Here is a 142,271-nt window from a genome sequence, read left to right on the forward strand (position 1 = left end):
CAGAGGGAGCTGGATCAGCCCATGGTTTGTGTTCCAAAGAGCAGCCAGTGAGGGTGCAGACACAGCAGTGGAGGTGCAGAAATGCTGGGGGGAGAGCAGGTGGGGAAGCGAGATGGGTGTCTGCAGCCTGCAGGGAAAGAGGGGCAGGGGTAGCACCGTGTAGAACAGCCTGTGGTGGAGATGGCAAAGGGCGCTGTAAGGCTGGAAGGGACCCACAGAACCCAGGTCTGTGTCCCCTTGGCCAGGGCAGTTGTCTCTGCCACTGAGGCCCAGGAGAAGACATGTTGTCCTCATGGCACTGGGGCCTCGGTGCCTCCTTGCAGCCCCATGGGGAAGCTGGAAGCTGTTGTCCCCGTGTTGTCCTTCCCTGGGCCTTGCACACCCACATCCCACGGTCCCAGGAAGAGCCCTGAGCCGTGTGTGAGGGACAGGATCCCCCTTCCCATTGCCTGGAGGTCATGGCTCCTCCTTTCTGCTTCAGAAAGCAAACCAAGGGGTTTCTGAGCATCAGAGCTGAAGAAAAGACTCAAAGGAGACCTCATGGTGGCTACAGCTTCCTCACAAGGGGAGAAGGAGGGGAAGGCACTGATCTCTTCTCTGTGGTGACCAATGACAGAACCCAAGGGAATGGAAGAAAAATATGTCAATGGAGGTTTAGGTTGGATATTAGGAACACGTTCTTCCCCCAGAGGTGCTGGACACTGAACAGGCTCCCCAGGGAGGTGTCACAGCCACAACCTGACAGTGTTCAAGAAGAGACTGGACAACGTCCTCAGACACACGGGGTGACCTGTGGGGTGTCCTGTGCAGGGACAGCAGTTGGACTCCATGATCCTTGTGGGTCCTTCCAACTCCGGACATTCCATGATTCTATGAAACACTAGGTCAAAAGTCCATGTTTTCCTTGTACAGATGAGTTGTAAACACACACATCATGTGCACGTCCACTGTGTGCGTGTGGTGAGATGAACCCAAGGGAGCACAAACGCTATCAGCTATTCCTTGGGGTGCCATAAAGGTCAGTGGGACAGAGATGGTGTTCAGGGGACTCTTCCAACCTGTGTTATTGTAGGATTCCATGAATCTTTTCCTTGGAGAGCTCTTTCACGTCAGAATAGACAGAGGAAGGGGAAAAAAACAGAGGCAGAAGCAGAGAGATAAAATGTCCCAGAGTAAATACAGCAGCTCCTCTGAGGAACGTTTCTCCACTCAAACCCTTGATAGGAAATCTATCAGATACATTTGATGAAAGCAGCTCAGTTTGATCTGCTCACACACTGGACCACAAGGAGGGTGATGGTGGGCACGATGTCGTGTGGTCACTTGTGTCTCAGGAACTCATAGTCCAGTAGGAACCAATGGCTGTGGAGGGCACTGTGAGGTCACTTCTGCCTCTGCAGGGGATTGGCCAACAGCAGGAACATGGCTGGGAAAGGACTGTGAGGTCACACACACCAGACGAGCAATCGGGCCCAATCAGCATGGCTGGATGAAAGGCAGGTCCTGCTTGAGCAGCCTGATCTCCTTCTGTGACAAGGTGACCGGCTGAGCAGATGAGGGAAAGTCTGTCGTGGGGAGTGAATCCGCCACACAGGCTGTGGGTGTTGTGTCCTTAGACTGCAGTAAAGCCTGTGACACCGTGTGCCACAGCATCTCCTGGAGAAGCTGCAGCTCGTGGCCTGGATGGGTGTATGTGCGATGGAGGGCTGGACCAAAAGAATTGTGGTGAACAGAGCCAAATCCAGTTGGCATCTGGTCGCAAGTGGTGTCCCCAGGGCTCAGTATTTGACTCAGTTCTATTTAAGCTTTATCAATTATGTGGATGAGGGGATCAAGTGCACCCTCATTAAGTTTTCAGATGACACCAAGTTGGGTGGGAGTGTTGATCTGCTGGAGGGTGGGAAGGCCATGCAGAGGGATCTGGACCCGCTGGATCATTGGGCTGAGGCCATTTGTATGAGGTTTGACTGGACCAAGTGCTGGGTCCTGCACTTGGGTCACAACAACCCCAGGCTCAGGGAAGAGTGGGTGGAAAATTGCCTGGTGGAAAGCGACCAGGGGGTGTTGATCGACAGCAGCTGAACATGAGCCTGTGTGTGCCCAGATGGCCAAAAGGGCCACCAGCATCCTGGCTTGTATCAGGAATGGTGTGGCCAGCAGGAGTAGTGTGATTGTTCCACTGTTCTCAGTGCTGATGAGGTCGCATCTTGAATCCTGTGTTCAGTTTTGGGCCCTTCATCATAAGAAGGACATTGAGGCACCAGAGAGAGTGCAGAGGAGGCGACGAAGCTGCTCAGTGTCTGGAGCACAAGTGTGATGAGGAGCGGCTGAGGGAACTGGTGGGTTCAGCCTGGAGAAGAGGAGGCTGAGGGGAGACCTTCTCGCTGTCCACAACTGCCTAAAGGAGGTTGAACATGGAGGGGGTTGGTCTCTTCTCCCAAGTAGCAAGTGATAGGATGAGAGGAAATGGCCCCAAGTTGTGCCAGGGGAGGTTTAGATTGAATATTAGGAAAAAATTATTCCTGGAAAGGGCTGTCAGGCATTGGAACAGGCTGCCCATGGCAGTGGTGGAGTCACCATTCCTGCAGGGTTATATAAGATGTTTAGATGAGGTTCTTAGGGACACGGTTTAGTGCTAGATTTAGGTTGTGGTTGGACTCAATGTTCCTGAGGGTCTCTTCCAACTGAAATAATTCTATGATTCTCTATTATCAACTGGAATATTCTTCTATCACATTTTCTAAGTGCTCTTCACATATCTGCCTCTTCACCTACAGTCCTCAAACTTATCTAATTAGATGCACAAGTGTTGAATACTAATTGTAAATGATGAAAGAACCATGGCTCTATCAGTCTGGTCTGATACCTGCCAGTCCCAGGCAAACACCTCAGGTACACGGGGGCCTCTCGAGGTTTGGACCATGGAGCTTAGCCCAAAAAACTGAGAATTCCCCTCAAAGCTTAAAAACCAAACCAACAACAACAACAAAAATAACAAAAAGCCCCCCACTCTTTTTTTCATCAGATGAAATTATTCAAAATTTCCAGTAAAATGTCTGTGGAATTTCTATCCTGCTCTAATATGAATTTTCAGAATGTGTATGGACTGTGGGAGATGAAACGTTGGCCTTTCCCTGTGCTTGCAGTGCCAGAACTCTGTCTGTCACTACGTGTATTTAATCCCCTGGACATCCAGGAGTTTCCGCCTGTCCTTGCCCAGCTCACCGTGTCTGAACTCATCTCTTCAGAAGCCTGGCTGGACATTTGCACTTTCCATCGCTCCCCAGAGGTTCTTCACCTCTCACTCTTGGCTCATTCAGAGCCTCTCAGCTCTCACTCTGCTTTGAGCTTCAGGCAGGGAAAGTCTTTCAGCAGTTGCTCTCGTACTCCCTACAGGCAACTCTTGAGTTATGGCAATGGACCTCGCTGGAAACTACTTAATTTAACCATAGAACTGAGAAACATCATTAAGTTGTATTGTGGGTTTTTTTTTTTCTCCTTTTTTGTTTCCTCTAATTAAAAATTCCCCAGTGCCTGTTTACATCCAGTTCTCTAAGGAAACATGAAGCAATTCCTGCAAAGAAGCTGTAACAATCAGTGCAAACTTCAGTGCAGAATCTGATGTAAAGAAATGTGCTGGAAATCCCAGGGGCCAATGAGCAGAACAGGGAGTTTGGGGAGCTGGTTATAGATTTCCTGCTAACAGTCTGAGCAGAGAAACATTCTTCACAGAACTGCTCTGTTTATTTGACACCTTTTAGGTCTCCTCCTCTGCCTGTATTTTTATTTTCTTGTTCCTCCACCTCTTCCTTCTTCTAAAACGTTTCCAAGGGAAAGATTCCTGGAATCACAGAGCAACTCAGGTTTGAACATCATCTTGTCTCACTGTCCTGCTCAGGGCAGGGTGACCCAGGGGAGGTTGTCCAAGGCCTCTGCCCAGCTTTGCACCATCCACTAAGGAGCTGAAGGTTCACTGTGTCACATCATACAGGGGGAGAATAGAGACGTTCAGCAGTGTTGGCCCAAGTGCTGGTCCCTGAGGGATCCCACTGGTAACTGGCTCTGTGGGCACTTTTACCACTGGTGACATTTGGGCTTCATCATCCAGCCAACTTCCCATCCAGCATCCACTTCTTCAGCCCAGAGGGCACCAATCGCATTATAAGGACACCAAGGGAAACCATGTCTGACACCTTGTGAAATTTCATGTGCGCAACGTGCCCTTCTTTCCCTGCCCATTTGGGTTCAGCAATCTCTTCCTTGTTTTCCAAGTGTCTGGACATGGCTGCAGGAGGACTTGTCCCATTCCTTTCCCAGGCATGGAGCTGGGCTGAGTAGCCTGTAATTCTGACAATTCTCATTCCTGCCCTTCTTGAAGACAGGTTTGACAACTGCCTTTTCCAAGGACCTCAGAACCTCTCTGATTGCTCTGGCATGTTTGAGACCACAATCCAGAGTCATGGGTAAGGATGATGGAGCAAACAGGAGCAGGTGAGATTGATCTGCCTGGGCCAGTGGGGTTTGTTCCTGGAGTCACACACGGAAACGTCTGTGATATCAACTGCATAATTCTTCTATTACTTCTTCTCAGTGCTCTTCACGTACCTGCCTCTTTACCTACAGTCCGGAAAGTTTTCTAATTAAGCGCACAAGTCATGAATACCAGATGTAAATGGTGGAAGCGACATGGCTCTGTCAGTCTGGTCTGATACCTGCCAGTCCTAGGCAAACACCTCAGGTACATGGGGCCTCTCGAGGTTTGCACTGGGTGCTTATAGTGAGACCATGGAGCTCAGCCCGAAAACCTGAGAACTCCCCTCAAAACTTGAAAACCAACCCAACCCAACAACAACTACAAAAAGAACAAAAATGTCTGTCAGGCATCCATGTCTGAGCTGGCCTCATGGACTCCTTATGCACCCAGGGATGTTCAGAGACAGAGTCTGCTCCTTTTACACACAGAGGCAGGAGTCACCGTGTCCCTCTGGCCTCCTGAGGGAGGCACCTCAGCCCCGTGGTGTGTCACCCTGCTCTGCACTCATCTGAGATGTCCCACGTTATGGGGAATGGACACGGGGACATTGGTTAAAGGAAGCACAACCCAGTGCTGCATTGAGTTTCCATGTGATGTTCCTCCCAATGTAAAATGACCTCGGGACGCTGTCTGTCCCACAGGCCTTCATAGAATCATACAATGTTCTGAGCTGGAAGGGACCCACACGGATCATGGAGTCCAACTGCTGTCCTTACACAGGACACCCCACAGTTCACCCCATGTGTCTGAGGACGTTGTCCAGTCTCTTCTTTAACACTGTCAGGTTGGGGCCGTGACACCTCCCTGGGGAGCCTGTTCAGTGTCCAGCACCTCTGGGGAAGAACCTTTTCCTCATGTCTGACCCCTGGCACATCTTCATGCCGTTCCCTTGGGTTCTGTCATTGGTCACCAGAGACAAGAGCTCAGCCCTGCTCCCTTCTGAGGAACCTGCAGCCCCATGAGCTCTGCCCTCAGTCACATCTTCTCCAGGCTGAACAAACCCAGGGACTTCAGCTGCTCCTAATACGGCTTTTCCTCCAAACCCTTCACCAACTTCATAGCCTCTTCTGGGCACTCTCCAGTAGCTTTATCTCCTTTTCTCCTGTGTCCCCAGCCCTGCACACAGTGAATGCTGCAGGTGAGGCCGCCCCAGCGCAGAGCAGAGCGGGACAATCCCCTCCCTGCCCAGCTGGCCGTGCTGTGCTGGCTGCACACAGGACATGGTCCCTCTTGGCTCCAGGGACACTGGTGGCTCATGTTCAACTTGCTGTTGACCAGACCCTCAGATCCCTCTCTGCAGAGCTGCTCTTCAGCACCTCATCTCCCAGTCTGTATGTACAGACAGGGCTGACGTGTCCCAGGTGCAAAATGGCACCCCAGAATATCTGACAGCATTGGTGCTCACTTCGGTTCATCTCACCTCACATACATGATGTTCACGCTCACATCTCATCTGTACAATGCACACATGGACATCTGTCCTACTCATTCAGTGTCTTTTCAGGTAAGGACAAAGAACCTCTCTGAACTGGGGAGAGAGGTCTGGGCTAAAATGAAGGCTGTGAGGGATTAGTCCATGATGATTGCGGCAGATTTGATGGGGTGTCCAGTGCACATGGGCACAGCCCAGCCCCTGCTCTGCTGGTCCTGCAGGTCTCTGGCAGGAGCCTGGCTGTGAGAGGACACTGCTGTGTGCCAGCCCTGCACACACACACTGTTCACCTGTACAATGGTGTTTCATATATAGGTCACTTTCTTGGGCATGTTCTTGGGAGAATCTTTGTAAGAAGAACTAAACCTTCAGGTCCTGCCCTGAGGAGATCACCTTTCTCTGTGGAAAGGCTGTTCTGGGGCCAGCTCTGTCACAGCAGTGCCCATTGCCTGTCCCTGCCTGCGCCCACAGCACTGACACACAGCAGGACGGTGACCAAGCTGCCAGAGCACTCAGTCCTTGCACCAACACCAGGGATGAGAAGGAGAGTGTGGGAGTGGAACCAGAACAGCTCTGGAAGAACAAGCGCTGCTGCTCCCTGGCAGGGCTGACATCATGGACTCTTTTCCCTCCTCCCATGAACAAAAGAACCGTCCCTGCAGCTCCAAACAGGCCTTGGTGAAAGGATATAGTGAAAAACAAGTCACTAAGGAGCCCTTTATTTTGTTTAGAGACAAGGAGAGCACGGCTTCTCATTTACACAGCCAGTGGTTATAAAAGAAAAGCAGACAGTGAATTAAGAAATGGGATGACAACATTATCACAATAAAAAAACTACCAACAACAACAGAAAATCCAGAAGACAGGCTAGGCCTGTAATTAGTTACTCTAAAACTCCTATGTAGAAGCAGATGGGCAGTTTAATGCTTCAGGAAATTGTAAGATATGAGTTTCCACAGAGCATCCTTGAGCTCCTGGTTCCTCATGCTGTAGATGAGGGGGTTCACTGCTGGAGGCACCACCGAGTACAGAACAGACACCACCAGGTCCAGCCATGGGGAGCTTCAGGTGGGCAAACAGGGCAGTGCTGACAAACAAGGAGACCACGGCCAGGTGAGGGAGGCAGGTGGAAAAGGCTTTGTGCCGTCCCTGCTCAGAGGGGATCCTCAGCACGGCCCTCAAGATCTGCACATAGGACACCACAATGAACACAAAACACATAAAAGCAAAAGAGGCACTGACCACCATAAGCCCAAGTTCCCTGAGGTAGGAGTGTGAGCAGGAGAGCTTGAGGATCTGTGGGATTTCACAGAAGAACTGGCCCAGGGCATTGCCCTTGCACAGGGGCAGTGAAAATGTATTGGCCGTGTGCAGCAGAGCATTGAGAAACCCAGTGGCCCAGGCAGCTGCTGCCATGTGGACACAAGCTCTGCTGCCCAGGAGGGTCCCGTAGTGCAGGGGTTTGCAGATGGCAACGTAGCGGTCGTACGACATGACTGTGAGGAGACACAACTCTGTTGTGATCAAGAAGAGAAACAAAAAGACCTGTGTCATACATCCCAAGTATGAGATGGCCCTGGAATCCCAGAGGGAATTGGCCATGGACTTGGGCAGAATGGTGGAGATTGTGCCCATGTCAAGGAGGGCGAGGTTGAGCAGGAAGAAGTACATGGGCATGTGGAGGTGCTGGTCCCAGGCTATGGTGGTGATGATGAGGCCGTTGCCCAGGAGGGCAGCCAGGGAGATGCCCAGGAAGAGCCAGAAGTGCAAGAGCTGCAGCTCCTGTGTGTCTGTGAACGGCAGGAGGAGGAACTGGGTGATGGAGCTGCTGTTGGGCATTTGCTGCCTGTGGGCGTGAGGACCTGTGCAAGGAGGAAAAGGCAGTGATAAGTTAGAGGAGACTTCTCTGGGAGAAACCAAAGCCATTTCCAACAGACCTTCCAACCCCGTCACACAGGAGACACAAAGAGACACCGCTCCTGGTGCAGAAGGGACTGTCAGCATCGGTACCCCCAGGCCTGAGAAACCGAGTTTGAGAGGTTTGGGGTTTCTACAGCTACTTCTCCCCTCTCACCCTGGGGAGTGTTCTTGGGTGTCAGAAACCCTCAGCATTTCTGCTGCACTCAGGGAGAACAGAGCGAGTCCTGCGAGACCAGAGGGTGCCTGTGGGTCAGTGCAGAGTGAGGGCAGCTGCTCTGTCCCTCTGTCCTGCTCCAGCTGCCCTGGGCTGGCACCTTTCTGAGATGGAGGCTGATCACACTCCCATGTTACCCTGAAAAGACACCAGGCAATGGTGAGAGCAGAGGGATCCAAGTCTGGCCATGACAAGTCTCACCCTTTCCTAAAGTCTCAGCACGCAACGTTTAGCCCAGGACACACTCAGCTCATTCCCCAGCCCCACAGACTGCATTGCCCACAGCCCACAGGTCAGAGCAAAGCTGGGACACGTGTGCCCATGGACACACCTGCAGGAAAGGACCCACAAGATCAGGCTGTGACTCTGCAGCTGAAACTGCCATCCCCAGAGAGCCTGACAGCAAGAACAAGATCCCAACAGCAGGGACCCAGAGCAGGGGAGCAAGAAGGACAATGCGGTGAGGGTGGGTGTGAGAGAGGCCAGGGCAGAGGCAGCCAGGCACTCAGACAGCGTCACCCTTCCCCAGCTGTGCAGCCACCTCCCAGACACCAACACTGCCGGGCAGCTGCTCTCAGCCCCTGTGCTCTGCAGAGGAACTGGAGCTCTGGCTGCACAGGAGCTGCTTCATGCCTTGGAGCCCCCGGCCCTGAGGGCAGAGGCTTTGCTGGGTGGGACAGGAGGCCAGGGGGCTGCTCACAGGAGGGATCTGACCTGCAGGGGGTCACAGGGACTTTTCTCTCTTCTCCCTCCCATAACAATTCTGGGTTTGGTTTCCTCTCATTTCTGATCATTTCCCTGCTGCCTGGAGATTCTCCCCTGGGAGGTGTTTCCCTGTCCATGTCTGTTCCCTGTCAGTGCTCACAGACCATCCCACCCTCTGTGCCCTCCCCTGGCCCTACAGATCCTGCCTGTTCACAGGGCACTGCCTGGGGGCATCTTCCTGTCTGCAGGCTGGAAAACAGGACAGGTCAGACTAAGGCTGACGGGTCCAGCCAAGGTGATGCAGGTGCTGTGCACAGGCAGAGGGGTGGGGAAGGGATGTCATGAGCCTTCTGGCAGACGTACTGATCACTCACAGTGGCAGTTCAGGAGTCTCAGTGACTTGTTTAAGCATGAGAGCTCATTTTCATTTTATCCTTTCCTGCACCCCCCAGCCCTTGGGAGAGGAAACTGAAAAGACAGGCTCAGGAAAGCTCCTTATCTGTCTGGTAATCCTTGCATTGATCTTGTCTTTGGGGCATCCCCTTAGAAAAATCCTGGGGGTGATCTGGAGCTGTGAGCAGCCCTGACCCACACAGCACCCTCTCCACTGCAGAAGCACCTTTCCTGCCCTTATCGAGGATGCTCCTTCCCCCCACAGCTTGTCCCCACAGCACCGTGGGGATCTCCCCCAGACAGGGACCCTGCTCTGCAGGACAGCCCAGGGCACCCCTGGGTGCTCCCCCTGCAGTCACCCTCAGCAGAAGTTGTCGTCATTCCCTGTCCCTCTGACAGTGCAGCAGGGAAGCCCTGCTCTGGAGTGTGTTCTTCTTCTCTACAACAGAGATACTGTGACAGAGACCTGACAGATCCTGTAAATCATGGAATGTATCAGCTTAGGGTCTCCCTCCAGGAAATGCAGCTGCATTGTCCTACAGCCAGAGACTTACCGTGTTAGAACTGTGAAGATTTTTCTCATGGAATCCTCAGCAACCAACCCCCTCCATTGCCTTTCCCCTCTCTGTGCCTGTCTCCCGTGCCCTTGGTGCTGCAGGCAGAGCCCTCAGCCCTGCTGCGTGTGCAGAGGAGCTGCTCCTGGCAGAGCTGTCTCTCTGCAGCGCTGCCGCTGCCATGAGCTCCCTGTGTCCCAGGAGCCCAGCCCAGCTCAGCAACAAAGGAGCATTTCTTTCCAGAATTGTATTTTTCATTTTAAAAAATGAATCGGTATGAGAATCATATTTTCTTGTCCCATCATTAGACAGGACACCAGGAATATTACAGCAAAGTATCTAATTTCTCCAAGCTAGGGGAGGAATATCTTCAGTTGAATGACATTAGGCATTTCATTCTGGTTTTACACTCCTAGGTCTAGAGAGACATTCATCAGTCTTTGGCCATGTCATGTCTGTGCTCTGATTCAAAGCCTTTGCACACATGGGCTCTTGGACACTTGGTACCAGGTTTCTTGTGGCAGGTCAGAGCTGGGCTGGTGCCACAGCTGGGGTGGCTCAGAAATGTAGGGAACAATGTATTGTCAGTGCACTCCACATAAAGATTCTGGCTTTCTTTGTGCCTTTTCACTAACATGGGATCTGTTCCTTGGCTTTCATTGGCTAAAAAGGAAACAACTTTTCTATGCCACCTGCCCCTCACTCCAGAAAAAGAAATGAGAAAATGGATGGAAAAGGGGTGATTTGGGAGCAATTCTGACCAACAGGTGTATTCTTTCAATAGTAAAAAGGTGGAAGTGGGAGAAAGCACTGTTGCAAGGACTTCATACAAGAGGCCAACTACTGAGATGCAATATGCATTTTGAGAAGTGAGAATGACTGCTGGGAGGGAAATTAAAGAGCTTTAGTTTATCAACATAACCAAGAATATGGAGTTTTCTGTTGCTGTTATTAGTGATAGTGCCACTGTTCAAAAACATCCTTGAAAAAATCACTGTCATCCCTTGGCTTCAAAACTCAGCCCGCTCTGTATTTGACAGGACTGCTTCAAACATCTGTGACCCAAGTCTTTTACCCAAGGAAGGGAAAAACTTCCAGTGCAGGCACCAACCCAATACCCAACTTGCCTGGAGAGCCAGGACAGTTGTGCCACACAAGAGCCACCCTGGACAGAAGCTACGGTTAGTGAGAATTGAAATTATTTAAACTCCAATAATAGAATCACAGCATTATGGAATCATTTAGTTTGGAAAAGACACATAAGAACATGGAACTCAAACATAAGAACTCCACATAAGAACTCCAACAATAAATCATATCCCTAAGTGCCACATCTCCACATCATTTAAACACCTTCCGCAATGGAAGCTCCAATCCTGAGCTGGCAGGACACCACTGGCTGCAGTTGGACATAAGATACTGGTCATGGCTGTGAGTTCAGCCCTCGCTGCAGAATGTCTCACACCCTCACTGAGGAGGGCAGGGGGCTGGGAGATGGGAGCACGTTTCAGTTTCCAGATCCCAGCACAGAGCCCAAACCATCCTGCCCTTGGACTCTGGATCCCATTTCCTGAGATACAAAGCTGGTGGGCTTCTCTGGATAATCATGTTAAAAGGCATCAATAATCCTTCAAATGTTTGTGTAATTTGTCTAGGAATGACAGTTTTTAAAGAAAAATAATGTTTAACATGCTTATATTTACATATCTATAAAATAGTGCTCTGCATCTGTGGTAGCCCCTCTGGCAATGACAATTAAATAGGCATTTGCACTATAAGGCTCCATACCCCATCCACAAGCACACATCTAAGTGGTTCAGATGACGGGTGGTCTGGCAAACGTCACCCTTTGTGTCCCCAGGTGATGGACACTGCTCATGTGCCTCTGCAGAGAGTGGCAGGAGCTGGATCCCCTTCTCGGGACAGACTCCTTCCAGGAGAGACACAGACACAGGGGAACTCATCAGGGCTTTACGGCATTTCACTGGCATCAGTTTTGACATATTGGGTGCTGTCCTGTGACTGTCCTTTCTGCACAAATGATCATAAAAACACAACCATTTAATGAGACATGGCCATAAAGGGCTGTTATGGACAAGAAAGCTCACCATGAACTCTGGAGAGAGCGAGGGAGTTTATAATAAGCACCAGGAAGAACCAAGAAGCTCGAGGCCTCTTCTGAAGAGCGGGAGGCCTGAGCAGCCGTGATTGGCCATTGTAGGTGTGGGAGAGGGTCAGGGCATGTCAGGGAGAAGCAATGAGATGGTGATGGCTTCAGTGAACCCTTCCAGCCATGTCTGAGCCCAGAAATGGAAAGCAGTTGATGTCTGCAGGTGGAGGAGGAACAGGAGGAAGATTTTCCAGGGAATACGGAAGGAAGAAAGGCCTCTCTGGGCTAATCATGTATGGCAGTGCCATTTGCATGCTGTGGGCATGGCTGTGCCTGGGAGATGGGGAACGGCTGCTGCTGGGGTGGCTGTGCTCAGTCATGGCCCATGAGCTGACCCTGCTCTGCTCCTCTCTTACACTGCCCACACTTGGATGGTCCTCAGGAATCATCCATGAGCCTGGTGGATCCATGAACCTCCTGCAGTGATGGGTATGGATCCAAATAGGGGATTCAAGCAAGAGTGTGACTGGGACATTGAGGTGACTGGTGACCATTGCCAGGTGTATGAAAGAAGCTGGATGAGTTGTGAGGAGCTCACAGGCATTTCCAACTCCATAGAGACGACAGCCTTGCATTTAAAGCAACAGCACTTGACATAAAACCCACAACCAAAACACAAAACACTCACACTGACCACAGGAAAAGCCTTGAAAAATATTGGAGAAAAATCTACCAGGTCCCAGAGATCTGGGCTCAGCCATTCTGGTGATGAACAAGCATCAAGGGCTCACATGGCAGAAACTTGGGGTTTGCTTCTGCCTTTCACTTCATTAGAGGTTTGTTCATCCTTTCAGCAGCTGCAGTTCAGGATCATGGCAGCAGAGGGCTCATTGACATCGAAAATGCTCTTACAAGCCAAGGTCTGTGCATCATTTTCCTAAAGGCTTCAAGTCTGGTGTGGATGATTAGGGAGATTTCAGGAACATCCAAACAGAGAGCATTTCCATAATAAATAGCAATAAAGCCAAATTTCTTCTATTTCCTTCCCTGCTCGCCCTTCCCTCCCTTTCCAGAACAGGTGGCATCAGCAGCCTCCAGTTCATACTGATGTGTTGCGTCTCCTGATAAAGACTGAATATGTCAGAAAAGTGGGTGCCTGAATCACCATGTGAGTGAGGAGACAGGCCAGGACACCTCAAGAGGAGTCACACTCCTCTGGACCAAGAGGTGGATGTTCCTGGCAATCTCAGGTGCCACAGCACAGCGATACTTGTGTTCAGGAGCTGGTCAAGTGACCCATCTCCTGTTCTGTAACGGTGTCTGAGTTTGCTCAGGTCACCCCTGACTTGAGCCCCATCCACTGCTGGGTGTTCTCCAGACTCCTGCCTTCAGGAACAAAGTCCCAGGAGACCTTGCTGGTGAAGATGGAGGCAAAGAAGCCATGAAGAACCTCAGTCCTGTCTGATTCTACTCTTACGAAGTTCAGCAGCAGGCCCACGTTCACCCTGTCTATTCTCTTACTGCAAGGTAAGCTCTGTCAGCTGATCTTGCTGCCCTTCCCGTGCAGGTATCAAGTCCAGGGCACCTTTGGCGTCATCCCCACATCCATGGCCAAGGTTTCTAAATTCCTCCTTTGCAGCTTCTTCTGCTCCCACCTCCTGTGTGCTGCCTTTGTGCCCTGCAGTTCCATCAGTTCGGAGGAGCAGCCTCACAAGATAAATGCTTCTTCTCATGGGTATTTGGAGACACCATTCTTGTGCTTGGAGCAGGCTGTCCTGTAAGACCGATCAGATTTCCTGAGCTCCTTCACTTTTCAGGCCTACTTCCATGTCACTACCTCGCCCGCCATCCCCAAGTATGTCCAAGTCTTCTCCTCTGGAGCCCACCAGCCTGTGCTCTGCTGCTGGCCTTCCTCCCTCCCCTCTGGTGCCTGGGACCCCACTGTGTCCTGGTCACAACAGCCAAGGTGGACACTGATGTTCACATCCCTCACCAGCTCTTCCTTGTTTCCCAGTTCCAGATCCAGGTGAGCATCACCCTTGTTGGCCCATCAGGCAGCCATGTTAAGCAGTTGCCCCAAGATCCATTGGACTGTTGGCACCTGCAGCTTTGCCTGGCAATTTCAAGGCAATTACAGTTCCCCATAGGAACCTGCTCATTGACGGGAGACTTCCTTGAGTTGCCGACAGAAGACCTTTTCTGCTTCTTCTCCATGATCAAGTAGATTGTAACACCCAAAACATTGTTACCCTATGTTGTGTTTACATGGCAAAGTCTTGGAACTGGTCGTGAGTGTGGGTGTGTTACAGTTGTTGCCACTCTGAGAAGACAACAGGAGTTCAATCTACGTCAGACAGAGCAGATTTCAGCTGCTCCAAGATGGACCCACTCCTTGCCAAACCTGAGCCACTCAGCGATGCTGGCAGCACCTCTGGGATATTGTATTTGAGAAAAGGTAAAAAACGCTGCACAACAGCAGGTGGGAGAGGGGAGGGAGGAGATGGGAGAGAAAAGCTCTGCAGACACCAAGGTCATATCCCATAGGACCCAAGCAGGTCCCTCAGCAGCCAAATCCTGCTCTCCTGAAATCCTGCTCTTGGCCTTGTTCTCATCTCCCAGGAGCCTCAGCTCCACTTTCCCATCCCTGACTGTTCCATCCTGACCAACTCTTTCTGGTTTGTAAGTGTGAAGTCCCACAGGCACCTCACCCCACTGACTCCTCAGTCACCCGTGTCAGGAAGATGTTGTCAATGGGCTCCAAACCCTCCTGGATGGCCGGTTCCTTGCAGATATTGGGATATCTCAGGTCTGCCATGAGGACACGGCCCTGGAAACATGAGGCTTCTTTCATTTGTCTGGAGGAGGCCTCATCTCATTCCAATTCCTCATCAGTGAGTCAGTAGCTGATGTGCAGTCACCACAACACTGCCCATGTTGTTCTGCCCTCTCATGCTGACTCCTCAACCTTCAGCTGACATTGTCTGTCCCCAGGCAGAGCTCCACACATTCCTGCTGCTCTACCACATGAAGGGAAACATCAGAAACTCCACACCTCTGGCATTATGAGTATCAGACACCCAAGACCCCACTTTTTACACAGGAGTTGATAGTTACATTTTCCTGTAATGCGTCATGATGTTATGTTGGGAGAGACACCCTCATGAGGATAAACCATCTGTGTGCAAACATTAACAGCTGAGCAAATGGAGCTTCAGTCAAGGGGGAGTCCAGACCTTGTGAATATCTGGTGTTCGTCCATCAGAAATGTCTGAGTTTTGACAAGATGAAATGACGAGTTCTCAGTGGCCCTGAGGAGAAGGGCCTGGGCACTCCAAGGTCCCCACACCAGCCCGTGGTGCACGCTCACCATGAACAAGGCAGCTGCACACGGGGCTGCATGAGGAGGAGCGTGGGGACCCAGACACCTGCAGTTCTCATCCCATTCGGTTCAGCACTGGTGTGACCCACACACACGGGTGTGTGCCAGTGTGCGGCTTCCCAGTCTGGAGCAGCAGGGAGGAACTGGAGAGTGCAGGGCTGTGCCAAGGCAGGTTCAGCACCTTGTGCACATGGTGTGGGGTGCTGAGGGACCTGGGCTGCTTTGGCCCAGCAGCGCTGGGGAGGCTGCAGCAGTGCAGGAGTAGCCTGAGAGTGCTTGAAGGGCGGTTTCAGAGGTGGTGGAGGTTTCTGCACAGTGGGAAAGAGCATGAGAAAGAAAGAATGGCCCAAAGTGCAGCTGGGGAGGTCCAGGCTGGACATGAGCAGAAAGGAATGTGATGGAAGGGCAGTGCTGTGGTGGAGCAGGTCAGCAGAGGGAGTCTGCATCAGCCCAAGGCTTTGTGCTTCAAGGACCAGCTGGGGAGGATGGAGAGAGCTCAGCAAAGGAAGGAAGATGCTCAGACAGGAGCAAGGTGGGTCAGCAGGGGGGATGTCTCCAGCCTGCAGGGACAGAGGTGCAGGGGATGCCACAGCACAGGACAGGCTGTCGTGGAGATGATCACGGGATGGAAAGAGGCTGAAAGCCCCACCAGACATGAGCTCCTTCTCCCCTTGGCCGTGGCTGTTGTCTGCACCTCTGATGCCTGTGAGGAGACACCTTGTCCTTGCAGCACAGGGGCCTCATGGCTCCTTGTCCCCAGCCAGGAACCTGGGAGGTGTGGGACCATAGTCCTGCCCTTGGCCTTGCACAGCCCCACATCACACTGTCCCAGGAAGGGCCCTGGGCAACGTGGGAGGGACAGGATCTGACTTCTCAGGGCTGGGGGTCAGGCCTTGTCCCTTTGATTAATGAAACACATCCAGGTTTATTCAGCATCAGAGAGACCTTTACTTTGCTTTTCCTGACCTGTCATCTCTACCTCCAGTTTTCTTCTCTGACCAGACCCCTGGGATGGTTTCTCAGTTGTTTCCCTCAGTGGGACCCATTAACCTTACAAGAAACTTTGGAGTTCGAATCTAACTTTGACTTCTTGAGAGGTTTCATCACCTTCCTCCAGGGTCTGAGGTTCATGGACTCAGCACCAAACCCACCAGAGGGGTCATTAAAGCGCCTTGTGCTGCTCCTGTGCTGCTGAGCTGGGCTGGGCTCCTGGGACACAGGGAGCTCATGGCAGCGGCAGCGCTGCAGAGAGACAGCTCTGCCCAGGAGCAGCTCCTCTGCACACGCAGCAGGGCTGAGGGCTCTGCCTGCAGCACCGAGGGCACAGGAGCCAGGCAGAGAGAGATTAAAGGTGGTCAGGACTGGGAGGATGCTGAGAGCTCACTGGGGGAGAAACCTTTGCAGCCCTTCCATGGTAAGTCTCTGGTGCAGGGCAGTGCAGCTGTAGCTCCTGGAGGCATCTCCTGAAACTGGCACAGGCACAGCTGGTGGGATCTGTAAGGACGGGGCTCTTGTCAGGCCATGTTGAACACTGTGAAGCCGGGTGAGCACCCAGGGGTGCCCAGGGCTGTCCTGCAGAGCAGGGTCCCTGCACCCCAGGGCTGTGCCGGGCAGGGACTCTGCCGCCTGCCAGGGTCAGCGCTCAGCCTGCCCGGGAGATCCCATGGCAGCAGCTGTGGGGGGAAGGAGCGACCCCCGGCAGGGCAGGCAGGGAGCTTGTGGGGTTGAAGGGGCTGTGTGGGTCAGAGCTGCTCAGAGCTCCAGACCACCCCAGAGACATGGCAGAGGGTCCTTCTGAACAAGGACATCAACACAGGAACAGCTGCAAGGGAAGGAGTCTGTGCTTTCAGTTTTCCACTCTTGCTCGTCTGGGTGTGCAGTGGGAGATGGGGATTTATTTCTCTCTTTGGAGAAGACACTGAGACCCCAGTTCTCATTAGGACGTGTCTGAGCTGCTCCTGAGCCCCTGCACACACAGAGCTGCCCCTGGGCAGTGCCAGGAGGTGTGAGCAGGACAGAGCTGAGCACACAGCGGGTGGGACGGGGTCTGTGACACTGACAGGGAGCAGACCAGGGAGAGAGACACAGCTGCAGGCAGCACAGACATGGGCAGGGAGAAGGAGCTCCTACCAGATATGCCAGGGACGGGATTTCCCAGTGCAACCCCTGGTCTCCTCTCCTCCCCAGCAGACCCTCTGCCCCAAAGCCATGGGGTCCAGGTCACGAGTCTCCACCTCAGCAGCTGGACCTCCAGGTGAAGGGTTCCTGCAACGGGGTACACAAACAAGGTGCTAAAAGTACTTGCTCTCCAGTGTCATTATGTGAGTGTCAGCAGCACAGCCGGGTCAGGAGAAGGTTCCACAGCATGCCCGTCTGCCTTTCTGTCCTTGTTGTATTTTCTGGTAGCACTGCAGTGTCCTTCCCTGTTTCTCCACCTGTCCCTGGTGCTCTTGCTCTCTGGGGCTGGGGTGGGAGTGTGGGTCAGTTTTTGTTCTGACACCAACACAGGGGTCTTGACCCAGAGGTGTGTTCATAGAAATTGGCTGTCGAAGCTACATTTTAAATTGTGATGAACTGTTATTCACACTTAGTAGAAAGAGAGAATGAGCTGAAACATCCCTCCATTAGGGAGGAGGTTTTCCATGTGAAACAGCCTGTTTATTTTCCCCAGAGAAGTCACCCCTAATATGTAACTGTCTTTTCTCCTTACACAGGTCCTCATGCCCACAGGCAGCCAATGTCCAACAGCAGCTCCGTCACCCAGTTCCTCCTCCTGCCGTTCACAGACACACGGGACCTGCAGCTCTTGCACTTCTGGCTCTTCCTGGGCATCTACCTGGCTGCCCTCCTGGGCAACGGCCTCATCATCACCACCATAGCCTGGGACCAGCACCTGCACACCCCCATGTACTTCTTCCTGCTCAACCTCGCCCTCCTCGACATGGGCTCCATCTCCACCACTGTCCCCAAATCCATGGCCAATTCCCTCTGGGACACCAGGGCCATTTCATACTCAGGATGTGCTGCACAGCTCTTTTTTTTCTTTTTCTTTGCTACAGCAGAGTATTGTCTCCTCACCGTCATGTCGTACGACCGCTACGTTGCCATCTGCAAACCCCTGCACTACGGGACCCTCCTGGGCAGCAGAGCTTGTGTCCACATGGCAGCAGCTGCCTGGGCCACTGGGTTTCTCAATGCTCTGCTGCACACGGCCAATACATTTTCACTGCCCCTGTGCAAGGGCAATGCCCTGGGCCAGTTCTTCTGTGAAATCCCCCAGATCCTCAAGCTCTCCTGCTCACACTCCTACCTCAGGGAAATTTGGCTTATGGTGGTCAGTGCCTCTTTAGCTTTTATGTGTTTTGTGTTCATCGTGGTGTCCTATGTGCAGATCTTCAGGGCCGTGCTGAGGATCCCCTCTGAGCAGGGACGGCACAAAGCCTTTTCCACCTGCCTCCCTCACCTGGCCGTGGTCTCTCTGTTTGTCAGCACTGCCATGTTTGCCCACCTGAAGCCCCCCTCCATCTCCTCCCCATTCCTGGACCTGGTGGTGTCTGTTCTGTACTCAGTGATGCCTCCAGCATTGAACCCCCTCATCTACAGCATGAGGAACCAGGAGCTCAAGGATGCCTTGAAGCAACTAATGGCTGGATTCTTTACAAAGGCATTAAACTTCCCATATTCTGTATATCACTCATGACATGACTCACTAAAGGTCCAACCTGTCTTTTTGTATTTTGTATTTTTGGATGATTGGAGTTGGGGGATGGCTTGTTTGGTTTTGCTTTTTTAACTATAATAATATTGCACACAAATAAATGTTACTGTTCATCCTGCTTTTAATTCTCTGTCCACCTTTATAGATCCAGTCAAAGACCTTGTAAATGAGAAGTCGTGCTCCCTGTGTATTTAAAGAAAATAAATGACCCTGCAGTGAATTGTTTGTCTGAGATCCTTCCTCTGCAACCTTTGTGAAGCTCAGCACAAGGTGTCTGTGTGCGAAGATGGAGGAAACAGTCCCAGCAGAGCAGCTCTGCCAGGCAGCACCAGCCTTGTTCTGCCCAGAGTCCTTCTCTTTCCACTCCCACACTCTCCTTCTCAGCCCTTGTGTTGCTGCAAGGCCTGAGCGCTCCCAAGGCTTGGTCGCCGTCCTGCTGTGTGTCAGTCCTGTGACCAGGACAGGCGGTGGGCACTGCTGTGACAGAGCTGGCCTCACAACAGCATCTCCATCAGCAAGGGCATCTCCTTAGCACAGTGCCTGAAGGGTTAGGTCTTCTTCCAAAGTTCTTTGAAGAACATTCCTTAGTAACAGACTCTCAAGAGGCTCGTTGCTTTGCTTGTTTCTCTGTGGGCTCAGTGTGAGGAGATCATGGTCCCAGTGTGGCTTTCGAGGGACTTCAGGCTGGTTGCTCAGGTGTTGCTTGTTGGTGGCCAGCACCCACGCACAAGGTGAATAAGGCAGGGTCCCTCTGAGCAGCCTCCATGGCCACCCAAGAGCTTGTGTGGGACGTGGTCAGTGGCAGTGACCACCACCAGCTGGGGCTGCCTCCCAGCCTGACCAGTATGGCCCCGCAGAGTCACCACAGCCCACTTGATCTACAGAGCAAAACCCCCAGCTCGGGGCTGTGGGCAGCGTGGGGACAGGGTGCAGGAATGGCAGCCAGGCCAGCGCAGGTGTGCTCTCCTTGGGCAAAGGCTCTGTGGGGAGACGGGACATCCCAGGAGAAGAGCAGGGCACTGTTTGTGTGCAGACATGGAAAGAGTTACCCTTTGCCTGTGGGTGACAACTTGGGTCAGGCTGCCCTGTCCCTGGATAGCCTGAGCGTAGCAGACAGATAGACACTGTCACTGAGCCCCATTTCCTCCATTTCATTCTACAGGGCCAGCCCAGATGGAGCTTCTCTGCTGGGGTGGGCTGGAAAGTGCCCCAGAGAGGGAAACACCAGTGCAAACTGAAGTGTGCAAGTGTGCAGGGTGGGGGCACCAAGCTGGGAGGAAGGGCTGACACACCAGCTGTGCTGGCATCCAGTGAGACCTGGACAGGTTGGAGGACTGAACAGAGGAGAACCTGAGGAAGTTCAACAAGGGATAGTGCAGGGTCCTTCACCTGGGGAGGAATAACCCCAGGCACCAGTACAGGTTAGGGGCAGACGATTTAGATGAGGGGATTGAGACCATCATCAGCAAATTTGCTGATGACACCAAGTTGGGAGGGAGTGTCGACCTGCAGGAAGGCAGGAGGGCTCTGCAGAGGGATCTGGATAGACTGGAAAAATGGGCTGATTCCAATGGCATGAAGTTCAATAAGGCCAAGTGCCGGGTGCTGCACTTTGGTCACAACAACCCCCTGCAGCGCTACAGACTGGGTGCAGAGTGCCTGGAGAGCAGTCAGGCAGAAAGGGACCTGGGGGACTAATGGACAGGAAGCTCAACATGAGCCATCAGTGTGCCCAGGTGGCCAAGAAGGCCAATGGTATCCTGTCCTGTATCAAAAATAGCGTGGTCAGCAGGACAAGGGCAGTGATCCTTCCCCTGTGCTCTGCATTGGGGAGGCCACACCTGGAGTGTTGTGTTCAGTTCTGGGCCCCTCAGTTCAGGAAAGAGATTGAAGTGCTGGAGCGGGTCCAGAGAAGAGCAACAAGACTGGGGAAGGGACTGGAACACAAGCCCTATGGGGAGAGGCTGAGGGAGCTGGGCTTGTTTAGTCTGGAGAAGAGGAGGCTTAGAGGTGACCTCAGCACTCTCTAGAACTACCTGAAGGGCAGTTCTAGCCAGGTGGGGATTGGGCTCTTCTCCCAGGCAGTCAGCAATAGGACAAGGAAGCATGGGCTTAAACTCTGCCAGGGGAAATTTAGGCTGGATATTAGAGAGAAATTCTTTACAGAGAGAGTGGTCAGGCATTGGAATGGCTGCCCAGGGAGGTGCTGGACTCGCCGTCCCTGGAGGTGTTTAAACTCAGATTGGACATGGCACTTAGTGCCATGATCTAATAAATGGACTAGAGTTGGACTAAGAGTAGGACTCGATAATATCTGAGGTCTTTTCCAACCCAGTCCATTCTGTGATTCAGGAAAGAAATTACTGGAGAAAGTGCAGCGGCGGGCTACAAAGATGCTGAGGGGTCTGGAGCATCTTTCTGATGAGGAGAGCCTGAGAGAGGGGGTTTGTTCAGCTGGAGAAGTTGAGAGGGGATCTTATCAATGTTTTTAAATATCTCAAGGGTGGGTGTCAAGAGGATGGACCAGACTCCTTTCAGTGGTGCCCAATGATAGGATGAGGGGCAACGGGCACAGGCTGAAGAACAGGAGGTTGCATCTGTATATGAGCATAAACTTCCTTACTTGGAGGGTGACAGAGCCCTGAAACAGGCTGCCCAGAGCAGGTGTGGAGTCTCCTTCTCTGGAGACATTCAAACCCACCTGGACATGATCCTGTGCGACCTGCTCTGGGTGAACCTGCTTTAGCAGGTGGGTTGGACTGGATGATCTCCAGAGGTCTCTTCAACCCAAACCAGCCTGTGATTCTGTGGGGCACACAGCAGTGGTCTCGCATGGCCAGGCCTGCTGGGAGAGACATGAGAGACCAGGAGAGCAGGGTCTGGCCTGTGCCCATGTTCCTGGACACGCTGTGGCAGCTGTCCCAAGGCATTCGTCACAGATCAGCCCATTGCAACCACCATTTTGATTCCTGTCCTCTCACCACACCTGAGAGAGGCTGTTTGTCCCTCCGTGGAAGGACTCTGAATGACTAGTCAGAAGCCTGAGTGTGCACAGAGGGCAGATGGGAGCATGCACACAGTGTTTGTGGGGGGAAATGAGCCCAGTTGAGCACAAATGCCTCAGCTATCGCTGTGGAGGACATGGAGGCCTGTGGGACGGGTCAAGGTCACTTCATGTTGAGAGTAACTTCCCCAAGAAACCCCCTGAATGCAGCACTGGGATGTGCTTCCTTGAACCGAGGTCAGTGTGACCTCCCTGGAGACCTGATCAGCTCCAGCACCCAGACCCAGCTGCTGCCCGGCTTTGGGAATGATGACGGCACCATCTCTGCTTGCAGCACTGTCACTACTATTTCCTGCAGCTCTTGCCTGTACTGAGTGCTGAGGTGTTGTGTTGTTGGTTTCTTTGTTTTCTGGTGGCCACATCCTGCAACCAGGGTTGTCCCTAAGCCACCCGCTTCATTCTGCAAGAGTCACAGGCTGGACAGTCTGTCTCCAGAAGGCAGCTGCACCTTGGCTATGGGGATTTCTATCCCCTACAGTCATCGCTTCATCCTTGCCACTGATATAGTTTTCTGTTTGTATTATACAGCCATTTGTCCCCTTCCTGTTCACATGGGCATCCCATGAATGCATCACTGCTCTCTACCCCAGTGTAGACGGGCACAATGCCTTCTCCTCCTGGACCTGTCACCTCACCAGTGCCACTGGTTTCTACAGCAGCCTCATCCTGGACTGTGGGATGCCCAGAACAGCCCTCCCAAGACAGTTTGACAAAGCCTTTTTTCTACACCTTCCCCACATCCCTGCTCAATCCCCTCATGTACAGCTCAAGGACCAGAAAGGTTGGGTACAAGTGGGACATTGAGAAAAATGGTCAGGAAAGCTTTGAGGTGCACAGAGAGCCCATCAACATGTTGGCAAACTGCTCTCTCTGAACAAGCCCAGAAGACCAGCACAGCATTTGCTGTGTCCCAGAAACTCGCCTGGAGGGTTGGGATATGGAGAAAAGGTTTGGTCTGGGAAGGGACAGACAGGGGCTGGTGGAACTGGCTGGTGTGACCGTGAGACGTCTCTCCAACCCCTCAGAAAAGTCCTGGCTCTCAGGGAGGCTGCATGGTCCTCTGAGAAAGAAAATAGCAAAAATGACTTATCATGGAATCATAGAATAATTGTGATTGGAAGAAACCCTTAGGATCATTGAGTCCAACCATAACCTAAATCTGGCACTAAACCATGTCCCTAAGAGCCCCATCTATCTGTGTTTTAAACACCTTCAGTGATGGTGACTCCACAACCTCACTGGGCAGTCTGCTCCATTGCTTCAAAACCCTTTCCCTGAAGAATTTTTTCCTCATATCCATCTAAACCTCCCCGTGTGCAACTTGAGGCCATTTCCTCTTGTCCTATCACTTGCTACTTGGGAGAAGAGACCAACACCCTCCATGATAAAACCTCCTTTCAGGCAGCTGTAGAGAGTAATAAGGTCTCTCCTCAGCCTCCTGTTCTCAAGGCTGAACAGCCCCAGCTCCCTCAACCGCTCCTCGTCAGACTGGTGCTCCAGACCCTTCACCAGCCTTGTCACCCTCCTCTGAACTCTCTCCAGCACCTCAATGTCTTCCTTGCCATGAGGGGCCTAAAACTGCCCCCAGGATTCAAGGTGCAGCCTCACCAGTGCCCAGTACCAAGGGATGATCACTTCTCTAGTCCTGCTAAAGCTCTGATTGAATCAAGGCTTGAACACCTTGGTGTGACCCGGTTGGTGACAGGCTGGACTGCAGACTCCTGAGGGCCCTTCAACCTCAGTTCTCTCATGATCCCATTGTGATGTTGGGCTCTGTTTCAGACTGGAGCAGAGCAGGCGATGATGGGGCAGGATCCACCTGTGCTGTAGGTGACCATCTAAACCAACATCTCAGCCCGTGAACCAGCCAACACCTCATTGTGACTCGCTCTGGGCAACGTGTCAGGAGTCCAGGGCAGGGAAGGTTCAGAGGGCATGGGGCGCTGTGCAAGACACAACATGATCTTGGCTTCATGCCTGCAGGCCCAGCAGATGTCAGGTGATGTCAATGAAAGTTAAAATAAGAAGAACTGAATACAAAGATCCAAAGCAAAGGAAGGTGTCAACTTCCTTCCTTCCTTCCTTCCTTCCTTCCTTCCTTCCTTCCTTCCTTCCTTCCTTCCTTCCTTCCTTCCTTCCTTCCTTCCTTCCTTCCTTCCTTCCTTCCTTCCTTCCTTCCTTCCTCCCTTCCTTTCTTCCTCCCTTCCTCCCTTCCTTTCTTCCTTCCTTTCTTGTATGTATTTATGTATTTATCTATTTATGTATGTATTTATGTAATTATATAAGTAGTTATGCTTTTATGTATTTATGTATTTATTTACTTAATTACTTATTTACATACCTATTTACTTATTTATTTACTGTTTTATTTATTTACTGTTTTACTTATTTACTTATTTACTTATTACTTACTTATTTACTTATTTACTCATTTACGTATTTACTCATTTACGTATTTACTTATTCATTTACGTATTTATTTATTTATTCATTCATTCATTTATTTCCTTACTTACTTACTTAATTACTTATTTATTTATTTTTTTATTTATTTAAAAGTCTTTGTTAGGCATGGATTTAGGACACAAATGTCTTCAGCTCCAGGGACACAAACACCTGGTGCCAGTGTAGATGCCCCGGGAACCCCTGCCCAGGCTCCACCTGCACTGCAAGGTGCTCTGGTCTCCCCAGGTCCTGTGTGATAGATGCCAATCCCAGGCCAGCACCTCAGCTACACTGGGCCCTAAAATGGCACTGGATGTTTATGGTGAGACAGCTGATGACTGATGTTTGTCTGGAAAGGCGCACTTTTTTGTTGTTGTTTTGTTTGTGGGTTTTTTTGTTGCTGTTGTTGTTATTGTTGCTGTTTTGTTTTTGGTTTTGGTTGTTATTGTTTAGTTGGTTTGGTTTTTTTTTTTGCTTTGTTTTTTGGGGTTTTTTGTTTCTTTTGTTTGGTTTGTTTGTTTGTTTGATTGGAGATTTTTGTTTAGTTTTTTTTTTAACATATTAAAATTTAAAAGAAAAAAGCCAAAAAGTGAATTATGGGGAAGTGTACAAAGGATAGGAGAAGAAATATTGGTCTTCCCTTGTACTTCTATTACAAACACTCTATGATTTCATCTCCCTCGTCATTCAGGAGTTCCCACCTCTCCTGATTAAATGTCCCTGTCCAAGGACAACTTTCCAGCACTGTCTGGACGTTTGTCCTTCCCAGTGCTCTCAGGTTTCTCCTCCACTTGCTCTTTGGTCATTCAGTTCCTCTCAACTGTCTGGTTTCTGCTTTGAGCTTCAGGGAGTTACAAACTTGCCCCATTCTTCAGAGCTCTAATTAACATGGCAGTCAACACGTTCATTGTGTTTATTTCTATCCTCTCCTGTCTCTCTGTCTAAACCAGTTCTTGTGTGGGTGTCCCTTGTGGATGCTGGACCTCATCAGATCCACTTACACACACAGCTGAGGAAAGTGTTTTGCTGTTTATTGAACTGTGCAGTGTTTGCACAGGAGAGCAGGTGGAGCTGGTGCACAGGAGCTGCAGCATCTCCTGCAGAGCTCATGGAGAAGTCTGATGTAGGAAAAGTGATGCCATCTCTGGTGGCCAATGAGGGAACCGGCAGACTGGGGGTGGGGGTGAGGAGCCAGGTTGTCCATACAGTGTCCAGCCTCAAGGGACTGTTCTCCTGCCTGTCCAGATGTCTCCAGGAGACCCTCGGGATCAATGTCCAGTGTAGAATGCTGCTGTCACTTCTTCTATGCAATGAAAAATGACAGAAAACACCCTGGAAAGAGAAAACCCTCCTTTATGAAATCTTCTTTGAAACCTTCATCACTAAGTGTCCCATTGAAACCTCTCCAGTTAGTTCTACAAGTCTTGAAGATGTAAAGGAAATTACAGAAAGAAACAACGCTCGTTAGGGCTTTCTGTGTTTTAATGAGCCCCGTGGTGTATTTGGTGCTGAGTCCATGAACCTCAGATACCAAGCACAGACTGAAGAATCTGCTCAAGAAGTCCAAGTCAGAAGCAAACTCCAAAGTACATTGAAGCATTAATGGGCCCCACTGAGGGCTGTTCCTGACAAAGCCTCCCCAGGGACTCGTTAGAGCAGATAATTGGAGGCAGCGATTGCATCAGGCAAAGGCAAAGTGCAGCAGCTCTGATGCTGAGAAAGCCCTTGGTTTGTCTGATGAAGGACAATGGCCAAGCCTTGAGCCCCTGCCCCTGGGAAGGGAGATCCTGTCCCTCACGTGTGGCTCAGGGCTCTTCCTGGGGCTGTGGGGAGTGCGATGCCCAGTGCAGGACAATGGTGTCATACCTCCTTTTCTCCATGGGGGGCTGCAAGGAGGCAAAGAAGCCCCATGGCCATGACGACTATGTCTTTTCTTAGGCCTCGTTGGCAGAAGCATCAGCCATAGCCAATGGGACAAAGACCTTCGCTCTTTCAGGGACATTCAGCCTCACCCTTGGCCATCTCCACTACAGTCCATCCTGCACTGTCCCAGGCCTGTGGCTGTTTCCCCACAGGCTGCAGACACCCCATGCGCTTCCCCACCTTGTTCTCAGCCCAGTGTGTCCCCACCTGTGCTGCTGTCTCTCCATCCTCACCAGCTGTTCCTGGAAACACAAAGTCATGGCTGATCCAGGGTCTGTGCTGTGCACAGCACTGTGCTCAGAAGGACATTTCTCTATCCTGAGCTCCACTCTGGGCCTCCAGAGCTGCAGTTTCTGATGGTTTTTCTTTCTCATGTTGTTTCCCGCTACAAAAAAAAAAAAAAAAAAAAAATAAGTGCCATCATCTTGGAAAGTGATTTTCAAGAGTTCTTGAGCCACTACTATCCTTCCCTGTCAATTTTCTACCCCAGCCAGCAACTAATACCACAATAGCTGCTCACGTAGTCCCTCAACCTATTAAGTGCGATATGGAAGATAACCGAAGGGAAGGGAGAAACCTGTGGTTTCAGAAACAGCACTTTAATAAGACAATAAAATAGTATAATATATTACTAATACTATGTACATGATTAAATGAAATGAAATTTTAAAATTAAAATGAAATATAAGAAATGAAAATAAATTAAATTTAGAAAATACACTCGGTACAATCCCTCATGTAACTCCAGTCCTGGAGAAAGGAGCAACTTTGTCGCAAACAACCAATCCCAGCAAGACAGAGCAAAAAGGCCAAAGGGCCAACTGCAAAATGGCAGAACAGCAAAAAACTCACAGTATCACAGTATGTTTGGGATTGGAAGGGACCTGGAAAGCTCATCCAGTGCAATCCCCCCATGGAGCAGGAACACCCAGCTGAGGTTACACAGGAAGGTGTCCAGGTGGGTTGGAATGTCTGCAGAGAAGGAGACTCCACAACCCCCTGGGCAGCCTGGGCCAGGCTCTGCCACCCTCACTGAGAAGAAGTTTCTTCTCAAATTTAAGTGGAACCTCTTGTGTTCCAGCTTGATCCCATTGCCCCTTGTCCTATCATTGTTTGCCACCCAGAAGAGCCTGGCTCCATCCTCGTGGCACTCACCCTTTAGATATTTATAAACATTAATAAGGTCACCCCTCAGGCTCCTCTTCTCCAAACTAAAGAGCCCCAGCTCCCTCAGCCTTTCTTCATAAGGGAGATGCTCCACTTCCTTAATCATCTTTGTTGCCCTACACTGGACCCTCTCCAGCAGTTCCCTGTCCTGCTGGAACTGAGGGGCCCAGAACTGGACACAATATTCCAGATGTGACACACTATTGCAGATGTGGTCTCACCAGGGTGGAGTAGAGGGGAAGGAGGACCTCTCTCGATCTACTAACCACCCCCCTTGTAATACATCCCAGGATGCCATTGGCCTTCCTGGCCACAAGGGCACAGTGCTGGCTCATGGTCACCCTGCTGTCCCCAGGACCCCCAGGTCCCTTTCCCCTACACTGCTCTCTAATATGTAATCTCCCAACCTATACTGGAACCTGGGGTTGTTCCTGCCCAGATGCAGGACTCTACACTTGCCCTTGTTAAATTTCATTAGGTTATTCCCTGCCCAGCTCTCCAGCCTGTCCAGGTCCCGCTGGATGGCAGCACAGCCCTCCGGCGTGTCAGCCACTCCTCCCAGCTTGGTGTCATCAGCAAACTTGCTGATAGTACACTCAATTCCCTCGTCTAAATCGTTAATGAATATATTGAATAATATTGGCCCCAGCACTGACCCCTGGGGCACTCCACTAGATACTGGCCTCCAACTAGACTCCGCACCATTGACTACCACTCTCTGGCTTCTCTCCCTAAGCCAGTTTGCAACCCCCCTCACTACTCTATTGTCTAGAACTCACCTCCTCAACTGAGCTGTGAGGATGCTGTGGGAGACTGTGTCAAAGGCTTTACTGAAGTCAAGGTAGACCACATCCACCGCTCTGCCATCATCCATCCACCTTGTTACATTCTCATAAAAGGCTATGAGGTTGGTCAAGCATGACCTACCCTTGGTAAAGCCATGCTGACTGCCCCTAATAACCCTCTCATCCTTGATATGCCTTGAGATGGCACCAAGGACAAGCTGTTCCATTACTTTCCCAGGGACAGAGGTGAGGCTGACCGGTCTATAATTACCCGGGTCCTCCTTCTTGCCCTTTTTGAAGACTGCAGTGACATTTGCTTTCCTCCAATCCTCGGACACCTCTCCCGTTTCCCAAGACTTGGCAAAGATGATGGAGAGCGGTCCAGCAATGACTTCAGCCAGCTCCCTCAGCACCCGCGGATGCATCCCATCTGGACCCATGGATTTATGAATGTCCAGACTATTTAATTGCTCCCTAACCCCGTCCTCATCAACTAAAGCAAACTCCTCCATTGACCTGGCTTCATCCAGGGTCTCAGGGGTACGGGGCTCCCCAGGACAGCCTCCGGCAGAGCAGACAGAGACAAAGAAGGCATTCAGTAATTCTGCCTTCTCTGTATCTTCTGCCACCAGGGCACGCACCCCATTCATCAGTGGGCCTACATTGCCTCTGGTATTAGTTTTATCTGCTATGTATTTGAAAAAGTTCTTTTTGCTGTCCTTGACCCCTCTCGCCAGCTGTAATTCTAAGGAGGCCTTGGCTATCCTAGCTGCCTTCCTACATCCTCTAACAGCAGCCTTATATTCCTCCCAAGTGGCCAGCCCCTGCCTCCATGACCTGTAAACTCTCCTCTTCTGTTGAGCATACCCAACAGATCCCTATTCAACCACGCAGGCCTCCTGGCTCCCTTCCTTGACTTCCTACGTGTGGGGATGCTCTGATGCTGAGCGTGGAAGAAGCAATCTCTGAATGCCACCCAGCTATCTTGGGCCCCTTTTCCTTCAAGCAGTCTTGCCCATGGGATTTCCCCCAGCAATTGCTTGAAAAGGCCAAAGTTAGCCCTTCTAAAGTCCAGGGTTGCAATTCTACTTGCTATTCTGTTCCTGCCACACGAGATGCTGAACTCCACCATCTCGTGGTCACTGCAACCCAGGCAGCCCTCAACCTTTACTGCTTCGACCAGACCCTCCTTGTTAGTGAGGATGAGATCCAGCAGTGCACCTCTCCTGGTCGGCTCCTCCACCATCTGCATGAGGAAGTTCTCATCAATGCACTGGAGGAACCTCCTGGACTGTGGCTGGCTGGCTGAATGGTCCTTCCAGCAAACATCAGGGAAGTTAAAATCACCCACAACAACCAGGGCCTGTGACTGTGAGGCCACTCTCAGCTGCCCATAGAAGGCCTCATCAACTTCCTCAGCCTGATCTGGTGGCCTGTAACAGACACTCACAACAGTGTCACCCCTGCCAGCCTGCCCCTTGATCCTGACCCATACACTCTCAACTCGCTCGTCATCCGCTCCTGGGCAGAATTTAGTGCATTGTAGCTGCTCTCTCACATAGAGAGCAACTCCACCACCACGCCTGGCCGGTCTGTCTTTCCTGAAAAGGGCATAACCATCCATGACCACATTCCAGACATGTGAACTGTCCCACCATGTTTCTGTAATTGCCACTAGATCCCAACCTTCTGATCGAACACAGGATTCTAACTCCTCCTGCTTATTCCCCATGCTGCGTGCATTGGTGTGCAGGCATTTCAGGGAGCAAGCAGAGCACGCCGATTTCTCCCTAGGGGTACAGGAGGCCACTGGTCCTCACTGGTTCTAGAATGCTGCCCCACTGGGACAAGCCCAGCTTCAACCCCATCCCCCTTCGAGCCTAGTTTAAAGCTCTCCAAATGAGCCCAGCTAATTCCTGTCACAGAGTCACAGACTCACATTTACATTCACAGAGTCACAGAGTCAGAGTCACAGTCACAGAGTCACAGTCATAGAGTCTCAGTCACAGAGTCACACAGTTACAGAATCACAGACTCAATGTGTCACAGAGTCACAGGGTGACAATGTCTCAGAGTCTCAGTTTCACAGTCACAGGGTCACAGTGTCACAGAGTCACATTAACAGTCAGAGTCAAATTAACAGTCAGAGTCACATTAACAGTCAGAGTCACAGAGTCAGAGTCACAGAGTCACAGTCATAGAGTCTCAGTCATAGTTACATAGTCACAGAGACACAACAGTCACAGAGTCACAGTCACAGACTCACAAAGACACACAGAGTCACAGTCATTGTGTCACAGAGTCACAGAGTCATAGAGGCACAGTGTCACAGTCAAAGAGTCACAGTCACAGTGTCAAAAAGTCACAGAGTCATAGAGGCACAGTGTCACAGTGTCACAGAGTCAGTGACAGAGTCATAGTCCCAGTGTCATACTGTCACAGAGTCACAGAGTCACAGAGTCACAATGTCACAGACTCACAGGGTAACTGTGTCACAGAGTCTCAGGGTGACAGTCAGAGTCTCAGTCACAGTCACAGCGTCAGAAAGTCACAGAGTCACAGAATCAGAGTCACAGAGTCACAATATCACAGTCACAGAGTCACAGTGTCACAGTGTCAGAGTCACAGTGTCAGAGTCACAGAGTCACAGAGTCACAGTCACAGAGTCACAGAGCCACAGAGTCACAGTGTCACAGAGTCACAGGGTCACAGTGTCACAGAGTCTTAGTGTCACAGTCAAAGAGTCTCAGTCACAGTGAGAGTGTCACAAAGTCACAGAGCAACAGACTCAGAGTCACAGAGTCACAGTATCACAGTCACAGAGTCACAGGGTCACAGAGTCACAGAGTCACATTAACAGTCACAGAGTCACAGTCTCAGACTCACAAAGACAGAGTCACATTCACTGTGTCACAGTGTCGTAGAGTCATAGAGACACAGTGTCGCAGTAAAAGAGTCATAGACACAGTGTCAGAGTGTCAGTCTCACGGTGTCACAGAGTCATAGTGTCAGAGTCACAGAGTCAGAGTCATGGTCACAGTCACAGAGCCACAGAGTCACAGTGTCACAGAGTCACAGAATCAGAGTCACAGAGTCACAGTATCACAGAGTAACAGTCACAGACTCACAAAGACACAGTCACAGATTCACAAAGTGTCAGTCACTGAGCCACAGAGTCAGAGTAACATACTCAGAGTCACAGTGCCACAGTTTCACGGTGTCACAGGCTCACAGTGTCAGAGTCAGAGTCACAGAGCCACAGAGCCACAGAGTCACAGTCACAAAGACGCAGAGTCATAGAGTCACAGTCTCTGTGTCACAGTCTCACAGAGACATAGAGACGCAGTGTCAAAGTCACATTAACAGTGTCACAAAGCCATAGACTCACAGAATCAGAGTCACAGAGTCGCTGATTCACAGAGTCAGAGTCTGTCCTGGTTTTGTTAAAAACAAGTTTCTCTTTTAGTGAATTTGCCTGTCAGCTAAAGCTTCATATTAACTGCATTTTCCTGGAGAACCAGACACATGTTTTGGTAAACCTAGCAATGGAATGCAAACTTATTGATAAGCATGGATGGACATCTCACGAGAGGGGCGACGAGAAACAAGTGACTAAGAAACTGACCAACTGTGTATAACATTCCATTCACGTGAATACTTCATATAAAAGTGGGAGATCACCAGGATCTCGTCCCTTTTGCCTTTGCTTTTTCCCTTCTGCTTATGGCTGACATTAGGAGAGGACCTTGCTAGTCGTCCCTGCGAACTGAGGCCAGTGACAGACTGAATCCAGCTCCGCTTGGTTGCAGAGTCTAATCCAGGACTTTGGTGGCCAGCTCTGCAGTTGCTGAGACTTTCAAGATTGGTTTTGTATATTTTGTATTATTTTCTCTATTCTTATTAGTAGCATTAGTAAAACATTGTTAATTTTTCCAACTCTCTTCTCTCTGTCCTTCTTTCCCTCCGATCGCCTGTCCTTAGTGGGAAAAGGGGAGAGGGAAGGGCACAAGGGGGAAGTGGGTGGGGGAGAGGAGGTTAACAATACATCTCCCAGGGTTTTATTGTCACCCCGCAATCTTAACCCTCGACACAACTAAAGCACAACCAACCTACAGCCTGAGGGGGATCCAGCCAAACTGCCGGCTTGCGGCAGCACCAGCCCAGGGCTTCCTGCAACCAATGCCGGGACACCCCGAGGACAGAGATTTCCTGCAGCTTTCTTTGTCCCGAGGTGGAGCAGGAACAGATGAGCACAGGGGGAAAACTGCCTTTTTTTTTTTTTTATTGGCTTTATTGATTTCTGAAAACAATCCAAGGCCGAGCAGAGGCTGGCAGCACCACGTCCTCAGGGCAGGTGAATGCCGCGGTCACCGTCCATGCACCCATCCCTGGCGTGGCACCCTCAGACGCTCCCTCTGGACGCTGCGCAGGCTCAGGACCAGCCGCATGTCCAGGCACCCACGTGGCGCTGGAGCCGGGCTCTACTCCTCGTGCTGTCCCGCGGTGCAGCTGCAGCGGAAAGCCCTGCGCAGAGCCCGCAGCGCCCTCCTGAACCGGGAAGGCCGTCGCCGCAGAGCTGGGCCCTGCGCTGGGCAGGCCATGTCTGCGCTGGTCTCTCCTCCGTACTCTCCAGACATTGGAGAAACCGTGTTTACTTCTTCATCCTTTGCAGCTGGGACGAGAGGGGCTGTGCTGGCCTGTCCCTCATCCTCTCCTGCCAAATGAGCCTCAGTGGCTTCAAGTCCTGCAGGTGCTGGTGCTGCCATTGGAACATCCGTGCATTGGGCCAGGTCCTGCTGTTCCACCAGTTGCTGGCCAGGTCCCTGGATCTCAGCCTCAGCCCTGCGCATGGCCTCGCTGACGATGTACTCCACAATGTCTGCCAGAGCCACATCGTCCTCTGTGGGGCTGTGCTGGGCAGGGGCCGGGCGCTCTGCCTCTGCTGCCGCCTCCATGTCTGTGCAGCTGGTCAAGCCAGACCCCTCCTGGGGACCTGCAGGGGCATCCTGGAGGTGCTCCTGGACCGAGGGGTTGATCCAGATGCTGTGGATGGTGTCTCGGCCTTGGCACCCCTCTCTGCTGTTCTCATCTTGCAAGTCCATGCGCTGGGCCAGGTCCTGCTGTTCCTCCGGTTCCTGGCCAGCTCCCAGGATCTCAGCCACAGCCCTGCGCACGGCCTCACTGATGATGCGCTGGGCTGTGTCCCACAGAGCCACGTCATCGGCTCTGGGGCTCTGTGGGGCAGGTGCCAGGCACTCTGCCTCTGCTCCTGCCTCGGTGTTGGTGCTGCGAGGCCAGCCAGACCCCTCCTGGGGACCTTCACGGTGGTCCTGGAAGCAACCCTGGACCGAGGGGGTGACCCAGCTGCTCTGGATGCTGTGCTGGCCCAGGCTGTGGCTGATCTGCGGGCAGGAGGAGGAGCAGGACACATGGGATGGAGGCGGCAGTCCCGGCACCGCAGCAGCTGCTTGCGGCCCCGTCCAACCACCGGCCTTTCCCTCCTGCCCTGTCCCGTCCCTCCCCTGTGGCCCATGGAGCAAGGGGGGCAGCCCGAAGGGCTGGGAGTGGGCGTTCGCCTCCTTATCAGTTGGCATCTTGGGTCTCCTCTATCAAAGTGCTGCAATGGGCACCCAGGGGAGATGCTGCCTCCTGAGAAGCTGCTGCCTCCTGAGAAGCTGCTGCCTCCTGAGAAGCTGCTCTCCTGGGAGTGAGCACCCCAGGGCTCTCGCTCCTTAAATACCCCCACGGTCAGGGCGAGGACCCCCGTGTCACAACGGCCTCTGGTTATGACGACCCCATGTCACAACGGCCTCTGGTTATGACGAGGCGCCCACATCACAGAGCCCAGGCGGTCGCCATAGAGACACCCACCTGCGGGCCCGGCTGGGACTGGCTGTGCGCGGCGTGGGGCAGCCCCTGCTTGAAGGAGGAGGGAGCAGAGAATGGCAAGGGAAGCTGTCCCCAGCACACAGGACCCCGTCCCCCAGAGCTTTGCTCAGAGACGCTGCTGCCACTCCGCTACACCTGCGAGAATCCGCATTCAGAGCTTGTTGGCAGGACAAACCAAGGGCCACTCTACAGCCTCACCACACTGATTCTTTGTTTTCAACATGATCATCATGAGTTTTCTTAAGTAGGTATGAGCCTCCTTTGAAGAAAAAGGCTGAAGCCACATTCACAAAACCACACAGTCCGTTTTCAGCAATAGAATCTACCGTTTTCCCCTTTTGTGACAACCAGGGTTCTCTCAAGGTGTGCTTTTACAGTACTTGTGAGCTGTTCAATGACTCGCTAAAGGAGGTGGCCTCATCCAACTCCCAGTTTTAGCCTGCCAGCTCTCCAATGCATTGCCTCTGCCACCTTCCTTCTACCGGGCCCAAAGTGCATTCTACTGCCTGGTTAGGGAGATGCACGTGCCACCGGTCCCAAAGCATCACTCTGGGGACTCATCATAGATGGCCATTACCTCTCAGCTGCTGCACCAGCCAAACCTTTCTGGAACAGCAAACTCTCAGAATCTGCTCCAGGTCTGTAAGAGTCGGTCCAAAACCAGTATCTGCCTGAACATCGCCATCAAGAACAGACTGACAGTGACTTAGAGAGAGGCCTGAGGAGAAGCATTGTGTTGCACAGGTGTCTCCAACCTGGAAGGCTACTGCTAACAAAGGCTGCTGTGTGGAGTTTGCCTGCTGCTTCAGCCAAGCTAGCCCCCACCTCCTAAAAGGGATTGTTATACGGGTCTCTCTGACCCAGGGACAATCACTGCCGTCCAGAAGATGGATTCTTACCTGCAGCCTCAGTCACACCTTGTCCCCCACCTGCTCCCTTGAACAAAGGGCAACAAAAAAGAGCATGCCCAGAAGCTCGCCAAGGGTCCTGAGGTCACCCAATGGACCAGAGAGATACCCCTGAATGCTGGCCACGCAGGCGCAGACAAGCGCTGGCAAGAGAGGCGAAGACTTTTCGAGCCTGCGCAGTTAAGCCCGGATTGAGAAACAAAGGTGGAGATTGGCCTGAAACAATGGGAGGGGGGGGGGGTGCAGAAGTATAAAGATGGTTCCTGACTGGACGTCATGGAGATCTCCCCACCAGAGAATCCCAAACCACCATGGAGGACCAGCAGGACTCCACGGGACTGGACCCCAGAGGGCCGCCTTTGGAACTCATCTGCTGGTAAACCAGTCCTCATTCCCATCTTTTCCTTCTTCTTTCCCTGTTTCTTTTTCCTTTCCCTTTTTCTTACTCTCTCGCTATCGCGTGCCGCTTTACGGGCAAAATAATAAAGTAACACCGTTTGATTGCATTCTGAGCCCTTGGGGTTTCAGATGCCTTAATTTTGTGCTTCGAGAAGAACGTAAATGAACCATCACGAGTCCATCACTGAGTGGACCCTAACAAGGTCCTTGCAAGCTCTCAGTCTCCTTTTGCTGGACAATAGTGAGGTGGGTTGCAAACTGGCTTAAGGAGAGAAGCCAGAGAGTGGTAGTCAATGGTGCGGAGTCTAGTTGGACGCCAGTATCTAGTGCAGTGCCTCAGGGGTCAGTACTGGGGCCAATATTATTCAATATATTCATTAACAATTTAGACGAGGGAATTGAGTGTACTGTCAGCAAGTTTGCTGATGACACTAAGCTGAGAGGAGTGGCTGACACGCCAGAAGGCTGTGCTGCCATCCAGAGAGCTGGACAGGCTGGAGAGTTGGGTGGGGAATAACCTGATGAAATTTAACAAGTGTAGAGTCCTGCATCTGGGCAGGAACAACCCCAGGTTCCAGTATAGGTTGGGAAATTACATATTAGAGAGCAGCGTAGGGGAAAGGGACCTGGGGGTCCTGGTGGACAACAGGATGACCATGAGCCAGCACTGGGCCCTTGTGGCCAGGAAGCCAATGGGACCTGGGGTATATTAGAAGGGGGGTGGTTAGTAGATCGAGAGAGGTTCTCCTTCCGCTCTACTCCGCCCGGGTGAGGCCACATCTGGAATATTGTGTCCAGTTCTGGGTCCCTCAGTTCCAGAAGGACAGGGAACTGCTGGAGAAGGTTCAGCGTAGGGCAACAAAGATGATTAAGGGAGTGGAGCACCTCCCTTATGAAGAAAGGCTGAGGGAGCTGTGTCTCTTTAGTTTGGAGAAGAGGAGACTGAGGGGTGACCTTAGTGATGCTTATAAATATATAAAGGGTGAGTGCCACGAGGATGGAGCCAGGCTCTTCTCGATGGCAAACAATGATAAGACAAGGAGTAATGGGATCAACCTGGAACACAAGAGGTTCCACTAAAATTTGAGAAAAAACTTCTCAGTGAGGGTGGCAGAGCACTGGAACAGGCTGCCGAGGGAGGTTGTGGAGTCTCCTTCTCTGGAGACATTCAAAACCCGCCTGGACATGTTCCTGTGCGACCTCACCTAGGTGTTGCTGCTCCAGCAGGGGGATTGGACTGGATGATATTTTGAGGTCTTTTCCAATACCAAACATACTGTGATACTGTGATACGGTGATACAGCATCCTAGATACAGCATCCCAGATTCAGCATCCCAGATTCAGCATCCCAGATACACCATCCTAGATACAGCATCCCAGATACACCATCCTAGATACAGCATACTAGATATTGCATCCAAGAAAGAGCATCCTACATACAGTATACCATATACAGTATCCCATATACCGTATCCCATATACAGCATCCCAGACACAGCATACTAGATACAGCATCCCACATACATCATGCTACATACAGCTTCCCAGATACAGCATCCCAGATTCAGCATACTAGATACAGAATCCCACATACAGAATCCCAGATACAGCATCCTAGATACAGCATCCCGGATACAGCATCCCGGATACAGCATCCCGGATACAGCATTCTAGACACAGCATCCTAGATACAGTATCCAAGATACAGCATCCCAGGTACATCATCCCAGATAAACCATCCTAGAATGAGCATCCTAGATACAGGATCCAAGAAACAGCATCCCAGCTACAGTATCCAAGATACGGCATCCCAGATACAGCATCCTGCACACAGCATCCTTGATACAGTATCCCATATACAGTATCCCAGATACAGCATCCCAGATACAGCATCCTTGATACAACATTCTAGATACGGCATCCCGGATACGGCATCCCAGATACGGCATCCCAGATACGGCATCCTAGACACAGCATCCCAGATACAGCATCCTAGATACAGCATCCCAGGTACAGCATCCTAGATACAGCATCCCAGGTACAGCATCCTAGATACAGAATCCCAGATAAACCATGCTAGACAGAGCATCCTAGATACAGCATCCAAGGTACAGCATCCTTGATACAGTATCTGAGATACATCATCCCAGATACAGCATCCCAGATTCAGCATACTAAATACAGCATCCCAGATACAGTATCCTAGATATAGCATCCCAGATGTAGCATCCTAGATACAGCAACCGAGATACGGCATCCAAGATACGGCATCCCGGATACAGCATCCCGGATACAGCATCCCGGATACAGCATCCAAGGTACGGCATCCTAGATACGGCATCCTAGATACGGCATCCCAGATACGGCGTCCTGGGTACAGCATCTCTGATTCAACATCTTATATACAGCTTCCTAGACACAGCATCCTATCTACAGCATCCCAGATACAGCACCCCAGTTTCTAAAAGTTCACCACCCATTGCTCTGAGCACAGTCTTGAAGAGTGTGCTGCACCGCTCCATTTTCCCAGTGGCTGGTGCATGGTGGGGATGTCACAGACACACTCAGTGCCACGCTCCTTGCTCCAGGCGTCTCTGAGGATGTTGCGGAAAGTAGTCCCGTTGTCCGGCTCAGTTCTCTCTGGGCTGCCAGGGGTGGCAGATGCACTCGATCCCCCAATCACCCCCAGCCCAACCTGCAGCACTTGGGTCTGGCCTCCAGAGGAGGGAAGGGCCTGAGCCGTAACCAGGCCAAGAACTCCTGCCAGGAGACCCACAGGGAAGCAGAAGAGCAGATGAATGCCGGGAACTTGCGGGCATACAAGTCTCAGACACTTTTCCTACTGTGTGCAATGTGACTACGAGTCTATCACTTCATTCCATAAATATGACAGCGTGGATGAGCAACTGTGAGCTCTCCCTGCTAAATAAGTGAGCTGCGTGGCAACGGTTTTACTACTCACAGGTCAGCGGATGAGACCAATTTAAGTTTCATATTAATCATTTACCTTAGGTAGATGCACACTAAATATAATCAATTCCTCAGGGACATAAGGTGGTATGATTTTTAATATACTCTTTGCTTCATGTTACTTGTAAGCTGGATTTACTAAAGTTTTAAGCTGTGAAGTTCTGCTCAGATCTACCAAAAGCAACTACAAACGACACTGATCGCTTACAAGATAAGACCGATATTGCACTTCGCTGAGAAGAAAAGCATTTGCGTTCAGGCAAAACAGTAACTGCAAGGTTATGGACAATAACCAATGTCTACAGATGAACACAACAAAGCCCACGTGGAATCAGAGAAGTTTGCCACTGGAGCTTTAAACATGGACTCCAGAGCGAACGGTTATCAGGGAGAGAAGAATCCTGACCGTGTGCACCGTGACGGGTACGGCCTCACCTCAGAGTTTGTCCTCGGAGCTCCAGGACACAGAGTCCAGCGTGAACGGTTATCAGGGAGGCAAGAATCCTGACAGTTTGCTTCCTGTTCCTGCAAGACAAGTGACAACCAGTCAGTGTCCCCTCTGTGGCACCTGGACCTTCCAGAGTGGGACGGCTGGTGGGAACTGTCACCATCAGCCAAGGCTCTGTGGGAAGTCTTCTCCTGGCACAGGAGCAGCTCTGGCTCTGCCTGCTGAGCACCACGCTGCCCCACGGAGAACAGCAACACTGCAGTGACTCCTGGGCCATGTCCAGCTGGGCAGAGATGATCTGAGGGCAGGTTGGCAGCAGACCCTGAGGCTGTGCCGGGGGTGGCCACATCTGGCTCCTCCCAGCAGGAGTTTGGACAGTCTCTTCCCAGCTGTGAGCGCCAGGCCAAGGGCACGGGGCAGAAAGAGCCCTCACCCACAAGGGTCCCAGCCCCACACTGGTCTCTGTCCCCAAACTACTAAAACTTCTAAACAGGCTCTGCCTCTACCTGAATTATCTTCAGTTTTAACAAAAAAAAAAACAAACAACAAGCTAGAGTGTACTTCTGGATGAGGATGGACCAGGTTCGGGATCAGGACCAGGGGTGCTGCAGGAGCAGGTGTCTCCCAGCACGGACAGGCCATGGGGACCTGTTGACCTCAGCACCCCTGGGCCCCAGCGTGGCCCAGTTCAGCAGCCCTGGGCCCGAGGGCTCAGCCCAGGGACAGCCCCACAACCAGGGTCAGAGCGGTTCCTGCTGCTGCCCCGAGGGTCACCAGCCCCAGGCAGCCCTGAGCCAGAGTGCAGGTGTCTGAGCTGGGCTGAGCTGGAAGGGGCTGCAAAACAGCTCATCGGAGGATGTGATGGAAGAAGGTGCCGTGTGTGTGGCACCGGGGGTGAACCGACACCCTCAGTTTGGTATCTAGACCCGTGCTGGGCTTGCACATGGACTAAGCCCCAGCTCAGAGCACAAATTGCTGTTCCCAGCCCCGGCTGCCAAGTGCTGGTCCTGCTCTCACCTCCCTGGTGCAACCCCAGCGCACGACTGCCCTGCCTGCTCCTGCCTTGGGGCTTGGGGAGCTCGGGTCAAAAGGAAGGACAGACTGGTGTGGGTACGGGATCTCTTAAGTGTCCTGGGGTTGCTTTGCTAATCACTCTGTGACGGTTCCTGGGCTACTCACTATCCATGTGCCCAGAAGGCCGGGGAGCTCCAGTGAGCTCAGGGAGGACCAGGCAGCATCACAGGCAAAGCAGATGGGAACTCGACTGGGTGAACGTTAATAGAATTTATTGATAGAAGAAACAGGAACGTCTCCCCCATCTCTGGGCGGATCACCGTGCACCCTGAACCGATACAGGCAGGTGTAGTCCGGGTGGCCCCAGTTGCTCAGCACTTGCAGCCTGATGTAATTCACGACCCCAGGGAGCTCGTTCCGCAATGACAAGAAGAAACGAGTCGCCTTTTCCTCTCTGGCACGTGAGCACTGACAGAAGTGCCGCAGCGACGGCCTCGATCAGCAGCTTCCTTCCTGCTGCCCCGCGGGGGCTTTGACCTGTCGTGGTCCAGGTGTTCCCTCATTGGGCCATGAGAACAGCAAAGGAAGAAGCAGCGACCACATGTCTCAGCAAATACTCTGGAAAGCTCTCGCCTGCTTTGGGGCACAGGCTTCCACAGTCAGAAGACCCAGTGCTGGGGTCAGTATAACGTCTCATTGCCTTCTCTAGAAAGCCATGGAAACAGAATGGCCTCCCTGTCACTGCTCACTGCCAGCACCAACAGAACCCTCAGGAAGCCCAGTATTTCTGGTCTTTAACTGGCAGACCAGCATTCCTGCATCCTACGGGATGTGGCCGCTTGTGTGCACTTGGGGTCCAGACAGTGAAGCTGATTCCAGCTTCAACTGTGGCGCTTCTAAGCACTGAAGTTTAAACCCAGAATGAAAGAGAAGAAGAGTGGCAGTGCAGCCATCTGCCACCAGGAAGATGAAGCAGAAGAAAGGCAGCGTGGCACAGGCTCAAGGACAGGGCTGCCTGTACCCTTTGGCAGGGAAGCCTCTCCCCATCCAACCGCATTTCTCCTCCTCTCCTGCAGTTCTCCTCCCTCTGTGTCCCCATACCTTCAGCTGGAAGGTCTGACTGGGATTCAGCGCCGCCAGGAAAGTGAACTGTCCCAGGAACGTTCCCTGCTCCTCGTGTTCTTCCTTGAAGCCCTACAGAAAGACAGGTGGAGAAAACAAGAGCGTCTGGTGCACCATGGGAGACTGAACTTCAGCCGGTGAAGTACGGGGTTATTTCAGCTACGTAGTCCAAGGACCATGAGCACAAGGACAAGACGAGAAGCTGCAGATGGGCAGCACGTCACACTTGCCCACTCAACGAGTCCAGGCTGCCTGTCAGAAAATGAGCAGACGCTCCCAGTGAGAGGGAGGTGACCTGAGGATCACAAATGCACTGGGATTGTAAACCAAGAAGGTTTAGGACCATGTACTGTCCAGTTCCTTTTCCTTGTGGCTCCTGGAGTAGCATCTTGCCCCAGAAGCTTCCTTTCTAGTGGTACATTGAATAAAAGATGAATACAATGCGAAGGGAGCGACTCCAAGGAGCCTGTTTGTTCTGAGGGACAGAAGGAAGCTTCAGGCCACCAAAATCTTTGACCCATCTTCATCCCCTGCTTAGCAATGCTGTGCAACCCCCTGCTCCCAACTCCAGAGAAGTCACTTACATAGACAGCAAAGTCCTTGGGAGCTCCAGAGATACTTTGTCCATGGAACGCTGTTCCTGAGACATGGGCCATGGTGACGGCTCTGGGAACGACCGGCATGGACAGCTTGATGAAGACGTGTCCCTGACCCCCTGGGAAGGGCCAGCAGTTGCCAGGATGATTTTCTGGCTGAAAGGACAAGAAATACTCAGCAGGGAGACACAGGAGGAGAGCAGGTCCATGAGAGAAGGGGGCAGGAAAAGAAGCTTTGAGGAGTGAAGATGGGGGGAAGGACACTCGGAGCAGCGTGTGTGGTTCGTGCTCCCAACCTTTGTTTTACTGCTTCTTGGCTCTCCTACCTCCAGAATCAGCTCAGGGGACCTCATGTAATCCATCAATGGCAGGGAATACAGGAAGACTTTTGCTTTGGCTGTCCGGAAGGATGGAGAAGTCTTGGAATGAATGACGGCTGCCCCTGGAAATTGAAAGATGAGCATGAGCGCCAGGCAGTGTCAGGAGGAATATTACACTCTTGACTTGAAAAAGGCTTCTCAGTTGTCATCCATGTCCTACAATGGGTTTGCCTTATTCTTACTGGCTCAACCCCTCTGGAACACACAGCAAGGAGTCATCAAACTGTCGTATTTGGCCATGGCAAAAGACAAGACTGTGAACCAGCCTTTCTGTTATTCCCATGGGGTCTGGCCCGTTACAGGCTCTGTCAGTGGGGGCACTTATAGGGCACAAATTGACCCTTGACTTCTCGCCCCTTCTCTCCTGCCCCTGGGCACGTTCCAATGCCCATCTTGTCAATCTGGACAGGAAGTGCTTTGGAACTGGTTTGTTTGTACAATGTCACAGCACCTGCTGATTTCAGGGCATAATCTGGCATTGGGACCTGGATTTCCTCCATCTTCTCCAGGGCTTGACTGATGATCTCCTGAACAGCCTGGGAAGGAACACAAAGGAGAGCGCCTGTTGGAAGGAGAAGGACAGGGGCAATCAGCTCCCTGCAAGGCCAGCCAAGGTGAGCGGGGACAAGGCCCGTTTCAGATGAAGGGAACACCCACATTGCCTGGAAGCCTCTCAGGTTTGCTCTGCTGTGATTGACGGGATCAGAAAGGGGGGGCTGCTCACTGCAGTGCTCTGAATGCTGGAGCTGCGGGAAGGGGCTGTTCCTGTGCAGAGGCCCCAGGCCAGGCAGCACGGACAGATAAGCCTTCTGGGCATGAGATAGGCCTGGCTTAACTCTGCACTGCTGAGACCATTCTTTTTTTCCAGCCCTCCATTGAGGAGGACCCGAGATCTGGGCACAGAGGAAGGTCCAACTCAGACAGCTGTCATTCCCGTCACGCTCTCTCCCCCATAAGGAAGTGTGGAGCAACAGGAAAAGGAAGCGTGGCCATGACAGCACTTGTTCCAGCAGCACCAGCCTGTTGGCTGTTGGTGACAGGAATGGAGTAGGATATGTGCGGATGGAGGATAAAACCCCTGAGCAGATCCTTCTGCCTTGTGCCCTTACCCGTCCGGTAATGCCTGGGAGCTTTGCCTGCTTCAGCCCTTCCTGCAGAGCCCGCTCAGCCACATCCTTAGTGCTCCAGCACAGATGATAAAGCTGTTCCTGGAGCTTTCGGAGCTGGTCTGGCAGGGGCAGGGTTTTGCTCAGGTCTGCAGTGCTCCAGGGGGTTAAGGCACCAAGTCGTCCCACGTGGTAAACACCTGTTGGACACACACCAGAGCTTAGAACCTGGTCTAAGGCTGGGCTATGCCTCGGGCTGCCCGCTCCCCTTGCTGTGTCTCTCCCAAGTGCCATAGTTGTCTCTCCTCTTGTTGCCTTTGACAGTGGCCATCATGGCGTATGGGCTCTGCAATACATGGACGTTCCCTGCCCTGGACTGTGCTCCTTGTCCTGCAGAAGATTCTCAGCCCCTGGGGCAGGAGAGCTCAGCCACGGCCTCTCCCTGGGCTGAAGAGAACTGGCTCAGCCCTCCTGGGGAAGGCAACTCAGCCCTTCCTCACCCACACCCGTCCCGCTGGAGCAGGGACTGGCACAGCTCTGTGGGGACTTTCTGCTCTTGGCTGAGCTCCTCTGCTCACAGCGGGGGAAGCGGAACAGAGCAGGATGGAGCCCCGAGTGCCTCCTAAAGCACCGTCCTCAGGTTGGAGCTCTGCAGAGACTCACCAAAAGAGAACAGACCGAGAAGCAGCACCAGGGTCGATGCCTTCAGTGCCTTCATCATCCTGCACAGCAGATAAAGAAAAGGCTGGTGAAGCTGGCGGTTCCCGTGCAGATCAGCAGCAGACTGGAGAGCAGCAGCAGGGACTGCAGCCCTGGAGCCTGGCGTTCCTGCCGTGTGCATTGGCTTGGTCCTGCACCAGCTCCAGTCACTGCTGGAGGTGTCACCAGCTGCACCAGTGCGGGATTTGTCACGGCAAAGATTCTTTCCTTAGGGACAAAGGGCTCAAGGTTGACTCCGGACTAAGAGCAGGAGTTGCAACAAGAGCTCTGGCCACACTTCACATCTGTGGGGCTGGAGAGGGATTCTCTGGAAATGGAAGGGACATAACAAACATCTGTTTCTCCTGCTCAACATCCAATCAGCACTTGTGCTGCTCCTGTTCTCCACCCTCTCAAGAGAAGGTTCAGCCTGTGCCCCTACAGTCCAACAGCTGCCAGGGGGGTGTGTGTCTCCCCTCTCGCAGTGTTTCTTTAGCAGCCGGGTTATCTCTGGCCCTTCTCTTGGCAGAACTGCAGACAAAAGCAGACTGGAAAGAGGGAGGGTGGCAGAATGTCAGTATGTGCTGGCAAGCAACGGGCAACCAAGGAAGTGCCAAAGAAACCCTCTGGTGGCTGGGCCCTGCTGCCCTGAGCCTGATCTGCCCAGACACAGCACACACCGCTCTGCAAGGGGGAAATTCCTCCTGCCTGTTCCAGGAGGCTCTCAACAGGCTCACAGCGTACACTCATCAGGAATAAACAATCCCTTTTGTTCTCCTAGAGAACTCCTCGCACCCCTCAGAGGATCTCAAGCCCCTTTCCTGAGGCAGAGCCCTGGTGAGGAGCTGACCAGGTTTCCCAAGGAAACCTCCTCTGTCAGGAACACAAGTCAGACCCACGGCCAACAGAGGACACGCTGGTGTCCTTCTGGTCCCCGTGGAGAGGAAAACCAAGCAGGCTCAGGGACAGAACCCACCCTGCAGAGCACAATGCAGGACGGTGCTGAGCTCTCACAATTACTGCGGCAGGCTGTATCTGGGCCACCCCCTGGGACTCTCTCTGTCCCACCCAAAATGGAGCTGTCCCTCATTCTGCAGAGATCAAAGGCTTCTGGGCCCAGCCCTCGCGTTCATGAAGAGACTGAAAGGCGACCCCCATCGACTCTCATTGACCCCCATTGACCCCCATTGATCACCATTGATCACCATTGATCCCCACTGATTCCCACTGCCCCCATCGACTCTCGTTGACCCCCGTTGACCCCCATTGACCCCCATTTATCCCCATTGATCCCCATTGACTCCCATTGACTCCCATTGCTCCCTATCGACTCTCGTTGACCCCCATTGACCCCCATTGACTTCCATTGACCCCCATTGACTTCCATTGCACCTAATTGACCTCCATTGACTCCCATTGCCCCCTATCGACTCTTGTTGACTCCCATTGACCCCCATTGATCCCCATTGATCCCCATTGACTCCCATTGCCCCCTATCGACTCTTGTTGACTCCCATTGACCCCCATTGATCCCCTTTGATCCCCATTGACTCCCATTGCCTCCAATTGACCTCCAGACCCAGCTCTCAGGCTGCCCTTGTGTTCATCTCCTGCCCACCCTCCACCCACCCCAGCTGAGGAGGTGGAAAACACACCTGGGGAAAGGGGAGGAGGAGTTTTCAAACATACCTGTTCAGACGTTCAACCTTCTCTGTGTGTCCCTTGGTACCTGCTGAGGTGCAGGTAACAAGCATCTTCCTTGCTCAGGAGTGAGCCAAAAACTCTGTGCTCTCAGTTCCCTCAAGATCGAGAGTGACCGAGGCGCAGGGAGACCCCTGGTCTCATACCCTGCTGTGCCAACCTCAGCGCTGATGCTGCTTTGTGACATCAACGGCAGTGGGTGATGTCACAATGGAAGAGGCTGCACCACGTTTGGAGGCAAAGTCCAACCTGGCAGGAGCAGGTCTTGCAGTCCTGTCTGCAAGGGACGTCTCCCCCATGAGGTGATGCTGCCTCGCATTGGTCCCCTGGGCCATCACTCTGCCCTGTTTGGGGCCCGCCCTTCCCTGAGAACGGCCTCTGATTGGCCCCAGCTGGTCAGGCTGCTCAGATGCAGTTCACCTGAAGTAACACTCTCTCTGATTGGCCACCTGGGCTGTCACTCTTCCCTGGTTTGGGCCACCCTTTCCCTGAGGTGATGCCGGCTCTGATTAGTCACTGGCTGCTCAGACTCCTGCACTGCAGTACCCGCCCCTCAACTGTGATGTGACCTCTGATTGGCTGCCTAGGCTGGCACTCTGCCTGGGCCTGCCCTTCCCTGAGGTGACGCTCTCTCTGATTGGCCACCTGTGCTGTCACTCTGTCTGGCTGTGTTACCTCTCCATATGGTGGCCACAGCAGAGGAGGAGACGAGGGTGAGAGGCACCAAATTCATCCTCAGTGCCCCAGGAGTTTTTCCTGACCTTGTGCTGACCGTTGGTGTCGGGCTGTGCACAATCAGCTTTTGTTACAATACTGCCAGCGACTTCTGCTTTGGTAGAAGTGGTTTCAGAAGCTGATGGAGTAAAAAGATTCTCAACCTCACGGCTGAAGTCGGAACGAACCTTCCTGGGCTAAAGCTGGAGGAGCAGTTGGAGCTTTCGAAACGTAACATTCTATACTGGGTGGCAACCGCCTTTGTTGGCTTGGCCGGCTGCAGGAGGCACCGGCTGCTTCGTGCTGGTGCCTTTCGCTGACATTTGGCGCTATGACAGTGAGCGAGGCTGGCAATGACTGCCATGTCCAGTGCTCCCCAAACGCACAGGGAAAGGCTGCAGATCTTAGAGTGCTGCGGATCCTTGATTTCCTGACACAGCCGTGTTGACAGGGAGGTCTCTTATGTAAACGTAGAAGCTGATACGTCTCTCTGGGTCATGGGGGGGAAAAGGGGGGAAAAGTGGGGGACGTGTCCCCCGCTGTGACCCTCATGTGCCCTCCAGGTTCCCCGTGTCCCCCCCTTCACACAGAGTTGATGGCTCCGACAGGGTTCCAAGAACTGGTGTCACCTTGTTTGGTTCCTGTCCGCAACCGTCCCCACAGTGGCCTTGACCCCGTGGTGACCCTGACCCCACAGTGGCCTTGACCCCACGGTGGCCCCGACCATCCCTGTAGTGGCCCTGACCCCACAGTGACCCTGCTCACGTCCCCAGTGGCCACGGCCACCCCTGCGGTGACCCTGGTGGCCCTGGCTGTCCCCTGTGGTGTCCCCTGATGGTGACCGTCCCCGTGCTGACCACGGCCATCTGGCTGTCCCAATGGTGGCCTCTGATGGCCCTTGATGGCCCCGTTGTCCCCTGGGGTTCCTCCAGTTTCGTTGGTTTGACGCACTCGACCCAGAGCTGGTTTGGCAGAATTTTGGGGGGGACTTCGGAGTAGAGGAAATGAGCCCCCCCAAACCTGGAGAGGAGGGGACGGACCCCAAGATCCAGGGGGGAGGGGGGGAAATTCTCCTTCTCCCCAAATGTGGGGTCCCCAAGTGGCCAGCGGGTTGTGGGGTGTCTCCCCTGCCCTGGGATAAGGGAGGAACACCCCAAAACCTGGAGGGGGGCCGGACCCCATGACCCCCCCGACCGGGAGCTTGAGGGGATCCCCAAAATATGGGAGAGGGTGTAAATACTGGGGTGGTCCCCCAAAGTCTGAGGGGGAGGATCCCCAAAACTTGGCGGGTTCACCAGATCCCAAGGGAGGATCCCAAAGCCCTGGGGGGGTCCCCTCAAACCATAGAGGGGATCCCCAAATTCGGGGGAGTTGCAGAGCCCAGAGATGTCCCCAAAACTTGGGGAGAGTTCCCCAGATCCCTGGGGGGGGATCCTGAAGCCCTGGGGGGATGTCCCCAAAATATGGGGGGGGGGGGCGCTAAATATGGGAGAGTTCCCAAATTGAACAGGGATCCCCAGACTTTGGGGCAGTCCCCAAAACTTGGGGGAGGGTCCCCAGATCCCGCGGGGGTCCCCAAGCCCTGAGCGGGGGGTGTCCTTGTCTCTTTGCCCCCCCCTCCATTTTTGGGGTTCATTCCTGGGGGTCCCTCTGTACAGCACAGAGAGGCTCCCCAATGCTGCAAGGCCAGGTCCTCGTGTGCGGGGAGGACGACGTGCGAGGCTGAGGCCCCGTGCAGAGCGAGGTCCCTGTGTGAGAACGGCCCCGGGTGCCAGGCCGAGCCCTCGTGCGAGGCCGGGTCCTGAGCGAGGCCCCATCCCCGCAGGCCCGGACCCTTCTGAGGCCGCTCCCCCGCGGGCGGGTCCGTCGTGCAAACCCTCGTGCGAGGGGGTCACAGGCTGCTCACCAGCTGCATCTGCCCGTCGGGCTCGGACCCCCGGCCCCTCGCGCCCCCCGCCCTACGCCCCCCCGCAGGCTGCAGCTGTTGAGGGGAAGCGGCTCTGGGGGTCGCGGAGGCCGCCCAGGGGGAGTCTGCAGGGAGGGGGGGTCAGTTGGGGAAACGGTGGGTGGGGGACGAAGTGGGGGGAGCAAGGGGACCCGGGGGACACAAGAGGGGGGAGCACAAGAGTGGGGGGGGCACAAAGGGACTAGAGGGACACAAGGGGGGGCACAAGATGGGGGAGAAACACGGTGACTGGGGGGGGCTAAACGAGGGGGTACAAGGGAGGGAGTGAAGTGGGGGGGGCAAGGAGACCCAGGGGCACAACAGGTGGGAGCACAAGAGCTGCGGGGGCACAAGGAGACTGGGGGGGCACATGGAATTAGGGGGCACAAGGTGGGGCTTATAAGGGGGGGCACAATGTGAGGGGCACAAAGGGACTGGGGGACACATGGGGGGACACAAGGAGACTGGGGGAGGCTACGGGGGGCACAAGGAAAGGAACGAAGTGGGGGGTACGAGGGCAGACGGGGACACAAGATTTGATGGTTCTGTGATTCTTGATCGATTTGATTCTTCCGTGATTCTTTGATTCTGTGATTCTGTGATTCTTCGATTCTGTGATTCCTTGATTCTGTGATTCTGTGATTCTGCAATTCTATCATTACATGATTCTATGGTTCTGCAATTCCATAATTCTTTGATTCTTTGAGTCTTTGATTCTATAATTCTGTGATTCTATGATTCTGTGTTTCTATGATTTGATTATTCTATGATTATTTGATTTTTTTATTCTTTGATGTTTTTATCCTTTGATTTTTTGATTCTGTAATTTATTGATTCTATAATTTATTGATTCTAGGATATTATGATTCTTTGATTCTAAGACTCTACAATTCTTTGATTCTACGATTCTTTGATTTTTTGATTCTACAGTTATTTCATTCTATGACTCTGTGATATGGGTTTTGTTTTTTTTTTTTCTTCTGTGATTCTATGATTCTACAATCCTGTGATTCTGTAATTCCATGATTCTGTTATTCCCTGATTCTATGATTATGTGATTCTACGATTCTTTGATTCTGGGATATTATGATGCCTTGATTCCCTGGTTCTTCGATTCTAAGATTCTACGACTCCAAGGTTCTATGATTCCTTGATTTGATGATTCCATGATTCTTTGATTCTGGGATATTACGATTCCTTGATTTCCTGGTTCTTCAATTCAAGATTCTATGACTCCAAGGTTCTACGATTCCTTTATTCCACGATTCTATGACTCTTCGATTCTTTCCTTTGAGCCCAGAGCAGTTTGGAGCCTCCAACCCTCCTGGACCCCCCGTGTGTCACCTGCTCCATCCTCGGCTTGGCTGGAGATCCCTAGCGGTCCCCTGTGGGGTGACAATGGGGCCCTTTGTCACCTCACTGGTGACACTGCCTGTGGTCACCACGGCGCTGGGCCCGGCTGCACTTTGTGGCAGGACGGCGACGGGACCAGTGTGAGCCCGGAGCGCAGCCCACGTCTCTTTAGAGTCACAGACTCGTTTGGGTTGGACGAGACCTTCGGATTGAGTCCAACCACAACCCGACTCGAGCTGCCGGTGCCAGATTCGTGTGCGGAGCTCCCGAGCTCATCCCGCGTCTTTTTGTGGCGAGGAGCTCCCGAGCTCATTTCACATGTTTTCGTGGCAAGGAGCTCTTGATCTCAATTCACGCCTCTTCGTGGCGAGGATCTCCCAGGACCATCTCACATCTTTCCCTGGCGAGGAGCTCCCGAGTGCATCTCAAATCCTGAAGACTTTCCTTTTTGCCGAAGCTTTTCCTTTTCACCAAAGCTTCCCCGTGAGATGGAGCAGAGACCCCCCAGCCGCCCCAGGTGGCCTGGGAGGAGGCGAATGTTCCCCAGGCCATCAGACCCCGATGGCAGCCCGACGAGGTGACCAGGTTCTGGCTGCTGCCGCGTGAGTGAGGGGCCAGAGGGGACAGCGGGGACAGAGGGGACACGGCTCCTGCCCAGAGGCCGCGGGGCCGGCAGGACGCGGCTTCTCCACAGCCGTCCCTGCTGTCCATTACCAGACACCAGCTGGTTACCGGTGTACGAGTTCCGGAGAGACAACTTGGACTTCATTGTGAAGTTCATTGAGAGCCCGGCAAACAGCGTGGAAGAGAAGCTGAGGTTCCTCGACAACGTCTGCGAGCTGTGCAACTTCAGCAAGAACGGCACCGCACCAAAGGGCCTGGAGACTTTCTGCCGCTCCTATGAGCTGCTGGAAAACGTCACGGTGAGGGGACACCTGGTGTGTTTGGGGAAGGGACTCAGGCCCCCCCAGCACTGGTACCTCAAAGCACAATATGGCACTAAACTCACTTCAAAACAAACACAAAATGGCGTCCCCAGGGGCACCAGAATCACCTCAGGGCTCAACATGGCACCAAATTCACCTCAGGGCTCAACATGGGGGAAAGAAAATCACTTCAGGGCTCAAAATGGCACCAAAATCACCTCAGGGCTCAAAATGTCACCAGAGTCACCTCAGGGCTCCAAAAGGTGGCCCCAGGCACACAAAATCACCTCAGCACAAAAAAACAGCAGTGCCAGGAGCATAAAATTGCCTCAAAACACAAAGAATCTGCCCAAGGGGCATCAAGATCCCCTCAGGGAACAAAATGGTGGCATGAAGATCATCTTAGGGCTCAAAATGGTGGCCATGGGGCATAAAATCACCTCAAAACACAAAATGGTGGCCCCAGGGGCATAAAATCACCTCAGGGCTCAAAATGGTGCCAGAATCACCTCAGGGCTCAACTGGCGGCCTCAGGGGTGTTGGGATCACCTCACACCAAGAAAACCCTGAGGAGCTGGAGCGAGCCGAGAGGAGGGAACGGAGCTGGTGAGGGGCTGGAGAAGGAGGGTGAGGTTGGAAATTGGGGGTGATTTCTTCCCCAAAGGGCTGTGGGCGTTGGAACAGGCTGCCCAGGGCAGTGCTGGAGTCGCCACCCCTGGAGGGTGAACAGACGGGGTTCTTGGGGACGTTTTAGTGCCGGGATTGGGTTAATGGACTCGATGACCTTGAGGGGCTTTTCCACCCAAAACAGTTGTCTAATTGGCCGATTTTGGGCATTCCCGCACAGCCGCTCTCTCCTTGCCAGTCAGGCTGGCTCGGGGGGACACCGGGGGTGTCTCTGCAGACATGGGGGTTCAATTCGGCTCCATTTCTCTCCCTCCAGCCCTCAGGATCCGGGAGCGGGACCCCGACCCCTCCACCCACGCCCTGGCAGTTCAGGCCATGCTCCTCCTCACCACCAGGACGAATCAGCCAAGACCCTGCGGTCCCTCTGCTGCTGGCGCCGCTAAGCCCGGCTTAAGTGCAGCTTTTCTCACCGAAACACCTGCATTTTCTGACAATAACTCTGGAAAAGGAGCCCGATCCATGGCGTCCTTCAGCCCTGAGGTGACGGCGGCGTTTCTGGCCTCTCCTGACGCCATTTTTCTGGGAAATCCCCCAGATCCTCAAGCTCAGGGACGTGAAGTCAGGATTTTTGTGCTTGCGTCTCGTTTGCTTTTTGCTTTTTTGGGGGTGTTTTGATCGTGCAGATGGTGTTGACGCTCCCCTCTGAGCAGGGGCAGCACAGACCCCTTTTCACATTGTTTAAATAAATTGTGTTAGATCAAGATTCTCCCACTGGAACCAACAGACGTGGACACATTGTGGGGAAGATCCCAATTAAGGAAATTCACGCTGATAAAAATGCCCAGTTTATCCCCATTAAGCAGCAGCAAAGCCCAGCCCAGAGGGAAGCGAAACCCCCGTTATTTTGCATTTGAGAAGAGCCCGGGGAGTTCATCCCAGTTTGAGAAACAAAAACAGGGCAAAATGGGGATTTTGCTGCAAACGCAAGAACTTGAGCATCTGAATGTTTCATCCGGGGGTCGCTCGGGGGGAATAAAACGCTTGAGTCCCAAAGGGATTCGTGGTAAATCAGCGTCGGGTGTTTTGATTTAGGGTGTCAGGGGAACGGTTGGGTCTTTTCCAACACAAATTATTCAGGGATTCTAAAACCGGAGGGAATTGGGGGTAAATTGTGGCGCAGGGAGGGAAAAGTGGGAGACGTGTCCCCCCCGTGATCCCCATGTCCCCTCCAGGTCCCCTGTGTTCCCCCAGCCACTGCCTGCAGCCCGTGTAATGATGTTGTTGGGCTTTGTGGGTGGGTTGTGCATTAGAGAGGGACTTTTGTGGTTTGTTGTATTTCATTGTTTTTTCTGTACATAGTTTTGTTTCTTTGTGTGTTTGTTTGTTTTGGTAAATATATTGATTTATGTTTTTTCAGACCTGTGCTCTCTGTCATTTTCTTGTATCTGCAGAGCTGAAGGGTGAGGATGGCTGCCGGGCATGACAGGATGGTTGGGAAGAACCGCTCAAGGCTGCATGGAAGTAGAACTGGTTGGGATTAAAAATTCAGTGGAGGGGGTAGAGTAGTACCTCCATAACCACCACTGAGGGGTGTCATCCCCATCCCTGCTGCGCAGCCAAACCAGAGTGCCCATGCACCCAGGTGTGATGTCACGGCCCGTGTTCCATCCGCAGCGCTGGTGCCCGGCAACGACCACAACAAAGAGAATCCCACCAGCACTGAGCAAAGCCCATCCTGTCTTCCCTTTTCGCTTTCTTACTGCTTGCCCTGTTCCCAGTCCAGCCCTTGCATCCCATTCCCCGTGCCTTGGCTGCAAAATCCAGCCTTCTCACCTGCTCCCACCAACTCAGTCCCATCTTTCCCTTCCCACTTTTTATTGTTATGAAGGTCTTGAAGAAGAGGAAAACTGAGCTGCTGGAGGTACAGCCCCCACTGCCTGGGGGGATGGCGTGGCATGGGACCCCACTCTGGGGAGCTCAGGGCCAGGAGCTCAGCTCGTCCTCTCCACCCAGCCCTGCAAGGCCACGGGCTGGGAGAAGCCCTTCTGGGCTGCTCGTCCCCTGCTGAAATCGAGCATCCCTGCCTGGGGGACACATCCCCATGGGAGCCCAGGGCACCCCAGGCTCATGTCAGAGGGATGCTCAGCGGGAGCAGCTGGTGCTGCCTGGAGCCTGAGCCCGTGCCTCCTCTGCCCCTTTCCAGGCTGGAGCCAGGGCAGCCCAGCCCTGCCCAGGGAGCTGCGCAGAGGCAAAAAACCCACCTGTGCAAGGTAAGGAGCTTCTGGGTCCCGAGGCAGGTGTGGGGCTGGGGTCTGTGCCTGGGGCACCCCACAGGGCAGGGACATGGCTGCTCACCCCTGCCCTCTCTGCTCCCGCACATCTGCAAGACCACGTCACTCCCAAATCTGCTGAAGGGCACAAAGCACAGGATCCACTGGCTGCAGGTGCTGGCCCATGGATGCTGGTGGCCCAGGAGCTGCCCAAACTCCAGGCAGCTCCTGCTGGGGACGTACCATGGGGTCCTGTCACACCACAGCTCTCCCTGGGCAGTGAGAGGGGTCAGGGGTGCTGAGACCCCCGTCCCACAGGTGCGCTGGGCTGGTCAGGGCAGGGCCAATGCACTTTTCTGCTTGTATTTTGGCTTAGGATACACCAGCTCTTGCTGGGGAGCTGCATGTCCGGCTGCTGGGATCAAGGAAGGAGAGATGGAGGAGAAGATGGACGTAGATGTGATGGAAGAAGAGATGGAGGTTGATGTGATGGTGGAGGAAGAGATGATGGATGTGGACGAAGGGACAGAGGAAGAAATGGAGGTAGATGCAGAGATCGAGGAGGCAATGGATGTGGATGGATAGCTGAAGATCACAGATGGACGTACCAGCAGCCGGATAGGAACGTGCTCCCCAGCCACTGCCTGCAGCCGCTGCAATAATGTTGGTGGGTGGGCTATACATTAGACAGGAGTTTTAGGGTTTTTTGTACTTAGTTGTAGTTGTTTTTTCTGTACATAGTTTTGTTTCTTTGTGTGTTTGTTTGTTTTGGTAAATATATTGATTTATGTTTTTTCAGACCTGTGCTCTCTGTCATTTTCTTGTATCTGCAGAGCTGTGGTTTCCGCTCGCTCTGGGTTCCTGGGGCTGGGGGTGGCTGGGGGTGCTGGCACGGCCACCCCGGGGACAGGGCGTCCCTGTGCACAGAGGGGTCCCACTTGCAGAGACATGGCACTGGGCACCAGTGGGGTTGGTTCATGGGTTGCTGGAGAGCGATGTCCCCAACAGCAAAGCTGTCACCAGCAACGAATGGGCCATGAGAGCCTTGGGAACGGCTTTTGCCAGGATCAGGGAAAAGGTTTTGCATCTGTAGGTGCTGCTGTTTAAGGCTCTGAACCTACACATGCGCAGGGCTTTGGAGCTGTTCCCCACCAGGCTGGCGTCAGGACCGGGGTTGCTCCCAGCTGGCAGAAGCGTCCGGGCTGGAGCCAGTGGGAGCTGTTCCTCTCCTCTGGACGCATGCAAGGACATTCAAGTCCTTCTCAAATGGTGGGGCCCAGCCTGACACACAGTGCTCCAGGTGAGGCTGCGCCAAGCCTGGACCCAGTGGGACAATCCCTTCTCTTGGCTGGCTGGTTGCGCTGTGTTTGACGTCCCCAAGACGCTGTTTGCCCTCTCCGAGCCCAGGCAAACTGCTGGCTCCTGAGCCGCTGCCCCCCAGCACCCTGCAGGGCTGCTCTCCAGCCGCTCCTCTCCCTGTTTAGACTTGTGCAGCTGTTGCCCCCTCCCAGGGGCAGAACCGGCATTTGGGCTTGTTACACATCAACCCATTCATCATTGCCCAATGCTCCAGTCTGTCCAGATGCCTCTGCAGGGCCTCTCGTCTCCTGAGAAACTCAACACGGAATCACAGACTGGTTGAGGTTGGGAAGGACCTCTGGAGATCACCTAGTCCAACCCACCTGCTAGACCGGGTTCACCAGAGCAGATGGCACAGAATGGCATCTACGTGTGTTCTGAGTGTTTCCAGAGGAGGAGACTCTCCATCCTCTCTAGGCAGCCTGTTCCAGGGCTCTGGCACCCTCACAATAAAGAAGTTTCTCCTCATGTCGAGACAGAACCTCCTGTGTGTCATTCTGTGCCCGTTGCCTCTCACCCTGTCATTGGGCACCACTGAAAAGAGTCGGGCCCATCGTTTTCACACCCACCCTGGGGATATTTAGCAGCATAAACACGATCCCCTGTCAGCTTCTCTTCTCCAGGCCAAACAGACCCAGTTCTCTCAGTGTCCTGGTTTTGTTAAAAACAAGTTTGTCTTTTAGTGATTTTGCCTGTCAGCTAAAGCCTTCACATTAGCTGCATTTTCCTGGAGAACCAGACACATGTTTTGGTAAACCTAGCAATGGAATGCAAACTTATTGATAAGCATGGATTGACATTAAGCGAGAGGGGCGACGAGAAACCAGTGACCAAGAAACTGACCAACTGTGTATAGATTCCATTCACGTGAATACTTCATATAAAAGTGGGAGATCACAAGGATCTCGTCCCTTTTGCCCTTTTGCCCTTTTGCCTTTGCTTTTTTCCCTTCAGCTCTGGCCGACATTAGGAGAGGACCTTGCTAGTCGTCCCTGCGAACTGAGGCCAGTGACAGACTGAATTCAGCTCCGGTTGGCTGCAGAGTCCAATCCAAACTTTTGTTGCTGGCTCTGCAGTTGCTGAGACTTTCAAGATTGGTTTTGTATATTTTGTATTATTTTCTCTATTCTTATTAGTAGCATTAGTAAAACATTGTTAATTTTTCCAACTCTCTTCTCTCTGTCCTTCTTTCACACCCAATCGCCTGTCTGTAGTAGGAAGGGGGGAGAGGGAGGGGCAAAAAGAGGGAAGTGGGGGGGGAGAGGGGGTTAACAATACGTCTGCCAGGGTTTAATTGTCACCCCGCAATCTTAACCCTTGACAGATACTGTATCTAGGATGCTGTAAATAGGATGCTGTATCTGGGATACTGTATCTGGATGCTCTATTTGGGATACTGTATCTGGCATGCTGTATGTAGGATGCTGCATCTGAGATGCTGTATACAGTATGCTGAATCTGGGATTCTGTATCAAGGATGCTGTATCTGGGATGCAGTATCTGGGACGCAGTATCTGGGATGCTGTATCTTGGATGCTGTACCTAGGATGATGTATCTAGGAGGCTATATCCAGGATGCTGTATCTAGGATACTGTATCCGGGATGCTGTATGTTGGATGCTTTACCTAGGATGCTGTATCTTGGATGATGTATGTGGGATGCTGTGTCTGGGATGCTGTACCTAGGTTGCTGTATCTGGGATACTGTATCAAGGATGCTGTATCTAGGATGATGTATCTAGGATGCTGTAATACGAATACTATGTCTCGAATACTGTATCTGGGATTCTGTATCTAGGATGCTGTATCTAGGATACTGTATCTAAGATGGTGTATATGGGATGCTGTATCTGGGGTGCTGTATTGAGGATGCAGTATCTTGGATGCTGTATCTCGGATACTGTATCTAGGATGCTGTATCTGGGATGCCGTATCTAGGATGCTGTATCTGGGATGCTGTATCTAGGATGCTGTCTCAGATGCTGTATCTAGGATGCTATATCTAGGATGATGTACTTAGGATGCTGTATCTGGGATGCTGTATCTTGGAAGTTGTATCCGGGATGCTGTATCTAGGATGCTGTATCTGGGATGCTGTATATGGGATACTGTATGTAGGATGATCTATCTAGGAGGCTGTATCTAGGATGCTGTTTCGAGGATGCTGTATCTGGGATGCTGTATCTGGGATGCAGTATCTAGGATACTGTATCTAGGATGCTGTATCTGGGATGCTGTATCTAGGATGGTATATCTGGGATGCTGTATCTTAGGTACTGTATCAAGGATGCTATATCTAGGATGATGTACCTTGTATGCCGTATCTGGGATGCTGTACCTGGATTCTCTGTTTGGGATACCGTATCTGGGATGCTGTATCTTGGATGCTCTATCCAGGATGCTGCATCTGAAATGCTGTATCTGGGATGCTGTATCTAGGATGCTGTACCTAGGATACAGTATCTGGGATACTGTATCTAGGATACTGTATCTAGGATGCCGTATCTGGGATACTGTATCTAGGTTGCTGTATCTTGGATTCTGTACCAAGGATGCTGTGTCTAGGATGCTGTATTTAGGATGCTGTATCTTGGATGCTTTACCTAGGATGCTGTATCCAGGAGTGTGTATCTGGGATGCTGTATCTGGGATGCTGTATCTAGGATGATGTACCTAGTATTCTACATCTGGGATGCTGTATCTGGGATGCTGTATCTGGGATGCTGTATCTGTGATGCTGTATTTGGGATACTGTATCAAGCGTGCTGTATCTGGGATTCTGTATCTGGGATACTGTATCTCGGCTTGTGTATCTGGGATGCTGTATCTAAGATGCTATCTTGGATGCTGTATCTAGGATCCTGTGTCTGGGATGCTGTATCTTCGATGCTGTATCTAGTACGCTGTATCTGGGATACTGTATCTAGGATGCTGTATCTGGGATACTGTATCAAGGATGCTGTATCTGGGGTGCTGTATCTGGGATGCTGCATCCTATATGCTGTGGCTTGGATGCTGTATCTAGTATGCTTAATCTGGGATGCTGTATCTACGATTCTGTATCTGGGATGCTTTATCCAGGATGCTGTATCTAGGATGCTGTATCTAGGATGGTGTATCTGGGATGCTGTATCTGGAATGCTGTATCTAGGATGCTGTATCCGGGATGCTGTATCTAGGATGCTGTATCTAGGATGATGTATGTAGGATGCTGTATCTGGAATGTTGTGTCTGGGATACTGCATCTTGTATACTGTATCTGGGATGCTGTATCTAGATAGATGTATCTGGGATGCTGTATCTCACTTGCTGTATCTAGGAGGATGTATCGGGGATGCTGTATCAGGGATGTTGTATCTAGGATGGTGTATCTGGGATTCTGCATATCAGATGCTGTATCTAGGTTGATGTACCTAGGATGCTGTATCTGGAATGTTGTGTCTGGGACACTGCATCTGGGATACTTTATCTGGTATGCATCCCAGGTACAGCACCCCAGATACAACATCCTAGATACAGCATCCCAGATACCACATCCTAGATACAGCATCCCAGATACAGTATCCTAGATAGAGCATCCAAGATACAGCATCCCTGAAACAGCATTCTCGGTACAGCATCCCAGATACATCATGCTAGATACAGAATCCCAGATACGGCATTCTAGAGTCAGCATCCCAGATACAGCATCCCAGATACAGGAACCCAGATACAACATTCCAGACACAGCAACCTAGATACAGCATCCCGGATACAGCATCCCAGATACAGTATCCTAGATACAATATCCCAGATACAACATCCCAGATAGAGCATCCAAGATACAGTATCCCAGATACAGAATCCTAGATACAGCCTCCTAGATACAGCATCCAAGATACAGCATCCCAGACTCAGCATACTGTTTACAGCATCTCTGATGCAGCATCCGAGATACAGCATCCTAGATACAGCATCCTAGATACAGTAACACAGACACAGCATCCCAGATACACCATTCTAGATACATCATCCTAGATACAGCATCCCAGATACAGCAACCTATATACAGCATACCAGATGCAGCATCCCAGATAGAGTATCCCAGATACAACATTCCATATACAGCATCCTACATACAGTATCCCAGATACAGCATCCCATATACAGCATCTCAGATACAGCACACTAGTTACACCATCCTAGATACAGTATCCTAGATACAGCATCCCAGATACACCATTCTAGATACAGCATCCCTGATACAGCATCCCAGATACACCATCCTAGATACAGCCTCCCAGATACACCATCCTAGATACGGTATCCTAGATAAAGCATCCTCAATACAGCATCCCAGATACAGTATCTCAGATACACCATCCTAGATACAGCATCCCAGATACAGCATCCCAGATACAGCATCCTAGTACAGCATCCTAGATACAGCATCCCAGATACAGTATCCCAGATGCAGTATTCCAGACACAACATACCAGATACAGCATCCTAGATACATCATCCTCTATCTGGGATGCTGTATCTAGGATACTGTATCTGGGATACCGTATCTGGGATGCTGTATCTAGGATACTGTATCTGGGATGCTGTATCTAGGATGCTGTATCTAGGATGATGTACCTATTATGCTGTATCTGGAATGCTGTATCTAGGATGCTGTATCTGGAGTGCTGTATCTGGGACGCTGTATCGAGGATGCTTTATCTAGTATGCTGTATCTAGGATGCTGTATCTGGGATGCTGTATCCGGGACGCTGTATCTCGGCTGCTATATTTGGGAAGCTGTATCTCGGCTGCTGTATGAGATGCCAACATCGCCACCAGCCGTGTGCTTGGAGGTGACCACCATGGCCACCAGGAATGTGCTTTCCCGTTGTCACCATTGCCACCAGTCACCCATGGCCATGAGATGCCACCATGTCCACCAACCACCCACGGCCATGAGATGCCACCATGGCCACCAGCCATGTGCTTGCAGGTAACTACCATGGCCACCAGCCACCAATGGTCCTGAGTTGCCAGCAATGCTCATGAGTTGCCACCATGGCCACCAGCACCAGACGTGTGGCTGCAGGTCATGACCATGGTCACCAGAACTGCTCAAGTAGGAGTAGTAACATTTATACAGTCCTAAAATTACATTCGGTCCTTTGAAGGCAACTGTGAGGCTGATGTGGCCCCCAGTGAAATGAGTTTGATAGCCCTGCTTTAGCCCATCGATCCAGCTGGTCCAGATCTGTATATATGTATATTTGTATACATTTTATATAGATATGTATAAAACCAGAGAAATTAAATATACATAACCATTATAATGTACATATAAAATGGATAACACCTTCTCCAATAAGACATAATGGAATGAAGAAGTCGGTTTTAATTAGAGTAGAAAGAAATGTACAAGGATGGGTCCACATTCCCCACTTTATCAGGTGCAGAAGCACCCACAGATGTGTGGGGTGGAGGAACTTCCAGAAGGTGGGGAGCACACAGGCAAGTTGGATCATGCCCAAGGGCCAAGATCCCCCAAGGGGGCCACCAAGGGGCCCTCAGCACAAATCCTTTAACATACAAAGAAAAGCCCAGTCCTGTGAGCTGGACTGGAAGGTCCCCACATCCAAGCCCAGCCCAGCAGGACGGGCCTTGCAGGATTACTGGGTCAGACTTTGAGCTCCTCTCAGTGCTGTGAGACACAGGGAAACTGTGTGAACATGGGAAACCAGGAGAAAACGCCAGCTTCAGAAAAACATGTGCATGGGGACAGTATGGAAAAGACCCAAAGGGGATCTCAAAATACACCACGTGAAGCAGAGGAATTTGTCAATGAACTGATGGCCCACAAACTGGATTTTGAGGTGCCAGAGGAAGGGTGGTGGGGAACTGCCTTTCCCCATGGTTGTAGAGCTGCTTGTAAGGGCACTGTGGGGTGAAGGCTGGTGATAAATAGGTTTCCTTGTCCTTAGTATCTCAAAGGGGATCTCAAAATAGACCACGTGAAGCAGAGGAACTCGCCAATGAACCCTGAACCACAAATTGGATGTTAAGGTGCCAAACAGAGGCACCCCTCTTGTTGTGGGGGTCTCACAGCTGCCTGTAAGGCCAATGGGGGGTGCAGGCTGGTGATAAACAGGTTTCGTTGTGTGACAACCTTGAAGCGCTCCCCCCATCCTTAGCAGAACAAAGACCTTGTTATGCCTTAAATGTCTGGGTTTTGTTGCTTTGGGAGGAAGAGATAGATGACACCTCGTCTTTCCTGAAGTTTTATGGCCATGGAGGCAGAAGATAAGGACAATTAACAGTGTTGCTGTGAAAGGCCTCATGGCCTAATGAGGATGATAGAGATGAACCATCTGTCTGACAACCAACTACCAGAAGAAACCATGAACCGTCCATAGAGACCCATGGAGACCATAGAGACCAATAGGGACCCATAGAGACCATAGAGACCCATGGAGACCTTAGAGACCCATAGAGATTCATAGAGACCCATAGAGACCCATAGAGACCCATAGACGTCCATAGAGACCCATAGAGACCCATAGACATCCATAGAGACCCATAGAGACCCATAGGGACCCATAGGGACCCATAGAGACCCATAGGGACCCATAGAGGCACGTAGAGACCATAGAGACCCATGAAGACCAATAGAGACCCAAAGAGACCATAGAGGCCCACGGAGACCATAGAGACCCATAGGGACCATAGAGATCCATAGAGACCCATAGAGTCATCCCGGGACCAATGTACCCACAGGGTGGTGATATCTGTGATCTCTCTCTCCCGCTTTCTCTTTCTGATATCTTAGTTTTCCTCTTCTCTCTCTCTCTCTCTTCCTTCTTCCCTCTTCATCCCATCTGTTGAGTCAGAATTAACTCATCCCTCATCCCATCTGTTGGGACAGGACACGTTGTCCTTAGGCTCATAACCTGATTGAATGCTCCCACCTGCTCTGGCTGAGTGAGGGGAGAAGTCAGGAGTGCTGGGACCTGCCCTGGTCCACCCGAACCACACCAGCCAGACCAGTGTGTGTGTGTGTCATGGCAAGGGCTGGGGAAGCAGTGGTGGTGGATGTCAATGTCTGAACGCTGTAGGACCTGAGCAGGATGCACACGGTGTGGAACAAGGGCTGGAGATGGTACTGGCTGGGATGGAGCTGATTTTCCTCTTCACAACCCCTGCTGATGGTGCCCAGAACAGCTCTGACAACACTGATGTTGTAGCAGTTGCTGAGCAGCACTGGCACAGCCTCAAGGCCTTTGCTGTTTCTCACGCTGCCCTAACAGTGTGGAGGCTGGAGGTGACAAGAGGCTGGAGGGGACGAAGCCAGGAGAGCTGACCCCAACTGACCAAAGGGATATTCCACACCATATGATGTCAGGGTCAGCAATAAAACTGAGGAGGCAGGTGGGTTCTTCAAAACATCCTTTGCTCAGAGACAGGCTGGGCATATGTATCTCCTGCTGTGAGTGATTACTTCTCCACTTCTTAAACTTTTATCTTGACCCATGAGGTTTTCTTTCTTGCTTCTGCCCTTCCATTCCCTCCCACATCCCACTGGTGGGGTGTGAGCAAATGATTGGGTGGGTGCTGCCACATAGGGTCACCCCAACATGTGCACAGAGGAAACAGGTTGTGCTGGTGAGGTCCCTGGGGTCTCAGTAGAGTCTTGTATCTGGGCAGGAACAACCCCAGGTTCCAGTCTAGGCTGGGGAATGACCTCTTAGAGAGCAGCGTAGGGGAAAGGGACCTGGGGTTCCTGGGGACAGCAGGATGACCATGAGCCAGCACTGGGCCCTTGTGGCCAGGAAGCCAATGGGACCTGGGGGGGATTAGAAGAGGGGGTGGTCAGTAGGTCAGAGAGGTTCTCCTGCCCCTCTACTCTGCCCTTGAATAAAGGGTTTAGTTCAGTTACTATCAGGATATACTTGGGGATCATATACACATATATTATATATACAGCCATAGCACCCTGAGAATGGCTGATCTGGGAAGCTAAGCAGGGTCCGGCCTAGTTAGTACTTGGATGGGAGACCTTGTGGCCAGGAAGCCAATGGTACCTGGGGGGGATTAGAAGGGGATGGTCAGTAGGTCAGAAGGTCAGAGAGCTTCGCCTGTCCCTCTACTCTGCCCTTGAAAAAAGGGTTTAGTTCGGATACTATCAGAACATACTTGAGGAACATACATATATATATATATATATATAAAATATATGCAGCCACATCACCCTGAGAACATCCCATCTCATCTGATCTGGGAAGCTAAGCAGGGTCAGGCCCGGTCAGTGCTCGGATGGGAGACCATATATATACACAGCCATAGCACCCTGAGAACGCCCCATCTCGTCTGATCTGTGAAGCTACACAGGGTTGGGCCCGGTCAGTGCTTGGATGGGAGATCATAAAGACCAATGGTACCTGGGGTGGGTCAGAAGGGAGTGGTCAGTAGGTCAGAGAGGTTCTCCTGCCCCTCTGCTCTGCCCTGGGGAGACCACACCTGGAATCTTGTGTCCAGTTGTGGCCCCTCAGCTCCAGCAGGACAGGGAACTGCTGGAGAGAGTCCAGCGCAGCCACCAAGATGCTGGAGGGACTGGAGCATCTCCCGTGTGAGGAAAGGCTGAGGGAGCTGGGGCTCTGGAGCTGGAGAAGAGGAGACTGAGGGGGGACTCATTCATGGGGATCAAGATGGAAAGGGGCAGTGTCAGGAGGATGGAGCCAGGCTCTTCTGGGTGACAACCAATGGTAGGACAAGGGGCAGTGATGTTGCTGCTGGCTGAACGGCTGATAGGCCAGGACCAGGTGCACATCCTTACAGGGGCTGGTGAGGTCACTGTCAGTGTAACCAATGAGCACACAGTGGTGGCAGTAGAGGGTGTGCGGTCACTGTCAGTGTAACCAATGAGCACACAGCGGTGGCAGTAGAGGGTGTGAGGTCACTGTCAGTGTAACCAATGAGCACACAGCGGTGGCAGTAGAGGGTGTGAGGTCACTGTCAGTGTAACCAATGAGCACACAGCGGTGGCAGTAGAGGGTGTGAGGTCACTGTCAGTGTAACCAATGAGCACACAGCGGTGGCAGTAGAGGGTGTGAGGTCACTGTCAGTGTAACCAATGAGCACACAGCAGTGGCAGTAGAGGGTGTGAGGTCACTGTCAGTGTAACCAATGAGCACACAGCGGTGGCAGTAGAGGGTGTGAGGTCACTGTCAGTGTAACCAAAGAGCACACAGCGGTGGCAGTAGAGGGTGTGAGGTCACTGTCAGTGTAACCAATGAGCACACAACAGTGGCAGTAGGAGCAGCAGTGCTCACGTCATGGGTGACACCCCATGGCCATGGAGCTCGGTGCTGACTGTCCATGTGCTGTCGCAGGGTCCCCAGCAGGTACAGGAGCTGCCCGGCCCCGTGCCTGCGAGGCCGAAGTAGCAGCCCCTGCAGCCCTGGCTGCAGCCGTCGGGCTGGGGGTGTCTCGGGGGCACCGCAGGGATGTGCCGGGCACGGCGCCAGGAGGAAACCACAGACTTCCTGCCCGGGCGCCGTGGGGGGGGCGCCCGGGGGCTGTGGTTTGTGCACCTGCAGGCTGCAGCTCTGATCCACCCGTGGGGAATAACGGCCCCTCGTTGACTCGCTGACAGTCAGGGACACGTCTGAGCCTCTGGGCTGCACGTCTGCTGCCAGGACAGGGACGTGTCCCAGCTCCAGCTCCTGTGAGGGACCTTCCGCGGGCTCTCCAGGGAGCGGTGGGTGAGCCAGCGCTCCTGGGATGGGGCTCTGCCCTGGGCTAAGGCCCTTTCCCAGCTGCTGCTCCCCACACAGTGGGCTCTGTCACAGGGGCTGTTTCCTTCCCTTCCTGACACAGCCCCGGTGCAGTCCCAGCCCCCTGGGTCTTATGGCACCGGGGTGACTGGACACTCTCACCTCAGGCTCTTGGATGTGCGTGTCGCAGCACATGCTCAGTGCTCCTGGTCCACACTCAGAGCTCAAGGGGTGAAAAACTGTTTCCCCCACTACAACCAGCCCTGTCCTGTGATGTTCTACCATTGCAGTGCTGTGACATCTGCAGCGGAGCCGTCCCTCATATATGGTCATGAACGACACTGGAGAAGTTCATTGGAGGACTGGGCCGTGTCAGAGGGGAGATAGCTCCCGATAATGTCTAAAAAGGTGCTGCTGCTTCGATTGGCTCCTCCTGTAACTGGGGGCATCTGCAGAGATATATTGCCCTCCCGTCATCATTGGTCCCACGAGTCCCTGGAGCTGTGGCAGGGAGTGCGGCACAGAGGGCTGTGCCATCAGGGCAGGAGGCTCAGGATGGGCACAGAGGGACTCGTGTCCCCCCAGATGCTGTGGCTGCTCCTCTGGGTACAGCTGTGCCGGGGTAAGTGCTGACTCGTTGTCCCACCGCCCAGGGCCAGCGGGTACCAGTGTGGTCTTGGGGATCTGTCTGGGAATGGGGTTTCTTTGCAGGTGCTGCTGACACAGGTGGCAGAAGGTGCTAAAATCCATGGAGCCTGTGCCTTTCCCTGTGCCTGTCTGGGTGGGAGACAGTATCTCCTTTTCTGGGGCTCCAGTGTTCTGTGCCTGGCTGGATTCACAGTCCCCCTGTCCCAGGGTACCTTTGGGGACCCCTTGTTCCCAGCACTCTGGCTCTGGACCGGTGGTGGCCTCACTGGTGATGGCAGCACCCAGACATCCCCAGGGCACTGCCAACCTCTGGGGTGCCCAGAGGGCTTGTGTGCTGCTCACTGCCCCTTGTTCAAAGGGAAACCTGACCCCACGAGGGCAGTTTCTGCCCCCCAGAGAGAGAGGATGGGGACATCTGCAGTAGAGACATGTCCTTCCTGAGGGGCCTGGCCCAGGGCTGATGCCACGGGAGAGGAGGGAATGTGGGATCCTCTGGATCATCTCAGTGGGAACAGGGAATACCCTGGGGATGGGGTTGGTTTGGATAGTGCTGGGGCAGGTGGTTTACATGGGAAGCTGCAGCCCTGGGTACACAGGGCTGTTCAGGGGGTGCTGGGCTGGGGGAAGCGGGTGCCCAGTGCAGAGCTGGGCAGTGTGTGGATGGGCATGGGTGGGGGGCACGTGGCTGTTGGGTTGGAAAGAGGTGCCTTGTGTGGTGGGATGGAGAATGACCCAGCAGTGCTGGACCTGGGCACTCCCAGCCTTGTGCAGCTGTGGGGACAGAGGGACCCTCACACTGCCCTGGGGACCTGCAGGGGAGGGGGTTCCCACCCTGGTGCCCCTGACTCTGCCCAGGCAGGAGGTTCCCCCAGAGCTGCAGCACTGGGGCTCGGTGCTCTCCTGACTCATCCCGTGTTGGTGTCTGAAGGTGCTGCGGAGGTGAGGCTGGCGGATGGCGACAGGCGCTGTGCCGGGAGAGTGGAGGTGAAACACCAGGGACGGTGGGGGACCGTGTGTGATGACTACTGGGGTATGAATGATGCAGCAGTGGTTTGTAAGCAGCTGGGCTGTGGGTCTGCTGTTGGAGCTCACCAGTACGGACACTTTGGGGCAGGATCTGGCCCCATTTGGATGGATAATGTCGGCTGCAAAGGCACCGAATCAGCCCTGTCTGACTGCAAACACAGAGGATGGGGTAAACATAACTGTGTTCATGCTGATGATGCTGGAGTGACGTGTTCAGGTAAGGGGTCATCCAGTTCTCACCTTTAGTGGATGGGATGGTGGAAGGGCCCTGGCTGTGCCATAGGGAGCAACAAAAATGCTGGATCAGGGCCCAGTGATGCTGGACATGCTGCTGAGCTGGGACTGTCATTGCTGGTGTAACTGGTCCCTGGGGAAAGCTGTGACATCCCTGAGGGGACAGGACCCCGTGCAGGCAGCGCTGACCAGCTGTCCAGCCCCTCCTGCCTGCCCACAGCTCCCCACACTGACCCATGAAACAGGCTCTTTGCCAGCACTTACTGACTCTCATCTGTGCTGCTGACACCCTCTGAGGCAGCTGAGGCCAGGGGGACATGCGGGTCTCCTGTCCCCAGCCTGGCCATTGGCCTGGGACCTGTGCACCCCTGGGCAGAGCACGGTGTCCCTGGATGAGAACATCCCCCTGGAGCAGGCAGGGGAGGGCTCTGGAAAGTGCAAATAATGATAACAGCTGCTCCATTTCTGTGCTCTGGGACATCTGCCATCTAAAAGGAACCTCCCAACAGCCCAGGAACACCCTGGGATGAGAGTGAGCCTCTGGTGGCACCAGGTGATGATGGTCCTGCCTGGCCCGAGCTCTGCAGGGGCTGAGCAGCTGCAGCTTCGTCATCATCTGGGCCAGTTCTCCTGGAGCCCAACGGCTCACACACTGCGGTGCTGGGGAAGCGTGCCGGGCAGCACAGAGGACCTTGTGTGGGACCCTTTGTCTGAGCACACCTGTGGCTGTGAGTGTGTGGCAGACACACACCTCGAGTGCTCTGGTGCTGTAGAGAAGGGGAGGAGGGTCTTGGATGTGTTTGTGTCACCAGCACTTCCCCAACCGCTTCCCCAGGGATGTGCGTTGGCAGTTTGGCCATGGTTTGCTTGGGGTGACGTGGGATGTGGACATCTAACTGTCAGAGATTTCTGGGGAGCTCCCAGGTGTGGCGTTGGGTTTGTATGTTTGGTTGCTTTTTGTTTCTTTGTTTGGTTAGGTTTGATCGCTTATTTTATTTTGGTTTGTTTTTTCCCCATCCAGGATTTGTCCGTCTGGCGGACGGGAAGAGCCGCTGCTCAGGACGTGTGGAGATCCGTGATGGGGACCAGTGGAAAACTGTTTGTGGTTCCCGCTTTGGCCCCAAGGCTGCTGAGGTGGTCTGCAGGGAGCTGCGGTGCGGCGTGGCCCTGCCTGTGTCTGGAGGAGGTCACTTTGGAGAAGGGGCTGGTCCCGTGTGGGATGGAGAGCTGCAGTGTGTGGGGAATGAGTCCCTCCTGTCCTCCTGCCCCACGGGGTCCTCCAGGGACCAGGCCTGCCCCCAGATGAACAGCGCTGCTGTCAGCTGCACACGTGAGGACTCGGGGTGGGGTGTTGAACGCTGGGGCTGTGCCGGGGGTTGGGGACAGAGCAAGGACTGCGCTGGGTGGGTGTAGGGCAGGAGGGATCATGGGACAGTCTGCAGCATGAAAACCTTGCAGAAGGAGAAGAAAGGCCTCTGTCCCTCTGGCCTTTCCATCGGCTACCAAGGGTACAAAAGCACCAACCCGCCCTCTCTGAATGCCTCTTTGTCTCTGCCTACTCTCCCATGGCTGTCCTAGGAGCCCCGCACCACTGAGGCCCCAGAGGCAGGCAGGACACTGGAGGAGTTTGCCTGGGTTGATGAGGACTGGGATAGGGAGCAGTCAGGCAATCTGGACATCCATAAATCCATGGGTCCGGATGGGATGCACCCGCGGGTGCAGAGGGAGCTGGCTGAGGTCATTGCTGGACCACTCTCCATCATCTTTGCTAAGTTGTGGCAAATGGGAGAGGTACCTGAGGACTGGAAGAAAGCAAATGTCACTGCAGTCTTCAAAAAGGGCAAGAAGGAGGACCCGGGTAATTATAGACCGGTCAGCCTCACCTCCCTCCCTGGGAAACTGATGGAACAACTTATCCTTGGTGCCTTCTCAAGCCATATCAGGGATAAGAGGGTCATTAGGGGCAGTCAGCATGGCTTCACCAAGGGGAAGTCGTGTTTGACCAACCTCATTGACTGGTATGAGGATATAACAAGGTGGATGGATGATGGCAGAGCGGTGGACATGGTCTACCTTGACTCGAGTAAGGCATTTGACACAGTCTCCCACAGCATCCTCACAGCTAAACTGAGGGAGTGCGGTCTGCAGTGAGGGTGACAGAACACTGGACCAGGTTGCCCAGGGATGTTCTGGAGTCTGCTACTCTGCAGACATTCAAAACCCACCTGGACACCTTCTTGTGTAACCTCATCTGGGTGTTTCTGCTCCAGTGGGAGGGTTGGACTGGATGAGCTTTGAGGTCTCTTCCAATCCCTGACATTGTGTGATTCTGTGATTCTCTCCTCCTCTGTCCCCAGAGTACACAGGGTTCAGGCTGGTGAACGGCAGCACAGCGTGTGCGGGGAGGGTGGAGGTCCAGGTGCTGGGGAGCTGGGGGACCCTCTGTGCCTCCCGCTGGGATCTCTCGGATGCCCACGTTCTGTGTCGTCAACTCAACTGTGGGTTTGCTGAGTCCATTCCTGGAGGAGAGCATTTTGGGAGAGAGACGGGCCCTGTCTGGAGAGACTCATTCCACTGTGATGGGACGGAATCTGACCTGGGACAGTGCCCAGTGGCCACCCTGGGGGCCTCCCCGTGCTCCCCCGGGAACAACGCTGCTGTCATTTGCTCAGGTGAGTGCTGGGAAAATGGTGCGTTAGCTCTGTTTCCCTTTGTGTGAGACACGGCCACCCAAAGCAGGGGTCCCATGGCAGCACCAGGCTGAATTTCTCCCTGGAGGATCCCTGGGGGGCTTTCCCTGCTCAGACTGACCGCTCTGCTCTGGGAGAGCTGCGGTCTGAACAGACACAGACACCTGTCCCCAGGGCAGCGCCTTAGGCCCTGGTACCACTGCCCGGCCCGGGTTCCATAGGATGAGCCCAGGACAGGCTGGTGGGGCTCTGCTCCATCCCTGTGGCTGCAGACAAACACATCCCATCCCCACAGAGAGCCCTGCAGAGCCTCATCCCACCACCCAGCAGCAGCAGACCCGGTGTGAGCTGCAGACAGGGCCTGGGCTTTGCCCTCGCTTCTTGTCAGCACAGGGCTCGCTCTCGCCCTGTTTGGTCGGACACCCCTTGCCCTCCTCCCTGGAGGCTGCCGTGCTGCCCGGTGCCGCTGATGGCTGCGGCTCCTCTGCTCTCCCCAGGCCCAGCCGACTCTGCGTCCCTGCGGCTGGTGGGCGGCGGGAGCCGGTGCAACGGGCGAGTGGAGATCTTCCAGCGCGGGACGTGGGGCAGAGTGCTGGACGACCAGTGGGACGTGCGGGAGGCCAGCGTGGTGTGCCGGCAGCTGCGGTGTGGAGAGGCAGAAAAAGCCTACAGCCCCCCAAAGCCTGAGCGAGGGACGGGCCCCGTGGGGCTGCGAGGGGTCCGGTGCGCAGGGCACGAGGCCAGCCTGACCCTCTGCAACACCTCCCTGCCCAGGAGTGCCTTGTTGGGAGGTGTTGTGGAGGACGTGGGAGTCATTTGCTGGGGTGAGCGGCGCTGCACGAGCCCCCAGATGATGGGGTGGGGGGGCAGCCACCCCCTGACAGCTCCTGGGCTTTCTCCCCACTGCAGGGAGCCGGCGGGTCCGGCTGGTGGACGGGCCGGGGCGCTGCGCAGGGAGAGTGGAGATCTACCACCAGGGCAGCTGGGGGACCGTCTGTGACGATGGCTGGGACCTGTCTGATGCCGCCGTCGTGTGCCACCAGCTGGGCTGCGGAGGGGCGGTGGAGGCGGCCGGCTCCGCTCGCTTCGGGGAAGGCTCCGGGCTGATCTGGCTGGATGGTGTGAACTGCTCCGGGGCCGAAGCTGCTCTCTGGGACTGCGCTGCCGGGCCCTGGGGGCAGCACGACTGCGGGCACAAGGAGGACGCGGGCGTCATGTGCTCAGGTGTGTGCTAGGAGCTGTGCCGGGATGGTTCCCGGGAGGCCGGGACGCAGGGAAAGCCGGGCATGGCCAAGGCTGGCCCTGGCTGAGCCCCTGCCTGAGCCCGGCCTACAGACACCCCTGCACGGTGCCCTCAGTTCACCGGGGTCCCTGGGGAGCTCAGTGTCCCCCAGGGTGAGCGGGGAGAGCAGGGGCTGTGTCCATCAGGGACTTCTCTCTGCCCTGGGTGCGAGGGGGACTTGCTGACCCTGCCCTGCCTGGCTGGGGGCCTGGGGAGCGCAGGGGTGTCCTGGCTCCCACAGCCCCACACCAGCCTGTTCTCTTGCTGCCTTTCCTCCCAGAGTTCGTGGCCCTGAGGCTGGAGAACAGTGACGGCTGCTCCGGGCGCCTCCAGGTTTTCTACAACGGGACGTGGGGGAGCGTTTGCTCCAACTCGATGACTCCTGACACGGTGTCGTTGGTGTGCAAGGAGCTGGGCTGCGGGGACGGAGGATCCCTGGAAACAGGCCTGCCCTATGGCAGGGTGTCTGGCACTGCCTGGCTGGATTACGTGCAGTGTGGAGAGGGAAACATCTCTTTTTGGCAGTGTCCATCCACCCCCTGGGACCCACAGTCGTGCGATGACCTGCGAGATGAGACCCACATCACCTGCAATGGTAACTCTGAGCCACACAGGCACCAGTGTCACCCCAGCTTCTGCTCCCCTCTGGGCACGGCCACATGCAGAGAAAGAGCTTGGAGGGGATTTTGTTTCCATGTCAGACTCTCCTGCTGCTGGTGGCACAGATGTGACCACAGTTCTCAGTGTCCCACATGTCCAGCAGCAGTTGCCACCCAGCAGTGCCTGGGGGAGGCAGCGACATCTCCAAGTGGTCTCAGCAGAGACCAGAGAGGGTTCAGAGGAGCCTCCCCTCCATGGACACCCTCCTGCTGCTCTGTGACCAAGATGGCACACACAGGCACAAGCAGAGCTCAGCCCCGCTCTCTTCTGCACAATCCCCGAGCCAGCCCCTTCACCACAGTGTTTCCTTCTTCAGGGGGACGCCCAGAAATGCCCCCAGAGCCTTTGGCCCCGTGCCCCAACTCCAGCAGCTGCACAGGTAGGGAGCTGCTCCTCCGCGTGCTGCTCTTGCCTGGCTCCTCTGCTGTCTGAGTGCCGTGGGAGCTCCTTGCCCTCTCCAGACAGGGAGAAGATCCGTGCCGTGGGAGGCGAGGACGGGTGCTCGGGCAGAGTGGAGCTCTGGCACCGCGGCTCCTGGGGGACAGTGTGCGATGACTCCTGGGACATGCGGGATGCCCAGGTGGCGTGCAGGCAGCTGGGCTGCGGCCCCGCGGTGTCTGCCCTGCACGAGGCTGCTTTTGGGGTGGGCCAGGGCCCCATCTGGCTGGAGCGGGTGGAGTGCCGGGGGACGGAGTCGTCTCTGCAGGACTGCTGGGCCCGGCCTGGGGACGGACGTGCTTGCCGGCATAAGGAAGACGCTGCCGTGCGCTGCTCAGGTGAGCGGGGCCTGGGACCCCTTGGTCAGGTATTGGCAGGGAGCTGGGAAAGGCCTTTCACCCGCTTGGTCCTGGCACAGCCCCTGAGCTCCCGAGAGCAGGAACGTTCACAGTATCACAGTATCACAGTGTGTTTGGGATTGGAAGGGACCTCAAAAGCTCATCCAGTGCAATCCCCCCATGGAGCAGGAACACCCAGGTGAGGTCGCACAGGAACATGTCCAGGTGGGTTGGAATGTCTGCAGAGAAGGAGACTCCACAACCCCCCTGGGCAGCCTGTTCCAGGCTCTGTCACCCTCACTGAGAAGAAGTTTCTTCTCAAATTTAAGTGGAACCTCTTGTGTTCCAGCTTGATCCCATTACCCCTTGTCCTATCATTGTTTGCCACCCAGAAGAGCCTGGCTCCATCCTTGTGCCACTCACCCTTTAGATATTTATAAACATTAATAAGGTCACCCCTCAGTCTCCTCTTCTCCAAACTAAAGAGCCCCAGCTCCCTCAGCCTTTCTTCATAAGGGAGATGCTCCACTCCCTTCAGCATCTTCGTTGCCCTACGCTGGACCCTCTCCAGCAGTTCCCTGTCCTAACGTTCCTGTGGGGGCAGCAGCTGGTGCCAAGCAGGGAGCAGCCTCGGTGGAACTGGGTGTCCTTGGGCCACTGCCCGTGGGGCCCTGCAGCTCCAGGACCATCCATCCCCGGGCTGCCTGTGCCACCCTGCCCGCCGCCCAGAGCAGAGGCCCCAGGCCCTGTCCTGGGTCCCTTTCTGGCACTACGGGAGGGGCAATTGAGGTGGGATGTGTCAGGGACACTACAGACACACACCGGGGTGTTGCAGGGGAGGCTCCCTGGTACGTGCACTCCCACCCTCTCAGCCCAGCTCTCCTTTTCCTCTCTGCAGCTGCACCCAGGACAGCAGCATCCCCACCCCGAGCAGGTAACTCGTCCTCCCCAGGGCTGGGTATCCCAGGGCCAGGCTCTGACCCACAGTGGGGTGCAAGGGGCTCCTTGCTGGAGCGTGAAACTCCCAGGAGGGAGTGGTTGTGTGGGGGTTGAGGAGGGGGTGAAATTCAGTCAGCAGGGTGGAAGCTTCTCCATCATCCCCCCTGGGGCCCTCCACTCTCTGCTGCCTTGTATGATGGGGGTCAGGTCTGGTGCTGCCGCCACCTCTCCCAGGGCTGGTGCTGTTCTTCCATGTTCTTGCCCGTGCAGATCCCACCCGGGGCCGTCCGACTGTCAGTGGGAGAATCTCAGTGCCCGTCATCATCTGCATCATCCTGGGGGCCCTTCTCTGCCTGCTCCTGGCCCTGCTGGCCGGGCAAGCGCTCAGGGCCAGGGCTGGGCGCAGAGGTGGGTCCTTCCACAGAGCTCCCAGTGATGCCTCCTGGAAGGGCTGGGGGTGCTGCGGGGGGTCAGCACAGCACAAGCAGAGCTGAGGGGAGGAGACTGTGTGCTGCCACCTGCCCCACGCACCCCATTGACTGTCTGGCCATAGGGCACCAGCAGCAAAGGGCTGGAGAGAGCCCAGAGGTGGTGGGAGCAAGAGATGGGGCAAGGAGAGACATGGCAGAGCAGGACTGTAGGAGATGTTATCCTGGGGGAGAAGTTATCCTGGGGGAGAAGTTATTCTGGGGGAGATGGCCAAGGCTGGCAGTGCTCTGGGTAGTGCTGGAGGGCGCTCTGGGGCAAAGGAGAAGACAGGAGGACCTCAGGGCAGCAGGGCCCATCTCCATGGAGTCAGGCCCCAGGCTGACCCTCTGCCCAGCCCTGCCTGCCCTTGGTAGGGCAGGGGCCCTGCTATGGACTCGTGGGGCAGACAGGGGTTGGCTCCAGGTGGAGGGGAAACACGGGAGCTGCTCTGGGGTCAGACAAGGGGTTGACCCAGGGGCCAGAGGCGCTTGAGCACTGTCTCCAAGGGGCAGATGTGAGGGTGATGCTGCCCCAAATCTTCTCCACAGTGATGTGGCCCTCACTGGGGATGTGGCAGCTGTTCCTGGACAGCACCCTGGGGCTGTGCTGTTGGAGCAGTCCTGGGCTGGGCCAAGGAACAGGTTTGGGGAGCACAGTGGGGTCCCACTGCCCCTCTGCCTGTCCCCATGCCAGCTCTGCCTCTGTCCCCAGGCTCCAGGACAGCCCAGGAGCTCTTCCCCAAGGCCGTGTACGAGGAGATCGGTCACAGCCCAGAGTGGGAGAAGCAGGCGAGGTTTGGTCGCTCAGGTGGGTGTGGGCACATCTGCAGGACCCTTTCCCCTGGCCCCTCCCCAGGGCTGATCCCCTGAAGCCCCCAGCCCGTGGTCCCTGCAGTGCTGGGGCTGTGTGGTCTGTGGGGAGAGCACCCCAGCCCTGGGCCCGGGAGAGGAGCTGCCTCCCAACTCGCTTTGCCCATGGCAGCTGGACAGCCCCTCTCTTCCTGCCCCTGCACCCGTTGACGAGTGAGGGAAGAGCTGTCCTGGGGCAGCTCTGGGAGCACCTTTGAGACAGGGCTTGTCCCAGGGAGCAGGGTGAATTCCCAGCCCTCCTCCCCATGCAGCCCCAGCTCTGTGGGTCCCCTCCCCAGCAGCACTGACCACGAACAAGGTCAGTGGGCTCGTCCCATAACTCTCACTGCACATCTCTCCAGGCTCCTCTTCAGAGCAGTCCCTGACCCAGCTGCAGCCCTACCCTGGGCACCGAGAGGAGGAGGATGGTCTGGGATCAGCACCAGGTAATGAAGCAGGAAGGGGCTGATCTGCCTGCAGACAAGTGAAGGACAGAGGTGTCACTGGGTGTCACCGTCAGAGATGGGGAGGACCTGGGGGTCTCCTGTGCTGCTGCCAACACCAGCGCCTCCCATCCTCTGCTCTGCAGGATGGATCTGCTCACTGTCACCAGCTCCCCTCTCTTTTCAGGTGTTCCTGTTCTGCCTGGGGGTGACCCAGTGGATGGCTATGATGATGCCAGGGAGGTTTCTGACCCGGGGGAGGACGATGCCCCTGAACAGGGAGCTTGGGAAATGCCCAGGGTGCCAGAGGAGGGAGCAGGACCCAGCGATGCACCCAGAGGTGAGAGGGAAACTCAGCGCTGCTGGTTCCTGGGCTGCCATCCCCACGGCCACCCTGGTTGCTGCTGCACTGAGACCTAAACCTCCCGGGAAGGGGGAACTGCCCCAGGAGTTTCCCGTGGAGGGACTGAAGGGTGGGAGAAGGAGCTGAGTGTGGTGAGGAGCAGGGGGGAGGTGATGCACAGACCCCATGGGGTGAGCTGCAATTCCCGCATTGCTGCTTGCAGGGGGCAGCCTGTGCTCCCAGAGAAGTGCCGGGGTCCCTGGAGCCGAAGGAGACACCGCGTCCCTGTCCCTGGGGAGCACGGGCTATGATGACGCTGAAGAGATCTCTCTGGCACATCTGTGACACACAAAGGCTGTGACAGAGCTGGGCGCACAGCAGCCCCTGAGCCCCCGGCCAGGAGAGCCCGTCCCTGCTGTGCAGGTGGGTGCAGCGGGAGGGAGGAGAGGTCCATGCAGCTGGGAGAGCCGCGAGCACCGGGAACCGCCTCCCTTTGCCCATGGGCACCACAAACAGCACAGAGTTTCCTCTACTTTCCCCTTTTTTCCACTGTGTATCATATTTGTTCTTATTGAAAGTGTCGGTGGACTTTGATTTGGAGCTGGTTTGTGTCTGCCCAGGCGTCAGCAAATCTTCCTGAGTATGATCAGGGGCGGCAGAGACCAAAAACACCCCTGGGGTGGTTTCCATCCTGCTTGCCACAGGCAGTTCCTAGTCAAAATGACTCTCTAACAGGTCCCATGATGCTCCCCAGTGCCCATCTCTTCACCCCGAGATTCCCCAGCTGCTCTTTCCCCAGGCCCTGCCTGGGCCAGGCTGGTCCCACAGTGCAGAGGCCATGACAGAGCTGCTGTGCCAGGGTAAGTCCTGGCTGTGACCCCACAGATGTGAGCCCTGAGGTCATCACCGTGCCCTTTAAACTCCAGATGGCCCAGAGGGGATCACACCCCAGATCACCTCCCACAATGGTCAGCAGGCGGCTGTGCTCCCCATGCCCGGCACAGGGTGCGGAGCCACTTTCTGGGACACGCAGGGCTGGGGTTCCCTCTGCTCTGGCTCTGCCAGGGCCCCAGTCTCCATGGGCTGCTCCTGCTGCCTTGGGCCGTCACAGACCCCGAGCACTCTTGTCACAGCCACAGAGCCGCGTTCTTCCTGAGCAGGGGCTGTGAGGCCCCCCGGGGACATCCTGGGTCATCCTGGGTCTTGGTGGCCTCACGGGGTCCAGGGATGGGACATCTTGACCTTGGTAGCCCAAGGGGGCTGGAGATGGGACATCTTGGGTGCAGGGATGGGACATCCTGCATCTTGGTGGCCCTAAGTGTCCATGGATGGGACATCTTGGGTGTTGGTGGCTTCACACGGTCCAGGGATGGGACACTTTGGCCTGGATGGCCCAAAGGCTCCAGGCATGAGACATCTTCGATGCAAGGATGGGACATCTTAGGACTTGGCGTCCCCAAAGTTTCCAAGGATGGGTCGACCTTGGTCTTGGTGGCTTCATGGGGTCCTTCTGGGCCTGGGTGGCCTAAAGTGTCTAAGGATGTGACATCTTGGATCCAGGGATGGGACATTTTAGGTCTTAGTGGCCCAAAGAGGGATGGGAGCGGGCGGGTGTCACGGTCCATTCGATGATGGACTCGTGATGGTTCTTTTACCTTGATCTCAGAGCGCAAAATTAAGGCGACCAAAAAGCCAAGGGGTTATAAGTCAATCAAGCAGTGTTGCTTTATTAATTTGCCCATAAAGCGGCACGCAATAGAGAGAGAGTAAGGAAGAGAAAGGGGAAAGAAACGGGGAAAAGTGAAGGAAAAGATGAGAAATGAGGTTGCGTTCATCACCAGTCCAGTTCCAGAAGCTCCCTCTGGTCTCCGGTCCCATGGAGTCCGGCCGGTTCTCCGCCGTGGTTCGGGATCCTCTGGTGGGAAGATCTTCAACGGTGTGCATTCTGGAGTCACCTTTTATGCTTCTTCACCCCCCCTTGCTCCCATTGTTTCAACCCAGTCTCCTCCTTGATTTCTCAACCCAGGCTCGTACTGCGCAGGCTCGACAGATCCACGCTTTCTTTTGCCAACACTTACGTGTCCAGCATTCAGGGGTCTCTCTCTGGTCCACTGGGTGACCTCAGGACCCTTGGCGAGCTGCTGGGCATGCTCCTTTTTGTTGGCCATTGTTTGAGGGAGCAGGTGAGGGACACGTGTACCTGAGGCTGCAGGTGAGAACACACCTTCTGGACGGCAGCTCTTGTCCCTGGGTCAAAGAGACCCTCATGACAACAGCTTTCAGGAGGCGGGGGCTGGTTTGGCTGAAGCAGCAGCAAAGTCCAAACAGCAGCCATTGTAAACAGGAGCCCCCCCGTATCGGAGAAAACAGTTCAACACAATGCTGCTCCTCGGGCCTCTCTCCAAGTCATTGTCCGTCTGTTCTTTCAGTCAGGGCCTCAGTTCTCTCAGTTCTTGATGGCGATGGTCAGGCAAATACTGCTCCATCTTCAGGCCAACTCTCACAATCCCCCAACCCACTGGAGATCCCTCAACTCATTGGAGATCCCCCAACCATGGGAGATTCCCCAAACCCATTGAAGATCCCCCAACCCATTGGAGACCCCCAAAACCCAACCATGGGAGATCCCTCAACCCATTGGAGATCCCTCAATCGACTGGAGATCCCCCCCAACTCACTGGAGATCCCCCAACCCAGTGGAGAGCCCCCCAATCCCATTGGAGATGCCCCAACACAGCCCATTGGAGGTCCCCAAACCCAATGGAGATGCTCCCCAAACCCCCTGGAGATCTCCCAACCCAACACATTGGAGATCCCCCAACCCCTTGGAGATGCCCCCCAACTCATTGGAGATTCCCCCCAACCCACTGGAGATCCCCCTAAACCCATTGGAGATCCTCCCAAACACATTGGAGATCCCCCAGCCCACTGGAGAACCCCAAAACCCATTGGAGATCCCCCCAAACACATTAGAGATCCCCCAACCCAGTGGAGATCCCTCAACCCAACCATGGGAGATCCCCAAACCCCTTGGAGATCCCCCAATTCACTGGAGATCTCCTAAGCCACTGGAGATCCTCCAAAACCCATTGGAGATCCCCCCCACCCAACCACTGGAGATCCCCCAGCCCATTAAAGATCCCAGCCAACCAATTGGAGATCGCCCCAAACCCAAAGATGGGAGATCCCCTCAAACCCATTGGACATCCTCCAACCCACTGGAAATCCCCCCAAACCCAACCATGGGAGATGCCCCAACCCATTGGATGTCCCCCCAAACCCACTGGAGATCCCCCCCCAAACCTCCTGGAGATCTCCCAACCCAACCCAACCCACTGGAGATCCCTCGAAACCCATTGGAGATCCCCCCAAACACATTGGAGATCCCCCAGCCCACTGGAGATGCCTCAACCCAACCATGGGAGATCCCCCAACCCACTGGAGATCCCCCAAACCCATGGGACACCCCCCCAAACTCACTGGAGATCCCCCAACCCATTGCAGATCTCCAAAACCCATTGGAGATCCCTCAAACCTATCAGAGGTCCCCCAACCCAACCATGGGAGATGCCCCAACCCATTGGATGTCCCCCCAAACCCATTGGAGATCCTCCATCCCATTGGAGATCCCCCCAATCCCATTGGAGATGCCCTCAAACACATTGGAGATTCCCCAGCCCACTGGAGATCCCTCAACCCAACCATGGGAGATCCCCCAACCCATTGGAGATCCCTCCAAACCCACTGGAGATCTCCAAAACCATTGGAGATCCCCCCAAACCCATTGGAGTTCCCCCAATTCACTGGAGATCCACCAAACCCACTGGAGATCCCCCAAGCCCATTGGAGTTCCCCCAATTCACTGAAGATCCCCCTAAGCCACTGCAGATCCTCTCAAACCCCTTGGAGATCCCCCAACACATTGGAGATTCCCCCAACCCAATCATGGGAGATCCCTCAACGCATTGGAGATCCCTCAATCGACTGGAAATCCCCCCCAACCCACTGGAGATCCCCCAACCCATTGGAGATCCCACCAAACCCATTAGAGATCCCCCAACCCAACCTTGGGAGATCCCCCAAACCCACTGGAGATCCACTAACCCATTGAAGATCCCACCAAACGCATTGGAGATCCCCCCCACCCAACCATTGGAGATCCCCCAGCCCATTAAAGATCCCAGCCAACCAATTGGAGATCGCCCCAAACCCAAAGATGGGAGATCCCCTCAAACCCATTGGACATCCCCCAACCCATTGGAAATCCCCCCAAACCCAACCATGGGAGATGCCCCAAACCATTGGACATCCCCCTCAAGCCATTGGAGATCCCCCAATCCACTAGAGATGCCCCCCAACCCATTGGTGATCCCCAAAGCCATTGGAGATCCCACAAAACCCATTGGAGATCCCCCAACCCAATGACAGGAGATCCCCCAAACCCATTGAAGATCCCCCAAGCCATTGGAAATCCCCCAACCCAACCATGGGAGATCCCCCAACCCACTGGAGACCCCCCCAAACCCATGGGAGACTCCCCAACCCATTGGAGATCCCCCCAACTCATTGGAGATCCCCCCAAACCCATTGGAGGTCCTCCAATTCACTGGAGATCCCCCTAACCCACTGGAGACCCCTCCAAACCCATTGGAGATCCCCCAACCCATTGCAGTTCTCCAAAACCCATTGGAGATCCCTCAAACGCATCAGAGGTCCCCCAGCCCAACCATGGGAGATGCCCCAACCCATTGGATGTCCCCCCAAACCCACTGGAGATCCTCCAACCCATTGGAGATCACCAAACCCACTGGAGATCCCCGCCCAAACCTCCTGGAGATCTCCCAACCCAACATATTGGAGATCCCCCAACCCATTGGAGATCCCCCCAAACACATTGGAGATCCCCCCCAACACACTGGAGATCCCCCGAAACCCATTGGAGATCCCCCCAATCCCATTGGAGATGCCCCCAAACACATTGGAGATTCCCCAGCCCACTGGAGATCCCTCAACCCAACCATGGGAGATCCCCCAACCCATTGGAGATCCCTCCAAACCCACTGGAGATCTCCAAAACCATTGGAGATCCCCCCAAACCCATTGGAGTTCCCCCAATTCACTGAAGATCCCCCTAAACCACTGCAGATCCTCCCAAACTCCTTGGAGATCCCCTAAGCTCTTGGAGATCTCCCAACCCATTGGAGATCCCCCAACCCATTAAAGATCCCCCCCACCCATTGGAGATCCCTAAACCCATTGCAGATCCCCCCGAACCCATTGGATGGATGAGATATTTTAGGTCTTGGTGGTCTAAGGGGTCCAGAGATGGCACATCATGGCCTGGGTCTTGTAAGGGATCCAAGGGTTGGGACATTTAAGGTCTTGGTGGCCCGAGATGGCTGCAAATGGGACATCTTGGATCCAGAGTTGGGGCATTATAAGTCTGGGTGGCCCTAAGTGTCCAGGGATGGGATGTCTTAGATCTTTGTGGTTTAAGGGGTCCAGAGATCAGACATCCTGGGTCTTGGTGGCCTCACGGGGTCCAGGGATGGGACATCTTGACCTTGGGAGCCCAAGGGGGCTGGACATGGGACATCTTGGGTGCGGGGATGGGACATCCTGCATCTTGGTAGCCCAAAGTGTGCATGGATGGGACATCTTGGGTCTTAGTGGCTTCACACGGTCCAGGGATGGGACACTTTGGCCTGGATGGCCCAAAGTCTCCAGGCATGAGACATCTTCGATGCAAGGATGGGACATCTTAGGACTTGGTGTCCCCAAAGTTTCCAAGGATGGGTCAACCTGGGTCTTGGTTGCTTCATGGGGTCCTTCTGGGCCTGGGTGGCCTAAAGTGTCTAGGGATGGGACATCTTGGATCCAGGAATGGGACATTTTAGGTCTTAGTGGCCCAAAGTCTCCAGGGATGGGATAACCCCAGTCTGGCATGGGACATTCTGGCTCTTGGTGGCCCAAGGGGCTCAGCGATGGGACATTTTAGGTCTTGGTGCCCTAATGGGTCCAGGGACAGGAAATTTTACCCTGAGTGGCCCAAGGTGTCCAGGGATGGGAAGTTTTGGCTCTTAGTGGCCTCACAGTTTCCAGGGATGGGACATAGTGGCAGCAAGAGTGGCCACATCTCCTCTTTCACCAGGACCAGGCCACGGTGGGGTGACCGCCTCCCTGCCCCGTATTTAAAGGGGGGCCTGGGCAGGGCCCTTTGTGACATCACCAGTGACATCACAATGCCCCACCGTGGCAGTTGCACATCCCCCTGAGATCCAGAGCCTCCAATAGGGCAGTGATGGCTCCTTAGCACCTTTTGTGCCCCTCTGTGCCTGTCCCCATGTACACACCAGGGTGGTACCGAGGTGCTGGCAGCCACATCCTCCCCCACCCTGGGCAGGGTGACTTCACCTCCACCAGCTTGATACAGGGAATTAACAATTAACTAATTAACACTTAAAGAACTAACACGTAAAGACTTAAAGAGCTAACAGAGAGCTAACCCTTAATTCTTATGAATATGTGCAGGTGTTCATTCTTTCAGCATCTGCAGTTCAGGATCATGGCAGCAGAGGGCTCATGAACATCGAAAATGCTCTTACAAGCCAAGGCTCTGTGCACCATTTTCCTAAAGGCTTCAAGTCTGGTGTGGATGATTAGAGAGATTTCAGGAACAGCCAAACAGAGAGCATTTCCATCATAAATAGCAATAAAGCCAAATTTCTTCTATTTTCTTCCCCCTGTCCCTCCTCCACATTTCCAGAAGAGGTGGTATCAGCAATCTCCAATTATGATTGATCTGGAGTATTTCCTCATGTAGACAAAACAATATGTCAGAAAAGTGGGTGCCTAAAACACCATGTGAGTGAGGAGACAGGCCAGGACACCTCAAGAGGAGTCACACTCCTCTGGACCAAGAGGACCCTGGCAATCTCAGGTGCCACAGCACAGCGATACTTGTGTTCAGGAGCTGGTCAAGTGCCCCATCTCCTGTTCTGTAATGGTGTCTGCGTTTGCTCAGGTCACCCCTGACTTGAGCCCCATCCACTGCTGGGTGTTCTCCAGACTCCTGCCTTCAGGAACAAAGTCCCAGGAGACCTTGCTGGTGAAGATGGAGGCAAAGAAGCCATGAAGAACCTCAGTCCTGTCTGATTCTACTCTTACAAAGTTCAGCAGCAGGCCCACGTAAGCCCGGTCTCTTATTTTAAGGAAACTGTGTCAGCTCATCTTGCTACCCTCATTCTCCCCTGCAGCTATGAAGTCCAGATCAGCTTTGGCATCATCTTTACATTGATGGACCAGGTTCTAAATTCCTCCTTTGCAGCTTCCCCTGCTTCCACCTCCTGTGTGCTGCCTTATTGTCCTGGAGCTCCATCAGTTCAGAGGAGCAGCTTCACGAGATGAATGCTTCTGTTCATGGGTACTCAGAGGGAACATTCTTGTGCTTGGAGCAGCCTGTCCTGTAAGGCTGATCAGATTTCCTGAGCTTCTTCACCCCTCAGATCTACTTCCATGTAACCACCTCGTCTGCCATCCCCCAGTATGTCAAAGTCTTCTCTGGAGCCCACCAGCCTGTGCTCTGCTGCTGGCCTTCCTCCCTCCCCTCTGGTGCCTGGGACCCCATTGCTTCCTGGTCACAACAGCCAAGGTGGACACTGATGTTCACATCCCTCACCAGCTCTGCCTTCTTGATCAGGAGTAGATCCAGGTGAGCATAACCCTTGGCCCATCAGGCAGACACGTTAAGAAGTTGGCCCCAGACCCTCTCCTAGCGAGTGAGTGTCAGGGCAACTACAGTTCTCCATAGGAACCTGCTCATTGACTGGAAACATCCTAAGGTTGCTTACAGAATATCTTTTCCATTTCTTCTCCATGATCAAGTAGTTTGTAACATTCAACTGGATGTACATGGTGAAGTCTTGGAACTAGGGGTGAGTGGGCTGTGCTACAGTTGTCACCTCTCTGAGAAGACAACAGGAGTTTGACCAACGTCAGACAGAGCCGATTTCAGCTGCTCCAAGATGGACCCACTCCTTGCCCAATCTGAGCCACTCAGTGATGCCGGCAGCACCTCTGGGATATTGTATTTGAGAAAGGGTAAAAAACGCTGCACAACAGCAGGTGGGAGAGGGGAGGAAAGAAATGGGAGAGAAAAGCTCTGCAGACACCAAGGTCATATCCCACAGGACCCAAGCAGGTCCCTCAGCAGCCAAATCCTGCTCTCCTGAAATCCTGCTCTTGGCCTTGTTCTCATCTCCCAGGAGCCTCAGCTCCACTTTCCCATCCCTGACTGTTCCATCCTGGCCAACTCTTTCTGGTTTGTAAGTGTGAAGTCCCACAGGGCACCTCACCCCACTGACTCCTCAGTCACCCGTGTCAGGAAGATGTTGTCAATGGGCTCCAAACCCTCCTGGATGGCTGGTTCCTTGCAGATAATGGGATATCTCAGGTCTGCCATGAGGACACGGCCCTGGAAACATGAGGCTTCTTTCATTTGTCTGAAGGAGACCTCATCTAATTCCTCGGCATGACCAGTGAGACAGTGAGTCAGTGACCAGTTCTGTATTGGGGCAGGAGAAGAACCCCATGGATCAGGACAGAGCAGGACCTGACACGCTGAGCAGTGACCCTGAGGAGAAGGGCCTGGGCACTCCAAGGTCCCCACAGCAGCCCGTGGTGCACGCTCACCATGAACAAGGCAGCTGCACACGGGGCTGCATGAGGAGGAGCGTGGGGACCCAGACACCTGCAGTTCTCATCCCATTCGGTTCAGCACTGGTGTGACCCACACACACGGGTGTGTGCCAGTGTGCGGCTTCCCAGTTTGGAGCAGCAGGGAGGAAATGGAGAGTGCAGGGCTGTGCCAAGGCAGGTTCAGCACCTTGTGCACATGGTGTGGGGTGCTGAGGGACCTGGGCTGCTTTGGCCCAGCAGCGCTGGGGAGGCTGCAGCAGTGCAGGAGTAGCCTGAGAGTGCTTGAAGGGCGGTTTCAGAGGTGGTGGAGGTTTCTCCATAGTGGGAAAGAGCTTGAGAAAGAAATAATGGCCCAAAGTGCAGCTGGGGAAGTCCAGGCTGGACATGAGCAGAAAGGAATGTGATGGAAGGGCAGTGCTGTGGGGGAGCAGGTCAGCAGAGGGAGTCTGCATCAGCCCAAGGCTTTGTGCTTCAAGGACCAGCTGGGGAGGATGGAGAGAGCTCAGCAAAGGAAGGAAGATGCTCAGACAGGAGCAAGGTGGGGCAGCAGGGGGGATGTCTCCAGCCTGCAGGGACAGAGGTGCAGGGGATGGACAGCACAGGACAGGCTGTCGTGGAGATGATCACGGGATGGAAAGAGGCTGAAAGCCCCACCAGCCATGAGCTCCTTCTCCCCTTGGCTGTGGCTGTTGTCTGCACCTCTGATGCCTGTGAGGAGACACCTTGTCCTTGCAGCACAGGGGCCTCATGGCTCCTTGTCCCCAGCCAGGAACCTGGGAGGTGTGGGACCACAGTCCTGCCCTTGGCCTTGCACAGCCCCACATCACACTGTCCCAGGAAGGGCCCTGGGCAACGTGGGAGGGACAGGATCTGACTTCTCAGGGCTGGGGGTCAGGCCTTGTCCCTTTGATTAATGAAACACATCCAGGTTTATTCAGCATCAGAGAGACCTTTACTTTGCTTTTCCTGACCTGTCATCTCTACCTCCAGTTTTCTTCTCTGACCAGACCCCTGGGATGGTTTCTCAGTTGTTTCCCTCAGTGGGACCCATTAACCTTACAAGAAACTTTGGAGTTTGAATCTGACTTTGACTTCTTGAGAAGTTTCATCACCTTCCTCCAGGGTCTGAGGTCCATGGACTCAGCACCAAACCCACCAGAGGGGTCATTAAAGCGCCTTGGGCTGCTCCTGTGCTGCTGAGCTGGGCTGGGCTCCTGGGACACAGGGAGCTCATGGCAGCGGCAGCGCTGCAGAGAGACAGCTCTGCCCAGGAGCAGCTCCTCTGCACACGCAGCAGGGCTGAGGGCTCTGCCTGGGGATCTCAGGAGACCAGCAAGGCAGAGAGAGATTAAAGGTGGTCAGAACTGGGAGGATGCTGAGAGCTCACTGGAGGAGAAACCTTTGCAGCCCTTCCATGGTAAGTCTCTGGGTGCAGGGCAGTGCAGCTGTAGCTCCTGGAGGCATCTCCTGAAACTGGCACAGGCACAGCTGGTGGGATCTGTAAGGACGGGGCTCTTGTCAGGCCATGTTGAACACTGTGAAGCCGGGTGAGCACCCAGGGGTGCCCAGGGCTGTCCTGCAGAGCAGGGTCCCTGCACCCCAGGGCTGTGCCGGGCAGGGACTCTGCCGCCTGCCAGGGTCAGCGCTCAGCCTGCCCGGGAGATCCCATGGCAGCAGCTGTGGGGGGAAGGAGCGACCCCCGGCAGGGCAGGCAGGGAGCTTGTGGGGTTGAAGGGGCTGTGTGGGTCAGGGCTGCTCAGAGCTCCAGATCCCCCACAGACATGGCAGAGGGGCCTTCTGAACAAGGACATCGAGACAGGAACAGCCGCAAGGGAAGGAGTTTGTGCTTTCAGTTTTCCACTCTTGGTTGGATGGGTGTGCAGTGGGAGATGGGGATTTATTTCTCTCTTTGGAGAAGACACTGAGACCTCAGTTCTCGTTAGGACGTGTCTGAGCTGCTCCTGAGACCCTGCACACACAGAGCTGCCCCTGGGCAGTGCCAGGAGGTGTGAGCAGGACAGAGCTGAGCACACAGCGGGTGGGACGGGGTCTGTGACACTGACAGGGAGCAGACCAGGGACAGACACACAGCTGCAGGCAGCACAGACATGGGCAGGGAGAAGGAGCTCCTACCAGATATGCCAGGGACGGGATTTAGGACCCCCCGGCAATCCCCTGCAGTGCAGACACATTTCCCAGTGCAAGCCCTGGTCTCCTCTCCTCCCCAGCAGACCCTCTGCCCCAAAGCCATGGGGTCCAGGTCACGAGTCTCCACCTCAGCAGCTGGACCTCCAGGTGAAGGGTTCCTGCAACGGGGTACACAAAAAAGGTGCTTAAAGTACTTGCTCTCCAGTGTCATTATGTGAGTGGCAGCAGCACAGCCGGGTCAGGAGAGGGTTCCACAGCATGCCCATCTGCCTTTCTGTCCTTGCTTTATTTTCTGGTAGCACTGCAGTGTCCTTCCCTGTTTCTCCACCTGTCCCTGGTGCTCTTGCTCTCTGGGGTTGGGGTGTGAGTGTCGGTCAATTCTTGTTCTGACACAAACTCAAGGGGTCTTGCCCCAAAGATGTCTTCATGGAAACCAGATGCCCAAGCTGCATTTTAAGCTTTGATGAACAGGTTTTTCTCATTTAGTAGAAAGAGAGAATGAGCTGAAACATCCCTCCATCAGGGAGGGGGTTTTCCATGAGAAACAGCATGTTTATTTTCCTCAGAGAAATCTCCCCTAACTTGTCACTGTCTTTCCCTCCATGCACAGGTCCTCATGCCCACAGGCAGCAAATGTCCAACAGCAGCTCCGTCACCCAGTTCCTCCTCCTGCCGTTCACAGACACACGGGAGCTGCAGCTCTTGCACTTCTGTCTCTTCCTGGGCATCTACCTGGCTGCCCTCTTGGGCAACGGCCTCATCATCACCACCATAGCCTGGGACCAGCACCTCCACACCCCCATGTACTTCTTCCTGCTCAACCTCGCCCTCCTCGACCTGGGCTCCATCTCCACCATTGTCCCCAAGTCCATGGCTAACTCTCTGTGGGATACCAGGGCCATATCATACTCGTGTTGTGCTGCACAGCTCTTTTCATTTGCATTCTTGATAGTAGCAGAATATTCTCTTCTCACCATCATGTCGTACGACCGCTACGTTGCCATCTGCAAACCCCTGCACTACGGGACCCTCCTGGGCAGCAGAGCTTGTGTCCACATGGCAGCAGCTGCCTGGGCCACTGGGTTTCTCAATGCTCTGCTGCACATGGCCAATACATTTTCACTGCCCCTGTGCAAGGACAATGCCCTGGGCCAGTTCTTCTGTGAAATCCCCCAGATCCTCAAGCTCTCCTGCTCAGACACCTACCGCAGGGAAGTCTGGGTTCTTGTGATTTCTTTCTCAGTGGCATTCGGCTGTTTTGTTTTCATCATTTTCTCCTATGTGCAGATCTTGAGGGCCGTGCTGAGGATCCCCTCTGAGCAGGGTCGGCACAAAGCCTTTTCCACCTGCCTCCCTCACCTGGCCGTTGTCTCCCTGTTCCTCAGCACTGTCATATTTTCTCACCTGAAGCCCCCCTCCATCTCCTCCCCATCCCTGGATCTGGTGGTGTCAGTTCTGTACTCAGTGATGCCTCCAGCAGTGAACCCCCTCATCTACAGCATGAGGAACCAGGAGATCAAGGATTCAGCATGGCAACTAATGAATGGCTGTTTGATGAAGCAATAAACTGCCCATAATCTTCTTCATAGCATATATAACTTAAATCATTTTCTCACTGAGTGGTTGTGCCCATGTCCACTGGACAACCTAGAGAACCTGCTGCAGGCCAATCATCATGGACCGGCCTCTCACAAGCACCATTTCCAGCACTGGCTTCTCACTTCAGCTTGAAGAGGTTCTTTGTCCCTCCCTGGAAGCAGAACTACTGGGTAGATCAGATATCTATGTTTGCATTGTACAGACGAGATGTAAACAAATCCATAAAGTGTTTCTGGGTGATGAACCCCCGTGACTAGAAACACTATCAGCTATTCCTTGGGGTTCCATGAAGGTCAGTGGGACAGACAGTGTCTTGATGTGACTTCATGTTGAGAGTAACATCCCTTGGGGAACCACCTGAATGTAGCACCGGGATGTGCTTCCTGGAACAGAAGATCCCGTGTCCATTCTTCATGCCATGGGGCATCTCATGTAAGTGCAGAGTAGGGTGACAAATGGCAGGGCTGAGGTGCCTCCCAGCCTCCTGGAGTGGCAGCAGGAGGTCAGAGAGACACAGTGACTCCTGCATCTGTGTGTACAAGGGAAACACTCTGTCTCCCAACATCCATGGGTGCATAAGGAGTCCATGGTGAGGTTACTTCTCTCTGGTCAGGCTAAAGACCACAAGAAGTCTGATGGGTTGGGGTCCCTGCCTGCAGAGCAGTTTCTCAGATAGTCGAGCTTTCCATGCTAGTGGGAAGAGGCCGGAGAGGGGAAAAAAACCAATAACTGAAAAGGACAACTTGGGAGGTGCATTCTGGATATCAGGAGGAAGAAACGCCAGTGGAAGGGCAGTGCTGCGGTGCAGGTCACCCAGAGGCAGTCGGGATCAGCCCATGGCTTTGTGTTTCAACAAACAGCCAGTGAGGGTGCAGTGAATGAGGCACGGACTCTCGGGAAGGTGCAATGAGAGACATTTATTACAAACTCAGGCTTGCATTTATACTTGCTATGATTCTTGCTCAAGCATTTGCTGATTTGCCAAGTGAGTTTTTACATAAGCGATCTATTTCGTGTTCCCACCAAAGTTACTGTCATAGAACCAGTTTTTGTCTATCCTAAGCTATCCCTCCGTCCTTGATGTATCAATCCTGTATCAGTCCCTCTGTCCTTGATGTCTCACATAGCATACGGTACTTACTGCTTGTATTTTTCCACTAGCACTCGTTCTCACACTGTCGACTCTCGCAGTTTCTCACAGGTCCAATCTTAGCACACTGCCACATCTCCCCTGCGTGTTTAATAAGTGCATAGCCATAGCAGTATGTAATTGCATAGCTATTACCTGATTATACCTTTTTTCAATCCTTTGTTGTAACTAGATATTTCTTTAAGACCTTTTAAAAACCCAGTTGGAGATTCCTTACAACCCTGTTTAATCTCAAAAAGTTTTGGCATATTTATAGCTATAGGTATAGTGTGTCTAATCCTGTATAAAATCCGCTGTCAATAACGATTCAGCCTGTCACTAGATTTAAGAATGTTATGATCCCACCCTGGATCAACCAAGGGACAATTTTGATCTAAGTTCCCTGTATATTCCCTGCCAATATCTGCCCTATACAACAGTGGTTCAATCTCTTTCCCTGATTATCCTGTTCAAGGGTCAAAACAAACGGATCTGAAGGGGATAAATATAATGCCTATGTATCCTTATTTATTGTGTAATGTGCATTATGCAATAGGCAATATATGATTTAAAATATACTTCTTATGATATATTACATGTAATGCATTACTATACTACACATCACAAAGTATACCCACCTCGATCTGTGCAGCATATTCATATCATTTACAGTGGCCTCCATTGATTACAAAATTCAAACAGATTCTCCCCGGTTGCTGTTCCCCAGGGAGTCAAACAATCTCTTTCCAACGTCACAAAATACAACCCAGGGCGGGGAGGGGATTCCTTCCGAATCCCTCCTGTCGATTACCCACTACCTGTTGCACAATCACAATAACAGACAATTGGTGAACCGTAAGAATTGGACTGGAAAATCACCAAAGACACAAGTAACAACAGCAACAAATCACTAAAGACGCAAACAACAATACAATTACTAAGGCATAAACAACAAAATCACTAAGTCTACCTTTATCAAATTACTCTTTTCTTGTTTTTCTCCTTTATTTAATGTTTTCTCATTTTTCTCTAACTTCCTTATTTTTCTTTTTTATTTTTCTTTTCTTTTTCCCTTTTTTAAAGTTACCCAAGCTACCAAAGCTTCCAAAATGCGAAGGCCCAATGCGCTGGTGTCCCTCCGAAAGACAGACAAGTTCCACATGTGTCACTTGGGTCACCAAAGTATCAATAACCAAAATGCAAAGACTCAATGCGCTGGCAATAAAACCACGATAGCTACTCACTCACCCCCTTCCCTCGAAAGGGAAAGAAGAAACTTGGATTGAGATAAACACAGTTTAATAAAATAACAAAATACGAATACACTGCTAGTAAATATATATATAATATAGAGATAAAAGCTACGCAATGCAATTCCTCACAAACTCTGTCTGCACACAGCCAGTCCCAGGAAGCAGCACCCTGGTCCCAACAGCTGATCCCAAAGAGAGAAAAAACGCAGAAAAGCACAGAGGCCTCTCCAAAATGGCAAAAGGCCAAATCAAACGTCCCGAACTGAATTCCCCTGGCTCCCATAAAAAAACTAAGGAAGAACTCACAGGGGAAAAAGAAGTGCCCAAAGGCTGAGAGAGAGAGACTGGAAGATCCCAACTCTCCTAAAGAAGAAATGTGAGGCTAATGGGATGGAACACCCTCATTGGTCAGCCTGGATGTCAGTCAAGCTCCGCCCCGTCCCTCCCCCCTTCCTCGACACCTCACACCTGTGGGCAGAGCACTCAGAGTGTCCTTGGCTCTCAGACCAGAGCAATTGCAAACATCAACTCTGTGCTGGGCTGTTCTCTCTTGTTCTCAAACTAAATCCAAATAATGACCATGCTAGCTATGAAGAAGTAAGGTTTCTAACTGCATGAGGAAAGTTAACTCATTTTCAGTCAAACCAGCACAGACCTGAAGCTCTCCCATGCCAGACCAACAAAGCTAGAGAAGTAGTAAAGAAATTATTGAATAAATTCATACTGATTGGCTGTTCCCCTTTTTATAGCAGACATAATATGGACTATTTTTACTCTTCTGGGGGCAAGATGGGATCAATCTAGTGAAAAGGTAGAAAAAAAGTGTGAATCAAGCAATCTATAAAAAGACAATTAGCTTAAATGTGACAGGAAATTAATGTAAAATGTATAAATGTATTGCTAATTAATTTACTGAGAATTCACATTACTTAAAGAATAAGAGAAAAAGTAAGCCCTTTTGAAATATTGTATGGGAGACTCTATTCAGTAAACTTGACCGAAAAAATGAATCAAATGCATATTTTGGGGAACCAAATGCTCACTGAATACATGTTGTCTTTGGGAAAAAGAAACCACCTGTGGCACTGGCTGTGCCTGTGCCTTCCTTCTGACTTGGAGATCCAGTCTGTCCTTGGACCTGAAAGGACAAACCCTGAAAGAGCAGTGGAGAGGCCTCTGTGTGGGACTGTTGGTAACTAACACTGTGAAACATAAAGGAATCGATTCCGGGAAACATCACATTAGATTAAAGAAAAGTAAAGAGACTGGGTAGAAATCAGAAAAAATCACTCCTTTTACACTAAAACTTAGAAAAACATATTGAACTGCACTTGGACTGAAACAGAATCTTATACATAATATGATCGTATTCAAAGAGGTTTGTTAATATTCATTGTAGCACTAATCTTAGTCTATTTTCTTTGTAGAAATTTGTTAAAACATGTATGACAGTTACATAAAACTTTGCCTGTTATACAGTATAGCAAGTTCACTTTTAAATCAGGAGACTCCATGGACCCAAAATGTACATTTATAATGATCTGGAAAACCATGCAGATAGCTGAAAAGACCAGTTGTTGACTTTGTGTGTATTACCTAGAGAATTCAAATAAAGGGGTTCTTACAATAGGAATACCTCTCTTTATTAATGTATCCTGGGAAAACACTTCCTTTGAAGGTTAATCAACCTCAAAGATTCATAACTGAATTAGAAGAGATTTGGAAGCCTACAACAGTCTTGCATGAGGCACACTGTCTTTGCCTCTGTGAACAGGTCTCCATGCCCACAGGCAGCCAATGTCCAACAGCAGCTCCGTCACCCAGTTCCTCCTCCTGCCGTTCACAGACACACGGGAGCTGCAGCTCTTGCACTTCTGGCTCTTCCTGGGCATCTACCTGGCTGCCCTCCTGGGCAACGGCCTCATCATCACCACCATAGCCTGGGACCAGCACCTGCACACCCCCATGTACTTCTTCCTGCTCAACCTCACCCTCCTCGACCTGGGCTCCATCTCCACCATTGTCCCCAAGTCCATGGCCAACTCTCTGTGGGATACCAGGGTCATTTCCTACACAGGATGTGCTACACAACTCTTTCTGTTTGTCTTTCTAGCTTCAGCAGAGTTTTACCTTCTCACCGTCATGTCGTACGACCGCTACGTTGCCATCTGCAAACCCCTGCACTACGGGACCCTCCTGGGCAGCAGAGCTTGTGTCCACATGGCAGCAGCTGCCTGGGCCACTGGGTTTCTCAATGCTCTGCTGCAAACGGCCAATACATTTTCACTGCCCCTGTGCAAGGGCAATGCCCTGGGCCAGTTCTTCTGTGAAATCCCCCACATCATCAAGCTCTCCTGCTCACATTCCTATCTCAGGGAACTTGGGCTTCTTGTGATTAGTGTCTGTATAGCATTTGGCTGTTTTGTGTTCATTGTGGTGTCCTATGTGCAGATCTTGAGGGCCGTGCTGAGGATCCCCTCTGAGCAGGGACGGCACAAAGCCTTTTCCACCTGCCTCCCTCACCTGGCCGTGGTCTCCCTGTTCATCAGCACTGGCATATTTGCCAACCTGAAGCCCCTGTCCATCTCCTCCCCATCCCTGGAGCTGGTGGTGTCTGTTCTGTACTCTTTGGTTCCTCCAACAGTGAATCCCCTCATCTACAGCATGAGGAACCAGGAGCTCAAGGATGCCCTGTGCAAACTCATATCCGTCTGTTTTCAGAAGCAATAAACTGGTCATCTTCTTCTATACAGGAGTTTTAATGTAGCTAATTAGAAGCCCAGCCTGTCAACTGGATTTTCTGGTGTTGTTGGTTGTTTTCTTATTGTGATGATGTTGTCAACCCCTTTCTAATTCACTGCTGGCTTTTCTTTTATAACTTTTGGCTGCTTAAATGAGCACCAGTGCGCTCCTTGTATCTAAAAAGAATGAAGGGCTCTTTAGTAACTTGTTTTTCACTATATCCTTCCTGCAAGGGGTTTTTAAAGCTGCAGAGACAGTTCCTGTGCGTGTTTGGAAGGGAAAACAGCTCTGGCATGTCAGCCCTGCCAGGGAGCAGCAGCGCTTGTTCTTCCAGAGCTGTTCTTGTTCCACTCCACACTCTCCTTCTCATCCCTGTGTTGGTGCAAGGCCTGAGTGCTCTGGCAGCTTGGTCACCGTCCTGCTGTGTGTCAGTGCTGTGGGCGCAGGCAGGGACCGGCAATGGGCACTGCTGTGACAGAGCTGGCCCCAGAACAGCCTTTACAGATAGAAAGGTGATCTCCTATGGGCAGGGTGTGAAGGTTTAGCTCTTCTTAAAAAAATCCTCTCAGAACAGGCCCAACAAAGTGGCCACATATTCAAACCCCAGTGTGCAGCTGAGCAGTGTGTGTGTGCAGGGCTGGCACACAGCAGTGTCCTCTCACAGCCAGGCTCCTGCCAGAGACCTGCAGGACCAGCAGAGCAGGGGCTGGGCTGTGCCCCTGTGCACTGGACACCCCATGGAAGGAGCCCCAGGTCAGTCACATGGACTGGCCCCTCACAACCACCATTTCCAGCACTGGCTTCTCACCCACAGAGGCTGTTTTCTCTCCATGGGTGGACACTCAGTGAGTACTTCAGCAGTCCATGTTTGCCTTGTACAGATGAGATGTGAGCACGCACATCATGTATGTGAGGTGACATGAACCTCAGTGAGCACAAACACCATCAGTTATTCATTTCCATTCCATGAAGGCCTGTGAGACAGACGAGGTCCTGAGGTCACTTCACATTGGGAGGAACAACCTATGGGAAATCACCTGAATGCTGCACTGGGTTGTGCTTCCTTGAACTGAGCTCCCTGTGTCCATTCCTCATAATGTGGGACATCTCAGATGAGTGCAGAGCAGGTGACACAGCGCAGGGCTGAGGTGTCTCCCGTCCTTTGGGAGTGGCAACAGGAGGCCAGAGGGACACTGTGACTCCTGCCTCTGTGAGTGAAAGGGACAGACTCTGTCTCTGAGCATCCCTGGGTGAACAAGGAGTCCTGAGACCAACTCAGATATGGGTGCCTGACAGAACCCTGATATTTCTGTGTGTGACTCCTAGAACAAACACACTGGATCAGTGAGATTCATCTCAGCTGCCTTGGACAGGATCATTTCAAGTGTTCCAGTCTGCTCTGTCACCCTTTCTTGTGATTCCAGATTGTGATCTCAAAAGTGCCATAAAAACCAGAATGGTTCTGGGGTCCTAAGGAAACGCAGACCTCAAACCCATTTTCAAGAAGAGCAGGGATACGAACTGGGATAACTACAGGCTGTCCACTCTACCTCCCTCCCTGGGAAGGGGATGGGACACGTCCTCCTGCAGCCATTTCCAGGAATGTGAAGGACAAGGAAGGCATTGCTGAACCCAAATGGACAGGGGAAAGAAAGGTATGTTGTGTACAGGGCGTTTGCAAGGCTCAGCCATGGTCTCCTTCTGGCCAGAGTGGTGCTGATGGGGCTCAAGAAGCGGAAGCTGGGTGGGAAGTTGGCTGAACCATCATTCCCAAATATCATCAGTGATACAATGTCCTCCATGCAGCCAGTTACTGGTGTCATCCCTCAGTGACCAGCACTTGGACAACACTGTTGAACGTCTTTATTCTCCCTTTCCAAGATATAAGAGACAGCACTTTAAGTGCCTTGAGGATGATGCAAACCTGGCTGGAGGCCTTGAGCAACCTCACCTGCTTGACCCTGCCCTGAGCAGGAGAGTGAGACAAGATGAGTGAGACAAGGGCTCTCTGCAAACCTGAGTTATTCTGTGATTTGACAGAATTTTTGCCTTGGAGAGGTTTCTGAAGAGAGAATAGGTAGAGGAATAGGAAAAAAAAAAAAAAAAAGATAAGGCAGAAGAAGAGATATGGAAGGTGTTAACGGAAGTACAGGAGTTCCAGTGAGGAGCGCTTTTCACTCACAGTGTTAGTAGGAAATATATTTGACAAATTTGAACAAGGTGAGGAAGCGAGATGGGTGTCTACAGCCTGTGGGAAAGAGGGGCAAGTGTAGGAATGTATAGAACATGCTTCAGTCTGATGAGGTCCTGGGTGCTAAGGAGGGGGATGGACGGGTGTGGTATTATGAGGTCAGTTGGGTCTCAGGCACTCATAATCCAGTCAGAATCATGTGGCTGTGAAGGGGACAGTGAGGTCAGTTCTGTGTCTGGAGGTGACAGCCCAGCAGCAGGGACATGGCTGAGAAAGAACCTCTGCCCAAGTGCCCACAGGCCCTACCCAGGAAGAGGCCTTGGAGATGATTTGTCATGTCCATCCCACCTGAGAACATGACGGGACAGCAGCAGGAACATGACCATGTGTATCAGAGAAGCTGAAAGGCCAGCAGAACTCATGTCATTTAGAAGATCATGGTGAGGTTATTTGTCTTTGTTGAGGTGGAAGACCACAAAGAGACTAATGGGTTGTGTTCCGAGCTTGAAGGGCAATTTCTGACATGGTCGAGTTTTCCTTGTTGGCATGAAAAACAAGGAGAAAGAAAGAGTCACAAAGGGCAACATGGAATGTGGAGACAGGATATCAGGAGTAAGAAATGTCGCTGGAAGGGCAGTGCTGTGGGGCAAGAGGTGACCCAGAGGGAGCTGGATCAGCCCATGGTTTGTGTGCCAAAGAGCAGCCGGTGAGGGTGCAGACACAGCAGTGAAGGTGCAGAAATGCTGGGGGGAGAGCAGGTGGGGAAGCGAGATGGGTGTCTGCAGCCTGCAGGGAAAGAGGGGCAGGGGTAGCACCGTGTAGAACAGCCTGTGGTGGAGATGGCAAAGGGCGCTGTAAGGCTGGAAGGGACCCACAGAACCCAGGTCTCTGTCCCCTTGGCCAGGGCAGTTGTCTCTGCCACTGAGGCCCAGGAGAAGACATGTTGTCCTCATGGCACTGGGGCCTCGGTGCCTCCTTGCAGCCCCATGGGGAAGCTGGAAGTTGTTGTCCCAGTGTTGTCCTTCCCTGGGCCTTGCACACCCACATCCCACGGTCCCAGGAAGAGCCCTGAGCCGTGTGTGAGGGACAGGATCCCCCTTCCCATTGCCTGCAGGTCATGGCTTCTCCTTTCTGCTCCAGAAAGCAAACCAAGGGGTTTCTCAGCATCAGAGCCACCTGCACAGGGCCTTGGTGTCCCTGTCATCACAGCCTCCAATTATCTGCTCTAACGAGTCCCTAGGGAGGTTTTGTCAGTAACAGCCCTCAGTGTGACCCATTAATGCTTCAAGGAACTTTGAGGTTTTGCTGTTGACTTTGGTTCCTTGAGAGGTTTGGTGAGTCTCTTCTCAGTACCTGAGGTTCATGAACTCAGCCTCAAATGCACCATGGGCTCATTAAAATGCCCCAAGCCCTCACAAGCCATGTCTCTTCCATCATTTTCTTCAAGTATTGAAGACTCATAGAGCTAATTAGAAAAGTTTAAGGAGGGCAGGTAAAGAGGACATTTTGAATGAGCACTTCAAAGAAGTGATAGAAGAATGGGATCCCATGGGTACTGGTGCAGAGTGTCTCCTATAGAGGTTGGACAGGTAGGGAAAGTGGTCCCTTGAGGACAGACAGGGGATGGACAACTTTGTTCCTCAACTTTCCAACCTCCCTGTTTTCCTCATTTGGCCCCTGGGAGTTACATCACTTTTCTTTATATTGGATTCTCCTCTGAAGTTTGCACCTGACTATTACAGCTTCTTTGCTTTCCTTAGAGAACTCGATGTAAAAAAGCTCAGAGGGTTTTTGGTTTTCTTTGGGTGAAATGAAAAAATAAAGAAATTTCAAAAAGATAGTAGAACTTAGTAAACAACAAAATACACTTCTCAGCTCTGTGAGTAGTTTAAGCAATTTCCAGTGAGGTCCATCACCACCATTGAAGAATTGTCTATTGGAGTATGAGAGCGACGGCTGAAAGACAGTTCAGCTTTACCTGCCTGAAGCTCAAAGCAGGGAAAGGTGAGAGGCTCTGAATGAGCAAATAGGAGGAAGAACCTCCGGAGAACAATGGTGTCCTGGTTTTGTTAAAAACAAGACCGGTCCTCTTTTAGTGATTTTTCTTTCAGCTCAGTTCTTCTAGGTGTCTGTACTTCTCTGAGCTTTAGCCTGCATATTTTTTCCTAGGATGCTGCACTCAGTGCTGATGAGAGACCAACGGAATGCTGAAGAAGCTCGTGTTTAGATTTATTACTATGGTAGCCAAGAAAGACTGATAAGTTTTCCCATGTTCCGTTGTGAGAGGGGCGTGTTTGAGGAGGGGTGGATGGGACAGGTGACTGAAACTGACCAGCGGAAGTATTCCATCCCATAATTGTCATACCCCTATATAAGAGGGTGATCACAGGGTCTGTCTCTCTTCGCCCATGGCCAGCATCTGGAGAGGCCCCTGTCTGTCTGTCTGTCTGTCTGTGGCCCACAGCCCTCAGGCCCTGCATCCCGCACCCAGGTTCCGTTTGCTGTGCAGTCCCGCCCGGGCCTGCCGGGGCCTGAGCTGCAGCTGCTGGAGCCGCCAGCCCCGCAGCCCCAGCTCTGCCGCTGAGCGACGCGAGCGCCACGTCCAGCACTGAGATTGGGTTTGTATATTTTGTATATATTCTCTGTTTATTAGTAGCATTAGTAAAACCCTTTAAAACTCTCCAGCTTGAAGGCTAAGTCTCTCTTCCTTTCCCCTTATCTTTCCTATCACCTTTCCGATCTAAAGAAAGGGGTGGCGGGAAATGTGGGGATACCAGGGAGCGTCTGCCACGGTTTATTGCCGCCTTGCATTAAACCTTAACAAATGGAAAGTGCAAATGGCCAGACTGGCTTCTGAAGAGATGACTGCAGACATGCTTGGTTGAATAATGACCAGTGGAAATATCTTGAAGGTCATGGAGATTAAATACACAGCACGACTGACAGAGCTCTGCCAATGTAAGCCCAGGAAAAGATCAAGATTTCCCCTCACACAATGAGTCCATTCTGAAAATTCATATCCAGAAATTCCACTGACATTTATTGAAAGTATTGCATCATTTCAACTGGCTAAGAAGTTGTGGGGATTTTTTTTTTTTCTGTTTTATTTTGTTTTGGTTTTAGGTATTTAGAGCAGTTCTCATGTTTTCGGGCTGAGCTCCATGGTCTGACCATAAGTCCCCAGTGCAAACCTCCAGAGGCCCCAGTGTACCTGAGGTATTTGCCTGGGCCTGGGAGTTATCAGAGAAGACTGATAGAGCCATGTCGCTTCTGTCATGTACATCTGGTCTTCAAGACTTGTACACTTCATGCGGCTGGCTGTGTTAGTTATACATCCATATGAGTCACATAGGGTTAAGATTCCTCCCGAGCAGGTTGACAGTCTATCCAGAGGTTCACCTTGGATTCCTGAATCTACACAGACAACTCAGGAAAAGACAAACATACACAAATGAATGGTTCTGGGATGGATAGTTCTTGAGCTTGAAGATCACAGAAGCATAAAATATCTCAAGTTAGAAGGGACCCATAGGGTTCATTGAGTCCCCTCTGCACTTCACAGGACTACCTAACACTAAACCTTATGAGTAAGAGAGTCATCTGGACACTCCATGAACTCTGAGAGGCTTGATGCAGTGACCGGTCTCCTGAGGATCCTGTTTGTGTGACCATCAACCTCTCAGTGAAGAACCTTTTCCTCATGTCCCGTCTGAACTCCTCCTGATGGAGCTTCATTCCATTTCCTCAGGTCCTATCGCTGGTCACCAAAGAGAGAAGATCAGCCCAACCCCCTCCACTTCCCCCTTTGGGGAAGGTGCAGACTGCGATGAGCTCCATCCAGCCCCAGCTGTGTCCCATGCAGGGTCTGCAGACAGCCCTGCTCTGGGCTCGGCCAAGCTCTGGGCAGGAAGAGAGGCCGGGCAGGGCCGGCTGTTCCCTGACACAGGCATGAGTCCTGCAGGAGGAAGAAGATGGACAGAGAGCAAACCTCACCTGTCAGCTGGGGGGAGTGGCCAGTGCTGGAAATGGCGATGGGAGAGACAAATGTCCTGGGCACCTTCCCAGTCTGTCCGTGCACCGAGGGCACAGAGCGGCCTCCTCTCTCCTGCCCCTGCATGCCCTGGCTCTGCACCTCCCCCTGCTGGAGTGTGTCCTCCCCCTGCATGGTCACCCAGCTCAGCCAGCTCTGGGGTGTCCTCTCCCAGCACTGTCCAGCTCAGCCCAGCCCTGCCCAGCTCTCCCCACAGCCCCGGCTTTCTCTCCAGCCCGGCCCAGCAGAGCAGCCCAGGCTGGGCTGGCCCACGGCCGTGCCCGGCGCAGGGGCTGCAGAGCTCTGGGCACTCACCCCACAGCTCCAGCCCCTCTGGGGGCACAGACGGGTCTCAGCCTCCCCCACAGCCGCAGGGCTGGAGCTGGACATGGCACAAGGGCATGGAGACCAGTGGAAATCCAGGAGTCCTGATAACAGCTCCAGGAGATCCTCACCACAGGTGGCCTGTGTCCCTCAGTGCCAGCCCCTCTCCCCAGGCCAGAACAAGAATCCTGCTCCAGCAACAGAGCAGCCGGCCCCGAATGAGTGTCTGCAGAAAGAGGTTTCTCTTTCTCCTGGACTCTTCCTGCAGGCACAGAAATGCTCCCTTGCTCTTCTCCAGGGACATCCCTTTCCCCAGGTGAGGGTGTCCAGCCTGGCCTGGCCGGCTGGTCCTGGTTCCCTCCCCGTGCTCCCTGCAGGGCCCTGAGCTGGTGATGCTGCTCTGCAGAGCGAGGGGCTGTGGTGCCCTGGGGCCATGGGTGACTCTGCTCTGGCCACGCTGGTTGGGCTGGGAAGCAGACCCAGCTGGATGAGGATCACTGCTGCTGAGCCCTTTCCATCTTCCCAGCTGGCTCAGGAGCCGAGGACAAGGCTGGGCAGGACCATGGGGTGTCTCTAATGGCACAAAGAGCAGGGGAGGCTGCACTAGATCCGGTCTGGGGCCTTTCCAAGAGGTTGCCCTGAAACACTTTCCAGTCTTCTGTGCCTTTTTCTGCAGCCTCCTCGCAACCTCCCCTGGCATTGTGAAGCCCTTTTTAGACCATGGGCTCCTCAGGTTCACCTTTTCCTCCTCCTTGGATGGTCACTCAGTTGATCAGGTACCAGTCATTGCCCATCCAGACTCACCTAATGTCCCTGGAGATCCCCTGACATTTTCTGGCAGCACCTGGTTCTTTTCCAGGGCAGCATTTGCCATCAGACTCACAGTAGGTGCTGTCTGCGTGGACATGTGCAAGCAAGAACAGAGATTTTTGTCCAGCTTTTGGCCCCTATCATGTCACCCTGGAACTCTGAGCTGGTCCTTGTGAACCCATTAGGAATCCCAGAAGAGAAGTCCTTTTGAGGGAGCAGCTCCTTAGGTATATTCCTGACCCCAGATATGGAAGGGGCATCCAGCCTTTTGGCCTTGCCTTGAGGAGCCTGTGTGATCACAGAGGTGCCAGCAGGGAGGGCAGCTCTTACACACCGGTTCACATGGCCTCCTCCTGCCCACAGCCTCAGGGACACCTCTGTAGAGACAACAGGACTGTCACAAGCTACAGGAGACTTCAGAGGTAGCAGAAATGCAAGAACACAAGAGAACATTGTGGAAGTGGGGAGAGCCCAGCACTGCAAAGCCATGTCCTACTGCTCTCCATGGCCATGGCTCCAGTGTTAATAACACAGGGATGTTTTAGTTCCTGCTGAGCAGTGCTTACACAGCATCAAGGCCTTTTCTACTTCTCACACCACCACACCAGTGAGTAGTCTGGGTATTGGAGGGAAGTTGGGAGAGGACATGGCTGGGACATGTGTGATGTAGCCCAGCTTTCCTGGAGATGGTTGAAGACCTTCCCTGCCGATGGGAAGCAGTAAAAGAATTTTCTATTTTGCTTTACTTATGAACACAACTTTTGATTTACCAATTAACCTGCCTTTATCTCAACTCAGGAATTGTCTCACTTTTACACTTCCAGTTCTCTCCCCCATCCCACCTTCCAAGAGTGAGAAAGTGGCTGTGTCGTGCTGAGATGTCTACTGGGGTTAAACCATGACAGTACATTAGGGTGGTTGCTCATAAAAAACATGTCAAGAAGTGAGTTGAATACTACTATTTCATTGCAATTAATATTATCAAAGGTATTAACAAAATAGCAAATAAGGAAAAGAACAAAAGATAGTCCTGAGATCTTCTGAGATAGTGTGGGGTTCTTATAAAGCATGTGAGTACCCTAATGACACTGAAATAGTAAGTGTTCAAACCCTTTCCTCAGGGAATCTTTGATCTCTTTGTTCCTCATGCTGTAGATGAGGGGGTTCACTACTGGAGGCAACACTGAATAGAAAACTGCCATCACCAAATCCACAGACTGCAAGGACAGGGAAGGGGGCTTCAGGTAGGCAAAAAAAGAGGTGCTTGCAAACAGGGAGACCACGGCCAGGTGAGGGAGGCACGTGGAGAAGGCTTTGTGCCGTCCCTGCTCAGAGGGGATCCTCAGCACGGCCCTCAAGATCTGCACATAGGACACCACGATGAACACAAAACACACAAAGATTAAACAGGCGCTGACCACAATAAGCCCAGCTTCCCTCAGGTAGGAGTGTGAGCAGGAGAGCTTGAGGATCTGGGGGATTTCACAGAAGAACTGGCCCAGGGCATTGCCCTTGCACAGGGGCAGTGAAAATGTATTGGCCGTGTGCAGCAGAGCATTGAGAAACCCAGTGGCCCAGGCAGCTGCTGCCATGTGGACACAAGCTCTGCTGCCCAGGAGGGTCCCGTAGTGCAGGGGTTTGCAGATGGCAACGTAGCGGTCGTACGACATGATGGTGAGAAGAGAATATTCTGTTGCAATCAAGAAGGTCAGCAGAAATATCTGTGCAACACAACCCAAAAAGGAGATGGCCCTGGTGTCCCAGAGGGAATTTGCCATTGAATTCGGAACAGTGGTAGAAATGAAGCCCAGGTCGAGGAGGGCGAGGTTGAGCAGGAAGAAGTACATGGGGGTGTGCAGGTGCTGGTCCCAGGCTATGGTGGTGATGATGAGGCCGTTGCCCAGGAGGGCAGCCAGGTAGATGCCCAGGAAGAGCCAGAAGTGCAAGAGCTGCAGCTCCCGTGTGTCTGTGAACGGCAGGAGGAGGAACTGGGTGATGGAGCTGCTGTTGGGCATTTGCTGCCTCAGGACATGGGGCTCTGTTCAAAAAAGTAAATGACAACTTGAAATTAGTACAGAGTCCCCAAACAAAACCACTCAGTTTTTTATAAAATCACCCCAACTGAAATGCATTTCCTTCCTCTGTTGTGTGCTGGCTGAGTGTGCTGTGAGCAGCAGGACCTCTGCCCGCGTGCTGCCAAGCAGCCAGCTCTGCTCTGCTGCACTGGGGACATGGGAGCTGGCTTGTGGCTGCTCCGAGATTCACAAAGGATTTCAGGTGTAATCCACTGTTAATGGAAAACTTCAATAGATTATATAGCACGCAAATTACTCTTTAAAAAACCACAAGCTGGACACCTATTGGAGCAGGGGAGCTCTGTTTGAAAGGACAGATCTGCAATCTCTTCTCTGCCCCAGCCCAGAGGTGGAGATGAGATGGGGAGAGCAGGATACGACCCCTCACAGACAGAAGCAAAGGACTCTGAGAGGAGAGTGCGGACCCCAAGGAAAGGCTCAGCACCCCTGGGATCCTATAGCAGAGCTGGGCCCTTCTGGGGGCAGCTCGTGAGCCCAGCAGAACAGGCAGAGCAGAGTCAGGGCTGCTGAAGATGGGATGTGCCAAAGGGACAGCCAGATCATTGCCCAGCAGACAGCACCCAGCACCATCTGCAGAGAAGGACCAAGAGAGGTGCTGAGCACCCCCTGCTCTGCTGCCTGGAGCTGTCCCTGCCTGCAGCTGTGTCTGTGTCCCCAGGGCTCCTCCTGTCAGTGTCACAGACCCCATCCCACCCGCTGTGTGCTCAGCTCTGCCCTGCAGACCCCTCCCAGCAGCCGGACTGCCCAGGGGCAGCTCTGTGTGGCCGGCTCTGATGGGAACATCAGACCAACAATAATGAGCCTGGAAAAGTGATCCTGATGCTGTCTGTAATCCAGGGTGTGTCAATTTCTGATACTCACAGGTTTATTCAGCTCTCAGAGTAACAGATTAGGAATTTCAGTGCCTCCTGCTGAACTGAGACATGCGTTTCTGTTTCCCATTGGCCACATAGACAGCTCAGAGTATGAGACTGATAGAACAGGATCCTTCCCTTTCACAGAGCCCCTGTCTTGTTGTGCTTCTTTAAAAGCCTCCTGGGCATGTCCTAAAGTGATCTGGAGCTGTGAGCAGCCCTGACACACACAAGACACACTCCATAGGAGAGCCCTGCCCAGCCAGATCTTGCTCCTTCCACCCAGCAGATTCTCCCCACAGGACCGTGGGGATCTCCCCGGGCAGGCTGAGCGCTGACCCTGGCAGGCGGCAGAGTCCCTGCCCGGCACAGCCCTGGGGTGCAGGGACCCTGCTCTGCAGGACAGCCCTGGGCACCCCTGGGTGCTCACCCGGCTTCACAGTGTTCAACATGGCCTGACAAGAGCCCCGTCCTTACAGATCCCACCAGCTGTGCCTGTGCCAGTTTCAGGAGATGCCTCCAGGAGCTACAGCTGCACTGCCCTGCACCAGAGACTTACCATGGCAAGGGCTGCAAAGGTTTCTCCTCCAGTGAGCTCTCAGCATCCTCCCAGTCCTGACCACCTTTAATCTCTCTCTGCCTTGCTGGTCTCCTGAGATCCCCAGGCAGAGCCCTCAGCCCTGCTGCGTGTGCAGAGGAGCTGCTCCTGGGCAGAGCTGTCTCTCTGCAGCGCTGCCGCTGCCATGAGCTCCCTGTGTCCCAGGAGCCCAGCCCAGCTCAGCAGCACAGGAGCAGCCCCAGGCGCTTTAATGACCCCTCTGGTGGGTTTGGTGCTGAGCCCATGGACCTCAGACCCTGGAGGAAGGTGATGAAACCTCTCAAGAAGTCAAAGTCAGATTCAAACTCCAAAGTTTCTTGTAATGTTAATGGGTCCCACTGAGGGAACCTACTGAGAAACAATATCCAGACTTGGTTAGAGAAGAAAACTGGAGGTCATGAAAAGCAAAGTAAAGGTGGCTCTGATGCTGAGGAAACCTGGTTGTGTTCCTTTAACCAAAAGCCAAGCCCTGACCTTGTACCATGGGAAGGCAGATCCTGTCCCTCCCACGTTGCCCAGGGCCCTTCCTGGGACAGTGTGATGTGGGGCTGTGCAAGGCCAAGGGCAGGACTATGGTCCCACACCTCCCAGGTTCCTGGCTGGGGACAAGGAGCCATGAGGCCCCTGTGCTGCAAGGACAAGGTGTCTCCTCACAGGCATCAGAGGTGCAGACAACAGCCACAGCCAAGGGGAGAAGGAGCTCATGTCTGGTGGGGCTTTCAGCCTCTTTCCATCCTGTGATCATCTCCACGACAGCCTGTCCTGTGCTGTGGCATCCCCTGCACCTCTGTCCCTGCAGGCTGGAGACATCCCCCCTGCTGCCCCACCTTGCTCCTGTCTGAGCATCTTCCTTCCTTTGCTGAGCTCTCTCCATCCTCCCCAGCTGGTCCTTGAAGCACAAAGCCTTGGGCTGATGCAGACTCCCTCTGCTGACCTGCTCCCCCACAGCACTGCCCTTCCATCACATTGCTTTCTGCTCATGTCCAGCCTGGACCTCCCCAGCTGCACTTTGGGCCATTCTTTCTTTCTCAAGCTCTTTTCCACTGTGCAGAAACCTCCACCACCTCTGAAACCGCCCTTCAAGCACTCTCAGGCTACTCCTGCACTGCTGCAGCCTCCCCAGCGCTGCTGGGCCAAAGCAGCCCAGGTCCCTCAGCACCCCACACCATGTGCACAAGGTGCTGAACCTGCCTTGGCACAGCCCTGCACTCTCCAGTTCCTCCCTGCTGCTCCAAACTGGGAAGCCGCACACTGGCACACACCCGTGTGTGTGGGTCACACCAGTGCTGAACCGACTGGGATGAGAACTGCAGGTGTCTGGGTCCCCACGTTCCTCCTCATGCAGCCCCGTGTGCAGCTGCCTTGTTCATGGTGAGCGTGCACCACGGGCTGGGGTGGGGACCTTGGAGTGCCCAGGCCCTTCTCCTCAGGGTCACTGAGAACTTGTCATTTCATCTTGTCAAAATTCAGAGATTTCTGATGGGCGAACACCAGATTTTGTCAAGGTCTGGACTCTCCCTGGACTGAATCTCCATTTGCTCAGCTATTAAAGTTTTCATGCAGATTGTTTATCCTGATGGGGATGTATCTCCCAACATAACAGCATGAGGAGTTACAGGACACTATAAATGTCATCTCCTGGGTTTTCAGTTTCTGATACTCATAATGCCAGAGGTCTGGAGTTACAGGGGTAGATTCCCTTCATGGTAAAGAGCAGCAGGAAGGTGTGGAGCTCTGCCTGGGGACAGACAATGTCAGCTGAACGTTGAGGAGTCAGCATGAGAGGGCAGAACAACATGGGCAGTGTTGTGGTGACTGCACATCAGCTACTGACTCACTGATGAGGAAGAGGAATGAGATGGGGCCTCCTTCAGACAAATGAAAGAAGTCTCATGTTTCCAGGCCGTGTCCTTGTGGCAGACCTGAGATATCCCAATATCTGCAAGGAACCGGCCATCCAGGAGGGTTTGGAGCTCATTGACAACATCTTCCTGACACGGGTGACTGAGGAGTCAGTGGGTGAGGTGCCCTGTGGGACTTCACACTTACAAACCAGAAAGAGTTGGCCAGGATGGAACAGTCAGGGATGGGAAAGTGGAGCTGAGGCTCCTGGGAGATGAGAACAAGGCCAAGAGCAGGATTTCAGGAGAGCAGGATTTGGCTGCTGAGGGACCTGCTTGGGTCCTGTGGGATATGACCTTGGTGTCTGCAGAGCTTTTCTCTCCCATCTCCTCCCTCCTCTCTCCCACCTGCTGTTGTGCAGCGTTTTTTACCCTTCCTCAAATACAACATCAGGGAGGTGCTGCCGGCATCACTGAGTGGCTCAGATTTGGCAAGAAATTCGTCTTGGAGCAGCTGAAATCTGCTCTGTCTGACGTCGGTCAGACTCCTGTTGTCTTCTCAGAGAGGCGGCAACTGTAGCACACCCACCCCCACGACCAGTTCCAAGACTTTGCCATGTAAACACAATATAGGGTAAAATGTTTTGGGTGTTACAATCTACTTGATCATGTAGAAGAAATGGAAAAGTTCTTCTGTTGGCAACTCAAGGAAGACTCCAGTCAATGAGTACGTTCCTATGGGGAACTGTAATTGCAATGACATTCACTGGCGGGCAAAGCTGCAGGTGCCAACAGTCCAAAGGATCTTGGGCCAACTGCTTAACATGGCTGCCTGATGGGCCAACAAGGGTGATGCTTACCTGGATGTGGAACTGGGAAACAAGGAAGAGCTGGTGAGGGATGTGAACATCAGTGTCCACCTTGGTTGTTGTGGGGTCCCAGGCACCAGAGGGGAGGGAGGAAGGCCAGCAGCAGAGCACAGGCTGGTGGGCTCCAGAGGAGAACTCTTTAACATACTGTTGAATGGCAGGTGAGGTGGTGACATGGAAGTAGGCATGGAGGGTGAAGGAGCTCAGGAAATATGACAGGCCTTACAGGACAGCCTGCTCCAAGCACAAGAATGATCTCTCTGAGAACTCATGAAATTAAGCATTTATCTCATTAGGGTGTTTGCCTGAACTGACGGAGCTGCAGGGAACAATGGCACCACAGAGGAGGTGGAATCAGGGGAAGCTGCAAAGAAGGAATTTAGAAACCTTGTCCATGGATGTGGGGATGATGCCAAAGCTGCCTTGGATTTGATACTTTAAGGGGAGCCTGGGGGCAGCAAGATGAGCCGACACAGCTTCCTTACAGTAAAAGAATAGACAGGGTGAATGTGGAACTGCTGCTGATATTTGTAAGAGTAGCATCAGTCAGGATAGTGGTACTTCATGTCTTCTTTGCCTCCATCTTCACCAGCAAGGTCTCCTGGGCCTTTGTTCCTGAAGGCAGGAGTCTGGAGAACACCCAGCAGTGGATGGGGCTCAAGTCAGGGGTGACCTGAGCAAACTGAGACACCATTACAGAACAGGAGATGGGTCACTTGAACAGCTCCTGAACACAAGTATCGCTGTGCTGTGGCACCTGAGATTGCCAGGTACAACCACCTCTTGGTCCAGAGGAGTATGAACAATGAACAAACCTCTAATGAAGTGAAAGGCAGAAGCAAACCCCAAGTTTCTGAGGGTGTTTGGACCCCATGAAGGACCATCACTGACACAGCTGTGCAGGAAACAACCAGTGCAGGTACCTGTCCCTGGAGGCTGGTGAAGTGAAGACTTGGAGACACTGGTTCCAGGTGGTGAGGACCATGTGGATGTGGCTCTGATGCCATGTGAGCCCTTGATGCTTGTTCATCACCAGAATGGCTGAGCCCTGACCCCTGGGACCTGGTAGATTTTTCTCAATTGTTTTCAAGGCTTTTCCTGTGGTCACTGTGAGTGTTTTGTGTTTTGGGGTGGTGTTTATGTCAAGTGCTGTTGCTTTAAATGAAAGACTCTGTTTTTCTGTGGAGTTGGAAATGCCTGTGAGTTCCTCACAACTCATCCAGCTTCTTTCATACACCTGGCAATGGTCACCAATCGCCTCAATGTCCCAGTCCTGAACCTGCTGGAATCCCCTATTTGGATCCATACCCATCACTCCAGGAGGGTCATGCATCCACCAGGCTCATGGATGATTCCTGAGGACCATCCAAGTGTGGGCAGTGTAAGAGAGGAGCAGAGCAGGGTCAGCTCATGGGCCATGACTGAGCACAGCCACCCCAGCAGCAGCCGTTCCCCATCTCCCAGGCACAGCCATGCCCACAGCATGCAAATGGCACTGCCATAGATGATTAGCCCAAGAGAGGCCTTTCTTCCTTCCATATTGCCAGGAAAATCTTCCTTCTGTTTCTCCTCCACCTGCAGACATCAACTGCTTTCCATTTCTGGGCTCAGACATGGCTGGAAGGGTTCACTGAAGCCATCACCATCTCATTGCTTCTCCCTGACATGCCCTGACCCTCTCCCACACCTACAATGGCCAATCACGGCTGCTCAGGCCTCCTGCTCTTCAGAAGAGGCCTCGAGCTTCTTGGTTCTTGCTGGTGCTTATTATGAACTTCCTCGCTCTCTCCAGAGTTCACGGTGAGCTTTCTTGTCCATAACAGCTCTTTATGACCATGTCTCACTAAATGGTTGTGTTTGTATGATCATTTGTGCAGAAAGGGCAGTCACAGGACAGCACCCAATATGTCAAAACTGATGCCAGTGAAATGCCGTAAAGCCCTGATGAGTTCCCCTGTGTCTGTGTCTCTCCTGGAAGGAGTCTGTCCCGAGAAGGGGATCCAGCTCCTGCCACTCTCTGCAGAGGCACATGAGCAGTGTCCGTCACCTGGGGACACAAAGGGTGACGTTTGCCAGACCACCCGTCATCTGAACCACTTAGATATTTACTTGTGGACAGGGTATCTTGCCATATACTGCAAAAACCTATTTGATTGGCACTGCCAGTGGGTCTTTCATGCATGCAGAGTGCTATTTTACAGATATTTAACTATGAACATGTTAAACTTTTTTTTTTTTTCTTTAAAAAAATGACATTCCTAGACAAATTACACAAACACTTGAAAGATTATTGATGCCTTTTAACATGATTATCCACAGAAGCCCCACCAGCTTTGCCTCTCAGGAAATGGGATCCAGAGTCCAAGGGCAGGATGGTTTGGGCTCTGTGCTGGGATCTGGAAACTGAAACGTGCTCCCATCTCCCAGCCCCCTGCCCTCCTCAGTGAGGGTGTGAGACATTCTGCAGCGAGGGCTGAACTCACAGCCATGACCAGTATCTTATGTCCAACTGCAGCCAGTGGTGTCCTGCCAGCTCAGGATTGGAGCTTCCATTGCTGGAGGTGTTTAAAAGACATGGGGATGTGGCACTTTGGGACATGGTTTAGTGGTGGACTTGGCAGTGTTTGATTTAGGGTTGGAGTTCATGTTCTTAAATGTCTTTTCCAGCCTAAATTGTTCTATGATTCTCTGATTCTATGATTTGGGTTGAAACCATTTCAATCCCATCACCTCCAGGTTCCCTCAGAGGCTGCTGTTGTGTGGCACAACTGTCCTGGCTCTCCAGGCAGGTTGGGCACTGGGTTGGTGCCTGCATTGGCAGTTTTCCCCTTCCTGGGGTAAAAGGCTGTTGAGCAGAGACAGTTGTAGAGATTTGGGTCACAGGGGTTTGCAGCAATCCTGTCAAACTCTGAGCAGGATGAGCTTTGGAGCCCAGGAAAAATGGAGGTGCTCTGAAGGGTGTTTGTGAACAGTGGTGCTGTCACTGATAACAGTAACAGGGAACTCCTTATTCTCACTGGTGATCATGATGATTTAAATCTCTTTAATTTTAGTCCCAACAGTCATTCTTGCTTTTCCAAGCATCTACTACACCTCAGCAGTTGTGTCTTGAAAGAATTTCTTAGAACAATGCTTTTTCTCTCACTTCTTTTTTGTTTTAATCATTTAAACAGTACACCTCTTGGACAGAATTACCCCAAAATTGTGCTTCTTTCATTATTTTTCTACCTTTTAATTATTTCTTATGTGGTGTGATGTGGAGGTTGCATAGGAGAACAGTTTCTTTTTTAGACAAAGGAGGCCAAGGAACACATCTCAGGTCAGTGCAAAGGCCCAAAGGAAGCCAGAATCTTTATGTGTGTGCACTGACACACACTGTCACCTGCATTTCCAGTCTCTGCAGTCCCAACCGTGCAGCAGAGTCTGGAGTTCTGAGCTCCCTCATCTGCCCTGTGTGACACGTGTAAAATGGAACTACCCCAGTCCAATGGCTGGTTTGGATTCTCTTCACAGCCTGAAGCACCACATGGGTCAGGAGACAAGCCAGGATACCCAGCCAGGACTCACATGCTCTGCTCTTACAGTTCAGGTGTTCCCGGGAATCTCAGCAGACATGTCACGCTGATATCTGGGTGCAAGGAGCTGGTCAAGTGTCTCATCTCCATTCCTGTAATGGTGGCTTTGCTGCCTGGGTGCTGTGCAGACTCTGTACATGGATGCTGACACCTCTTGAACAACCTGCTATGAACGGATTAACAAGGGGGGCTGTTCTTTCTGCAAGGGCATTAGACCCTGGATTGGGGCAAATTAAAAGGGATGGAAAAGTTGTGGTCAGGACTGTTTGGGGGCACTTGCAAAGCAGCCCTGCACCTAATGTGAATTATTCCTGTGCTCAGGGAGCACCATAGAGCTGTCCCTAAATTGAAAACATGAAGGAGAAGGAAGGACAGTGTCATTCAGGCTCCAAGGGAGCTCAGGAGGTGTCTTGACCAACCTCCTGCTCAAAGCAGGGTCAGACCAGATTGCTCAGGGCTTTACCCAAACACATCTTGGTCTCTTTCTGGGACAGAGTGAGTGCGCACTCCTGGGAAACAGCTTCCAGTGCTGGACTGTCCTCATGACTGAAAAGTTTCTCCCTTTCTACAGCACCTTTCCAAGCCCAACCATCCAGATGCCTTTTTACCCATCTACTTGCACACTGACACAGACCATAATATCCTACCTTGGACACAAGAATATTGTGGGGGATGACACTGAATGCCTTGCTGACTTCCAGGTAACAGACCATCAATGTTCTCCGCACATCCACAACCCTGTCCTTTCCTCACAGAAAGCAAAGAGGATGGACAGGCACAACCTGCCCTGGGCAAACCCCGTCACCTTCTCTTCCAGACACCCAGAAATGGGGTCCCAGTGGACATGCTCTGGGGCACAGCCCTTAGTTCCCCTGCTCACCCATTGGCCATTTTGAACAGTGCACACACTGTGTGAGAGCTGCCAGTGGTCAGGGAGTCCCCCCAGTCTCCATGAGCTTTCCCAGATGGTGGAGAGTGGCCTCACTGTGACATGGTCCTGCTGTCCCAGCTCCTGGGATGCTGCCCCTGCTGTCCCATAGACTGGAGAGGATTGTGTTAGTTCCAGTGACCCCTGCCTTGATCCCCATCCACTGCTGATTGTTCTCCTGCAGATCCTGTCTCAAGTCACAGATGCTCGGGAGGCAGCAATTTCTCAGAAGAAAGATTCTTCCATTCAGACTGCTGGTAGGAAATGTATTTTGCTGGGTAACTGGATACAATTATATATTTTACTATATACTGACCAACACGTAAATTTTTTTTTCCTTATGACCACATAGACAGGAAACTCAGATCTGTTGAGATCACTGTCAACATGGCATTCTAAAAAGAGAACGGTTCAGTTAACAGATCAATTATCTTTCTTAATGCTGTAGGCTTTGCTAGGATAGAAATCTTGAGAACATTTTTTTTTTTTGAATGGAGGGAAAAGGAAACCAAATGAAAGATTTAAAATGAAGATAGTGTCTTCTTGCACCTTCAAGAATCAAATGTCATTGGCGTTTTATTTCTCTATTCTTTGTTTTGAATACTCTAAATATCAGTGTTTTCCCATTAGATCAAAATGACACTTTTCAGGATGTGCATTAAGAACAAGAGGAGAACTCCTGATCCTGCACTACATTTGCGTTCTCAGCACTCTCTCTGTTATCTGTGCATCTCATCTCCCTCATCCTCCAGGTGTTTCCTCCTGCCCTAACTAAACTGACCATGTCTGAAGTCCCATTTCCAGCAGCTGATCTGCACACAACACTTGCCATTGCTCTCTGGGTTTCCCTTCCTCTTACTGTTTGATCACTCACACACTTGTCAACAATCCAGTTGCTGCTTTCAGCTTCAAGGAGTTAAAAGCTTCCTTGTCTTTCAGTAGTCTGTCTGTTCTCTCTTTAGCCAACTCCTTTATTGTGTTTATTTTATAATTTCCTTTCCGTCTAGAACACTTCTTGCATGGTTCTGCCTTGGAGAATGTGAACCTCAGTGGTGACAGCTTGTCCTTGGTGTACAGTTGAGGAGTGTGTTTTCTTTTAATCATGACTCTTATCAATGTTATTTTGTTTGTTCAAGGGTAAAGCAAAGTCCCTCTTTGCTGTGAGCACTTGGGTCTGCAAGGAGAGCAGGTGGGAGCTGGTGCAAAGGAGCTGGCACATCCAGCTGCAGATGCAGTGAAGTCTGGGGTGAGGAAAAGGGATGCAAGGCCCAGGGGCCAATGAGAGAAACGATGGGGTTGGGAGGTGAGGAGCAAGGTTGTCCACACGGTGTGAGACCTCAAGGGACAGCTTCTCCAGCCAGTCCAGACCTCCTTAGGAGAGACCCTGGATCAACATCAGACAATGCTGCAATCACATCTTCTCCAAACGGAAAAATACTAAACTATACCCTTCAACCAAAAAAAGGCTTCCCTAATTGGCAGCACAAGACTAGAAGGACATTACAAGAAGAGACATGGTTTGTTAGAGCTTTCTTGACTGTAATGAGCCCCATGGTGCATTTGGTGTTGAGTCCTTGAACGTTGCTCAGGTGCTGAGAGGAGACTGCACAAACCTTTCCAGAAGTCAAAGCCAGAAGAAAAAAGTACTAAGTTCCTTGAAGTATTAATGAGTTCCACTGAGGGCAAGTACCAGCAGAGCCTCCCCAGGGACTCGCTACAGCAGAGAATTGGAGGCCATGATGGCAGATAAACAAAGGGAAACGTGCAGGCAGCTGAGGTGCTGAGAAAACCCTGGGTTAGTTGGGTGAAGCAGAGAGGCCAAGGCCTGACCCCCAGCCCCTGGGAAGGCAGATCCTGTCCCTCACACATTGCTCAGGGCTCTTCCTGGGGCAGGGGATGTGGGCTGTGTGGTGTGAGTGAAGGACAATGGGGTGACAGTTCCCAGCCTTCCTGGGGGTGTGCAGGAGGCCATGAGGTGCCCCAGTGCCTGAGGACAACACGTCTCCTCACAGGCCTTGGTGGCAGAGGCCATGGCCACAGCCAAGGGCACAAAGACTTGGGTTCTCCTGGCGACATCCAGCCTTGCCAGTGCCCTTTGCCATCTCCACCACAGGTTGTCCCACACTGTCCCTCAGCTGCTGCTGTTTCCCTGCAGGCTGTAGACACCCATCTCGCTTCCTCCCCTTGCTCTCACCCTGGTATTTCCATACATTGACTGCTGTGTCTCCACTCTCATGCTGTTCCTGGAAACACAAGGACATGGACTGATCTCCTGCTCCTTCTGGATGATTTCTCGTACCACAGCACTGCCCTTTGAGTGACATTTCTTCCTCCTCATGTCCAGTCTCCATGTTCCAGGCTGCTCTGTGTGTCAGTGTTTCTGCTGTAGAGAGGGGGACCCTGAAACTACTGACCTGTCAGCCTCTTACCTGTGCCTGGAAGATCATGGCTCAGATCCTCCTAGAAGCTGTGCTGAGGCACAAGGAGGTCAAGAGGTGATTTGAGACAGCCAGCACAGCTCAACCAAGGGCAAGTCCAGCCTGAGTAACCGAGTGCCCTTCTACAAAGGACTAACTACATCATTGGACAAAGGAAGGGCCATGGATGTCATCTATATGAACTTTTGTAAAGCCTTTGACATGGTCTCTCACAACATCCTTCTCTTTAATTTGGAGAGGTATGGATCTGATGGCTGGACTGTTCTGTGGGTGAGGAACTGGCTCAATGGTCGCAACCAGAGAGTGGTGGTCAATGGCACAATGTCTGGATGGACACTGGTGACAAGTGGTGTCCCTCAGGGGTCCATACTGGGATCAGTACTGTTTAATATCTTCATCAATGACACAGTGGGATCACGTGCACCCTCAGCAAGTTTGCAGATGACGCCAAACTGAGTTGTGTTGTTGACACACCTGAGGGACAGAAGGCCATCCAGAGGGACCTGGATAAGCTCGAGATGTGGACCCCTATGAATCTCCTGAGTTTCAACAAGGCCAAACTCAAGGTCCTGCACCTGGGTTGGGGCAACCCCAGGTATCAGTACAGCCTGGGGGATGAAGGGATTGAGAGCAGCCCTGACGAGAAAGACTTGGGGATACTGGTGGGTGAAAGACTGGACTAGAGCTGGCAATGTGTGCTTGGAGCCCAGAAGGCCAAACATATCTTGGGCTGCATCCAAAGGAGCATGACAGGCAGGTCAAGGGAGGGGATTCTGCCCCTCTGCTCCACTCTGGTGAGACCCCACCTGGAGTCCTGCGTCCAGCTCTGGAGCTCTCAGGTCAGGAAAGACATGGACCTGTTGGAGAGGGTCCAGAGCAGGGTCACCAAGATGATCAGAGGGATGGAACTGCTCTGCTGGGGGGACAGGCTGGGAGAGTTGTGCATATTAAGCCTGGAGAAGAGAAGGCTGCAGGGACACCTTATTGCGGCCTTTCTGTACTTAAAAGGGACCGATAAGCAAGATGGGGACAGACTTCATAGCAGGGCCTGTTGTGATAGGACAAGGGGTGATGGTTTTGAACTAGAAGAGGGGAGGTTCAGGCCAGACATGTGGAAGACATTTTTTACAATGTGGGTGATTAAACATGACCACTGGTTGCCCCGAGAGGTGGTGGATGCCCTGTCCCTGGAGACATCCCAGCCCAGGCTGGATGGGACTCTAAACAACCTGAGCTGGTTGATGTCCCTGCTCATGGCGGGGGGTTGGACTAGATGACCTTGAAGCTCCCTTCCAACACTCTATGATTCTATGATTCCTAACTCCAACGAAAACTCCACAGTCTGGGAAATAACCCTGCAAGCATGGAGTCATAGAATCATAGAATCATTTGAGTTGGAAGAGACCAATAAGATCATTGAGTCCAACCATAACTCTCGCACTAAACCATGTCCATAAGAACCTCATCTATACATATTTTAGACACTTCCAGGTGTCTAAACCACTCAACCACGTCCCTGGGCAACCTGTTCGGCTGCTTCACAGCCTGTTCCATGAAGAAATGTTTCCTAATATCAATTCTGAACCTTCTCTGGCAGAAGCTGAGGCCATTTCCTCTCATCCTATCACTTGCTACTCAGGAGAAGACCAACACCCTCCATGCAACAATCTCTTTTCAGACAGTTGTAGAGAGCAAAAAGATCTCCCCTCCAGCCAGTTCTTTACCCATCGCAGACACACCATCCAGGCCACGAGCTGCAGCTTCTCCAGGAGATGCTGTGGGACACGGTGTCACAGGCTTTACTGCAGTCTAAGGACACAACACCCACAGCCTGTGTGGCGGATTCACTGCCCACGACAGACTTTCCCTCATCTGCTCAGCGGTCACCTTGTCACAGAAGGAGATCAGGCTGGTCAAGCAGGACCTGCCTTTCATCCAGCCATGCTGATTGGGCCCATTGCTCGTCTCGTGTGTGTGACCTCACAGTCCTTTCCCAGCCATGTTCCTGCTGTTGGCCAATCCCCTGCAGAGGCAGAAGTGACCTCACAGTCCCCTCCACACCCATTGGTTCCTACTGGACTATGAGTTCCTGAGACACAGTGACCACACGACATCGTACCCACCATCACCCTCCTTGTGGTGCAGTGTGTGAGCAGATCAAACTGAGCTGCTTTCATCAAATGTATCCAATAGATTTCCTATCAAGGGTTTGAGTGGAGAAACGTTCCTCAGAGGAGCTGCTGTATTTGCTCTGGGGCATTTTACATCTCTGCTTCTGACTCTGATTTTTTCTCTTCTTCCTCTGTCTGTTGTGATGTGAAAGAGCTCTCCAAGGAAAAGATTCATGGAATCCTACAACAACGCAGGTTGGAAGAGACCCCTGAACACCATCTCTGTCCCACTGACCTTTATGGCAGCCCAAGGAATAGCTGATGGCATTTGTGCTCACTTGGGTTCATCTCACCACATACACACAATGGACAGGCACACGACGTGTATGTTTACATCTCATCTGCATAATGAAAACATGGACTTGTGACCTAATATTTCATAGAATCATAAAATCATAGAATGTCACAAGTTGGGAGGGACCCACAAGGATCATGGAGTCCAACTGCTGTCCCTGCACAGGACACCCCACAGGTCACACCGTGTGTCTGAGGACGTTGTCCAGTCTCTTATTGAACCCTGTCAGGCTTGGGGCCGTGACAACTCCCTGGGGAGCCTGTTCAGTGTCCAGCACCTCTGGGGGAAGAACATTTTATTCATGTCCCACCGAAACCTCCCCTGGCACACCCTTCTTCCATTCCCTTGCATTCTGTCATTGGTGGCCACAGAGAAGAGATCAGTACCTTCCCCTCCTTCTCCCCTTGTGAGGAAGCTGTAGCCACCATGAGGTCTCCTTTGAGTCTTTCCTTCAGCTCTGATGCTCAGAAACCCTTTGGTTTGCTTTCTGAAGCAGAAAGGAGGAGCCAGGACCTCCAGGCAATGGGAAGGGGGATCCTGTCCCTCACACACGGCTCAGGGCTCTTCCTGGGACCGTGGGATGTGGGTGTGCAAGGCCCAGGGAAGGACAACACTGGGACAACAACTTCCAGCTTCCCCATGGGGCTGCAAGGAGGCACCGAGGCCCCAGTGCCATGAGGACAACATGTCTTCTCCTGGGCCTCAGTGGCAGAGTCAACTGCCCTGGCCAAGGGGACAGAGACCTGGGTTCTGTGGGTCCCTTCCAGCCTTACAGCACCCTTTGCCATCTCCACCACAGGCTGTTCTACACGGTGCTACCCCTGCCCCTCTTTCCCTGCAGGCTGCAGACACCCATCTCGCTTCCCCACCTGCTCTCACCCAGCATTTCTGCACCTTCACTGCTGTGTCTGCACCCTCACCGGCTGCTCTTTGGAACACAAGCCATGGGCTGATTCAGCTCCCTCTGGGTCACCTCTTGCCCCACAGCACTGCCCTTCCAGTCACATTTCTTACTCCTGATATCCTGTCTCCATCATCCAAGTTGCACATTGTGAGTTATTTTTTCTCTCTCTTGTTTTTTTCTACTACTAAGGAAAACTCAACCATCTCAAAAATTGTTCTTCAAGCAGGGAACTCAACCCGTTATGCTTCTTGTGGTCTTTTACCTGACAGAGGGCAAGTAAGCTCACCATGATCTTCTAAATCCCATGAGTGCTCCTGGCCTTTCAGCTTCTCTGACAGACACGACCATGTTCCTGCTGCTGTCCCGTCATGTTCTCAGGTAGGATGGACATGACAACCCGTCACAGCCACGCATTTCTGACTGGATTATGAGTGTCGGAGACACAGCTGACCTCATAATACCACACCCATCCATTCCCCTCCTTAGCACCCCGGACCTGACCAAGACTGAAGCGTGTTCTACACAGTCCTACACCTGCCCCTCTTTCCCACAGGCTGTAGACACCCATCCCACTTCATTGCCTTGCCTGAAGAGAGCCCTTGTCTCACTCATCTTGTCTCACTATCCTGCTCAAGGCCGGGTGAACCAGGGGAGGTTGTTCGTGGCCTCGACCCACCTTTTCATCACCCTCAAAAGAACTGAAATCCCACTCTACAGGAGGATGTGTCCAATCCCCTTCCCAGGGACAGAGGCAGGCTGACCAACGTGCAATTCTCCCAATACTTGTTCTGGCCTTTCTTGAACATGGCTTTGATGTCTGCCTTTTCCAAAGACCCCAGAACCTCTCTGATTGCCCTGGTTCTTCTGAGGTCACAATCCAGAATAACAGGCAATGGTGAGGTAGCAGACTGGAGCACTTGCAATGATCCTAAGGCAGCCGAGATGAATCTCATTGGGCAGTGGGGTTTGTTCCCGGAGTCACACACAGAAATGTCAGTATCTGTCAGGTGTCCACATCTGAGCTGGCCTCATGGACCCCTTATGCACCCAGGGATGTTCAGAGACGGAGTCTGTCCCTTTTACACAGAGGCACTGGCCTCCTGTTGCCACTCCAAAAGGACAGGAGACACCTCAGCCCTGTGGTGTGTCACCCATGTCCCACGTCATGAGGAATGGACACAGGGACCTCAGTTCAAGGAAGCACAACTGCTGCATTCAGGTGATTTCCTATGGGATGCTCCTCCCAACATGAAGTGACCTCAAGGTCTGTGCCACAGGCCTTCATGGAACCCCAAGGAATAGTGATGATGTTTGTGCTCACTTGTGTTCATGTCACCTCACGAACATGATGCACATGCTCACTTCTCATCTGTTGTCCTGGTTTAGTTAAAAACAAGTTTCTCTTTTAGTGAATTTGCCTGTCAGCTAAAGCTTCATATTAGCTGCATTTTTCTGGAAAGTCAGACACATGTTTTGGTAACCATAGCAATGGAATGAGAGGTCACTGATAAGGACAGATGTACATCTTGCGAGAGGGGCAACGAGAAAACAGGTGACTAGAAACTGACAAACAGCGTATAGCATCCCGTTCACGTGAATACTTCATGTAAAAGTGGGAGATCATGAGGATCTCACCCCTTTTCCTTCTGGCCGACATTAGGAGAGGACCTTGCTAGTATTCCCTGAAAACTGAGGCCTAGTGATTGAATCCAGCTCCAGTTGGCTGCAGAGTCCAGTCCAGAACTTCGGGTGCCAGCCCCTCATCTGCATGAGCAGTTGCTGGGACTTTCAAGATTGGTTTTATATATTTTGTATTATTTTCTCTATTTTTATTGGTAGCATTAGTAAAACATCTTTAATTTTTCCAACTCTCTTCTCTCTGTCCTCCTTTCTTTCCCAATCGCCTGTCCTGAGTGGGAAGGGGGGAGAGGAAGGGACTGAAGAAGGAAGGGGGAGGAGAGGGGGCTAACACCCACATCTGCCATGGTTGCCATCCCGCAATCCAAACCTCAACACCTGTATAAAGCAAACATGGACTGCTGAACTACTCATTCAATGTCCTCTGTGGAGGGAAGAACAGCCTCTGTGGGTGAGAGGCCAGTGCTGGAAATGATGGTTGTGAGGGGCCAGTCCAGGTGATTGACCTGAGGCTCCTTCCATGGGGTGTCCAGTGCACAGGGGCACAGCCCAGCCCCTGCTCTGCTGGTCCTGCAGGTCTCTGGCAGGAGCCTGGCTGTGAGAGGACACTGCTGTGTGCCAGCCCTGCACACACACGCTGTTCAGCTGTACACTGGTGTTTCATCTGTGGGTGACTTTTGTAGGAATATGCTTGAAACTTTGCAAGAAGATATAAACCATCATGCACTGCCCTGAGGAGATCACTTTTCTATCTGGAAAGGCTGTTGTGGGGCCAGCTCTGTCACAGCAGTGCCCGTTGCCTGTCCCTGCCTGCGCCCACAGCACTGACACACAGCAGGACAGTGACCAAGCTGCCAGAGCACTCAGGCCTTGCACCAACACCAGGGATGAGAAGGACAGTGTGGAGTGGAACCAGAACAGCTCTGGAAGAACAAGCGCTGCTGCTCCCTGGCAGGGCTGCCATGCGAAAGCTTGTTTCCCTCCCACCCATGCACACAGGAACTGTCCCTGCAGCTCTAGAAAGGTCTTGGTGAAAGGATGTCAACTAAAAAATTTAGTGAAGGACCCTTTATTTTCCTTAAACACAGAGAGCACAATTCCACACTGATGCAGCCACTCAGTGTGAAAAGAAAAGCAGGCAGTGAATTACAAAGGGAATTAAAATATTATCATAATAAAAAAAACCCACAAATAGAGACAAAAAATACTGCACACAGGATGAACCTGCAATGAGATAGAATATACTCTTATGTAGAAGAAGATAGAGACAGTTTATAGCTTCAGAAGAAATCCAGTCATCACTTTCCAGAGGGCATCCTTGAGCTCCTGGTTCCTCATGCTGTAGATGAGGGGGTTCACTGCTGGAGGCACCACCGAGTACAGAACAGACACCACCAGGTCCAGCCATGGGGAAGAGATGGACGGGGGCTTCAGGTAGGCAAAAAAGGAGGTGCTGGCAAACAGAGAGATGACAGCGAGGTGAGGGAGGCAGGTGGAAAAGGCTTTGTGCCGTCCCTGCTCAGAGGGGATCCTCAGCACGGCCCTCAAGATCTGCACATACGACAGGATGATGAACACAAAACAGCCAAAAGTTAAACAGGCACTGACTGCAAGAAGCCCAAGTTCCCTGAGGTAGGAGTGTGAGCAGGAGAGCTTGAGGATCTGGGGGATTTCACAGAAGAACTGTCCCAGGGCATTGCCCTTGCACAGGGGCAGTGAAAATGTATTGGCCGTGTGCAGCAGAGCATTGAGAAACCCAGTGGCCCAGGCAGCTGCTGCCATGTGGACACAAGCTCTGCTGCCCAGGAGGGTCCCATAGTGCAGGGGTTTGCAGATGGCAACGTAGCGGTCGTACGACATGATGGTGAGAAGACACAACTCTGCTGTGATGAAGAAGACAAACAAAAAGAGCTGTGTCACACATCCCAAGTATGAGATGGCCCTGGAATCCCAGAGGGAATTGGCCATGGACTTAGGGAGAGTGGTGGAGATGGAGCCCAGGTCGAGGAGGGCGAGGTTGAGCAGGAAGAAGTACATGGGGGTGTGGAGGTGCTGGTCCCAGCCTATGGTGGTGATGATGAGGCCGTTGCCCAGGAGGGCAGCCAGGTAGATGCCCAGGAAGAGCCAGAAGTGCAAGAGCTGCAGCTCCCGTGTGTCTGTGAACGGCAGGAGGAGGAACTGGGTGATGGAGCTGCTGTTGGACATTTGCTGCCTGTGGGCATGAGGACCTGTGCAAGGATGAAAAGGTTTAGATTGAGACTTCTATGGGAACAACCAAAAGCCATTTCCCAAAGTCTCTCCCCCCCTTCACACAAAGAGACCCATTTTATTCTTTTCCAGGAGAACGTCCTGGCTGGAGCCCTCGTCGGTGCTTGATGAGTGTGCAATGAAGAGCAGGGTCTCTGCCCAGGGGCTCCTGAGGAGTCAGCCTGACCCTGTGTGATCGGGTGGGCAGGGGCCAGTCCTGGGGTTCAGCTTTGTCAGCTGGAACCGCTCCTGGTGCAGAAGGGACTGTCAGCATCTGTACCCCCAGGCCTGAGAAACTGAGTTGGAGAGGTTTGGGGTTTCTACAGCTCCTTCTCCCCTCCCACCCTGGGAAGTGTTGTTGGGTGTCAGAAACCCTCAGCATTTCTGCTGCACTCAGGGAGAACAGAGCGAGTCCTGCGAGACCAGAGGGTGCCTGTGGGTCAGTGCAGAGTGAGGGCAGCTGCTCTGTCCCTCTCTCTTGCTCCAGCTGCCCTGGGCTGGCACCTTTCTGAGATGGAGGCTGATCACACTCCCATGTTACCCTGAAAAGCCACCAGGCACTGCTGAGAGCAGAGGGATCCACCCCAGACCATGACAGGTCTCACCCTTTCCTAACGTCTCAGAACACAACGTTCAGCCCAGGACACACACGGCTCATTCCCCAGCCCCACAGACTGCATTGCCCACAGCCCACAGGTCAGAGCAAAGCTGGGACACGTGTGCCCATGGACACACCTGCAGGAAAGGACCCACAAGATCAGGCTGTGACTCTGCAGCTGAAACTGCCATCCCCAGAGAGCCTGACAGCAAGAACAAGATCCCAACAGCAGAGACCCAGAGCAGGGGAGCAAGAAGGAAAATGCGGTGAGGGTGGGTGTGAGAGAGGCCAGGGCAGAGGCAGCCGGGCACTCAGACAGCGTCACCCTTCCCCAGCTGTGCAGCCACCTCCCAGACACCAACACTGCCGGGCAGCTGCTCTCAGCCCCTGTGCTCTGCAGAGGAACTGCAGCTCTGGCTGCACAGGAGCTGCTTCATGCCCTGGAGCCCCCGGCCCTGAGGGCAGAGGCTTTGCTGGGTGGGACAGGAGGCCAGGGGGCTGCTCACAGGAGGGATCTGACCTGCAGGGGGTCACAGGGATTTTTCTCTCTTCTCCCTCCCATAACAATTCCGGGTTTGGTTTCCTCTCATTTCTGATCATTTCCCTGCTGCCTGGAGATTCTCCCCTGGGAGGTGTTTCCCTGTCCATGTCTGTTCCCTGTCAGTGCTCACAGACCATCCCACCCTCTGTGCCTTCCCCTGGCCCTACAGATCCTGCCTGTTCACAGGGCACTGCCTGGGGGCATCTTCCTGTCTGCAGGCTGGAAAACAGGACAGGTCAGACTAAGGCTGACGGGTCCAGCCAAGGTGGTGCAGGTGCTGTGCACAGGCAGAGGGGTGGGGAAGGGATGGCATGAGCCTTCTGGCAGATGTACTGATCACTCACAGTTGCAGTTCAGGAGTCTCAGTGACTTGTTTAAGCATGAGAGCTCATTTTCATTTTATCCTTTCCTGCACCCCCCAGCCCTTGGGAGAGGAAACTGAAAAGACAGGCTCAGGAAAGCTCCTTATCTGTCTGCTAATCCTTGCATTGATCTTGTCTTTGGGACATCGCCTTAGAAAAATCCTGGGGGTGATCTGGAGCTGTGAGCAGCCCTGACCCACACAGCACCCTCTCCACAGCAGAAGCACCTTTCCTGCCCTTATCGGGCATGCTCCTTCCCCCCACAGCTTGTCCCCACAGCACCGTGGGGATCTCCCCCAGACAGGGACCCTGCTCTGCAGGACAGCCCTGGGCACCCCTGGGTGCTCCCCCTGCAGTCACCCTCAGCAGAAGTTGTCGTCATTCCCTGTCCCTGTGACAGTGCAGCAGGGAAGCCCTGCTCTGGAGTGTGTTCTTCTCCTCTACAACAGAGATACTGTGACAGAGACCTGACAGATCCTGTAAATTGTGGGATGTACCAGCTTACGGTCTCCTTACAAGAAATGCAGCTGCATTGTCCTACAGCCAGAGACTTACCGTGTTAGAACTGTGATTGTCTCATTGAATCCTCAGCAACCAACCACCCCACATTGCCTTATATCTCTCTCTGCCTGGCTCCTGTGCCCTCGGTGCTGCAGGCAGAGCCCTCAGCCCTGCTGCGTGTGCAGAGGAGCTGCTCCTGGGCAGAGCTGTCTCTCTGCAGCGCTGCCACTGCCATGAGCTCCCTGTGTCCCAGGAGCCCAGCCCAGCTCAGCAGCACAGGAGCAGCCCATGATGTCCCTTTCTCTGTCCCCTCTGGCTCCTCCAGGTGTCCCTGGGGCTCCAGGGGAATGGCCCATGAAACAGTCTGAAGACTCTAGGTCTAGAGAGACATTCATCAGTCTCTGGCCATGTCATGTCTGTGCTCTGATTCAAAGCCTTTGCACACATGGGCTCTTGGACACTTGGTACCAGGTTTCTTGTGGCAGGTCAGAGCTGGGCTGGTGCCACAGCTGGGGTGGCTCAGCCCAGATGTGAGGCAATGTCCTCAGCCAGGGACCTGACTGGGGAGCTGGAGCTGTCAGTGCTGCAGACAGAGCTGTGACACGGATGGAATGAACTGCCAGGCAGGGTGGCAGAGTGAGTTCATCTGGTCTGCAAGGACAGCAGCCTCCAAGCACAGCAACAGTCCAGATCAGAACTCAGTCTAGACCTGTAAGGCAATTCAAGGCCCCATAATGAGCTGTTACTACTGCAGGAACAGTTAAAGGAGAAACAAAGACACTGTGTGGCCACTGATGAATTTAATAAGAGAAAGAGGTGAGAATCCCTGTGTCCTCTCGTTCTCCCTCTTCACCAGCAAGGTCTCCCAGGCCTCTGTGGCTGGAGGCAGAACAAGCAGCAGTGGATGTGGATCAAGTCAGGGGTCACTGGAACTAACACAATCCTCTCCAGTCTATGGGACAGCAGGGGCAGCATCCCAGGAGCTGGGACAGCAGGACCATGTCACAGTGAGGCCACTCTCCACCATCTGTGAAAGCTCATGGAGACTGGGGGGACTCCCTGACCACTGGCAGCTCTCACACAGTGTGTGCACTTTTCAAAATGGCCAATGGGTGAGCAGGGGAACTAAGGGCTGTGCCCCAGAGCATGGCCACTGGGACCCCATTTCTGGGTGTCTGGAAGAGAAGGTGACGGGGTTTGCCCAGGGCAGGTTGTGTCTGTCCATCCTCTTTGCTTTCTGTGAGGAAAGGACAGGGTTGTAAATGTGGGGTAACAACGATAGTCTGATACGTGAATGTCACAAGGCATTCAGTGTCATCTCCTGTAGCATTATTGTGTCCAAGGTAGGATATTATGGTCTGTGTCAGTGTGTAAATAGATGGGTAAAAAGCCAATTGACCAAGATGTGTCTGGATAAAGCCCTGAGGAATCAGGTCTGACCCTGCTTTGAGCAGGAGGTTGGTCAAGACACCTCCTGAGGTCCCATCCAGCCTGAATGACGCTGTCCTTCCTTCCTTCCCCTTCATGTTTTCAGTTTAGACAATGTTCTCAGGTTCTCCCTGAGCACAAGAATAATTCACATGAGGTGCAGGGCTGCTTTACAAGGGCCCCCGACCAGTCCTGACCACAACTTTTCCATCCTTTCTCTTTTGCCCTGACCCAAGGTCTTCTTTTTGTTCTGTCCTAATGCCCTTCCAGAAAGAACAGCCCATGTTGTTAACCCTTTCAGAGCAGGTTGCTCAACAGGTGCCAGCATCCATGCACGAAGTCTGCACATCAGTCAGGCAGCAAATTCATCATTATAGAAATGGAGACGAGGCTCTTGACCAGCTCCTTGCACCCAGATATCAGTGTGACATGTCTGCTGAGATGCCAGGGAACACCTAAAATCTACGTGAACGGTATGTGAGTCCTTGTTGGGTATCCTGGTTTGTCTCCTGACCCATGTGGTGCTTCAGGCTGTGGAGAGAATCAAGAGCAGCGATTTGACTGGGGTAGTTCCATTTCACACGTGTCACACGGGGCAGATGAGGGAGCTCAGAACTCCAGACTCTGCTGCACGGTTGGGACTGCAGAGACTGGAAATGCAGGTGACAGTGTGTGTCAGTGCACACACATAAAGATTCTGGCTTCCTTTGGGCCTTTGCACTGACCTGAGATCTGTTCCTTGGCATCTTTGTCTCAAAAAGAAACTATTCCCCTACACCACCTCCACTGCACACCAGGATAAATAAATGAGAAAAGTTATGAAAGAAGGATGATTTTGGGGTAATTCTGTCCAAGAGTTGTAGTCTTTAAATTATTTAAAAAAAAAGTGAGAGAAAAATAATTGTTCTAAGAACTTCTTTCAAGACACAACTACTGAGGTGTAGGAGATGTTTTGAAAAGTAAGAATGACTGTTAGGAATGAAATTAAAGAGCTTTAGTTTATCATCATCAGTGAGAATAAGGAGTTCCCTGTTACTGTTACTAGTGACAGCACTACTGTTCACAAACATCCTTCAGCCCATCTCCATTTTCCCTTGTCTCCAAAGCTCATCCTGCTCAGAGTTTGACAGGATTGCTGCAAACCCCTGTGACCCAAATCTCTACAACTGTCTCTGCCCAACAGCCTTTTACCCCAGGAAGGGGAAAACTGCCAATGCAGGAACCAAACCAGTGCCCAACCTGCCTGGAGAGCCAGGACAGTTGTGCCACACAACAGCCGCCTCTGAGGGAACCTGGAGGTGATGGGATTGAAATGGTTTCAACCCAAATCATAGAATCATAGAATCATTTAGGCTGGAAAAGACCCTTAAGAACATGGAGTCCAACCGTAAATCAAACACTCCCAAGTCCACCACTAAACCATGTCCCAAAGCGCCACATCTCCACGTCTTTTAAACCCCTCCAGCAATGGAAGCTCCAATCCTGAGCTGGCAGGACACCACTGGCTGCAGTTGGACACAAGATACTGGTCATGGCTGTGAGTTCAGCCCTCGCTGCAGAATGTCTCACACCCTCACTGAGGAGGGCAGGGGGCTGGGAGATGGGAGCACGTTTCAGTTTCCAGATCCCAGCACAGAGCCCAAACCATCCTGCCCTTGGACTCTGGATCCCATTTCCTGAGAGGCAAAGCTGGTGGCCTTCTGTGGATAATCATGTTAAAAGGCATCAATAATCCTTCAGGTGTTTGTGTAATTTGTCTAGGAATGTCAGTCTTATATGCTTATATTTACATATCTGTAAAATACTACTCTGCATCTCTGGTAGCCCCTCTGGCAATGACAACTAAATAGGTATTTGCGCTATAAGGCTCCATACCTCATCCCCAAGCACACATATAAGTGGTTCAGACACAGGGGAACTCATCAGGGCTTTACGGCATTTCACTCGGCATCAGTTTTGACATATTGGGTGCTGTCCTGTGACTGCCCTTTCTGCACAAATGATCATACAAACACAACCATTTAGTGAGACATGGTCATAAAGGGGTGTTATGGACAAGAAAGCTCACCGTGAACTCTGGAGAGACCGAGGAAGTTCATAATAAGCACCAGGAAGAACCAAGAAGCTCGAGGCCTCTTCTGAAGAGCGGGAGGCCTGAGCAGCCGTGATTGGCCATTGTAGGTGTGGGAGAGGGTCAGGGCATGTCAGGGAGAAGCAATGAGATGGTGATGGCTTCAGTGAACCCTTCCAGCCATGGCTGAGCCCAGAAATGGAAAGCAGTTGATGTCTGCAGGTGGAGGAGGAACAGGAGGAAGATTTTCCTGGGAATACGGAAGGAAGAAAGGCCTCTCTGGGCTAATCATGTATGGCAGTGACATTTCCATGCTGTGGGCATGGCTGTGCCTGGGAGATGGGGAACGGCTGCTGCTGGGGTGGCTGTGCTCAGTCATGGCCCATGAGCTGACCCTGCTCTGCTCCTCTCTTACACTGCCCACACGTGGATGGTCCTCAGGAATCATCCATGAGCCTGGTGGATGCATGAACCTCCTGGAGTGATGGGTATGGATCCAAATAGGGGATTCGATCAAGTGTGGGACTGGGACATTGAGGTGACTGGTGACCATTGCCAGGTGAATGAAAGAAGCTGGATGAGTTGTGAGGAACTCACAGGCATTTCCAACTCCACAGAAAACCAGAGCCTTGCAGTTAAAGCAACAGCACTTGACATAAACACCACCCCCAAAACACAAAACACTCACACTGACCACAGGAAAAGCCTTGAAAAACATTGGAGAAAAATCTACCAGGTCCCAGGGGTCAGGGCTCAGCCATTCTGGTGATGAACAAGCATCAAGGGCTCACATGGCATCAGAGCCACCTCCACATGGCCCTCACCACCTGGAACCAGTGTCTCCAAGTCTTTCCTTCACCAGCCTCCAGGAACAGGGACCTGCACTGGTTGTTTCCTTCACAGCTGTGTCAGTGATGGCCCTTCATGGGGTCCCAAACACCCTCAGAAACTTGGGGTTTGCTTCTGCCTTTCACTTCATTAGAGGTTTGTTCATTGTTTCAGCAGCTGCAGTTCAGGATCATGGCACCAGAGGGCTCATTAACATCAAAAATGCTCTTACAAGCCAAGGCTCTGTGCATCATTTTCCTAAAGGCTTCAAGTCTGGTGTGGATGATTAGGGAGATTTCAGGAATAGCCAAACAGAGAGCATTTCCATAATAAAGAGCAATAAAGCCAAATTTCTTCTATTCCCTTCCCTGCTCGCCCTTCCCTCCCTTTCCAGAACAGGTGGTATCAGCAGACTCCAGTTCACGTCCATATGGAGCGTCTCCTGATAAAGACTGAATATGTCAGAAAAGTGGGTGCCTAAATCCCCATGTGAGTGCGGAGAGGCCAGGACAGCTCAAGAGGAGTCACACTCCTCTGGACCAGGAGGTGGGTGTTCCTGGCAATCTCAGGTGCCATAGCACAGCGATACTTGTGTTCAGGAGCTGGTCAAGTGACCCATCTCCTGTTCTGTAATGGTGTCTGAGTTTGCTCAGGTCACCCCTGACTTGAGCCCCATCCACTGCTGGGTGTTCTCCAGACTCCTGCCTTCAGGAACAAAGTCCCCGGAGACCTTGCTGGTGAAGATGGAGGCAAAGAAGCCATGAAGAACATCAGTCCCATCTGATTCTATTCTTATGAAGTTCAGCAGCAGGCCCACGTTCACTCTGTCTATTCTCTGTCAGCTCATCTTGCTGCCCTTCCCGTGCAGGTATCAAGTCCAGGGCAGCTTTGGCATCATCCCCACATCCATGGACAAGGTTTCTAAATTCCTCCTTTGCAGCTTCCCCTGCTCCCACCTCCTGTGTGCTGCCTTTTGCCCTGGAGTTCCATCAGTTCAGACGAGCAGCCTCACGAGATAAATGCTTCTTTTCATGGGTACTTGGAGGGATCATTCTTGTGCTTGGAGCAGCCTGTCCTGTAAGGATTATCAGATTTCCTGAGCTCCTTCACCCTTCGGATCTACTTCCATATCACCACTTTGGCCACCATCCTCCAGTATGTCAAAGTCTTCTCCTCTGGAGCCCACCAGCCTGTGCTCTGCTGCTGGCCTTCCTCCCTCACCTCTGGTGCCTGGGACCCCTCTGTGTCCTGCTCATGACAGCCAAGGTGGATACTGATGTACACATCCCTCACCAGGGTTTACTTGTTTTCCAGTTCCAGATCCAGGTGAACATCACCCGTGTTGGCCCATCAGGCAGCTCTGTTAAGCAGTTGGCCCAAGATCCTTTGGACTGTTGGCAGCTGCAGCTTTGCCTGGCCAGTGTGCGTCAGAGCAATTACAGTTCCCCGTAGGAACGTACTCATTCACTGCTGAGTTGCTGACAGAAGATCTATTTCTTCTCCATGATCAAGTAATTTGTAGCACACAACATGTTGTCACCCTGTACTGGGCTTACATGGCAAAGTCTTGGAACTGGGAGTGAGTGTGGTTGTGCTACAGGTGTCACCTCTCTGAGAAGACAACAGGAGTTTGACCAACGTCAGTCAGAGCCGATTTCAGCTGCTCCAAGATGGACCCACTCCTGGACAAATCTGAGCCACTCAGTGATGCTGGCAGCACCTCTGGGATATTGTATTTGAGAAAGGGTAAAAAACGCTGCACAACAGCAGGTGGGAGAGAGGAGGGAGGAGATGGGAGAGAAAAGCTCTGCAGACACCAAGGTCATATCCCACAGGACCCAAGCAGGTCCCTCAGCAGCCAAATCCTGCTCTCCTGAAATCCTGCTCTTGGCCTTGTTCTCATCTTCCAGGAGCCTCAGCTCCACTTTCCCATCCCTGACTGTTCCATCCTGACCAACTCTTTCTGGTTTGTAAGTGTGAAGTCCCACAGGGCACCTCACCCCACTGACTCCTCAGTCACCTATGTCAGGAAGATGTTGTCAATGAGCTCCAAAACCCTCCTGGATGGCTGGTTCCTTGCAGATATTGGGACCCTCATTGCAGACCCCATCTCCTCCACCCCATACAGGGAGTGCTCTCCCCCTTGGCACTGAGGTGGTTCCAGGGACCCAAGAGACACCTGTAGGAGGAGATGTTGGGTGGGGATATGGTGTCCTTCAGTGCTCCTCATGGTGCCTCCTGCTGGGCTTTGTGCCACTGGTCACAACCCTCTGAGCCTGGATGTTCAGCCAGTTCTCAGTGGTGCTAAACAGGAACATGCCCATGAGCACATAGGGCTGCACTGGGAGGAGCGTGGCCACCCAGACAAGGGCAGTTATTGTCCATGGTGACTCAGCACTGGTGTGGTCACATCTGGAGTGGTGTGTCCCGGTGTGAGGTTCCCCATTCTGGAGGAACGGGAGGAGCTGCCGTGTGGCCAGAGAAAGTCTGGGTCATGTGTGGAGTAGTAGTAGTAGTGTGTACTACTGGTGTACTACACCCAGTGTGTAGCCTAGTGAAGTGGAGCCTGAGGAAACGTGCTGTTTTTACTGAAATTGAGTTAATTTTCTTCATACATTTTGAACCTCTTTCCTTCACAGCCAGTACAGTCTTTTGTTTAGATTTCCTGCGAGAATAATGAGGTAACGCTGTTTCTTCCCTGGGATAGAGTTCATTTTGTCTTTTAGCAGCTTTACAGTGTTTGCCATTGGCTATGAAAGGAATGTCAGAACTCATTAACATCTTGGCTGTTGTCAGGGAAACCAAGGACTTCTTTGGCCATCCAGCTGTGGATGCAGATTGGCAGGAGGGGACGCAGACAGGACAGCACCTGGATTGACGTGCAGGCTGATCAATTAAATGTTCCCTATGATTAGCGTCATGCTCAGTCTAAAGCTGGAGCCAGCTTTTAGGGCTTGTTACATCCGTTACTTTGGGTTTTCCAGCTGGTTTGGTCAGTTCCATTCAGAAGTTCCATTCTGTCAGGAGTTCGATGTCACTTCGGCCTTTTGCCGTTCTGCCATTTTGCCGTTGGCCTTTGGGCCTTTCTGCCTGTTGCCCTGTTGCTCTCTCTGGCTGGGATGGGCTGTTCAGGACCAAGGTGCTCCCTTCTGCAGGACTGGCTGCTCCGTGTGACTGGAGTTACACGGGGGATAGCACTGAGTATATTTTCTTAATTTAATTTATCTATTTCTATTTAATTTACCTGGACTATTGTCAGTGAAACCAAGGACTTCTCTGGAGTGCAGCTGCAGGTGCAAATTGGTAGGAGGGGACACAGAGAGGACAGCACCTTGATTGACATCCAGGTCAATCAACGAGCTGTTCTCTACCATTAGCGTCATGCTCAGTATAAAGCTGGAGATGCCTTTTCCAGCCTGTTAGTTTTGGTTTTCCGGCTGCTTTCTTTAGCTGTGTTCGGAAGTTCCATTCTATTGGGAGTTCAGTGTTAGTTCAGTTTTATGGTGTTTTGCTGTTTTTCAGTTGTCCCTTGGGCCTCTCTGCCTTTTGCACTTGTACTTTCTCTTGCTGGGATCAGCTGTTCAGGACCAGGGTTCTCTCTTCTTTTGGGCTGCCTGTTCAGCACAACTGGAGTTATGTGGGCGATTGCACTGAGTGTCATATATTTTACTTTATGTATATCTTAGTATAAGTATATTATTATTAGTAGTGTATTATTATTATTATTGTCTTATTAATTTTTTTGTCTAAACCCACAAGTTTCTCCCTTCCCATTCAGTTCTCTCCCTTATCCCACCTGGGGACTGGGAGCAGGATATGAGCAGCTCTCATGGTCTCAGTTGGTGGCTGTGGTAAAACCATGACAAGAAAGGGCAGTAGTAGCTTCAGAAATCTTGAAAATCACTTTCCAAGATGGTGTCAATATTTAATGTTTTTTGTTGTTCTTGGGAAACAGCATGAGAAAGGAAAACCATCAGAAACTGCAGCTCTGGAGGCCCAGAGTGGAGCTCAGGATAAAGAAATGTCACAGTGAGCACAGTGCTGTGGTCATTCAGAAGGACTCTGGATCAGCCATGGCTTTGTGTTTCCAGGAACAGCTGGTGAGGATGGAGAGACAGCAGCACAGGTGGGGACACACTGGGCTGAGAACAAGGTGGGGAAGCGCATGGGGTGTCTGCAGCCTGTGGGGAAACAGCCACAGGCCTGGGACAGTGCAGGATGGACCATGGTGGACATGGCCAAGGGCGCTGGCAAGGCTGGATGTCCCTGAAAGAGCCAAGGTCTTTGTCCCCTTGGCTGTGGCTGATGGCCCTGCCAGCGAGGCCTAAGAGGAGACACATGGTTGTCATGGCCATGGCACCCATTGCCTCCTTGCACCCCAGGGAGTGTCACACCATTGTCCTGCACTGGGCATCGCACTCCCCACAGCCCCAGGAAGAGCCCTGAGCCACACGTGAGGGACAGGATCTCCCTTCCCAGGGGCAGGGGCTCAAGGCTTGGCCATTGTCCTTCATCAGACAAACCAAGGGCTTTCTCAGCATCAGAGCTGCTGCACTTTGCCTTTGCCTGATGCAATCACTGCCTCCAATTATCTGCTCTAACGAGTCCCTGGGGAGGCTTTGTCAGTAACAGCCCTCAGTGGGGCCCATTAATGCTTCAAGGTAGTTTGGAGTTTGCTTCTGACTTGGACTTCTTGAGCAGATTCTTCAGTCTGTGCTTGGTATCTGAGGTTCATGGACTCAGCACCAAATACGCCATGGGGCTCATTAAAACACAGAGAGCCCTAATGAGCAATGTTTCTTTCTGTAATTTCATTCAAATCTTCAAGACTTGTAGAACTAACTGGAGAGGTTTCAGTGGGACACTTGATGATGAAGATTTCAAAGAAGATTTAATGAAGGAGGTTTTCTCTTTCCAGGGTGTTTTCTGTCATTTTCCAGTGTATAGAAGAAGTGACAGCAGCATTCTACACTGGACATTGATCCCGAGGGTCTCCTGAAGACATCTGCACAGGCAGGAGAACAGTCCCTTGAGGCTGGACACTGTATGGACAACCTGGCTCCTCACCCCCACCCCCAGTCTGCCGGTTCCCTCATTGGCCACCAGAGATTGCATCACTTTTCCTCCATCAGACTTCTCCATGAGCTCTGCAGGAGATGCTGCAGCTCCTGTGCACCAGCTCCACCTGCTCTCCTGGGCAAACACTGCACAGTTCAATAAACAGCAAAACACTTTCCTCACTGTGTGTGTAAGCTGGATCTGATGAGGTCCAGCATCCACAAGGGACATCCACACAAGAACTGGTTTAGACAAAGAGATAGGAAAGGATAGAAATAAACACAATGAACGTGTTGACTGCCATGTCAATTAGAGCTCTGAAGAATGAGTTAAGTTTGTAACTCCCTGAAGCTCAAATCAGAAACCAGACAGTTGAGAGGAACTAAATGACCAAAGAGCAAGTGGAGGAGAAACCTGAGAGCACTGGGAAGGGCAAACGTCCAGACAGTGCTGGAAAGTTGTCCTTGGAAAGGGACATTTAATCAGGAGAGGTGGGGACTCCTGAATGACGAGGGAGATGAAATAACAGAGTGTTGGTAACAGAAATACAGGGGAAGACCGGAATTTCTTCTCCTACCCTTAGTGCACTTCCCCATAATTCACTTTTTGGCTTTTTTTCTTTTAAATTTTAGTATGTTAAAAAAACAACTGAACAAAGATCTCCAATCAAACAAACAAGCCAACCAAACAAAAGAAACAAAAAACCTCAAAAAAACAAAGCAAAAAAACCCTCAGACCAATTAAACAATAACAACAAGCAAAACCAAAACAGCAACAAAACAAACAAAACAAACCACAAACAAAACAACAATAATAAGGTGCACGTTTCCATACAAACATGAGTCATCAATTGTCTCACCATAAACAGCAAGTGCCATTTTAGGGGCCCAGTGTACCTGGGGTGCTGGCCTGGGATTGGCATCTGTCACACAGGACCTGGGGAGACCAGAGCACCTTGCAGTGCAGGTGGAGCCTGGGCAGGGGTTCCCGGGGCATCTACACTGGCACCAGGTGTTTGTGTCCCTGGAGCTGAAGACATTTGTGTCCTAAAGCCATGCCCAGTTCGGGAGAACTCTTTCCTTTCCAAAGAAAAGACCCCCCCCCCACCAAAGAAAAATAAAGAAAGGTGTGTTGACACCTTCCTTTGCTTTATATCTTTGTATTCAGTTCTTCTTATTTTAACTTTAATTGACATCAACTGACATCTGATGGGGCTGCAGGCATGAAGCCAAGATCATGTTGTGTCTTGCACAGCGCCCCATGCCCTCTGAACCTTCCCTGCCCAGGACTCCTCACACGTTGCCCAGAGCGAGTCACACTGAGGTGTTGGCTGGTTCCCTGGCTGAGATGTTGGTTTAGATGGTCACCTACAGCACAGGTGGATCCTGCCCCATCATCGCCTGCTCTGCTCCAGTCTGAAACAGAGCCCAACATCACAATGGGATCATGAGAGAACTGAGGTTGAAGGGGCCTCAGGAGTCTGCAGTCCAACCTGTCACCAACTGGGCCACACCAAGGTGTTCAAGCCTTGATTCAATCAGAGCTTTAGCAGGACTAGAGAAGTGATCATCCCTTTGTACTGGGCACTGGGGAGGCTGCACCTTGAATCCTGGGGGCAGTTTCAGGCCCCTCATGGCAAGGAAGACATTGAGGTGCTGGAGAGAGTTCAGAGGAGGGTGACAAGGCTGGTGAAGGGTCTGGAGCACCAGTCTGACGAGGAGCGGTTGAGGGAGCTGGGGCTGTTCAGCCTTGAGAACAGGAGGCTGAGGAGAGGCCTTATTACTCTCTACAGCTGCCTGAAAGGAGGTTTTATCATGGAGGGTGTTGGTCTCTTCTCCCAAGTAGCAAGTGATAGGACAAGAGGAAATGGCCTCAAGTTGCACACGGGGAGGTTTAGATTGGATATGAGGAAAAAATTCTTCAGGGAAAGGGTTTTGAAGCAATGGAGCAGACTGCCCAGTGAGGTTGTGGAGTCACCATCACTGAAGGTGTTTAAAACACAGATAGATGGGGCTCTTAGGAACATGGTTTAGTGCCAGATTTAGGTTATGTTTGGACTCGATGATCTTAAGGGTCTCTTCCAACCACAATTATTCTGTGATTCCATGAAAAGTCATTTTTGCTATTTTCTTTCTCAGAGGACCATGCAGCCTCCCTGAGAGCCAGGACTTTTCTGAGGTGTTTGGGAGACGTCTCACGGTCACACCAGCCAGTTCCACCAGCCCCTGTCTGTCCCTTCCCAGACCAAACCTTTTCTCCATATCCCAACCTTCCAGGCGAGTTTCTGGGACACAGCAAATGCTGTGCTGGTCTTCTGGGCTTGTTCAGAGAGAGCAGCTTGACAACCTGTTGATGGGCTCTCTGTGCACCTCAAAGCTTTCCTGACCATTTTTCTCAATGTCCTCCTTGTACCCAACCTTTCTGGTCCTTGAGCTGTACATGAGGGAATTGAATAGGGATGTGGGGATGGTGGAGAATAAAGACTTTGCCAAACTGTCTTGGGAGGGCTGTTCTGGGCATCCCACAGTCCAGGATGAGGCTGCTGTAGAAACCAGTGGCACAGGTGAGGTGGGAGGGCCAGGAGGAGAAGGCCTTGTGCCTGTCTACACTGGGGTAGAGCAGTGATGCATTCATGGGATGCCCATGTGAACAGGAAGGGGACAATTGGCTCTAAAATGCCTTCCAGCCAGTTCTTTACCCATCGCAGATACACTATCCAGGCCTCGAGCTGCAGCTTCTCCAGGAGATGCTGTGGGATACGGTGTCACAGGCTTTACTGCAGTCTAAGGACACAACACCCACAGCCCGTGTGGCGGATTCACTCCCCATGACAGACTTTCCCTCATCTGCTCAGCCGGTCACCTTGTCACAGAAGGAGATCAGGGTGGTCAAGCAGGACCTGCCTTTCATCCAGCCATGCTGATTGGGCCCGATTGCTCGTCTGGTGTGTGTGACCTCACAGTCCTTTGCCAGCCATGTTCCTGCTGTTGGCCAATCCTCTGCAGAGGCAGAAGTGACCTCACAGTCCCCTCCACAGCCATTGGTTCCTACTGGACTATGAGTTCCTGAGACACAAGTAACCGCGTGACATCGTACCCACCATCACCCTCCTTGTGGTCCAGTGTGTGAGCAGATCAAACTGAGCTGCTTTCATCACGTTTATCTAACAGATTCCTATCAAGGGTTTGAGTGGAGAAACGTTCCTCAGAGGAGCTGCTGTATTTACTCTGGGGCATTTTACATCTCTGCTTCTGCCTCTGATTTTTTCTTCTCCTTCCTCTGTCTATTCTGACGTGAAAGAGCTCTCCAAGGAAAAGATTCATGGAATCCTACAATAACGCAGGCTGGAAGAGACCCCTGAACACCATCTCTGTCCCACTGACCTTTATTGCACCCCAAGGAACAGATGATGGCATTTGTGCTCCCTTGGGTTCATCTCACCACATGCACACAGTGGACATGCACATGATGTGTATGTTTACAACTCATCTGCACAATGAAAACATGGACTTTTGACCTAGTATTTCATAGAATCATGGAATGTCCTGAGTTGGAAGGTCCCAAAGGATCATGGAGTCCAACTGCTGTTTCTGCACAGGACACCCCACAGGTCACCTCGTGTGTCTGAGGACGTTGTCCAGTCTCTTCTTGAACACTGTCAGGCTGGGGCCGTGACACCTCCCTGGGGAGCCTGTTCAGTGTCCAGCACCTCTGGGGGAAGAACCTTTTCCTCATGTCCCACTGACCCTCCCCTGGCACATCTTCTGCCATTCCCTTGGGTTCTGTCATTGGTCACCAGAGAGAACAGATCAGTGCCTTCCCCTCCTTTTCCCCTTGTGAGGAAGCTGTAGCCACCGTGAGGTCTCTTTTGAGTCTTTTCTTCAGCTCTGATGCTCAGAAACCCCTTGGTTTGCTTTCTGAAGCAGAAAGGAGAAGCCATGAGCTCCAGGCAATGGGAAGGGGGTCCTGTCCCTCACACACGGCTCAGGGCTCTTCCTGGGACCGTGGGATGTGGGTGTGCAAGGCCCAGGGAAGGACAACACTGGGACAACAGCTTCCAGCTTCCCCATGGGGCTGCAAGGAGGCACCGAGGCCCCAGTGCCATGAGGACAACATGTCTTCTTCTGGGCCTCAGTGGCAGAGTCAACTGCCCTGGCCAAGGGGACAGAGACCTGGGTTCTGTGGGTCCCTTCCAGCCTTACAGCGCCCTTTGCCATCCCCACCACAGGCTGTTCTACACGGTGCTACCCCTGCCCCTCTTTCCCTGCAGGCTGCAGACACCCATCTCGCTTCCCCACCTGCTCTCACCCAGCATTTCTGCACCTTCACTGCTGTGTCTGCACCCTCACTGGCTGCTCTTTGGCACACAAACCATGGGCTGATCCAGCTCCCTCTGGGTCACCTCTTGCCCCACAGCACTGCCCTTCCAGTGACATTTCTTCCTCCTCATATCCATTCCTCACCTTCCAAGTAGACTTCTTTTTTCTCTTTCCTGCTTCTTCCCACTATCAAGAAAAGCTCAACCATCTCATAAACTGCCCTTCATGCAGGGAACCCAACCCGTTGGGCTTCTTGTGGTCTTTTACCTGACCAGAGAGAAGTCACCTCGCCATGATCTTCTAAATCCCATGAGTGCTGCTGGCCTTTCAGCTTCTCTGACAGACACGACCATGTCCCTGTCGATGTCCCGTCATGTTCTCAGGTGGGATGGACATGACAACCCGTCTCTCTTCCTGCGTAAGACCTGTGGGCCCTTGGGCAGAGGTTCTTTCCCAGCCATGTCCCTGCTGCTGGGCTGTCACCTCCAGACACAGAACTGACCCCACTGTCCCCTTCACAGCCACATGATTCCGCCTGGATTATGAGTGTCTGAGACACAACTGACCTCATAATACTGAACCCATCCATCCCCCTCCCCATAGCTCAGGGCCTGACCAGATAGTAGTATGCTTGTTGTATCAAATTAAACAAAAGTGTTTCCTTCTAAATGTTTGAGTGGAGAAACTTCCTTTGCAGTAACTGTTGTTTTTATGTTGACATCATTTCTATCTCCTCTTCTGCCTCTTTTTTTTTTTCTTTTCTGTAGATATTCTATCTTCAAACACATGTCCAGGTGAAAGACTCATCGAATCATAGAGTCCGTCAGGTTTGAAGAGAGCCCTGAACATCTTCTTGCTTCACTCTCCTTTCCAAAGCAGGGTGACCAGGTGAGGTTCTTCAAGGTCTTCGCTCATGTTTGCATCATCTCCATCACAGCACAGAAGGGACAAAAAAGATCTTTAGAAGTTTTGGCCCAAATGCTGGTCCCTGGGGGATGACACACTAACTGCACAGAGGACACTGCATCACAGATGATATTTGGGCTTGAAGTTTCAGTGAACTTCCCACCAAGCATCCACTTCTTCACCACAAACAGCATCAATCGGGCTATAAGGACACCACTGGAGACCATGTCCAAGGCCTGGCACAATTTCATACACACAACATGCCTGTCTTTCCCCTGCCCATTTTGGTTCACAAGTCTCTTTCTTGTCCTTCAAGTGTCCGCAGATGGCTGCAGGAGGATTTGTCCCATCACCTTCCCAGGGACAGAGACAAGCTGAGCAGCCTGTGATTCTCCCCATTCTCCTTCCTGCCTTTCTTGAAGATGGGTTTGACGGATGCCAGGACCTCCTGGATTGCACTGTCATTTTGAAAACACAATCCAGAATCACAGGGCAACTGAGGTGAATCTCACTGGGTCAGTGGGGTTTGTTCCCAGAGTCACACACACAAATGTCAGGGTTGTGCCAGGTGTCCACAACTGAGTTGGCTTTGTGGACTCTCATCTGAGGCAGAATCATAGAATCATAGAATACTCTGATTGGAAGAGAGCCTTGGGATCATTGAGTCCAACCACAGCCCAGCTCTCGCACTAAACCATGTCCCTGAGAACCTTGTCTAAACTCCTTTAAACCCCTTCAGGGGTGGTGACTCCCCCACTGCCCTGGGCAGCCTGTTCCAATGCCTGACAACCCTTTCCCAGAAATATTTTTTCAGACACTCTTTCCTGAGCCTGTTGCGTTCATAGAGTTGTTGTGACCCAAGTGCAGGACCCAGCACTTGGCCTTGTTAAACCTCAGACAACTGGCCTCAGCCCAACGATCCAGCTGCTCCAGATCCCTAAGTATGGCCATCCTCATGTCCCACGTCATGAGGAATGGACATGGGGACCTCAGTTCAAGGCAGCACATCCTAGTGCTGCAGTCAGGCCTTCATGGAACCTGCAGGAATAGCTGATGGTGTTTCTACTGAGTCGGGTTCATCTTATGTCCATGATATGCATGCTCATATCTCATCCATACAGTGGAAACATTGGCTTCTGACTTACTCATTCAGTGTCCTTGTGTTGAGGGATGAACAACCTCTCTCAGCTGGGGTGAAGGGCCAGTGCAGGAAAAGGTGGTTTTGAGGGGCTGGTCTGTGGTGACTGTGCTGGGCCAGTTTCCCCAGGTTGTCCCATGACCATGGGCACACACCAGCCCCTGCTCTGCTGGTGCTTCAGGGCTCTCCCAGGAGGCCTGGCTGGGAGAGGACACTGCTGTGTGCCAGCCCTGCACACTCACACACTTCAGCCGTTCACTGGGAGTTTCTTCTCTGGGGCATTTGCCAGTTCAGCCCTCCCACCCCCTCCTGAATTGTGCCACCCCCCTGCCCTCTCCCCAGCCGAGCCCGGCAGAGCAGCCACACTGGAACTGGAACTGGTCCCACAGCAGTGGGGACCAGTGAGAATGAAGGACAGTGAGAATGTTCATCCAGCCAGCAAGCTGAGAGGGTCTCCAGCACAGGCAGCTTGCAGACCCAGGTCCAGACTGGCTCCCCAGGACAGCATGAGGCATTTGGCCTAGGAGATCCTCAGGAAGGTCCTGCGGCCACAGTGCCGGGGCCACCTGCCCCAAGCTGCCACCTGCAGCAAAGGGTTTCTCTCTCCATGTCTTCTCTGCACACATACAGTGCCCCACTCTTCTCCTGGAACATCCCGTCTCCCCACAGAGCCCTTTCCCAAGAGACCTGAGCTATGCTGACCTGGCCAGCTGTTCCTGCCCCCTTCCCACGCAACATACAGCTCCGAGCTGGCGGTGCTGCTCTGCAGAGCAAGTGGGCTGTGGTGCCCAGGGCCATAGGGTGAGTCCGTAGAGTCATGTTGGTCAGGATGGGAGGAAGACCCAGCTCAGGGTGGCTCCTGCTCACTCCCCCTCAGCACACAGACATGGCTCCTGCAGCCCCAGAGATCCCAGAGAGGATTCTGGGCAAACAAGGCACTGCAGGGTCCTTTATTTCATTTATACACACAGAGAGTACAGCTCCTTATTTACACAAAGACTATGGGACACACCAGACAGGTAGATACGGACATAGATATGAGATGAAAAATAATTTTGCTTGTGTGTAGCATTAATACAACAAAGAATACCTAAAACCAAAGAAAAAAAAATAAAAAACGTACAAAACTCAGGTTGTACTAGTAATATATTATATTACAAATGACATACAGAAGCAGGAGGTCACTTCATGGATGAGGGTTTCAGGTTGGCAAACATGCCAGTGCTGATGAACAGGGAGACCACGGCCAGGTGAGAGAGGCAGGTGGAAAAGGCTTTGTGCCGACCCTGCTCAGAGGGGATCCTCAGCACGGCCCTGAAGATCTGCACACAGGACACCACAATGAACACAAAACATCCCTCAAAAAATAAAGCAATAAACATGAGAAGCCCAAGTTCCCTGAGGTAGGAGTGTGAGCAGGAGAGCTTGAGGATCTGTGGGATTTCACAGAAGAACTGGCCCAGGGCATTGCCCTTGCACAGGGGCAGTGAAAATGTATTGGCCGTGAGCAGCAGAGCATTGAGAAACCCAGTGGCCCAGGCAGCTGCTGCCATGTGGACACAAGCTCTGCTGCCCAGGAGGGTCCCGTAGTGCAGGGGTTTGCAGATGGCAACGTAGCGGTTGTACGACATGATGGTGAGAAGGTAAAACTCTGCTGAAGCTAAAAAGGCAAACAGAAAGAGTTGTGTAGCACATCCTGTGTAGGAAATGACCCTGGTATCCCACAGAGAGTTGGCCATGGATTTTGGGACAATGGTGGAGATGGAGCCCAGGTCGATGAGGGCGAGGTTGAGCAGGAAGAAGTACATGGGGGTGTGCAGGTGCTGGTCCCAGGCTATGGTGGTGATGATGAGGCCGTTGCCCAGGAGGGCAGCCAGGTAGATGCCCAGGAAGAGCCAGAAGTGCAAGAGCTGCAGCTCCCGTGTGTCTGTGAACGGCAGGAGGAGGAACTGGGTGATGGAGCTGCTGTTGGACATTGGCTGCCTGTGCGCGTGAGGAGCTGTGCAAGGAGGAAAAGAGAGTGACAAGTTAGGGGAGACTTCTCTGAGGAAAATAAACATGCTGTTTCTCATGGAAAACCCCCTCCCTGATGGAGGGATGTTTCAGCTCATTCTCTCTTTCTACCAAGTCAGAAAAAACTGTTCATCACAGCTTAAAAGACAGCTTGGGCATCAGGTTTTCATTAACACACCTCTGGGGAATGACCCCTTGAGTTGATGTCAGAACAAGAAGTGACCGACACTCGCACCCCAACCCCAGAGAGCAAGAGCACCAGGGACAGGTGGAGAAAAAGGGAAGGACACTGCAGTGCTACCAGAAAATAAAGCAAGGACAGAAAGGCAGACGGGCATGCTGTGGAACCTTCTCCTGACCCGGCTGTGCTGCTGCCACTCACATAATGACACTGGAGAGCAAGTACTTTAAGCACCTTTTTTGTGTACCACGTTCCAGGAACCCTTCACCTGGAGGTCCAGCTGCTGAGCTGCAGACTCGTGACCTGGACCCCATGGCTTTGGGGCAGAGGGTCTGCTGGGGAGGAGAGGAGACCAGGGGTTGCACTGGGAAATGTGTCTGCACTGCAGGGGATTGCCAGGGGGTCCTAAATCCCATCCCTGGCATATCTGGTAGGAGCTCCTTCTCCCTGCCCATGTCTGTGCTGCCTGCAGCTGTGTGTCTGTCCCTGGTCTGCTCCCTGTCAGTGTCACAGACCCCGTCCCTCCCGCTGTGTGCTCAGCTCTGTCCTGCTCACACCTCCTGGCACTGCCCAGGGGCAGCTCTGTGTGTGCAGGGGCTCAGGAGCAGCTCAGACAAGTCCTAACGAGAACTGGGGTCTCAGTGTCTGCTCCAAAGAGAGAAATAAATCCCCATCTCCCACTGCACACCCAGACGAGCAAAAGTGGAAAACTGAAAGCACAGACTCTTTCCCTGGCAGCTGTTCCTGTATTGATGTTGTTGTTCAGAAGGACCCTCTGCCATGTCTGTGGGGGGATCTGGAGCTCTGAGCAGCCCTGACCCACACAGCCCCTTCAACCCCACAAGCTCCCTGCCTGCCCTGCTGGGGGTCGCTCCTTCCCCCCACAGCTGCTGCCATGGGATCTCCCGGGCAGGCTGAGCGCTGACCCTGGCAGGCGGCAGAGTCCCTGCCCGGCACAGCCCTGGGGTGCAGGGACCCTGCTCTGCAGGACAGCCCTGGGCACCCCTGGGTGCTCACCCGGCTTCACAGTGTTCAACATGGCCTGACAAGAGCCCCGTCCTTACAGATCCCACCAGCTGTGCCTGTGCCAGTTTCAGGAGATGCCTCCAGGAGCTACAGCTGCACTGCCCTGCACCCAGAGACTTACCATGGCAAGGGCTGCAAAGGTTCCTCCTCCAGTGAGCTCTCAGCCTCCTCCCAGTTCTGACCACCTTTAATCTCTCTCTGCCTTGCTCGTCTGCTGAGATCCCCAGGCAGAGCCCTCAGCCCTGCTGCGTGTGCAGAGGAGCTGCTCCTGGGCAGAGCTGTCTCTCTGCAGCGCTGCCGCTGCCATGAGCTCCCTGTGTCCCAGGAGCCCAGCCCAGCTCAGCAGCACAGGAGCAGCACAAGGCGCTTTAATGACCCCACTGGTGGGTTTGGTGCTGAGTCCATGGACCTCAGACCCTGAGGGGAAGCTGATGAAACTTCTCAAGAAGTCAAAGTCAGATGCAAACTCCAAAGTTTCCTGGGGTCCCACTGAGGGAGACAACTGAAGAACTGACCCCAGAGTTTGGTAAAAGCAGAAAACTGGAGGTAGAGATGACAGGTCAGGAAAAGCAATGTAAAGGTCTCTCTGATGCTCAGTAAACCTGGATGTGTTTCTTTAACAAACGACCAAACCATGACTCCCCTTTGGAAACCAGATCCTGTCCCTCCCACGTTGCCCAGGGCCCTTCCTGGGACAGTGTGATGTGGGGCTGTGCAAGGCCAAGGGCAGGACTATGGTCCCACACCTCCCAGGTTCCTGGCTGGGGACAAGGAGCCATGAGGCCCCTGTGCTGCAAGGACAAGGTGTCTCCTCACAGGCATCAGAGGTGCAGACAACAGCCATAGCCAAGGGAGAAGGAGCTCATGTCTGGTGGGGCTTTCAGCCTCTTTCCATCCCGTGATCATCTCCACGACAGCCTGTCCTGTGCTGTCCATCCCCTGCACCTCTGTCCCTGCAGGCTGGAGACATCCCCCCTGCTGCCCCACCTTGCTCCTGTCTGAGCATCTTCCTTCCTTTGCTGAGCTCTCTCCATCCTCCCCAGCT

At 52.7% G+C, this 142,271-nt stretch overlaps 6 protein-coding genes and 1 pseudogene across 7 annotated transcripts; 3 read left to right on the top strand and 4 right to left on the bottom strand.

Annotated features, from left to right (window-relative positions):
- Nucleotides 1–6,886: 6,886 nt before the first annotated feature.
- Nucleotides 6,887–7,460, bottom strand: LOC309450418 (olfactory receptor 14J1-like; annotated as a pseudogene). The gene has a single exon. The product of its transcript is annotated as an olfactory receptor 14J1-like (transcript).
- Nucleotides 7,461–17,978: 10,518 nt separating this feature from the next.
- Nucleotides 17,979–18,941, top strand: LOC309450419 (olfactory receptor 14A16-like; the record flags this gene model as incomplete). Its single annotated transcript, XM_082073251.1, has 1 exon — nt 17,979–18,941. One exon carries the CDS (start codon nt 17,979–17,981, stop codon nt 18,939–18,941), a length of 963 nt encoding a protein of 320 aa, XP_081929377.1.
- A 1,403-nt stretch (nt 18,942–20,344) lies between these two features.
- On the bottom strand, nt 20,345–43,510 carry LOC309450420 (SUN domain-containing protein 3-like; the record flags this gene model as incomplete). The annotated part of the gene is made up of 8 exons (XM_082073252.1): nt 20,345–20,348; nt 33,552–33,745; nt 38,946–39,035; nt 41,679–41,846; nt 42,017–42,132; nt 42,522–42,606; nt 43,180–43,376; nt 43,492–43,510. The coding sequence occupies 8 exons, from the start codon at nt 43,508–43,510 to the stop codon at nt 20,345–20,347; spliced, it is 873 nt and encodes a 290-aa protein (XP_081929378.1).
- Nucleotides 43,511–59,723: 16,213 nt separating this feature from the next.
- LOC309450421 (scavenger receptor cysteine-rich domain-containing protein SCART1-like) lies at nt 59,724–70,355 on the top strand (the record flags this gene model as incomplete). Its single annotated transcript, XM_082073253.1, has 5 exons — nt 59,724–59,748; nt 67,452–67,760; nt 68,788–69,102; nt 69,618–69,944; nt 70,030–70,355. 5 exons carry the CDS (start codon nt 59,724–59,726, stop codon nt 70,353–70,355), a joined length of 1,302 nt encoding a protein of 433 aa, XP_081929379.1.
- A 16,002-nt stretch (nt 70,356–86,357) lies between these two features.
- On the top strand, nt 86,358–87,290 carry LOC309450422 (olfactory receptor 14C36-like; the record flags this gene model as incomplete). Its single annotated transcript, XM_082073254.1, has 1 exon — nt 86,358–87,290. One exon carries the CDS (start codon nt 86,358–86,360, stop codon nt 87,288–87,290), a length of 933 nt encoding a protein of 310 aa, XP_081929380.1.
- A 13,591-nt stretch (nt 87,291–100,881) lies between these two features.
- On the bottom strand, nt 100,882–101,943 carry LOC309450423 (olfactory receptor 14A16-like; the record flags this gene model as incomplete). Its single annotated transcript, XM_082073255.1, has 1 exon — nt 100,882–101,943. The coding sequence occupies exon 1, from the start codon at nt 101,815–101,817 to the stop codon at nt 100,882–100,884; it is 936 nt and encodes a 311-aa protein (XP_081929381.1). The 5' UTR covers nt 101,818–101,943.
- A 17,338-nt stretch (nt 101,944–119,281) lies between these two features.
- On the bottom strand, nt 119,282–120,214 carry LOC309450424 (olfactory receptor 14A16-like; the record flags this gene model as incomplete). Its single annotated transcript, XM_082073256.1, has 1 exon — nt 119,282–120,214. The coding sequence occupies one exon, from the start codon at nt 120,212–120,214 to the stop codon at nt 119,282–119,284; it is 933 nt and encodes a 310-aa protein (XP_081929382.1).
- Nucleotides 120,215–142,271: the final 22,057 nt, after the last annotated feature.

This window comes from Streptopelia decaocto, assembly GCF_964273445.1.
Source record: "Streptopelia decaocto genome assembly, chromosome: 26".
NCBI classification, from domain to species: domain Eukaryota; kingdom Metazoa; phylum Chordata; class Aves; order Columbiformes; family Columbidae; genus Streptopelia; species Streptopelia decaocto.